Below are 121,896 nucleotides of genomic sequence, written 5' to 3'. Positions count from 1 at the left end.
AGATGAATTCAGAGAAAGACTCTTAAAACGTTCCGACTTGTTTTAGTCATTCTTGCGATCTCTGTGTGCTTTTGATTTTAATTTGGCTGACTACTGGGTCAAATATTTCCTTTGACAGTGACTTATTGTCTCAGCAGTTGGAATTCTACTTACAAACTTGTCATAATACTTTTTCGGCGAACGCCGTCTAAATTCGTTTTCGTTACCTATGCCACGTGACTTCAGTTTGCAAATCAAACTACTTGATAACGCATTATAGATAATTTATCAAAATGGAAGATTTATGCAACACTCTGCCTGATTGGACGAGAGTGTCAATTTCTTTCACTCTGTTGATTGTGCTACGCTGAGTGAAATGTAGACAAAGCGTTTATCCTAAACGACGCTGTTCACAGTTTTAAAGCTAACTTTGGCTCAGTATATTTAGCAAGAATATTGATATATCTCAAAATGATAAGTAAGTTTAATAAATATGATAAAGACCTGTTCAAATACCAACATATATCAAATTAAAGAAAGAGCTGAATACGGTCTGCGTATCACATGAATAAGGGTGTGATCAGAGTCTTTTATGTAGAGAAGTGCTTTTTAAAAGATTTTCCTTGTTACAATTGTCGTCTGTATATGAAAAGGTTTCTTGTTTTTGTGACTTATTCAGATTGCATATTAAAATGAGTACTTGTTTGCTTTGATATATTTGTTATAAATTATTTAAGTGATTTATTATATATGAATATTTTTCTTTAGTATGGTATGCAAATATTGAACTCAGTTGAAATCTGTTTTATTATATATATGCTATATAATGACTGAATCTCATTACACTGAAATGAAGGTACGCTGCATACAGTTTATCTATGTGATATGACTACGGTCAAACTTTGCTTATGAAACAGAAATATTGAAATAATTACAATTGTATGTTTTGCTTGACCTTCACTTTTTATAGGTGTGACGTCATTGTCCAAAGATACATGAATAGCGAATATGCATTTGTTAAAGCGGGATCAGTTGGCATATTTTAGAAATAAATAAAAATAATAAACAAAAAAATCCTTTAATTGATTTTTTCTCATGTATTCTAATCAAACTTGATTTGTAGCATCTTTATTAGGCCCGCAGCCAACTTTGTTCAGCTGGGACATTTGACCCCTTTTAGGGGCTGCTAGAGCTAAAAGTAGAAATGCCTTTATACCGCGTCTCATGAACAGCTTGGTGGATCTTTGTCATACTTGGTCTGGAGCATCATGATAAGGTCCTCTTCCAAATTTATTTATATAGGAACTTGGGCCCTATTAGGGACCACTATAGCTAAAAGTAGATATGCCTTTCTTCGCATTAACCACTTAAATGTAATGGATTTTTATCAAATTCGATGTGTAACAATATCGTAAGGTATCATACTATTTTGTTACAAATGGGGATAGGGACCAATTTAGCTAAAAAAAAAACATAAACATGTTTAATGACCTCTTCTCATGAATTCCTTCATGAATCTTCATCAAACTACTGCTGTAATTATTCGTCTAAGGATAAACGAAACAAAATTGCAACCCTACGAAACCTTTGCGAAAAATTAAAAGAGAACCATTTAAATTGTTAAAGTGCGGTGTTTAGTTTTGCAATTTGAAAAATGTTAGATGAAAGATGAATGTTAGATGAAAAATTCATAAACTTCTTTCCTTATTACAATTCGCCGACCATCATTTTTAAAGATATTTCTTGTTTAAAGTTGTTTACGTTTCTGATGTATTTAAATGTCCTTTTAGTTCTCTGTGTGTAACCCTTGTTTTCCTTTTTTAGTTTTAGTTACAGAATGCTATATGCTGATGATGCAAATATTTTTCTTTAGCTACTTTAAGTAGTTCTTATGTTCCCTTTAGCATGTATATGGTTTCTTCTTTTATGTTTTTTTTTTTAAATGCATGTTGTAAAATGTGACTCTTCTTATTTTGGTGTAGTGTCAGCTAATTTTTTTTATGTTGCTTTAAATGTGCTAAATTTGTATGTGGTAAATTACTTTTTCGTTTTATTTGCTAGTACATATGTGCTTTTTTGTTTTAATGCGCTGTAACATGTATGTGATAATTTGTGATTTGTTTCTTATCTGCTTAGAGCCAGATGCTTTATTTGCTTTAATGTGCTTTAACATATTTGCATTTTATTACAGCTGTTTTACTTATGTCGAGCTTATTTACATGTGTTTGTCGGGAAATAGCTTTAAGCTAGTGTTATATGTTTATACTTTTCAGACGTTAAATTAATCTTCTTGTATCTAAATCTTCTCTGATAGTTTGTCATAGTCACCGAATTACAGTGTGCGCGAGACCTAGTCAAAGAACCCATTATCTTTATCACCTCCATACACTTGAAGCAACACACAATCTAAATGATATTTATGTTTTCCTCATTTATACCTGAAAAAGTATGCTTGTCGGCGACACACAGAATGAAAAAATGCACTTGTCCGCCGGCAAAAATCACGAGTCGGATAAGTTGGACATAGGAATCCCACATCCCTGCAGGGGTGGGTAGATCAAAGAACTTCGAGCATCAGCAGTCCATAAAAAAGCACAGACGAAATGCAGTTTTCGTTTGGTTAGGTGTTTATCCATTCTAAGTTCGTATTTATCCAGCACTGTTTACTATACCAGTTAGGAATTATCCGCAAATCTAAACCCACCTCATAATCAATACAATTTTTAAGCTATAAAAATCGATTGTAATCTTTGATACTGTTAAACATTGTCAAAGAGATATTGATGGAACTAATACATTTAATAAGTAAGGTCTTACTGCAATTTCTGGTACTTTAAAACAGTTAGAAACATATAACATGTTCATTTTGAAGACGTTTTGAGTACATTTTAATGAATTCCAGCCACATAATGTGACATTTCGATTGAAATATTTAGTACACAAAACATGTTATCAATACAGGATATTATGACTATCAAAAGTTTTACGCTAACATTGCATACTCACATAAAAACACGAAAAAAAACCAGGAAATTAACTACATACATCGTCTTTCTGTCAGCCATGTTGGCACTGAGTTAGGGTCGCTGAACAGAGTTAGGATTATCCGGGTACATGGCGTGTTCATGCCATTTTACGCAAATGACTACCGTGTCATTCAATGAATTCAATTACTATTTACGTATTCATTTTACAAATACAGCAGCATATAAGAATTTATAGTACATTAAATCCACGTCAATAACTAGGGCGTTAGTATAAAAATCGTGATTTCAATTTTAAGACTTTACACCCGGTCTGTTGCACAATGGTCAGTTGTTATGTTTATGTTTCGGACAGCCATCTGACCGTGAAGTTACATAGTACTTTAGACTATAAATAAGGCAGCTATAGCCGTGTTCGAACCAGTTTCAGCTACTGTTGTGGAAAGGAAGGCGTGACACGTGCTTAAATTTGCGGATAAAATTTTAGCTGAACGAAAGTTCTGTCTACTACAGAGGTAAGTTTCTTTTGAGTTTTGCTTCAACTCTGAACATCAAACAATTAAATGCAGTATTAAATATATGCGTACAAAAATAAATAAAAAAAAACATTTTTTTTTTTTTTTGCAAATCTTGGATGTTCCATAACTGAGTAAAGCAGACCTGCATGACACTGTGTCATATTTCAAAGTGGCTTATTTCTGCCACGAGAGAGTTATGTATCATGATAATATTCTAATCTTGTCAGAAAGTGTGTGAATTTCTCGGAAAACATTACACCAATAAATATTTTCTAGATATCTCCTTTATTTCTTGAAACTGTTTTCTGGTCTTAGAGCAAATTTTCGCGTAGATGCTGGAAACTTTCACGTTGTCACGATTTTTAACAAGCTTTCCTCCAAAGTTGTACATATTTTTGAAAATGTTCTCTCAAGCTCCCCAACAACATTCTTTTATTGGTCTAAGAATGCATTTTTGGAAGGTAGTGGTTCACTATCAAATAAGCCATAATAAGTAAAAACACTACATGGCTTGAAACTTTGAAATACAGCCTGTGTCCTTTTGTTTTAAACTGTTAACATGTCGGTGACTTCAACAGGCTGGTAACATTGCCCGATCGGGCTTATGACACAAAAAGTAATATTTCCTGAAAAAAATGAAGATATCTCTTTCAAACTTGGTCCATTTGTTAAGCATAACAAATGATACAGATTAGAATAAAAATAACTTAGTTGCCTTCAGTTTTGGTAGAATTATTTCCCCTTTTCAGATTTTTATGACGCATAATCTTTGAAGTCCAAAAAAAAACAATGTTCTAATGCTAAGTTTAAAACAAAAAAGGGTTAAATGGCTTTCTAATGCTCTAAATTAATGCGCTAGTACATGAATGTAAACATTTTACTCTGCTTTCGCTTACAACATTATAGAGAAATGTTAGTCCTAAAAAAATTTCTCATACATCTGCACTAGAAACAAAGTATTTACCCTAAATATATAGAATAAAGGTATTGGCGCACAAGTTTGGAGCACTAGAAAGCCATTGAACCCTTTTCTGTTTTAAACATTGCATTAAAACATAATATTTTTGGACTTCAAAAATTATGCATCATGAAAATCTGAAAAAGGGAAGTAATTCTAACTAAACTGAAGGCAACAAAGTTATTTCTATCTTGATAAGCATTATATGTAATGCTTAATAAATGGACAAAGTTTGAAAGAAATATCTTCATTATTTGTCAAGAAATATTACTTTTTGTATCATAAGCCCGATCGGGCAATGTTACCAGCCTGTTCAACTGGATTGAGTGACATTCTCATGGGGCCAGGTATTTTTTTCGCTAATGTTAGAGCCTTTCTCAGCGGGGAATTTTTTTACATTGTGTTGTCTAACTTGTTGAAAATAGGGTAAGTGCGAGGTTGGCATGCCCTGAACGCGTTTAAACCCCCCAGTTTCCTTTCTATAGGTTACTGACCGTTCCAAAGCGGTGCCCCTATTTTCAACTTGTTTTCTGTCTTTGTATTTTGTGTTTCGTATGTTGTCTTGTTTGTTGTTAGCGTTTCTTTATATACCAGCAGATATCACTGTCTGCCTGTCACATCTTCAATGTATTATTTCAGATGCTGGGTTCGAGTCTTGGACTACTGCTGTTGGTAGTAGGGGCTCATTGTGTGCCGACAGCTCACCAGGTCAGGTCTGCGATAGAGAGAGCAAAGGAAATTGATGCTCTGAAAACTGAGCTCGATCGTCTAGATGAGAGGGCTGGTTAGTATTCCCTTTTTTAATTAAGATTTTGATATTTCAGCAATAACAGGAATAGATGACATAAATTCGCCGAGTTAGAGACAGCTCCTAACATTTTCAAGATAAACTGAGAAATTAGATTTCTACAGCTGCATTAAGTTAATATACCCGATCCACCCGCTTAGCTTATTCATAGTGGGAGAGCGCAGATCTACGGATCGCGGGTCGTATATAAATTCGATCTCCGGGAGAGGCCTATTGTGTCTGAAATCATTAGTCCTTTGCCTCTGATTCATGTCGGGAAATTGGCAATTACTTGTGGGGAACAGGTTTGTACTGGTACAGAATCCAGGAACACCGGTTATGTTAACTGCCCACCGTTGCATAATTCAAATATACCCAACTTCTGTTTTCTAAGAACAATAACTTCACAACGAGAAAAGGTAAATGCTTAAATTTGATAATTTGTACAAGTGATACAGCAGAAAATATTGTGATGATATACTGAAATTAAATATTGTATTGTTAAATAATTGGTTTTGATTACCTTAAGTATATATAAGATATTCATATTTACGAAAGGCGCTTCATAGTTCGTGGGTATCCTCCCCTTGATTATTTTTTTTCATGTGAGCATTTTGCGATATGCGAAGCTCGAGATAACGATTGCGAAGTCGTGGCGATTTCGCGTTGAGAGCACTTAGCGTATCACCTGAGCATATGAGCAAAGCGTGAAATGCGAAATCAAGACGGCGAAGCGCAAGATGACGATGGCAAAGCGAAATTTTTTCGAAAACGATTTCGCGCTTTGTCATCGTGATCACGCGCTTCGTCATCATGAATACGAGCTTTGCCATCATGATCCCACGCTTCGCGTATCGCCTGCCCACGATGGAGAAGGTGAACCGCAAAATCACGATGGCGAAGCGCAAGTTCACAATGGCGAATGGCGAAAGTATGAAAATTTAAGGCGTTAACATTAGCATTTCGGGGTAGACATTATACCATCAATATTGAATCACTTAAACAAATATTAAAAACGTAGCCCGATTGTTGATATATCTGAACGACATCTTAAACCAAGTATTACACTGAAATCTTGATTTGTTAATTTTTAAGAATTTTGTTAAAGTATATAATTTAGTATTAGGTCATTGAAAAATATGTAATAACCAATTATAAAGAAATAGCCTATTACTGTATTACGAGTATCGTATGACTTGAACCGGTGTCATACCTGGACAATACGCATAGGATTTTAAAACTAAGTGTAATTATTTGATTTCTATTAAATCTTATTTTCTACAACATTGTGACCATGGAATAATTGATAATTTCCTAAAAAAGTTCAACTATAAGATATATCTATGATATCTGAAAATAACGTAATAATCATTATACGTGACAAATTACGTCTGCAGTGTTACGCAACTAGTCCTATTCAAAAGGTTTTAGACTTGAAAATGTAACTTTGCCTATTTCTCGACCAACATTTTTTTTTTGACAACGTATTTTAATTTTGTTACAGAAATTTCCTCCATAAACAGTTAGCATAGACGGCGTATGATAGCTATATTTCACACGGTCAGGATTATTACAAAATAAGTAATCAAGTACAGTCGAGTCCACTTGATACGAACTCGCTTAGGATTATGAGATAAATTGCAAAATTTTACCTAAATTGTTACAAAGATGTGCAGGCTGATTTTGGTCTGCACTGGTCGCAAAGGCCTGCCGCCAGCATGCTAAAGGTTAAAATAACAATACCTGACCTTTGATAGTTATAGAAGGATGGATTTTTATACAAAGGCTCCAACCTTTTGAAGATATTTTTCTTTCATAACTGCACAGATTATCGTAAAATAAGTTCGGTGGCTTAAAAAGAGAGATTAATCGGATTAATTTCCCTGTGTACACTACAGTGATATCTGTGAATGAAAACGTCAATTGATTTAAGATTAGCATTGTTCTATTACATATTGTCACCCATGTTACTGTGAGAATGTGTTGTGAGGCATCTAAATTGGAAGGTTTCATACCGTTGATACATTCTAGTATAAAATATATAAAAGCCAACATTTTGCATATATTATCTGTATCTATACATATATCTAATATCGCAGTGTCCTTCTTTTGTCTTTTCTGTATGTAACATTTACATTTTAAGCCATTTTCAAACTATGTGTAAATAAAGACACTAAAAGTTTAATCCCATCTTCATTAAATTACATAGTCCTCCACCTCTGATTCATGTGGGGAAGTTGACAGTTACTTGCGGAGAAATGGTTTGTACTGGTACAAAATCCAAGAACACTGGTTAGGTTAACTGCCCGCCGTTACATGACTGAAATACTGTTGAAAAACGGCGTTAAACCCAAAACAAACAAACAAACAAAATCATTAAATTACACTTCAGCTGGGGCCCCGAGGACATCTAGATGTCCCATGATGGCCAATTTTCACGGACGTCGTACGAGTACAGACAAGGAACAAGACAGGAATGCAAACATCATGCTAAATGCTGCACGACTTTTACTCAAGGAGTATGTTTTCCACAGAGTTTTCCCCTTTTAGACTGTATAGGATATTTCCTTTTATTATCTTTAAATTCAAATCCCTCCAAAGATTCTTATTAGAAGAATGGATTTAATACTGACTGAATTATCATTATAATAAATGTTACAATTAAGTAAACTAGATTGTAGTATTGTTTGTAGACAATATTGTAAAATCAAGAAAAACAACAACAACAACATAAAGAGTCAAATATTAGCTCTTTAGTCGATATCTTCTAATAACTTGCCTCACACTGCCATGAATAAGCCAAGTGGCACGTTACGTCAATATTCATTAGTGGCTGAGCCGTTTTTTACCAGACAGAGCTTAAAATTTGCCATATGACCTTAAAGCCCTGCTCCGCGGCTATTCAAATTCTATTGTGTGTATGCAACCCATGATTACAATAGGTAACAGTTAACGGCCACGCACCATACCTTAGCACGCAAAACCACAGGTATTTTATATAGAATTTTATATAAAATAGACTCCATTTTGACAGGATTTTCATGCTTTTTCAGTGATAATTTAAGGTTAAAAAGTAGGACTGGAGCAGGTCTTTAAGCGATAACAGTATTCTTGTAAAGTCTTTTAGTAAATGTTGGATTTTCGTGTATATTGCTCTGTGTTTAAAAGTAAAAAGTAGATACCAATTTACAAACTATATAACCTTGAGGATTAGTGATGCAACTTGAAATTGTATTTGTGTTACAGAGGCTTCACCCACGAAGATTTGCAGAGCGAGCATGTCAGGGCCGAGTTTTCCCGACAAACTGAAGGTATCTGTCCACTGCCGGCCTTTACAGCTTGCGACAGCAACGAGAAATACCGACGTGTCGACGGAAGTTGTAACAACTTGCAGCAGCCCAGTTGGGGCATGGCAGGCGTTCCACAGAGAAGAGTGCTGGAGCCTGCTTATGGTATTATGATAAGGAAAAATGACATATTTATAAAGTAGTATTTATTGCATAAATAAGTTATAACTTTTAAATAAGGCACAATATGGTGTATATAATATAACTGCGAATGGACATGCAGTGCTTTAAATGGCGACAACTCCTAATAATAGTTAGCATTTCTGACACCGTTACTTGAATTAAAGGATCTAAATCTTGTAGCAGAAATAGCATTGGCCCAAAAGATGTCATTTCATTCAATCTTACTGGCATGAAATACAGAGGTAGAAACAGAAGGGGGTCAGAAACCGAGATACGGATGCCTTATCCCTTTCGGCTCGTCATACTCGAGACCATCCACTGAATTATGGAAAGTCGGCGGTGCTACACGTGTCCGCCTGCGCCCGAAATAAGGCCGCGAGGGGAACCTGGTATATTCCTTAACCCTTAGCCTGCTGCAGGCGAATTTAACAGCCTTTGCAAACAGCTTGGAACCAGATCAGACGCCGATTAAATCGGCGACTGATCAGGTTCCAAGCTGTTTGCTACTCTGACAATATTTCTTCCAATTTTGGAGCAAATTGAATGAACTTTACAATTTTAGCAGACATTTCCAGCAGACGACAATTTAAATCATAAAAAGATGGATAATCGCTTGTCAATATATACTAACATTTATATAAAACTTGCAATAGAAGGGCTGACCCGCAAGTACTCTCAACATTAGCAATGGTTCTTCCATATAATATCGGCTTTTATTCATCACATTATATATCACTTTACAGAGGATGGTATTGGATCAGCCAGATCGACTTCCGTCTCTGCAAATGGAGGTCAGTTGCCAAATCCTCGAAGAATCAGCAACGAGGTACATCACAATAGGGGACCGGAAATCAGGAGCCCTTCTATCACACTGCATACCTTCCAGATGGGCCAGTTCTTGGACCACGACCTCATTGCTACACCGGTCCAAGGAGGTAAGGCTAATTTTGCTAAATGTCAAAATAATCTTGCTTTAAAAAGTGCATAATTTTACTAAAATATCTTTCAAAGTTATTCTTGATGATAATGATTTTGTGACATGTGCAGATCGGACCGCTTCGGATCTGTAGTGAGCAACATCAATTTTTGTTACCGGGAAATCATGTCGTCTTGTAAAAAACAATAGATGTCTTCGAACGAATATCAAATTGTTGAGAATTTTATGGTCCAAGAAAGGAGGAGGGTGACTTTCTAAAAATTGTGTTTTTTAGTTACTAGTAAAAGATATTTATGCACTTTTTTTTAATTTTCAGACGTTGTAGATTGCTGTTCGTCAAATGCAGAGTGAGTTTACTCTTTTCTGTCTTTCTAATATATTTTATAATATATTACAATGCTCTCCGACAATCAGGTTAATTACGAACACTCATCAGATTTGATTTTATTTGGGAATACCTTCCGATCTGTATCAGAAATATGATAACTTTTCATTGTTAGTGAATGGAAAAATAAAAAATGGTAACGAAGTAACAGTAGCTATTTCTATATGAAACTATTTGCGCAATCTATAAATTACATATTTTCAAATATATTGATTTCTTTATACAAGTACTATAAAATGTACCTAAGAACCTCATGCTTCCACCCTGTACCATCAACCCATTCACTACCCCTAACAGCGGCGGGGGATATAGCTGTCTTTCAGACTGCCTTGTACATCTTGTTTTAAGTACATCAACATGAATAATAATAATTGGTGAATTTTGATTTTTCCTGATATTGTGTACATCTCTTATACAATTTCCCAGTTTTGACGGATGGTGAAATAAAGATCTATTTGTCTGATTTATTAGTTCCCTACTTGTTGAAAACCAGTTTCTGAGACAATAGGATTGCGCTTTAGTCCACCCGTCCGTCCCGTAGTCATTTCGTTCGTCCATACTTTCGTGTCCTGTTTGTAACTCGTCATTTACTAGTATCAAGGGATTTTAATTATGACTCCCATTGGAGGAGACATATTGTTTTTGTCCTGTCCGTCCGCCTGTCCGTCACACTTCATTACCCATCAGTAAGTGGAGAAACACTTGACCCAGAATACTGAAACTTCATAGGAAGATTTGACATGTAGATGACCCTTATTGTTTTTGGGGTCACTCGATCAAAGGTCAAGGTCACGAGGCTCTGAACATGGAAACCCGTTTCCGATCAATAAATTGAGAAACATATGACCCAGAATGTTGAATCTTCATAGGATGATTGGACATGCAGAGTAGATGACCCCTATTGATAAAGGTCAAGGTATCAGGGGACAGAACATGGAAAACCGTTTCCTATCCATATCTTGAGTGCCACTTGACCTACAATATTGAATCTTCATGGGATGATTGGACATGCAGAGTAGATGACCCCTATTGATAAAGGTCAAGGTATCAGGGGACAGAACATGGAAAACCGTTTCCTATCCATAACTTGAGTGCCACTTGACCTAGAACATTGGATCTTCATGGGATGATTGGACATGCCGAGTAGATGATCCCTATTGCTTTTCAGTGTCTCTTTGACTTTCGCTCCTGTCCCCTGTTGACTTCTTGCCTATTACTGCTATGCTTTTGGGGAAGACATGCGCTTTTCTAGAAAAGCATCAACTAGTATTACCTGGTACAAATATTACCGATAATGAGGCGACGTGTCACGTGCAACACCAAGACCAATGTCACACTTGGAGGTCAATTGTCAATTTTATTTTCTGTCGACCTATAATTCCCCATCCACCAAAGACTTTTAATTATTACTTGGCACAATTATTCCCCATAATGGGACGATGTGTCATGTACAGCTGCCAGACACCTAACTTAAGGGTCAAGGTCAAGGCAAAGATTAGCATGATATTAACAAAGCCTGTTTTTTTCGCCCGTTTCTCTGTCATCCATCAAGAAATAGGACAGTCTGTATATGTTCTGAACATTTCGGAACACTATTCTTTTACACTCAATTGACTTAGAGTATGTACAGAATGTTCGAAGTTGTCAAAGGAGTATGGTAAAAGATTAAAGATCATTTTCTTATTCAGTCTGTTATTTTATTGATCTGTGCATTGATATTCAAATAACTTGGCATAAATATTCAACATTTAAGGTAGTTCTGCACGTTTGATAAACTGGAAGTGATGGCATAACGTCATTTATCCGGAAAACGTAGAATAATGCCTGGATTAGGCGTACGGAAACGAAAATCAGTTTATGAGTTAAGGGCAACCTGTGAGTAAATGTATTAAAATGGCACTGTTACTATCTTTCTAAAGTTAAAATATGATATTAAAACATCTTACACGTTAAATAATTCAAAATAATGTCTTAAAATTAGCTTGAAATAGGCGGTTCACATTAATCATAGCCAGATATCTAGAAAATAAGCACACGGACCTATACATTTTATTTCATTTATATTATAGGCCATATGTTTATTTACGACTGTGAGAAGTTTCATTAAAATCTACATTGTAGAAAAATTTCTATTCGCGAAAATGTTATGAAAATTGCGTTTTCCTATAGACTCCCATTATGAAAAATTGCTTGAGGTCGAAATTTTTCAGATCAGTCTAGCAAAAAATCAAGCACACGACCCTATCTTTTTATTTGCTGAATTTTCTTAGTATATTCGGAAGTTTTGAAAAATCAGAGTTAAATCAAATCTTACATTGTAGAAAAAATTTCGATCCGGCCTAACGTGCAGAACTACCTTAAAGCTGACTGATTAAAATTCGGAATTACTTTCCTTTAATATCTTACATTTTTCCGATTTCCAAACAATTTAACAAAGAAATATCATTAAAAATGTTCCTCTTTGATATAAATAGATGTTAAAAACAATTAACAGCTGCAGATTTCAGATACATGTATGTAAATTTACATCTAGATAGTATGCGTTAAATAACATATTGTATATCAAGTAACCTATTGTCTATACATTATTGAAATAAATCAGATCATCAGGTTTTATCTGCTGTAGTTGAAGTGGCAATTAGACAATACTAGTAGGGACTCTGTTCTGCACTTGTATTTCCTCTTGATTAGACCCACTGGGTGTCGAACAATTCCTTGTTCTGTAATCTAGTCTTCAAAACTGAGGTGTCCTGTCTGGCTCTTTCGTGCGTGACTTTCGTGCTGAACAGCTGTGAAAACCACTGGCGACCACCTTTGCACTATTTTTGGATATTTTCTTTCTCAGCACTCAAAATTGTCTGAATATCATAATAGAAGGAAGAAATGATCCATTTGAACCTATTTTCACCGAAAACTACTGCATGGAGTTCCATAGATCTGCACCAGTGTTTTGCCCCGATGGTAAGACTTTACATGATCTTCACCTTATAACTGTAACCTCTATGCTTTCCGGTGTTTTTCAATTCTTTTTACATATGTGAGAGCATTATCTTCAGGATGGGTCAGTTATAACGTAATACTATACTTGACAACTTTCTGGAACTGTAGAAAGTTCTAAAATTCCCCATGGAACCAACCTTGGCACTTATTGCCTAAATATTTGAACGAGTCCCGAGCAGCTTGAATGTGGATACATCGCACAGTTATGCCCAAGAAACTGGCAATTTCAGTCTCAGTCGTGTTTAAATCACACATAGTTGTAAAAACATTGGTCCACAATATGTCTTTTTTATCCCCCGCCACAAGTGGTGGGGGTTATATGAATGGTCTCCGTCCGTCCTTCCGTCCGTCTGTCCGTACATATCTTCTAAACCCCTTGAAGGATTTTCATGAAACTTGGGTCAAATGATCACCTCATCAAGACGATGTGCAGAACCCATGAGTCAGCCTTGTCAGCTCAAGGTCAAGGTCACAACTCAAGGTCAAAGGTTTGAGCCTTCCATTTTGTGTCCGCTCTATATCTCCTAAACCCATTGAAGGAATTTTATAAAACTTGGGTCAATGATCACCTCATCAAGACAATGTGCAGAACCCATGATTCAGCCATGTCAGCTCAAGGTCAAGGACACAACTTAGGGTGAAAGGTTTGAGCCTTCCATTTTGTGTCCGCTCTATATCTCCTAAACCCCTGGAAGGAATTTTATAAAACTTGGGTCAAATGATCACCTCATCAAGACGATTTGCAGAACCCATGAGTCAGCCATGCCGGCTCAAGGTCAAGGTCACAACTTGGGGTGAAAGGTTTGAGCCTTCCATTTTGTGTCCGCTCTATATCTCCTAAACCCCTTGAAGGATTTTCATCAAACTTTGGTCAAAAGATCACCTCATCAAGGCAATGTGCAGAACTTATGAATCAGCCATGCTGGCTTAAGGTCAAGGTCACAACTGAAGGTCAAAGGTTTGAGCCTTCCATTTTGTGTCCACTCTGTATCTTCTAAACCCCTTGAAGGATTTTCATTAAACTTTGGTCAAATGATCACCGCATCAAGAACTCATGAGTCAGCCATGTCAACACAAGGTCAAGTTCACAACTCAAGGTCAAAGGTTTGAGTTCTGTGTCTCCTAAACCCCTTGAAGGATTTTCATGAAACTTGGGTCAAATGATCACCTCATCAAGACGTTGTGCAGAATTTATGAGTCAGCCATGTCCGTTCAAAGTCAAGGTCACAGCTAAAGGTCAAAGGTTTACCCTTTCACTATCCATAGCATTGGCGGGGGATTTAGCTGTCGTTCAGACTGCCTTGTTAACAATGTGAGAGAGACACAAATATTCATATATATTATTGCAAATAACGTTTCAAGTCAAAAGTTAGAGCCAACAAGAATTTGGCTGAAGAGCGCATTGATATTTTGGAAATGGTGTGATCTGTGACCGATTGTTTCATGTGATACTATTTATAATTTCAAGCGTTTTCCAATGGCCAAGGCCGTCGTCAACAGGTCAATGGAATCACTTCATTTATTGATGCATCTAATGTGTATGGTTCATCAGAAGAAGAGTTGGAGAAACTGAGAGAAGCTGGTACAGGTATGTACTCCTACCCTTTATACCCATGTTTGTACATCAGGCATGTACACATCCGCTTTATACAGCAGGAATGTACACACCGGAGTATTCACAGCCGCTATGATTCGCAGGTATGTGCACATCTACTGTATGTATTTACCCGCTATGTACAGCGGGTGTCTACACATCCGCTATATACAGCAGATATGTACACATATTCAATGTACAGCAGGTATGTGTTTACACGCTATGTACAACAGGTATGTACACAACCGCTGTGCACAGCAGATATAAACACAAAAAGTATCAACACAACCAGTCTGTACAGAAGGTACGTACACGTCCTCAATGTATAGTAAGTACACATCCGCAATCCACAACAGGTATGTAGGCCTACACGTCTACTATGTACTACAGTAGATATGTACACATCCATTACAGCATTAATGAAGAAGAAGAATATAAACGCTAATATCCCTGTTGCCTCGGTTGTTTACTGCCTACTGGGAGAAATCGAGAACGGTGTTGGTTTCCCCTTCCGGTCTCTTATCACGATTATACCAATCTAAAAACTTAGAAAAAACAAAAACTTTTTATCAATTTAAATCGAATAAGCCTTCTTTTAAAGAATATCACACTGGCACCAGATCAGAAAGAAAATGCCTCCGTACGTGTTATACCCTACCCCTAGGTATTCTATAAAAACCATGGTCATGAACGGGAAAGTGCACTAACCCGTTTCAATCGTACATTTCTTAACTTAAACGCGCAGTTCGGTGAATGGGTACCTAGTATATTGAACGAGCGATAATTTAGCTTCCATATTGTCTCAATATTCCATATTGCTGAGATTATCAACATATTTTGTGCTTTCGCCAACGTTACAGAAAAAACTTGCTTGACCTTCCATAATGAACATCCGGTCTAGAGGTCACGGCAGTGTGCATATGTTTGGCGAAATGTAAACAAACAAAAACAGAATTTAAAAAAAATACAATTTTCCACTAAAACTCGAAATGATGAATGAAATTCATCTTGTATATGATCTTTAATTTGAAATCGTACATGGGCCTGCATCTGTTCTGTTTATTTTATTCACTTTGCACATTTATGCTGCATTTTCACATTTTAGCGAACACGTGTAGTAAAATGACGATTGACATACATTTTCACAAGAGCCAATCAGAATGGTTTTGTAATCTAGAACGGAACTTCACCAGGGAAGTTCAAGCAAGCTTTTTTGTGTAACGTTGAAATAACTATAAACTACGCGTTGTTTTTCTAAGATAAGATGTATTAAAAAAATTTGACCGGTACACAATGGAAGATAAATTACCACTTGTTTGATATCCTAGTACACATTTACCGAACTGTGTGTTTTAGGTATGAAATGCGCGATTCAAACGGGTTAGTATATTTTCCCTTTCATGACCATGATTCTTAAAAAACACCTAGGGTAGGGTATAACACGTTCGGAGGCATTTTCTTTCTGATCTGGTGCCAGTGGAATATCTCATCAAAAAAGAACTACAAAATATGCGAATAACATGTCATATGGTTGGATAAAGCATGCTCATCTTTTATGCTTGATATCGGTAATGTGTACCTATTTGATAGGTTCCGTTTTATCATTCCTATTGAACCGTGGTTTTTCAAGGTCGGTGAAACTTTTTGTCGAAAACAGTCACGTAAGATAAAATCTGAAAACATATTTGAAGACGTTATTTGGTGAATGTACTATAGTCAAGGATTTTGCACGTTCATTTTTTAGGTTTTATGTTAACACAAGATGGTTTCCGACTCCCAGACAATCCAGATCAGACCGCATGTAATGCTAACACCGCAGCCGGAGAGTCCTGTAGTCTGGCTGGTCAGTATATATGCAAGATATATCTGTCTTTAATCTATCGTAATTTATCTAAGCACGAGTGTTTACATTTTAGTTAATTGTAAAGTTCAAAGACTGTACGTACTAGCAGTGTATAAAAAGCAACCAGTAGGGTTTTCTTGACAAATAATAACCAATCATTGTTTCTTGTTTCGCCAACAAACATTGCAAGGTTCCGAAATTGTGTAAATCTACAACTGTTTTTTTTAGCTTAATCACGTGCATGGTGTAACGCGTGTTTCTAAAAATAGACTTACTGATGCATGTATGATTATTCTCAGGTGATCACCGTGTGAATACTGTACCTTCTTTGGCTGCCTACCACAATGCTTTCGTTCTTGAGCACAACCGAATTGCCCGCCTTCTTCAGTCGTCCTACCCAGATCCGGACACTCTTTTCCAGGAAACCAGAAAAATCATCATCGCTATCATGCAGAAGATTGTTTACGATGAATTTCTCCCGTCCTTCCTTTCATCAACGGCGCTTGAAAAGTATAAGCTGTTGAGTAGTCAGTCGTACGAATATGACCCGTCCATCGACGCTACCATTTCAAACAGTTTTGGTATTGCATACAGGTAAGCTATCGTCAACTTCGGGCGGAAGTTCTTGATAACTCGAGTGTCGGTGCGAGATATTAGAGATCCGTGTTCTTAATTTGAGACGCACAGACACCAAGGACGTACAATCAAGAACATTCAAGATGGTTGTGCCCATCATTTCGCCAGAAGAAACAAAAATTATATATTAAATGCTAGAGGATAATTTATATGTGACACTGACACTGCGGACTGCATGGATACGTTGTTGCTAACTTGTATTTTGATTTCTGTAGGACAAAAGTGCAGAAATTTTTTTCGCCGCCATTTTGTGTGCTCTCAAACCGCGTTCCTGGTGCTCCATGTAAAAGGTGGTGTAAAATTTTGACCCGCGAACACTGTTCTCTGATCATGTTCTTGGTGTTCGAGCATGTTTTCTTTTTCTAACGGAACAGGCGCCAAAAACGCCATAAACATGTTCTCGTGTAAAGAACATTCCGCCCGAAGACGCCTACGGACAATTGTTATTGCACCGATTGTTTGTTTCAAGCGTTGCAACCTGAATCCATTTACTTGTCGGGGGCTTACATGTTGCCTTTAGTCAGTATATTGTACACTCAATACGTGCGTACATCCAATAGATTCGATTTAATGTTGGCGCACAGAAGGAGCAAAGCAACGGAGACGAATGTTATCTGCTTTTTAAAGTACGATGTCGTCTGCGGAGGTGTATCAAAATACCATTTTTTTCTGTCAAAATTCAAAGTAATATTATACTCACCTTAGGTTTAGTAGTGCACTATCTAAACTGACAACTACAAATAGTATATTGAAGAGCAATATTGCCACTTTACATCTGTGTATTTACAAATGTAAACCCTGTTCTGTTTTTATTTCACAGGATGGGCCACACGTGGATTCCACGTGATATGTCCTTATTTGGACGCAATCTTCGACCAATCAACATGCGTTTTGATACTGACGCCACCTACAATGATCCCTTCCTGACATACGTCAGCGGCGATCCAAATGGCATGGAAGGTTTAGCATATTGGTTGTCCGGTCAGAATTCCCCAGAAACTGACAGGATCGTGGAAGAACAAGCTAGAAGCCGTCTTTTCATTGACCGTGCCAACAATGTTGCCTTCGATCTTGTCTCTTTGAACATTCAACGTGGCCGTGATCACGGACTGAAATCTTACACGGAATTCCGTGCAAACTGTGGACTGTCGACTGTTTCAGCGTGGTCAGACCTTGTAGACCATGATAACGACATGATTACCAGATTCCAGTCGGCTGGATACCAGTTAGTACTTGTAAACCTTTTGTGATTTTAATAAAATTACGGGTCAAATATTATTTTCTTAATAACTTCTCTTTATTTTCGAGATTTTTTCATTTTCATAAAACCGTTTTGTTTAAAAACAGTCTTTTACTGAAAGTGGTACAAAGTAACAACAACAACAAAAAAAAAAAAAAAAAAAAAAAAACAACAAAAAAAAACAAAAACCACTTAATTAAAAATCGAAAAAATTACAAAACCAAAAAAAAAAGAAAAACCGGAAGTAATGTATACTCTCAATCAGAACCTTGTTTAATATACTTAATTTCATTAATTTCATTTTCATCAGAGCTATTCTGAATATTTAAGGTCACCTGAAGACATAGATTTATTTACTGGAGCGCTGACAGAAACACCTGTAGAATCAAGTACAGTTGGTCCAACATTGGATTGTATTCTTGGTGATCAATTTATGCGTCTGAAGTTTGGGGATAGGTTCTGGTATCAAGGAGCTGATGCAGGGCTAACTCAGGGTAAGATATTTTAGTACCTTTGCAAGCTTAAGTACTTGCAAGTATCTGTGTGAATTTGTACACAGATGTTCGCTTCAGAGTAGAACCAACTACTCAAATCTTTTTCATAAATTATTGCACCTAAACGGTATGAACTTTATATTAGAAGTTGCTAATTGCCAGTTTCATGAATCATTTGTCAAGCCATTGTTGTTGTTGTCTAAGGTAGCGTTTCTCTAAGAGTGTGTCTACGGATCGAATGTATTCTCGTGTATAAGAAACACTGTCTGAATCTTAGTCTATTTCCGAAGTAGATCAGTTTGTATGTCGATCGCATATTTGGCTTCTGCTGCTGTTCCTTAGCGAAACAAGTGGTTTAAGGACGTGTTTTCTTTTGTATATGCTCTCGATCTAACAATTTAAGCTTGATATATAAATTTAAATGGATAATATGGTAATCTGTGCACGTGACTTAAAGCCTAATAAGAAAGAAACAAGAAAGTTAGTGTTTATCTTTACATATATTCTTTTTTCAGCCCAGCAAGCAGCTATCAGAGGTTATACCTTGTCTAGGATTATGTGCGAGGTGTACAACTTTAACCAGGTTCAATATCCTAGTGCTTTCATTGCTACGTAAGTACAGTTGTTCTTGAATGTATATTCTTATTTTATATGTAGAGGCCTCCGCGGCCGAGTGACAAAGGACGTCTACATTTTGCCCCTCACCGATGTGGGTTCGAGCCTCGCTCGGGGCGTAAAATTCTTCTGGCTGGCTTACGGAAGGTCGGTGGTTTTACCCAGGTGCCCGTCTTCATCCACCATGGAAAGATGGAAAAGCACCATATGACCTATAATTGTTTCGGTGTGACGTTTAAAAAATTTATATAGATCGCACTATGCTGATAAAAAGATGTGTAACTATTTTGGATGGCTGCTGCCTATGGTATAAACAAGGCTCCAGACTATGCTAAAGAACTGATGTTAAGACTACTGTCTAATTTCAACACTGTAACGCCGAGATAAGAAGCAGTCAGTTAGAGATAGAAGTTTTAAATACTACCTTCTAAACTCGGCTTTTATCCTTTGACTGATTTGAGTGCATGTAGTCTTCGGGTTAATCAGACAGTTCCAAGCCGCACCCCAGCCCTCAAGCAACCCTTCTTTTCAGAAATAAATAATTGTTAAACCTTAATTTGATTCATGAACTTGTTAGACGCCCCGAGGAAGAGAGTTGACAAGACTTTATACAAATTGAGTTAAATACACTTAGGCGTGCGTGTAAGACCATGTTTAAACAAGGTCAAAGTTGAAGTTTTCTTGATTATTTAGATATTTGTGCCACACGTAAAGCTTTTCTCTGTTATATATATATATTCTTATTTATTCGTATTTGAATTGTACAGCGATGCAAGGACCCGATGCCGAGATATTCCAGCTTTAGACATTGACGTGTTTAGACCAGCCACAACTACCACCACAACTACAACCACCACCACTACTACCACCACTACAGCTGCCCCATCTGTGCAACCTCCACGACCCCCACCTAACAACAACCGTCTCCCTGGAAACAGACCACGCCCTGGTAGAACATTCAATAATGTTCTTGCTGAATTACTCCGTGAACTTGAGGAGAGAGACCAGCAGAAATAGGTCACGAAGAAACCATGGTTATAAAACTGAGTAACTGAGAAACTATAGAATTTGATTGGCTTTTAATGACTTAATTCTGAAACTGACAATTGGAAAGTCAACATTCTAAAACTGGTGCCCATGCTTAGTGTTATTACCTCGAATTATTGACTATATTTTTTCAGCATTTGATTGTTTATCAGGATATGATGGAAAAACTGATAATTTTAGAGATTAGCTGTAATGTGTGGATGCAAATGGTCAGACATACATTCCACTCGCACTATAAAATCAAGACAAACCAGTTCGAGGCATATGTCCAGTACGAGATAAATGATATGCTCGTTTTTTTCAAATGCCATTTGAGCCATGCCATGAGAAAACCAACATAGTGGCATTGCGACCAGCATGGATCCATGCTGGTCGCAAAGCCACTATGTTGGTTTTCTCATGGCACGGCTCATTTACTTTTGTACATATACCTATTAAGTGACCACATTACACAAGTCGGATATTTTTCAAACGGTTAAAACCAGTTTACGAAACAAAAATCATTTGCTTTATTTTTGGATATTTTCTTTTACTTGAATCATATAGATATTATTCTTATATTCACTTTTATTATCATATCGCAAGAAATTGTCGCTATAATGAATTTAACTGCAAAATTTTAAATCTTTTTGTGAACAGAGAAGTATATCAAGTTGTTTCATTGATTGTTACCTGATTATAGCTCTACTTTTTACATTTTGTTGAGTTTAAAAATTTAATATTTTACTATTTGTTACATTGATACAAAACATCTTATGATACTTGTTAAGATTACAAAAAGGTTATTGTTGATCAATTTGAAATATGTAGATGATATACTCTCATAATTACGTTAATGTTTTTTCTTTAATGAATTAAGTTGCTTCATAAAGAGATCAATAGAAAAGAGGTGTTCATTTGTACATTTCCCTTCCGTTATGATACGTAAAATGCGCCTTATGTGATATCCTGAAGATAAAAAGTCTTAAAGATACTTTATCATGAAAAGTTATATTGGCTCGGAGGTAATCAATATTTGGGAAACAAAGGTTCTTCCCTACTTCCCGAAGCGGAAAGTTGTTACTAAATATATTAATATGCTTTCCGATCGGGAAACAAAACCACCATTTTAGCTATTTCATTGAAAAGACCCTCTACATAAGAATTTATATGATATCATAAAACGAAATGCACCATTGTGGATCTGAAAGATTTGTCTTACTTTCTACTGTTTAAGATTTTTAAAAGTCTTAATAATATTTTATTCTATCCGACTTTGAAATTTAACTTCCTAATTGGGAGACTGAATTTTATATTAACAATAGATCGCTTGTAAAATTGTGGCTTGATAATTATATTATTATTATTATATTATTATAATACCAGATTTATATAGCGCCCTTTTCATGATCAATTTCACGTTCAAAGGCGCTTTACATGGTTCAAATGCAGCCACACAGGGCGCATAATTCATCCTCTACTAGTACAGACACAGAGCGATCTGACCAGAGGGACAGAGTGAGACAAAGCCCCCACGACAGAGAGATCAGAAATCAGATACAGGCTTGTCCGGCTAACTTAGCCTAGCTCGTTGCGAATAGACAGCCTGGTTTTTTAACATGCCCAGTGTATAGCACTGATACACGCAAGGATTGCCTGGGTTCCTGACCAGTACACCTCTAGTTGGGTGGGAAACACTGAAAAGCGTTTCTGAAAATTCCCGAGTAGCTGCCGGAGATCGAACCCCCGACCTCAGGATTGGAAGGCCAGTGTGCAAACCACTGAGCTATCCGTCCAAGAACGCTTTTCGTGTTCTACGAGCTCTTGTTGGATTTACATTTTGATCCGAGGTGAGTCCATTATGGCATTAGTAGTTTTTAAGCTTTTGAAATCAAAACCAGTCCGATTTCATTTACAATAAAAGTATTGCTTTAATACTTTGTGCTTTATTTAATAACACCCACTTTCGAACATTGGGATAATAACCCACCACCCACTCACATCAAAAATCGTGTCCAATTATTTTACTTCTTTGGGTTTAAAGTCACGACAAAGTATAAAGTTGTAATGGAGCATGACTGTATGAAATACAACCGCCCACAAGCGAGTTGATTATTTTTTACACGGGGAGAATTCGACTTTTGCCAGATTTTAAGCAAGAGCATGAAAACTTTAATTTACTCAAAAGAAGAGTTAGCAATACCCTTTGCTAAAGCACGTGAAATATAGGTTTTTGAAATTAATGTAGTTGTGTCGAAAAATTGCATTTCCGCATTGTTCTTGAACGACACAATTTACATACATGTATAAAGTTTAAAAGAACAGGCAGTCCACTTCTTAAACGCCCCATTCCAAAGTTAGCCACATTTTTTTCTTCCTTCAATCGGATGTCACTCGGAAGCTCTACCATCTCAGTGTAAGTGAGTTTTGGAAATGGATGCCCGTAGAATCAACGATTTTGACAAACTACGTTTGATTGCCATACAAATGAGAAAGTTTTGAACAAAAAAATACTATTTAACCCTTACCATGCCGGTCACGATTAATTCTGCCTTAGTGACCAGTGTAGATCATGATCAGCCTGCACATCCATGCAGTCTGATCATGATCTGCACTGTTTGCTATTCAACCAGTATGTTTTTGGTAAGCTGCCCCTTTTAACAGTCCATTGTACTGTCCAAACTGCAAGTTCATTATAGAAATTTAGCAAAGTAAGGGTTAACGTCTTGAAATGTGTATTGTTTGCTTTCGATGTAGATATCATTTTCTTTCTTTCTTTCTTTCTTTTTTCTTTTTTTTTTTAAAGACATCCGTGCAGTACATATATCATTTTGCGATGACTGCCATGTCATTCAATGAAACGAATGACTGTTTAAATATTAATTTAAAAAAAAAATACCATATTACAATAAATCCACGACAATAACTAGGGCGTTTGTAAAGAAATCGTGACATTGTACCCGATCTATTGCACAATAGTCAGCTGTTAGTTTAAATTTTTGGGGCAGCTAACTAACCGTGAAGTTATATGTAGCGTTTTAGACTATAAATACGGTAGCGAACGGGAAGGAAGACGTGACACGTACAAATACTTGCGGATAAAACGTGAACGAAAGTTCTTTCTTTTATAGAGGTAAGTTTCTTTTGCATATCAAACAATAAAATACAGTATTAATTAAATATATGCGTGCAAAAAAAAACAAACAAAAAACAAAAAAGAAGAAACAAAAAGAAACAAACATTTTTTTTCAGTAAATCCTGGATGTTCTGTAACTGTGTAAGGCATCTTTGCGCTATCAATCGGTTTCATAAGTAAAATATTTCTGCTACGAGAGAGAAATAAATGAGCCGCGCCATGGGAAAACCAACATAGTGGCTTTGCGACCAGCATGGATCCAGACCAGCCTGCGCATCCGCGCAATCTGGTCAGGATCCGTGCTATTCGCTAACAGTTTCTCTAATTGCAATAGGCTTTGAAAACGAACAGCATGGATCCTGACCGGATGCGCAGGCTGGTCTGGATCCATGCTGGTCGCAAAGCCACTAGGTTGGTTTTCTCATGGCGCGGCTCATATCATGATAATATTCTAAACTTTTCAGGAAATATGTTCATTTTCCGGAAAAATATTACCCCAACAAATATTTTCTAGATATCTTTAATTTCCTGAAAATTTTGTTTTGGTTTTGGAGCAAAATTTCGCGTGAATGCTCGAAACTTTCACGTTATCACGATACTTTTCCAAACTTTCTATCAAAATTGTACATATTTCCGAAAAAAATGTCGCAAACTAGCCTTTCCGAACTTTAAGCTTTATCAGTATTAATGGGTTGCGCCATGAGAAAACCAATATAGTGGCTTTGCGACTAGCATGGATCCAGACCAGCCTGCGCATCCGCGCAGTCTAGTCAGGATCCACGCTGTTCGCTTTCAAAGCCTATTGCAATTAGAGAAACCGTTAGCGAACAGCATGGATCCTGACCAGATTGCGCGGATGCGCAGGCTGGTCTGGATCCATGCTGGTCGCAAATTCACTATGTTGGTTTGCTCATGGTGCGACTCATTTTGTTTATGGTCTGCAATGCTGGAGTATTATGTTTGACAGTGTCGGAGGAGGTCTTTGTCCAGTATTTATTATGAAAAACAATATTTGACAGATCGTGATAACATGTGACAAAATAAATTGTTAACAGTCTTTCATATTTCGAGATTGATTTTCAAAAACTTACTTCGCAACATTGTAAGTTATATAACGGGTGGTAAACGCGCAATCCAATTCCCACTGGGAATACGCTAAAAATGGGTTGCGCGCCTTCCGGTGCTGGTGTTGCGCATCAATATATACAAAATCGAGGTAGGTGGATTTTTGTTTTTGTAAATAATTACACATTTACGCATTACCAACTTTTAGTAACATCTCTAAACCGATAAAGCGGGGCAGATCTACCTATCATAAAAACCAATAAAACCAATAATCCAATATCATCGCTACCGGACGGATTCGTTGATTTCCGTACTAATTGTTGTTGTTAGAGTATGAGCTTTTGTTTCTAAAATATTTTCAAAATTCTAAATCACTAATGCTTTTCGATTTTTATCGTAAAAGGTAGTAAAACAGCAAGTTCTCATGTATTTCCGTAACATAAAGTTTGTCAGTAATTAAGTTTTGAAGCCTTCATAAGAAATATAGCTTCTTTTTTTCAAGATATCTAAAAAGTATTTTTGTTGTCGGACGATTTGGAGACCAATCGCTTCAAAGAAAAAGAAGTATAGAAATAAGACGTTTACTTTTAAAAGGAAATACTTAACCCTTACCATGCTGGACACGATTTGTTCTCCCTTTGCGGTCGGTGCAGATCATGATCAGTCTGCATATAAAGACTATATAAAGACAGAAGAAAGTGAAATAAATATATTAAAACGCAAAAACCATAAAACCATAAAAATACCTATCACTTGTAGTAAGTCGGGTAACATATTTTTTATGACCCGGCTTGAAACAACGCTGAACGGATACTGTTTACCCCTAGGCAATATTGTAATACACAATAAAAGTCAAAGGGTAATTTTAAGATATTTGTTACAATTAAATTATTTTATGCTTGATGTGATTGTGTGCAATCTTGGGACTAAAACAAATAATAGATATCGCAATTTTTTAAACGAATGATTTAAGAATGTACCAAAAACATGCATTAATTTAAGAATACAGAATAATATATACAAAGTAGATTCGGAAAGAAGCAGAATTATCAGTTCATCAAGGCTATCTTTCAAATTAAAGTTTGGTCATATTATGAATAATAGAAAATGATTTTTTTTTGTTTCAAAATTATTAAAAAAATCCCATATGAAGAAAAAAAGATGACCGCGTTGGAGATCGGACCCTGACCGCCGCGGCAATAAAAAAGTCACCAGCGGCAAAAAATAATATAGGTAATATAGGTATCTGGAAATTAATTATCGCTATATTTCTTAAGAATGCTTTGAAACTCAATTACTGACAGACTATATTTTACGGAAACACATGAGAATTAGTTGCTATAAGTATCTTTTTTTTGCGATGAAAATTAAAAGCATTTGTATATTTTATAAATGTGAATTGAACACTTAATCCTACATAGCGTTATTTTAAACGACAGCAGATCTAGGTTTCGGCGTTTCTGAGTTCAGCAATTAATTTGTTTTAATTTGTCTTATTATAATCTCAGTTTTTTTTTGTTTTTTTTTTTTGTCAATGTGAAGTTGCCTACACTTCATAGGCTTTGAGCTATAACAACTTGAACCGACAAAGTCAGGCTAGCAGACGACAATATTTTCCGTAACAGCTTCCGAGTACTTACGGATAACGGCGGAAAAAGCCGGATTTTTAAAGAAATGTTCACTGTACACACTAAAATGCAAAAAGGACCAAACAAACCATTATCAAATTTAAAACAAATTACACATAACGAAAATTGAATAATTTTTCTACATTTTTAGGGGTATCGAATTTTTGATTATTTGCGGAAAATATCTCATTTTATCTGTTATATTTGAAAAATTCAATTTTTTTAACCCGTTTCCTACAGAGTCTATATGAACTGCGGTGGGTCTATTTAAAGTAAAAAAGGACCAACCAAATATTAAAATATTTTTTAAAATAAATATTCAATCATATCCGGAATAAATTAAACTTTAATTTGTGGGGTATCGAATTTTTGATTTCCAAATAGAACTTTTTAAATTTAAGATTAAGTGATTTTTCCTTCTTTGTTTATATAGGCAAATTTATCGACTTTCCGATAGATCGATGTTACTAAAAGTTGGTAATGAGTGCTTTCGAAAAAAAGCAAAATGCTATTCGACACAAAAATGAATAAGGATCATATGTGTGAAATACCAACTTATTAATTTAAGAATCGGCTCTGTTATCACGAAAACTCTCATGGCTCGAGCTGTCAAAAAGCATGGAATCATGAAAAATGCAAATTTTCTAACTCTTGTGCCTTCTTTCTGGAAATGTGACGAATCGAATGATCAAACACGTGTAAAACAGTCATGAATATTACATACACTTAAATGAAATGTTGCTTTTGGGGCAAAGGTTGGCAAAAAAATAATCGGGAATGGGGTTGCGCCCCGGGAATGGAGTTGCGCGTGTACATTATACACATTATGATGTATATGAGCAACTCCATTCCCGGTGCGCAACCCCATTCCCGATGATTATTTTATCAATTATGTCCCCGTAAGCAGGATTTGAAACAAATAATTTTGATATTCGTTACTTTATAACAGTTGAGTTATCATAAAAAGCATCAGATGTCCTCAGATTAGGCAAAATGAGGTCAGAAACTGCCATTTCTGTTGATTCATACTTTTTTCCACTTTTCGTGTCGCCAGAGTTGTTGTGATAATAAGCCGAATCATAAATTACAAACCAGATATTTTACACATATGATGTATTATCATATCTGTGTCGAATAGCATTTTGCTTTTTTTCGAGAAAATTTATTCTTGTTTCATACTAAGCAAAATCATAACTTCACATACCTCAATTTCGTCTTTTTTTTACGCGCAACACCAGCACCGGACGTTGCGCAACCCATTTTAGCGTATTCCCGGCGGGAATTGGATTGCGCGTTTACCACCCGTGTAAAACGGAAACACATATGTAATCAGCCTTCGTTTTCCTTCGTTATCCGTGAGAATTTTCATGGATTAGATATTTCATTTTACTAAACTTGAAAAAAAAAAATGTTTTTGTGTATTCTTGTTAACGTTAAATGGTTAATGCAATATTTAAATAAACAGGTACCAGAAAAGTTACAAATTAGTTACAGCTAATTCCAGCTCTATATAGAAACAGCTTTAAAACCGATAATAATTATGCAAAATATGTCAAAATCAAATGCAAAATGGTCATAATCAGGGAGGTCCCAATGGTTCATGAGATATGAAAGACGATAACACACAACCAAGGTCTTTACAGTCACTTTTTCAATAAATGCAGCAAGGTAATGATTTATCGCAGAAATTCGCAACATGTACTGAAACTAAAACTGCATAGGTATTGTCTTCATAAATCATTTCGATAGGATGGTGACTGTTTTATATTTGAAACTGACATATACTATATAGCCAGATTTAGCTATACAGCGATCTTATGATTGTTTTGGTACCTGATAAAAATAATACTGACTGTACATATGAAAAAGTAAACACATTTTTAACTATTTCGACAATTGAGAAACCAGTCATCCATACATACATTTATGTCAATATTATGTTATCAGTGTAAATGTATATTTATCAAACACTGTTAATATACCACCAGAAAGATATTAGTGTATTTGCCTAGTCAAATCTTCAGTACATTATTTCAGATGCTGGGTTCGAGTCTCGGCCTACTGCTGTTGGTAGTGGGTACCCATTGTGTGCCGACAGCTCACCAGGTCAGGTCTGCGATAGAGAGAGCTAAGGAAATTGATGCCCTGAAAACGGAACTCTACCGTCTAGATGAGCGTGCCGGTAAGTATTTCTTTTTTTAATTGAGATTTTGATATTTCAGCAATAACAGAAATATATGACCTTTAAAATTCGTCACGTTAGAATATGGAAAATTATAAAAACATGTTAAAAGACTGAGAACATGATTGAACTCTACAGTTGCACTAGTTTATTAATATACCCGTGTAATATTTCGAAATAAATTGCATACCACTGCCGTTTTCTAAAAGCAATAACTTAACAACGAGAAAAGGTAAATGCTTAATATGTGTGGCCTTATTGTGATAATATACTGAAATTTGGTATTGTATTGAGGCCATTTAAATAATTGGTTTTGATTACTTAAGCAAATCGAAAATTCAACTTAACAACCTTGGAAGGAAGTGTATGACAAACAATGAATATTTACATTCTTAAGTTGAATTTTTAGTATTTCATACGTTCGGATAAACATTAATTGACATTATTAGGTCCTTGAAAATCTTCCAAATTGTCAGATTTTGGGACGTCGTAAAATTCACTTGATTGGGACTTGAAATCCATGTATCGATTTTAGTACGAAATAGACAAATAATACATCTGGCTGTCAGAGACTCTCTGTAGATGGATTCCCGGTGTCCTTTGACTCCATGATCTGAGCGCCACTATGTTTCCTGTTACTTTGTAATTATATCTGAAACATATATAGTCGGATTGTTAATATAATTCTGCAAACAAACCGCTTGCATGATAATAGTTTGATACCAACCTTGATTTTTGATCGAGACCAAAACGTCAAAATCAATATGGCGGACAAAATTCAAGATGGCAGCCTCATGGCTACAAAATTGTGAAAACTACATCGTCCCTCATCGATGTGGGTTCGAGCCTCACTCGGGGCGTTGAATTCTTCATGTGAGGAAGCCATCCAGCTGGCTTATGGAAGATCGTGATGAAATAATACACGGAGGGGCGTCTGGGGTCTTCCTCCAACATCAAAGCTGGAAAGTCGCCATAAGACCTGTAATTGTGTCGGTGCGACGTTAAACCCAACAAAATAAATATAATACATTGTTTTTGTAAAGAACGTATTGAAATGTGAAATGTGAGGCTGGTTTTTTGTTGACTACATATTTAATTAAATAGGGTTCGCGGAAGAAATAGCAGCAGTCTATGAAATAAATGCTTTTAAAGAGGTGAAATAGAGATAAAATATCATATCATATCTATTTAAAATGTTACCCCAAAGCATTATTAAACTGTTTTACAGCTTTATTTTGCTAATTTTATTGGTTTTGTGTGTAAAACATATAGTTTTTTTGGCAATGTTATGCCAGAACGGCAGATCAAGGTTGGGGTTGAAACAATTAACACTCTTTCGAATGCCAGTCGACACATAGATTACTACTCCATTTTGTGCATAATTTAAATGACGACATATTATTGGAGGAATTATCAGTAAGTAGCATACTTTAAGGTGATACGTAATCATTTCACAGTTCCAGACTTGCTAAGACGGGTAGGTTGCATAACCAAGTCCCTTTCAAAGCCAAAGCCGATCAATGCATCCGCTGCTTTTCTATCGTTAGCAAAATCATATTGAAAATGAAATGTTCTTTCTCAACCAACTCCCATCCTCTTTTTAGAATATTCTCTTGTTGAACCTTTCATCTTTTGCGGCGAGCTTCGTTGTCTCGTGACAACTCTTGATGAAAATAACAATCGACTATGACTGACTGCAGACCTAGAGGGCCCGTGATAAATTACAGACTCCGGTATATACCGGATTCAAGTGATTTAAATAATGAGTATCTTTATATATATATTTTGTAACCATGGTTATATTAACCCTAACGTTAATACACTAAATGAGTGTGGGAATGCAATAATTTGCGTATTTTTTGCTTAGTGCTCCAATTGATAGTCACTTCCGGACATGTGCAGAAGACCGCTCCAGGTCTGTAATGAGCAACATTGAATACCTGACCTTTGATAATTATATTATACAAAGTCACAAACCTTTGAAAATATTCTTCTTTCATAACTGCACAGATTTTCACGACATCTATCCAATGGCTTAAAAAGAGAAATTAATGGAACCAATTTCTCTGTGTACACGACAGTAAAATTTGTGAATGAAAACGTCAATTAATTCAAGATTAGCATTATTCTATTACATCTTGTCACCCATGTTACTGTGAAAATGTTTTGTGAGGCATCTAAATTGGAAGGTTTTATACCGTTGATAACATTCTAGTATAAAAGATATAGAAGTCAACATTTTGCATGTCTATAATTATACATATATCCAATATCGCAATTTACTTATTTTGCCAATTTTATGTAACATTTACATTTTATGTCATTTTCAAACCATGCGTATATAAAAACACTAAAAGTGTAACTTCATCTTCGTTAACTTACACTTCAGCTGGGGCCCCGAGGACATCTAGATGTCCCATGATGGCCAATTTTCACGGACGTCGTACGAGTACAGACAAGGAACAAGACAGGAATGCAAACATCATGCTAAATGCTGCACGACTTTTACTCAACGAGTATGTTCCGCTTTCCAGACTGTATAAGTTATTTCCTTATCTTTAAATTCAAATCCCTCCAAAGATTCTTATTAGAAGAATGTATTAAATACTGATTGGATTATGATTATAATAGATGTTACAATTAAGTACACTAGCGTGAGGTATCGTTTGTAGACTGAAGAAAACCAACAAGAACGACAGCATCAAAAAGGCGGTAGCTCTTTAGCCGGCTAATTAATGCCTTTATATTCTAATAACTTGCTGCATACTGTCGTGAGTTAGCCAAACGGCACGTTACGTCAATATTTGGTCATGTGTGGAAGGTCGGTTTCCAGGTGTGCCTGCAATAGCCCACTCCCAACCGGAAGAGCTCGAAAGTGTCATATAACCTTAGGCATATGTTTGCATACCTTACAGAAATGTGATTATTGTTGGAATCTTACGACTGTAAACGTGTTCGGTAGTTTTCCTTAACCCTTACCATGCTGGACACCTTCTACCTTTGCGACCAGTGTAGACCGAAATCAGCCTGCACATCCGTGCAGTCTGATCATGGTCTGCACTGTCCGATATTCAGTAAATTTTCAGTAAACACCCCTTCAAATGACAAATGGTACTGCCCAAATTGGAAGATGGACCAGTCCATTATAGAAATTTAGCATGGTGAGGGTAAATGTTGGATTTTCTTGTACATTTCTCTGTTTAAAAGTAGATACCAATTTACAAACTATATAACCTTGTAGGCTTAGTAATGTAAATTTGAATTGTATATGTGTTACAGAGGCTTCACCCACGAAGATTTGCAGAGCGAGCATGTCAGGGCCGAGTTTTCCCGACAAACGGAAGGTAATTGTGCACTGCCGGCCTTTACAGCTTGCGACAGCAACGAGAAATACCGACGTGTCGACGGAAGTTGTAACAACTTGCAAAAGCCCAGATGGGGCATGGCAGGCGTTCCACAGAGAAGAGTGTTGGAGCCTGCTTATGGTAATATAAAGAAAATGATGTTTAGATACATTGATATTTTAGTCCATCAGTAAGTTCATGTTTTGACGTCGTGGGAGTGAAATAAAACCTTTACATAAAGTTGGTATTTCTCCAGGACAGAGACCACCAATTCAAAAAAGTACAGGAACTTACTGGGAATGAGGTAAGTGAAAACCTGGGAATAAGGTAGCGTCTGTGCGTTCTGATTTGTCACCCATGTAAACAAACCCAAGAAGAGATTATTTTTTCAAAATTAGATTTTTCACTGCATTTACAGTGTTTTATTCATTTTGACAAAATTTACTACCTTTTATGTGTATTGAAAAAAAGTTCCGAATATTCTATGTATATAAAATATCTACATCTTGTACCATTTTAATCATTTTTACTTCTATGAAATATAGAGGTGGAAACTGAGGAGACTGAAAAACCAAGTTAGAGGCTTCCTTAATAGACCACAAATCACTTGTCCTCCTCTCTATAGGTTAGAACCCCGCTAACGTCAACGTGCATTGAAGTGATCCAGTTGAATTGTGGAAAGTCGGTAGTTCTTGCCTAAAATTATGTCTCGAGAGGCACATAGTTCCGTCCATTAGCATAAATGAACAAATCATCATTTGTACAAATGTAAGGCAAAAAGGGCTGACCCACATGTTCTCGGGTCTACCGACTCATTTATTCTATTGAATATCACTTTACAGAGGATGGTATCGGATTAGCCAGATCGACTTCCGTCTCTGGAGGTCAGTTGCCAAATCCTCGAAGAATCAGCAACGAGGTACACCACAGCAGGGGACCGGAAATCAGGAACCCTTCTATTACACTGCATACCTTCCAGATGGGCCAGTTCTTGGACCACGACCTCATCGCTACACCTGTCCAAGGAGGTAAGACTACTTCTGCTAAACATTAAATCAGTCCTGCCTAGCGCATAATTTCGCTTAAAAATCTCTCAACGTTATTCTTGTTGCCGGAAGATCATATCCACTTTCAAACATAATAAACGTCTTTGTGCGAAAATCTGACTGTTATTATTTACATGATTACATAAAAAGGAAGTCGACTTTCTGAAATTTCAAATTTTGTTAGTTAAACTCACAGCAGTTTTATGCATTTAATTTAATTTAATTTTTTAATCTGTATTTTTAGTCGTTAAAGACTGCTGTTCGTCACAAGCAGAGTGAGTATAGCATTTTCTATCTTGCTAAATATATATTTTCTTTTTTGAATATGTATTTCGAGATCTATCTTATTTTAATATTAAATTTGAATAAATACGTTCTTTGGTGGGATACCATTTATTTCAGCCCTCCAACAATCAGATTATATTGGGGATCATATTCCGACCTGTGTCAGAAATATGATAGCTTTCCGTTGTTAGTTTAATAAAAATAACAAAAAGAAAAAAAACACACTACTGACGAAACACTAATTATTATATATGAAAGTATTTGGACTGTCTATAGATTAAGTAGGAAGCCATTAAATGTTTTATATCTTGTTTAAACACATCAACATATAACAATAGTTGACGAATTTTGACTTTTCCTAGCAAAATTGGAGGTCAGAGGTCAACAGTTCTTTCTGTCCAGCTAGCCATCCATGAAGTGCAGTGCATTGAATCAACATCTTTACCTAAAAAGTATTTCTCCTACACCATTATGCCAGTGTGGACAGATGGAAACTAATTTCCATTTCTTTTTTAAATGCAGAAATTTCGATCTTTGTCGCAACGATCTTCTTAATAATCTGCGGAATTTCGAATTGACTTGGATACTATTCTGTTTGGAAACCCAGACCTATCTGATCAGGATAACAGGACTATATTTACTCATGTACAGGCATATATTTCCGAAAGTAAGAGATTTGGTTAGCAACCCTAAGACATTCCCATTTCTTCCCACTTTCTCTCTTTTATTCTACCTTTGACTTGTTCTAATCTCTACATTTATGTGAATACTTTCCTTCTACCATATACATTGTCCCCTTTCCATTTTTTACATTTACAGCGATTTATTAATTTTTTTTTCATATATTTATCTTTTCATATCTTAAGACTATATTCCTAGCCCCATTACAGATTGAAGCTCGATATGCCCATACAGTTATATTTTGTCCGCAAAAGAGAAGAATTCTATAAGACTTGTCTTCCATTCTTATCCTTGCCTGTTTTGTCTTCACTACAGTATGTCATACGTATAAATATAATGTACTCTATTTTGGGAATAAATATGTTTAAACTAAACCACAGGAGATCACTTAGCACTATTATTGGATATTTTCTTTTTTCAGCACTCAGAATTGTCTGAATATCATAATAGAAGGAGGGAATGATCCATTTGAACCTATTTTCACCAAAGATTACTGTATGGAGTTCAATAGATCAGCACCAGTGTTTTGCCCCGATGGTAAGACCTTTACCTTATAATTGACATATCTATGCTTACCGGTGTTAGAGTTGTTTTACATTAGTAAAACGCATTATCTTCCTGATAGGTCGGTTATTATACAAACACCGTCTCGAACTCTAGAGAATTTCTTAAATTTCTCATGAATCCAACCTTTACGGAAATATTTTTGGACCATGTCGTATGTCGTCCGTCGCGCTTTGGGGTCGACACACGACAATACGACATGACATCACAACAATGTGACACGGCATCGTGACAATGTGACACCACATACGACAATGCGACGCGACATCGCAACAATGCGACACGACACACGAAAATAATATTGTAGTGTCGTGTAACATTGTCGCCTTTCAAAAGCGTGACATTTCGCATTGTCGTGTCGTATTGTCGTGTTTCGTGTCGCATTGTCGTGTGTCGTGTCGCATTATTGTCTTTCAAAAGCGCGATATTTTGCATTGTCGTGTCGCATTGTCGCGTGTCGTGCCGCGATGTCGTGCCGCATTCTCGTGTGTCGTATCGCATTCTCCTGTTTGGTTGTCGTGCTTCGCAGTCTGACTTTTCTGCTACACGCGACGCGCGACAATGCAACATGACACGCGACAACGCGACGTGACCCTCGACAACGCGAAGCGATATTTCGCATTGTCGTCTTGAAATGTCATGCGTCGTGACTGTGCCGGAATTGCGGCACACGACAATTCCAAACGACACACGACAACGAGACGCGACACGCAACAACGTGAAGTGACGCTCAACTATGCAAAGCGACATTTTAATAATATCGTGTCGCATTGTCGCGATGTCATGGCGCATTGTCGTGCGTCAACCTCAAAGTGCGACGGACAACATACGACATTTTAGTGATAAATACTGGAGGAACAACTTTTCTAAAAAGAATATTTTACATCAACTTAGGCTCTAAAGCAACACGCTTTGGTGAATATCAATTACATCTATGGAAATAAATAGTTTTTGGTAAGTTTTGTCCGTCTGTACGATTTGTAGACTTGCTATAGGGACTGTATAACGCTAATTTTGGTCGCATTTTTTCGAAAAATTCATCATTTTCATTTTATTATAAAAATTGTTTAGGAGTAAGATATCAAACTGAAATTCCTTTTTATAAGTATTTGTAAATATTTTCTAAACGAATATGAATAACATTTTTCGTTCCCGACGGACACGCCGCCGAAAACATTTGCTGAACTGTGTCATTTTTGGCTTAGAATATTAGCCGTAAAATAAGGAAAAAGTGCTTATAAAATATTCATTTTGGGTAAATAATTGCAAATGAAAACTTGTTTTGATAGAAAATGACAAAATCTAAAAAAAAAAAAAAAGCAAAAAACAACAACAGAAAAAACAACAAGAACATCTGTTCCTCCGTGTGTACGTAATTTAGGATAAAAGATGTATTTCCGTACGGAAAAAAAGTCTGTGTTATTCATTAACCAGATAATTGTAGAATGTTCCAAATATTTTTATGAAATAACTTTTATAAATAAATTCTAAACATTGTCTAAACAGATATATAATTTGTATATTTTTTACCGCCAGCGGTTTCGTCGGTGGATCGTCTCAAAATGTACCATTTTTCGTGACAACATGCATTCTTCTTCATATATTAGAGGTGTGCATGGCCTTGTCAGAGGGGTCATATCTTCATAACCTGATGTCCGATTTTAATAAATGATACCTTGTTGCAAAGGACAAGCCAGTAGCAAAAGAAAACAGGCCAGGTCATAGGTCAAGGTCTGGTGTTAATCTCAAAATATGAACTTTTCAGAGCAGTCAAGGTAGTCCTGCAAACTCAAGCACAATTTTCAATGAGTCCAACGACACCATTCATGTAATTCTCACGGCTCCCCGGGTCGAGCTTAGTCTTGGCCAGCACCCTACCACATAAAACAAGTTTTGGTCATTTTCAGATACCTGTCCTGAGCTCTGATTTCATCATATGGACTTGTAAGTAGCTGAAATGTAAAGCTAAGACATCTACAATAATATTCATATATAGTGTAAGTAGGTACTTCGGGTGTAGAGACTCAAACAAGGGTCAAAATCTAACATATTGTTATTATCAACTGAAATTCAGTTTAAATTACAATAACGTACCGCCATGTATTACCGCCTCTGACACCCATGGCTCACCCAGGTGTTCGAACATGGTCTTAATCTGTAGCCAGGGTCCGTACCTAGTCGAACATGTATACAAGTGGTGCAGGTTTAGGTCAAAAAGTATCCAACTGGGTCGAAAACTGTCCAGACATGGTCAATAGAGCCGTTACCTTGTAGCCGTATATGACCTGCCTGACCTCTAGGGTTACCCCAGGTACTTTAACATGGTCACAATCAATAGCCAAGACTCCAACCTACATGAAAATGTATAATATAGGTATATTACTTCGGCATATGAGCTCGAACCCGGTAAAAACCTCTTAGATATGGTCAAAATAGGAACTTAAGGATCCATACCTACACGACCATGCATGCTATATTTTGGTCATAGGGGCTCGAACTTTATCGAAAACCTCTCAGACATAGTCAAAATACTAGTAGTCATTTTATCTAAGTTCGAACACTACCCGGTGATCTTGTACGACCTGTCCTGACCCCTCAGGCTATCCTAGGTACCCAAACTTGGTCTCAGTCTATAGCCAGGTCCTATACCTGCACAACCATATATAATATTGGTATATATAGTGGTCATATAGGGGTTCAGACCGGGTCTAAAGCCTTTCAGACATGGTCAAAATTGTCAAATGTATTTCCTAAACTTGAACACTACATGGTGACCTTCTATGACCTGCGGTGACCTTTACTGGTGTGTCAGATATATGAACTTGGTCTCAATCAATAGCCAGGACTCATACTTATATGACCATGTATTATATATTGTAGTATATTTCTTTGCCATAGAGGTTCGAACCTGGTCGAAAACCTCTTAGTCATGGTCATAATACGAAGTTGGAAGACCATATGGTGTCCTTACACGACCCGCCACGACTCCTACGGGTATCCGAGGTACTCGAACATGGCACCAATCGATAACCTGGACCCATACCTAACATTTGGTCTTCTAACTTTGTATTTTGACCATGTCTAAGATGTTTTCGACCGGATTCGAGCCCCTAATCCAAAGAAATATATATATACCTATATCATACCTGGTCATATAAGCGAGGCCGACGCACGACAATGTGACACATCATCACGACAGTGCGACACAACATTATTAAAATGTCGCTGCGCATTGTTGAGCGTGGCTTTGTGTTGTCGCGTCGCGTTGTCATGTGTCAATTGGATTTGTCGTGTGTCGCGATTCTGGCACAATCACGACACATGACAATGCGTCACAACATCGCGACAATGTGACACGACATGCGACAATGCGAAATATCGCGCTTTTGAAAGGCAACAGTGATATTATTGTTATGTGTCGTGTCGCGATGTCACGTCACATTGTTGCGATGTCATGTCGCATTGTCGTGATGCCGTGTCGCATTGTCGTGTGTCAACCTCAAAGTATGACGGACGACATACGACATTGTCCAAACAGGATTTTGTAAACCTTCGTATTTATTGTCTAAACATTTGAACGAGTCATTAGCAGTCTGAATAACGATACACCGCACAGTTATGCCAATTGAAAGAAATTTCAATCGCGCAAGGCTGTTAACATGGGTCCACAATATGTCTTTTCAACAATGTGCGAGAAACACTTGTATTGATATCGTATATATTATTGCAAAACCTTTCAAGTCACAAGGCAGAGCCAGTGAAAATTTGGTATGTATTAATTATGTAAATAACTACTGATTATTCATTTATGGTAATATTATTTATAATTTCAAGCGTTTTCCAATGACCAAAGCCGTCGTCAACAGATCAATGAAATCACGTCATTTATTGATGCATCTAATGTGTATGGTTCATCAGATGAAGAAATGGAGAAACTGAGAGAAACTGGTACAGGTATGTACTCATCCTCTTTGTACATCAGGTATATACTCATCCCCTTTGTACATCAGGTAAGAACTCATCCTCTTTGTGCATCAGGTATGTGCACTCATCCCCTTTGTACATCAGGTATGTACTCATCCTCTTTGTGCATCAGTCATGTACTCATCCTCTTTGTGCATCAGGTATGTATTCATCCTTTTTGTGCATCAGGTATGTACTCATCCTCTTTGTGCATCAGGTATGTACTCATCCCCTTGTACATCAGGTATGTACTCATCCTCTTTGTACATCAGGTATGTACTCATCCTCTTTGTACATCAGGTATGTACTCATCCCCTTTGTGCATCAGGTATGTACTCATCCCCTTTGTGCATCAGGTATGTACTCATCCCCTTTGTACATCAGGTATGTACTCATCCTCTTTGTACATCAGGTATGTACTCATCCTCTTTGTACATCAGGTATGTACACTCATCCCCTTTGTACATTAGGTATGTATTCATCCTCTTTGTACATCAGGTATGTACTCATCCTCTTTGTGCATCAGGTATGTACTCATCCTCTTTGTACATCAGGTATGTACACTCATCCTCTTTGTACATTAGGTATGTATTCATCCTCTTTGTACATCAGGTATGTACTCATCCTCTTTGTACAGCAGGGTATGTACACACCGGAGTATTCAAAGTCCCTATGCGTCGCAGGTATGTGCACATCCACTGTATGTACTTACCCGCTATGTACAGCAGGTATCTACACAATCGCTATATACAGCAGATATATACAAATATTCAATGTACAGCAGGTATGTGTTTATACGCTATGTACAACAGCTATGTACACAACTGCTGTGCACAGCAGATATAAACACAGAAAGTATCAACACAACCACTTTGTACAGAAGGTATGTAGTACACATCCGCGATGCGCAACAGTTATGTACACGTCTACTATGTACTACAAGTATGTACACGTCTACTATGTACTACAGGTATATACACGTCTACAGTAGATATGTACACATCCATTACAGCATTAATGATGAAGAATATAAACGCTAATATCCCTGTTGCCTCGGTTGTTTACTGCCTACTGGGAGAAATCTGGAACGGTGTTGGTTTCCCTTTCCGGTCTCTTATCACGGTTATACCAATTTCAAAACTTAAAACAAAATACTTTTATCAATTTAAATCGAATAAGCCTTCTTTTAAAGAATATCACATCAAAAAAGAACTACAAAATATGCGAATAACATGTTATATGGTTGGATAAAGCATGCTCATCTTTTCTGCTTGATATCAATAATGCGTACCTATTTGATAGGTTCCGTTTTATCATTCCTATTGAACCGTGGTTTTTCAAGGTCGGTGAAACTTTTTGTCGAAAACAGTCACGTAAGATAAAATCTGAAAACATATTTGAAGACCTTATTTGGTGATACACGCTCGTGCATGTACTGTAGTCAAGGATTTTGCATTTTCATTTTTTAGGTTTTATGTTAACACAAGATGGTTTCCGACTCCCAGACAATCCAGATCAGACCGCATGTCATGCTAACACCGCAGCCGGAGAGTCCTGTAGTCTGGCTGGTCAGTATATATGCAAGATATACCTGTCTTTAATCTATCGTAATTTATCCAAGTACGTGTTTACATTTTAGTTAATTGTAAAGTTCAAAGACTGTACGTACTAGCACTGTATAAAAAGCAACCAGTAGGGTTTTCTCTGGCAAATAATAACCAATCATTGTTTCATTGTTTCGCCAACAAACTTTGTAAGGTTCCGAAATTGTGTAAATCTACAACTGGCTTTTTAACTTATTCACGTGCATGGTGTAACGCGTGTTTCTAAAAATAGACTTACTGATGCATGTCTGATTATTCTCAGGTGATCACCGTGTGAATACTGTACCTTCTTTGGCTGCCTACCACAATGCTTTCGTTCTTGAGCACAACCGAATTGCCCGCCTTCTTCAGTCGTCCTACCCAGATCCGGACACTCTTTTCCAGGAAACCAGAAAAATCATCATCGCTATCATGTAGAAGATTGTTTACGATGAATTTCTCCCGTCCTTCCTTTCATCTACGGCGCTCGAAAAGTACAAGCTGTTGAGCAGTCAGCCATATGAATATGACCCGTCCATCGACGCTACCATTTCAAGCAGTTTTGGAATTGCATACAGGTAAGCTGTCGGTAACTTCGGGCGGAAGTTCTTGATAACTCGAGTGTCGGTACGAGATATTAGAGATCCGTGTTCCAACAAACGCCAAGAACGTACAATCAAGAACATTCAAGATGGTTGTGCCCATCATTTCGCCAGAAGAAACAAAAATTATATATCAAATGCCGGAGGATATATGTGACACTGAAACTGCGGACTGCATGGATTCGTTGTTGCTAACTTGTATTTTGATTTCTATATGACAAAAGTGCAGAATTTTTTTTCGCCGCCAATTGAGTGTTCTCGAACCGCGTTCCTGGTGCTCCCCGTGAAAGGTGGTGTAAAATTTTGACCCGCGAACACTGTTCTTTGATCATGTTCTTGGTGATCGAGCATGTTTTCTTTTTCTAACGGAACAGGCGCCAAAAACGCCACAAACATGTTCTCGTTTAATGAACATTCCGCCCGAAGACGCCTACGGACAATTGCTAGGAACTTGTATTGCACCGACTTTTTGTTTCAAGCGTTGCAACCTGAATCCATTTACTTGTCGGGGGCTTCCATGTTGCCTTTAGTCAGTAAATTGTACACTTAATACGTGCGTACATCCAATAGATTCGATTTAATGTTGGCGCACAGAAAGAGCAAAGCAACGGAGACGAATGTTACCTGCTTTTTAAAGTGCGATGTCGTCTGCGGAGGTGTATCAAAATACCATTTTTTTCTGTCAAAATTCAAAGTAATATTATACTCACCTTAGGTTTAGTAGTGCACTATCTAAACTGACAACTACAAGTAGTATACAAGAGCAATATTGTCACTTTACATCTGTGTATTTACAAATGTAAACCTTGTTCTGTTTTTATTTCACAGGATGGGCCACACGTGGATTCCACGTGATATGTCCTTATTTGGACGCAATCTTCGACCAATCAACATGCGTTTTGATACTGACGCCACCTACAATGATCCCTTCCTGACATACGTCAGCGGCGATCCAAATGGCATGGAAGGTTTAGCATATTGGTTGTCCGGTCAGAATTCCCCAGAAACTGACAGGATCGTGGAAGAACAAGCTAGAAGCCGTCTTTTCATTGACCGTGCCAACAATGTTGCCTTCGATCTTGTCTCTTTGAACATTCAACGTGGCCGTGATCACGGACTGAAATCTTACACGGAATTCCGTGCAAACTGTGGACTGTCGCCTGTTTCAGCGTGGTCAGACCTTGTAGACCACGATGACGACATGATTACCAGATTCAAGTCGGCTGGATACCAGTTAGTACTTGTAAACCTGTTGTGATTTTAATAAAATTACGGGTCAAATATTATTTTCTTAAAAACTTCTCTTTATTTTCGAGATTTTTTCATTTTCATAAAACCGTTTTGTTTAAAAACAATCTTTTACTGAAAGTGGTACAAAGTAACAACAAAAAACAAAACAAAACAAACAAACAAAAAAAAAACAATACACTAAATTAAAAATCGAAAAAATAAAACAAAAACTGGAAGTAATGTATAGATCTACTCTCAATCAGAAGCTTGTTTAATATACTTAATTTCATTAATTTCATTTTCATCAGAGCTGTTCTGAATATTTAAGGTCACCTGAAGACATAGATTTATTTACTGGAGCGCTGACAGAAACACCTGTAGAATCAAGTACAGTTGGTCCAACATTGGAATGTATTCTTGGTGACCAGTTTATGCGTCTGAAGTTTGGGGATAGGTTCTGGTATCAAGGAGTTGATGCAGGGCTAACTCAGGGTAAGATATTTCAGTACGTTTACATGATAAAGTACTTATAAGTACTTATGTGAATCTGTACATAGATGCTTGCTTCAGAGTACAATTGACTTCTCAAATCTCTGGAATGAAATATTAGTTGCACGTTAACAGAATGAACTCTATACACAAGGTTGAAAATCGCCAGTTTCATGAATTATCTATCCGGAATCATTTGTTATGCCATTGTTGTAGTTTCGAGTCTCCGTGGGTTGTCTGAGGAATCTTTTTTCAAGGGGAAAACAGATATCTGGCTTCTGAAAGATCATTTGCTCATCCGCTGTGCTCTCTCTTGCCTTGAACAATGTTTGGATTGGCTTCTGGAGTCTTGGTACAACATTTAAGCCGGGCATATGAAATATCGGGTAATCTGTGCACGAGTTTGACTTTAAGCCTAATAAGAAAGACACACGCACCTATTGTTTATCTTCACTTTTTTTTCAGCCCAGCAAGCAGCTATCAGAAATTATACCTTGTCTAGGATTATGTGCGAGGTCTACAAATTTGACCAAGTCCACTACCCTAGTGCTTTCATTGCTACGTAAGTTCAGTTGTTCCTGAATGTGCTAATTCTTATTTTATATGTATGGGCCTCCGCGGCCGAGTGATTGAGGTCGTTGATACTTTGCCCCTCATCGATGTGAGTTTGAGCCTCGCTCGGGGCGTAAAATTCTTCATGCGACGAAGCCATCCAGCTGGAAGGTCGGTGGTTCTACCCAGGTGCCCGTCTGTGATGAAATAATGCTCGGAGAGGCATATGGGGTCTTCATCCACCATGAAAACCTGGAGCGACATATGACCTATAATTGTGTCGGTGTGACAAAGAAAACAACAAAAGCAAACAAAATCTTATTTTATATAGACTGCACTATGACGATAACAGGATAAGAACAAGTATTTTAGATGACTGCTGCCTATGGTATAAACGAGGTTCCAACAACAAAGAACCGATGTTTTAGACTAGTGTCTAAATGCAACCCTGTCACTGGCTTATCAAAAATCAGCCAGTCAGGGAAAGAAATTTTAATACTAGGCATATTTTCTAATATTTGAATGATTTGAGTGCGTGTAGTCTTCACGTTAATCAAAGAAAATTCCGAGCCCCATCCCAACCCCTTAAGCAACCTTTGTTTTCAGATGTAAATAATTGATGCTTAACTTTGATTCAAGAACTTGTTAGACGTTCCGAATTAAAGAGTTGACAGAACTTTTTTTATACCAATTGCGTGGAATAAATTTAAGACGTGCGTCTAAGACCATGTTAAATCCAGGTCAAGGTTAATCTTGATTTTTTTTAGATATTCGTGCCACACGTAAAGCTTTTCTCTGTTATATGTATCGCTTATTTGTATTGTATAGCAATACAAGGACCCGATGCCGAGATGTTCCAGCTTTAGACATTGAAGTGTTTAGACCAGCCACGACTACCACCACAACTACAACCACCACCACTACTACCACTACAGCTGCCCCTAATGTACGACCTCCGCGACCCCCATCTAACAACAACGGTCGCCCTGGAGGAAACAGACCAAACGGACAACGCCCTGGTAGAACATTAAATAATGTTCTTGCTGAATTACTTCGTGAACTTGAGGAGAGAAACCAGCAGAAATAGGTCACGGAGGGAGCATGGTCACGAAATTACAGAATTTGATTGGCTGTTTGTTGACGTAAATTTGAAATTGACCAATGGAAAGCCGACATTTTTTAACTGATGTCCATAGATTTTTACTCAGTTTTAATACCTCGAACTACTGACAAAACATCTACCTACCTGGAAATTCTATTTAAGTGACTACTTTACGAAACAAACACATTTTGCTTTATTTTTGGATTTTCTTTTGACCCGAATCAAACAGATAATTCTTAATTTCTTATATTCACTTTTATTATCATATCGCAAGAAATTGTTGCTTTAATGAAATGAACTTTGAAATTTTCAAACTTTTATAAACAGAAAAAGTGTATTATGTAAATAAGTTGTTTTCATGGTTGTTACCTGATTGATAATAGCTGTACTTTTCTCATAAACTATCAAAGTTTTTGCTTTAAAACTTGAAACACTTGTTCATCACCAATAGTTGACTCTGTACAGCAAGAAGCACAACCCCATCCTGCTTTTTGCAAGAATCATGGCTCTATTTGGAATTAAAAAATCAGATTTTTAGATAAAGTTTTATATTTAGGTCAGCTTTTTCTCCTAAACTGTCAAAGGTATTGCTTTGAAACTTGCAACACTTGATCTGCATAAAAAGCTGACTCTGTACAGCAAGAAACATAACTTCATCTTATGTTTTGCAAGAATTATGGCCCATTTTGGTCTTAGAAAATATTAGATTTCTTGGTTAACTTTTGCGTTTAGGTCAGCTTTTCTCCTCAACAGTCAAAGCTATTGCTTTAAAATTTGGAGCAGTTATTCGCCATTAAAACTCTACATTGCTTTTTGCAAGAATTATGGCCCATTTTGGTCTTAGGACAATATTTCTGTTATAAAGAGACAAAAAAAAAACAGATGAGCATCTGCACCCGCAAGACAGTGCTCTTGTTATATTTTGTTGAGTTTTAAATTTAATATTTTACTATTTGTTACATGGATACAAAACATCTTACGATACTTGTTAAGATTACAAAAAGGTTATTGTCAATCCATTTGAAATATGTTGATGATATACTCTCATAATTATATTAATGTTTTTTCTATAATTAATTAAGTTACTTAATAAAGACATCAATAGAATAGAGGTGTTCATTTGTACATTTCGTTATGTTATGCAAAATGCGCCTTATTTGATATCCTAAAGATAAACGGTGCTGAAGACACTTTAACATGAAAAGTTATATTGGTTCCCATTCGGAAAATAATTAATGGTTTTTCCTACTTCCCGAAGGGGGAAGTTGTTACTAAATATAGTAATTTGCTTTCCAATCGGGACACAAAACCACCATTTTTAGTTTAGCTATTTCATTGAAAAGGCCCTCTGCATGAGAATATACGTGATGTAATTAAATGACATGCGCCATTGTGAATTTTAAAATGTTGTCTTTTATTTCTGTTGTTCAAGATCTTTTATGTCCTATAATATTGCATTCATTCTGAGCCGTGTCATGAGAAAACCAACATAGTGGGTTTGCGACCAGCATGGATCCAGACCAGCCTGCGCATCCGCGCAGTCTGGTCAGGCTCCATGCTGTTCGCTTTCAAAGCCTATTGCAGTTAGAGAAACTGTTAGCGAACAGCATGGATCCTGACCAGACTGCGCGGATGCGCAGGCTGGTCTGGATCCATGCTGGTCGCAAACCCACTATGTTGGTTTTCTCATGGCACGGCTCAATTCTGTTAATTTTCTAATTTCAAGCTTTTCCGGATTTGAAATTTAACCATACGACCGGGAAACTGAGATGTATATCAACATTAGATCGTATGTAAAATTGTGGGGTTGTTAGTCAACTTATGCATCCTCATATTATGCAAAACTAAAATGAACCAAATTTCTGTAAACGGACCTCCAGGGCCGAGTGGTTAATGTCGCTGACTTCAAATCACATGCCCCTAAACGATGTTGGTTCGAGCCTCGCTCTTCAAGCAAGGAAGCCATCCAGCTGGATTACTGAAGGTCGGTGGTTCTACCTAGGTGCCGCCCAGCCAGGTGTTTTCAAGGGGGGATAATTTTACCGATAAGACAGTAAATTTTACCTAATTGTTGAAAATGACCTGTGATGAAATAATGCCCGGATCGGTACCTAGGATCCTTCTTTACCATCAATAGCTGGAATGTCGCCATATGACCTAAATTGTGTCGGCGAGACGTTAAATCCAACAAAAACAAAAGTAAACAAAATCCCATGAAAGATTTAGGAGAGCTATCCAGATAATCAGTAGAGAAAGAACTGCTGAAAATTCTAACTGTCGTAACCAGTTAAATAATCGTTTGAAGAATCTTTAAAATTAACAAATTTGTCTTGATACTGATATGCCTTACAAAATTATGACAAGTGTTGTATTGGAACGTCATGAGCATTAGTCAGATTTATTGCCCCTTTTCCACTAAGAAATTACATTTTGTGTTTCTGTGTTTCTTTTTGTCAAGTCTAACAGTAAAAACAAAGTGAATACGATGATTTTGGCATGCTGAATTTTAAGCAACGCAGCTTTTAAACAAAATTGAACGTGTATGAATAAGACTTCATTAACAATTGTATGATCTTAGTCTGGAACCATTGTAGAAGAATCAACAAATATTCTGTTGTTTTAGGTGGACTACTGTGATCAGTCCTCGTCAATTGTCCGTCCGTCTGTCCGTCCACACTTTTCCTCAATTGACATCTCCTCTGAACTCGTTTGATGGCAGCTGATGAAACTTGGCGGAGATGTTCCTTGTGTGGGTTTCTACCAATGTTGCTAAAGAATTACATTCCATGCAGATTTCTGGTTGCCATCGCAACCAAAAGGAAAGACTTTAGCAATCTTTTTCTCCAAAGGCCTACTGGTCCTCTACCAATATTATTCAAAACATGCCAATTGGGTCAAAATTGACCCCACCTATGGTTCACTAATTGCTCAAAGACTGAATAATTTAGAAATAAGAAAATAAGTCTCTAAAGCCGTATGACACAGAGCTTAAATTGGCTTGCAGCATTGTCTAGTGGTCATCTACCAAATTTGTTCAAATAATTTCTCTGGGGATAAAATCAGTCCCGCCCCAAGGCCACTTGTTTTACATAGACTTTTGGCCTCTGAGTCTTTGACCGTTAATAGAGTGATCCTAAAATCATTAGCGGTCATCTACTCTGCATGTCCAATCATCCTATGAATTTCAACATTCTGGGTCAAGTGCTTTTTAAGTTATTGATCGGAATCGGTTTTCAATGTTCAGGCTCCTGTGAACTTGACCTTTAACAGAGTGACACAAAAATCGATAGGTGTCATCTACTCTGCATGCCCAATCATCCTATGAAGTTTCAACATTCTGGGTCGAGTGGTCCTCCAGTTATTGATCGGAAACCGGTTTCCGTGTCCACTAGAAACAGACCTGGAGCGTCTGTGATATATTACAGACTCCGCTATATAACGGAGTCAAGCAACCGGTTTTAATTGCGGCACTCGAGAAACATACATCTTTTCATTACCTAAATAAACTTTTAGGTTTAATACCACTGAAACAGTTCTCGCCAAAATGTTTTTATCCTCGAACCGGATCTACAACCGATGACAGATTTAAATGTCAAACTTCGGTTCCACTAACGTGGATTTTGTGAAAGCTGAAAAAAAAAACTAGTGACATATATCTTGGGTCACAGTAGCATGAGTGAGTGAGTGAGTTGGGTTTTACGGCGAATCGACACAAAATGGTCATATATCGCCGAGCACAGTAGCATGAATTTCTTAGGCTTTTAATATCGTGTGAGGGCGTCATTTACGTTGAGCCCTATACGGATAAGTTTTGTGAAAGCTCAAAGCAAACATCCAGTACCATATATTTATTCATATGCAACGTATAGAAAACATTTGCTCTGTGAATATATAATTTTACTCCGAATTGATACCGTCAACCTACCCTAACCAATGCACCGAATCGGCAATGTAACAACTCAAATTGTAGATCACAATCTTACCTTCAAAGATATACCTTCAATGAAAGGGAGGGACAAACACATAAGTCACTGTAGCCCGGGATTTAAACAGGCTTGTAATGCAATTTTCGTTCCTGCATTGAGTCGCATACGAATGCGTTCTGTGAAAGCTGGAAAAAAACTAGTGACATATATCTCAGGTCACAGTAGTATGAATTACTAAGGCTTTTGATATCATGTGAGGTCTTTATTTACGTTGAGCCCTATACGGATAAGTTTTGTGAAAGCTCAAAGTAATCACCCGGTACCATATATTTTTTTCATATTCAACGTATAGAAAACATTTGCTCTGTGAATATATAATTTTACTCCGAATTGAAAATGTCATCCTGCCTTAACCAATGCACCAAATCGGCAATGTAACCCCTCAAATTGTAGATCACAATCGTACAGGTCTTCAAAGATATACCTTCAATGAAAGGGAGGGACAAACACATAAGTCACTGTAGCCCGGTATGAAAACAGGCTCGTTCCTGCATCGAGTCGTAAACGGATGCGTTCTGTGAAAGCTGAAAAAAATAACCACTGACATATATCTCAGGTCACAGTAGCATGAAAGGCTTTTAATATCGTGTGAGGGCGTCATTTACGTTGAGCCCTATACGGATAAGTTTTGTGAAAGCTCAAAGTAATCACCCGGTACCATATATTTTTTCATATGCAACGTATACACCCTTGTTATCCGGATAATACGAAATGATGTGATAATTCCAAAATGCTACAAACTGGAGGAAATGTCAAACTTGGTATGCACATTGTTTTTGTCAATATTTTCTTATTACTCATTCTGATCGTTTAAAGTATTATAACTCATTTAACATGGTTTAGAAGCTGTACCATTTGCCCTAAACAATTTGAATATAGGACATATTGTTCAGTATGGAGAGCCCCAAACAATGTGTACATTTTGCTTTTGAGAATGAGTTTGGCGATTCAAATCGTCATTTAATGGGCTTTAGGTAATGAATATTATTTTGTATTATTCAGTTATTATATAAACAATGATATGAACATGTTCAAAAGTTTTTATTTTAGATCAAATAACCCACATTGACAAATATATAAGCTTATGTAGTAGTTGATGGATACTGACCCAAGTGTTCATAGAAATTTCGGAGATAAAGCCCGAAATGCTATGAGGGTAATAGCCAATATTGTAGTTTGAAATTTTGCATATTACAGTTCTGTATTATTTTGTTATAAAACACTTGATTAAGTCATAAGCTATCATTATAACAAAGGGTCAAATTACAGAGTTGTAAAGATTATAACAATATATACCAGATTTGGGTGAGGAAAGTTGGCCTCGCAGATGCTTTTATTAGACTTGAATATTATATATGTCAAATATAATGCAACAATCCTTTCCTTTGACTTTTCTTTTGCATATTGTTGTTTGATTATACCTTTGTGAATTTTGGGGAGTTCTGTTAATTTCATTGTTACAGACCAAATACATGAAGAAATAAGATTTTACACTGCTCACTAACGTTCCACAAATTCACAAGATGAAACCGATGAATTCCGAAAAAAAAAAACGGGAGCTATTTCTACCAGACTTAATGGGGAAAAAATATTGTTCAAAATATACTGGCAATGCTTATTTTCAAATATATCAAAATTTTGAACTTACTTTGTTTGTCAGTCTTATTCTGTTTTCGAACTAGTCTTTGATTCCATAAATGTCAACAAATGAACTGGAAATAGACATCAGCAAGGGAGGTCAACAGTGTTATTTTATGGGATCAGTTTTTAAATTTATTACATATTTGATTAGCTTCCCTTTGTAGATAATATTTAGTTAAATTACACCTAAGTTGAGCATACTTAATTGTTGTTGTTTTTTTTTTTTTGTTTTTTTTTATTTTGTTAATTATTAATAAAGAAAGTGCTTCCAAATGAATTTCTTCCAAGAAAGATACTGATTGTTTTTATAAAAACTTTGGCTTTATTAAACATTATCTGTCGTTGAGACAGTTATTTCATGCAAAGAAGGTATAAACATTTTGTGATGATTTAAGTATGAAAAAAGTCATTCAGTAAGTGATTCAAATTATCATAAGAGGTCTGTCTGTTCCTGAAAAATAAAATGATGTGATGATTAGAAACATGAAATTTAATCAGTATTTTCATGACATGTATACTGTCATTTTGAACATATTTTAGTGTGGGGTTTTCATGTTTTTATTTTTTCCATTAATATGTGTCATGTTCCATATCCATTTGATATTATTTACTTTATACCTAAATTACAATAGTGAGATCTCCATTTCCAAAGTCCCATGAGTTTGTATGTGTAAATAACTTGTTTATTTGTTTGTTTTGGGTTTAACGCCGTTTTTTTTCAACAGTATTTCAACATCTGGTTCCTTTTCACATAAAATATTGAACCATGCTATGAAGCCAGATACTTGTGAAATAACTTCCTCTGTAGGTGACATATTTGTTGTCTTCTTCAAATGTATGACTTACATTTTTTCCTATTATTATTTGTGGAATGCATCTTTCTTGCGGTTTCTGAGGTTGTTGTTTTTTTTATTTCTGCAGCAGTCTGCCATAAACCATAATGGATGATGTATTTTGTTGTTATTTCTTTTTGTTCTAATTCTTACATTTTATTCTGCTCAATATCTTTCCTTTTTTCAAGAATTATTGTTTTCTTTTTAAGACTGATTTCTTGCTTTCTTTTTCTGAATATTAGTTGGATGTTTTTTCTTCTTTTCCTGCATTTTCAGTCAAACTAGATATTTCTTCATTGTCCTTTCCACCCGCCGTTACATGACTGAAATACTGTTGAAAAACGGCGTTAAACCCAAAAACAAATTGTCCTTTCAAGTCAGCCAATTAACACTTTTGTTAAATTTCCACATAATATGTGATTTATGACGTATTAATGTTGCACTTGGCTAGATCAAGTTGCCCAACCACTCTTTCGGGTAACTTGTTATGTTTAAGCGCAGAGACTGGACCATTTGTTTTGCTCAAAGAGAAATTTTACCACATTCAAATTCGTCAGCAAGAAGTCTAGAATTTTTTTTTCAAGATCTTTGAAATGCTTTCTAACATTAAGATTCAAATTGCATCTTGTTGATATCAAACTTTCAGTTATTGTAATAATGTTATCACATGCGAAAGGTGTTGATTCACCCGTAATAAATTTACTGATGTTCCCATATTTGAAAAAATCTAACAGTTTTTTTTTGTAAGTTAACTGCATTTCAATTATATGACCAGGTGTCTCAATTAAATTTCATAATGGTTTGGTTATGAATTTGTCAATAAGTCCCAGAGATCCTGCTCCACATAAAAACGGGTTCTTTCATTTCTTTTAACAAAGATTTGAGTAACAGGTTTTCTGTACCGTATACATTTTCCAAAAAATACATTAAATGATAGTGCAGAAAATATACAGACGCTCCTTTATGAAACACTATTGAACCGGCTACCTCGGAAATTAAGTCATCATGATCATAAAGGTAAAGAGAGAAAGCGGCGCATATGCACCACAAGCTTCATCGCCACCTCTGCTGAATGCTTTGCAAGTTTTCTTATCAAACTGACTGTTCCACTTTATTTTGATTTTGGAATTCTTTCTTCTATGATATTCACCCTCTCAAACTTGTAAAGGGTCTTGTTAACTTGGTCATCTGCAAATACCAACAGATGCAAGCCACAGAAGAAGTTATGCATGTTTGCAAGGTGCATTCTCTCTCACGTTCTTCCAGATCAACCCAATGTCAGGCAATATTTTCTGCCTGTAATCAGACAAAAGTTTATTTTTCGGTGGCTACTCTGTTTGACATGGTACTTCGAATAAAAAGCATAAATATAAAGCAGTTTTTAGAAGGCGTTTATGTCTGTTCAGATGTTTGGAAAATTTTATCAATTTCACTCAGAATAGATTGAAATACTGTCAGTGTAGTTGATTCAGATCCCGAAGACTTAAAAGTGTACTTCTTTTTGTCTCACCGGTTATAATAATCAATGTCCAAATTTTTTCTCCAAATTTACAAGTTTCATCTGTAAAGTGTTTTCGATGGATTTTCTTTTTCATTAAATATTTCTGATATTTGCCTGTGGCACAGAGATAATCTTTCATTGTTTATATTTGAAATTATATTTACAGAAGGTAACCGGTCAACTTTCTTTCCTGTCAGTGTACCAGTAACAGTTTCTATCACTGGGTCTGCATGAAGCCCGCCCGCTTAGCTCAGTAGGTAAGAGCGTTGGTCTACGGATCTCGGGATCGCGAGTTCGATCCTCGGGCGGGGCGTATGTTCTCCATGACTATTTGATAAACGACATTGTGTCTGAAATCATTAGTCCTCCACCTCTGATTCATGTGGGGAAGTTGGCAGTTACTTGCGGAGAACAGGTTTGTACTGGTACAGAATCCAGGAATACTGGTTAGGTTAACTGACTGAAATACTGTTGAAAAACGGCGTTAAACCCAAAACAAACAAACAAACAAAGCATGTGCCATCCATTAAACTTAAAAAACAGTCTTGCTTTATCTGTAATTTGACCTTTGTCTTTGTCAGATAGTTCTACTTTGCCATTTCTCTCTCTTTCAAAATCATCATTAAGAGATACATTTACATCCTTTAGTTGAATAATTTCTTCTTGTATTTTGTAACATTTGTCACATTTTTAACTTTCTGGATTGGTTTTAATTTCATTTAGGTTGACATTTGTTTGTTTTTCATAACTTTATTTCGTTTCCTCAAACATTCTACGTTTCCATCTCGATGAAAATACTTTTTCAAATTTTTATTTGGTTTATTAATCTTTCTTTGACTTTTAACTCTTTTCTGAACTTTTCTATGGCATTACACTTTTGCGTGTACTCAGCTTTTATGACTTTGACTTTTCTTTTTTTCACAGGGCACTGTTTCAAACGGAATCTCCAATGATTCACTAAGTTTCTTTTCATTATGTCTCCCACCACACAGTGGTGTGGGAGACATATTGATTTGCTCCAGCCTGTCTGTGTGTCTGTCTGTCTGTCATAAAGCTTGTCCGCACTCTAAGTCGAACATTTCTCATCTGATCTTCACCAAACTTGAACAAAATGTGTTTGATCATAAGACCTCGGCCAAGTTCGATAACTAGCCAAATCTGCACAGGCACTTTTGAATTATGGCCCTTGAATTACTGATTGGGTCCATTCATCAAAGCCATCGAGAGAAACTAGGCATTTTTCAATGGGATCCATTCATCAAAGCCAGCGAGAGAAACTAGACATTTTTCAATGTTGCAGTTGTGGGAGACATGCGCTTTTCTCAAAAGCATCTCTAGTTTATAGCAGTTTTTTTTTTCAACGTGGTCTTTTTACTTTCAATACCACAACTTCTGAATAGATAAAGATTCTACACCTTTTAATATTTTTTGATATATTCAAGTATTTGTACATATGAGACTTTCTTGTTTTTCAGATGTAGGATGTCTTTATTTTTCTCTTCACTGTGTATTATTCAGACATGCACACTAGGGGGGTAAGAACGAACTAGTCAGTTTCTTCCCACATCACTGTCCATTATGATTCAGGTTTGCAGATATACATACTGGGGGATGGGGGGGGGGGGGGGGGTGGAAGGAGAGAGAGAAACAACTAGTCAGTTTCTTCTCTCTTATTGTGTACAACAACTAAGGTAAAAACAACTAACCGTGGTTTGGGGCGGGGGGATGGGGGGAGCAACATTTTCTTACCTTTGTGTACAAAAACTATGGCGAAAAACACTAACCAAGGGATATGGGGGAACTAACTTGTTGGGTTTTTTTCCCTTCTTTGTGCACTAAAACTAGGGGGGAGGAACTAAAATGGCCACGCCCCTGTGTGTCTGACATGTACTTACTATAAGCCTTTATATATCTTCTCTGAATCAATAATAGCTAGAGCCTTGATAATTGACGTGTGATATCAGATTTGTAATGTCTTCCATAATTGTTCAAATTATTGCTTTAAGTTCAAAAATTAGTATGATATGTATATAATATAGGCTAACATAGACGAAACCTAACTCTGTACCCATACAAACACACTTGAAGCCTTGTACACAGGTCAGCGCTTTAGGGTTCAATGACTGTCTTGTTTAAGATTTTCATGTCATCAGATCCTTTCGATGAATCCTGAAAATTGTAGTAACTTTCTGTTCACATTTATCCAATAGTACTTTATTATAAAGAATTTTACGTAAGTTTTTGACAAACTGAATCTACAAAATATGCAATGATTTTCAACATTGAATATTTTGGTATGGGTATGCAAAACATGTATGAAAATCTTATTATTGCAGTTGAAAAGAAGCTGATGCATAAATGTTCAAATATGAGCTGCCATGAAAACCAACATATGGTGTCGCAAGATAGCACAGCTGCGCATGCGCATTGGACAGGCTCATGCTGTCGCTACAGTTTTCCAATTCCAATGTTTAAAGCGACAGCATGAGCTGACCGATGCCGGATGCGCAGCTGTTGGATCCTGCTGGTCGCACACCCCTTTTGGTTTTCCCATGCACGTATATATTTAAAGCAATCTTCATTGATCACTACATTAATTTTTGAAGTATTATTTTGTTGATTGAAATATTCAAGCAATGCAATATGACATAAGTGATTCTGTCTACATCAGTGAAAGGTAATTCTTAATAAATTTTTGACTATGTCCTTGGGTCCGCATTGTTAGGTCATTATTTACTGCGTTCTTCAGTTATAAATGGAAAACAATTTCAATCTCAAGGTCAAGATGACCATGATATTGCCCATGATCTTTGAACAATCGGCCTCAAAATCAGTCGGACATCTGCCAATCAAACTGGATGTTTGTATGCTGCAGTGTTCTTCAGCTGTATCAATTACCAAGGTCACATGACCTTTCACATTAGGGGTCATTTACGGACCACAGGTAATCTTCATATGAAGTTTGACACCTGTATGCAAACGTTCTTGTATTTACTGTTGGAAACGGACATAGATGGACAACACAAATGATGAAATGGGTTACAGAAAACACGTAAATGGCAGATCATAATTATGGGTATACTACCTTAAAATGAAATATCTATGGAAGGCCGTCGTGCCATGCTAATTGCCAAATGCTAAATGAAACACTATTTAAAACTAATCGCTAATTACTTAATGCTAAATGCCACTTAAACTAATGAATGTTAATTAATTCTTTGCAAGCATGGAATGTTCTTATAATTAGACCGAAAATGTTTTATCTAAAATGTTAATAAAAATAGCATGATGCACCGGCCTTCCATATATATTTTAGGTATAGACTATATTATTGAATGACCAGTTTTCAAATTTGATAATCAAGAAGTATTACATTTCAACACTATTAAATTAGAATATAAATGTTGTTTTTTTTTCTTGTTGTTTTTAGTCTGTACATATAATATTACATATATATGGTACAAACAACTGCATAAATTCCAAAATTAACATGAACTAACTCGTCCAAATTGACAGTCTTATTATTTCTAACAAACCAGATTTATTTCCCTATTAAAAGTGTGAATTAAACCTGTTTGTTACTATGCAACAAATGCACTGTTAGCATATCACAATTATTACGAAATTATTATATAGACAGAGCTGTACATATATTTAAGATACATATAGTTCTTTCCATCATTACTTCTCCTGTCAGTATGCCCCTTGCCGGCGGGGGGGGGGGGGGGGGGGTAGAAAATGCCGGCTGTATCTCCATGCAGAGGGGTACGACTCTCCCGAAAATGGAGCCGCCCGTTTGCCGTGGAGAGGAGGGTCCTGGATGTTGAGGTGCCCCATAGCACCCCGGGGAGGTGATGCATGCTTGTTTACATGTGTGCATCCCCTTTTCGGGGTGTGAGTGCCAACACACATTTTTGGCCTCTAATTCGGTCTAGACGTTTTTGGCGGTCGTATTGGCCCGATACGATCAATCGGCTGGTCATGCCAAGCCCTAGGAAATTGCACTTTACTTACTCTTACATCTTCTAATTCGTCATATCAAATCGCATCTGTGTTTTTTTTTCTTTTGACAACGCACATTTATCTTCTTTTGGCAAATTAACGTCACACAAAATCAAATGTACTTTCCTTCTCTTGTCACATTTTACTGCTTTCAGCAACTTTCATAGTACGTTCACACAAAAGTATTGAACACGTCATGGCAATATGTAGATTTCTATTACAATTTCTATTTCCTAGAAGGCGGTGGCTTAGGGTCAATTGGTTGGGTAAAGTAGCAATCCCTTGAATCCCCTTATTGCATTTTTGCAATACAGCTGGTGATATAAACAAGATTGCAAAATACCTGGCCGAGTATATCACTACAGTATCCCTAACATGTTTGAGCTGGATATCCGCTCTGCTTACATGTTCCCTTGTTGGACTCCGCGGCGGGTGGGGGCTGCGAGTGACGAATGTTAACAAATTCATCATGGAAAATCAAAATAAAAACAAACGGCCGCATACCGAAACAGACTCAGATGGCACGGAAGGTGAGAATCCCTCTCACCGACCATACACATCCAACATGGCATTTCCAAGATTTCTGTTAATTCAGTCAACTGATGAAACTTTTAAAATGACAAGTCTTTCTCCATTCGTAATTGAAAAAAACACTTCAAAGTGTAGCTGGTGTTCCGAAGTCCGTGAAGAAATTACGCAGAGGGGATCTGCTCGTTGAAGTAGAAAAAGCAGCACATGCTCAAAATTTACTTAAACTAACATCCTTCTTCAACCGGCCATGTAAGTGCATTGCACACCGCACTCTGAATTCCTCAAGGGGGGTCATCCGCTGTCCTGATCTTGCTGGAGTTTTGGAGTCGGAAATTGTGCACGGCCTTGCTGATCAACATGTCACGGCTGCTAGACGAATCAAAATTAAACGATTAGGAAAAGAAATAAACACAAACACTATTATTCTTACTTTCGGCATACCTTTCCTTCCATCAGTCATAAAAGTTGGATACCTCATGACAAAAGTTACAACCGATATCCCTAATCCACTTCAATGCTACTGCTGCTTTAAGTTCGGACACAACGAGAGAAACTGCAAAAGTGATCACATTTGCCCAAGTGCTTTCGAGATGGCCATTCCCATGACGAGGACAAGTGCAATTATACAGTGCGTTGAGTGAATTGCGGCGAGCCACATTCAGCCAGGTCTTGCGACTGCAAGACGTGGAAACTCGAGAAAGAAGTTCTTCATGACAAGTTCACACAAGGCATTGGATTTCCAGAAGCCAGGCAAATTGCCAATGCTAGATTTACAGCTCCATCACTCGCACAAACTTATTCATCAATCACTAAATCTGTCGCTAACAAAACAACACAGTGTATTGATGCTTTTACTCAAACAGATTCAGTGACCGTTTCTCAAAATCCAGCCCCAACTTCGGAACCTAGCAAACAACAATCAAATGTACAGAAAAATCCTCAAGGTAAAGCTCCAGCTGCAATACAAAACATCCCTAATTACAAGCCACAACAACAACGAACAAGCAATGTATCTAACAATTCAACAAGTACTTCATCATCGGTAAAGGTGAATAAAACACCTAGACAAAGAATTGAACTAAATACCGGTGGAGTGGGGAAGGGATCTTATGATCCCATTAACCACTACAACCGGTTTGAACATCTAGCAGTAGATGTAGATATGGAGGACGAGGAGGATGGACGTTCGTCTAAGCCTCCTGCCATACCTCCTAAACCTTTAACGGAGAAAAAGATTAGTAGGATGTCTTCTCCTGAGAAGACTGAATAGTGTGAATACCATGTTTCCAGATAGAACTTATTTATGTCGAATAAAATAATCCAGTGGAACTGCCGTTGACTTAAAGCTAATTTTAATGAAATTCTCCTTCTTCTATCAAAATATAATCCCTCTTTGATGTGTTTAAATGAAACCTTTTTGAAAGAAAGTGACAACATATCCTTTAAAAATTATTCAACGTATAACTTTATCAATAAAAGTTCAGAAAAGGCTTCTGGTGGCGCATCAATTTTAATAAATAATGCACATCCGCATAGAGAAATTGTTTTAATACTACCATTCAGTCAGTTGCATTGCATGTAACTATGGATCGACCTATAACATTTTGTTCAATATATATACCTCCAAAATTTAAACTTAATCTTGAAGATCTTGACAACCTGATCAATCAACTACCGCAACCGTTTATTCTGATGGGAGATTTCAATGGTCACCACGAGTTTTAGGGTTGTTCTGATAGCAATGCTAGAGGTCAAATTATTGAAACCTTTATTGAAAGAAATTCTCTCTGCTTACTGAATGATAAATCCAAAACATACCTACATCCTGCTACAGGACACTACTCTTCTCTTGATTTGTCAATTTGTCAACCAAGCCTTTTTCTTGACTTCGAATGGAGTGTGCTAGATGACTTACATGGGAGTGATCATTTCCCGATTATCTTATCAAGTATTGTTCAGCAAACATCAGCTGATTCCTCTTATTTTAAATTTAATAAAGCTGACTGGCAGCAATATCAGTATTTATGCAAAAATGATTTGTCTTCGCCAATTTTTTTGATCCTATTGATCGGTTTTCTGTTATTTTATCAGATATTGCAGACAAGTCCATCCCAAAAACTTCAAGAAATGGTAAATCAAAAAATAAACCATGGTATAAAGATGATTGTAAGACCGCTGTTCGAAAACGTAGAGCGGCCGTTAAAAAATTTAATATTCGACCGACAAAAGACAATCTGCAATCAGTTAAGATTCTCAGAGCAAAAACTCGCAGAACTATAAAACAAACAAAAAAAAACTCCTGGCATTCATACGTTTCTAAACTTAATTCTAGATCATCGGTTTAAAAAGTGTGGGAAATGATTCGTAAAATAAGTGGGAAAGGAAAAACTTCAAATGTTTCTCATCTTAAACAATCTGACCAGACTACTGCATCTACCAAAGAAGACATTGCTAATACTCTTGGTGAAGCTTTTTCAAAAAACTCTTCTTCACATAATTATGACCAAAGATTTCAAAACATTAAATTAACTAAAGAAAGCAAACCTCTGAATTTTGATTCAAATAATGAGGAAGATTATAATAAACCTTTTTCGATCAAAGAGTTAATTGACTCTTTAGACAAATATCATGATACTGCAGCTGGTCCAGACCAAATACATTATCAACTTTTAAAACACTTACCACAAGAATCATTAGACCTTCTCCTTGAAATCTACAATATTACATGGAAAACTGGTGTTTCTCCAGACTCCTGGAGAGAAGCTGTTGTTATTCCCATACAAAAACCCGGAAAAGATAGCACGAACCCAAGTAATTATAGACCGATAGCTCTTACTAGTTGTTTATGTAAAACTCTGGAACGTATGATTAATTCTAGACTAGTTTGGTACCTCGAATCGCAAGGTTTAATTACAAACTTTCAAAGCGGCTTTCGCAAACAACGCAGTACAACCGATCATATTGTTCGACTGGAAAATTTTATTCGTGATGCATTTATTAAAAAAGAGCATCTAGTGTCTGTCTTTTTCGATTTAGAAAAAGCTTATGACACTACATGGAAATATGGTATTATGAATGATCTTAACGACATAGGTTAAAAAGGTCGTCTGCCAACATTTATATCACAATTTTTATCTGATCGAAGTTTTAAAGTGCGTGTTGGTGATACCCTTTCTGACTCTTTTGAGCAAGAACAGGGAGTTCCACAAGGTTCAATTTTATCTGTCACACTTTTTAGCATCAAAATTAATAATATTGTGAAATGTTTGTTACCAGGGACAGACTGTTCATTATATGTTGACGATTTTTTGATATGTTATCGTTCAAAAAATATGCGTACGATTGAACGCCAATTACAACAGTGTTTGAATAAAGTCCAAACTTGGGCCATGGAAAATGGGTTTAAATTTTCCCAATCGAAAACTCAATGTGTCCACTTTTGCCAATTACGGAAACATCATTGTGACCCTGAGCTTTTTCTAAATGGTACAAAAATACCCGTTGTTGATGAAACAAAATTTCTTGGTGTTATCTTTGATAAAAAGCTTTCGTTTGTATCTCATATAAATACTTGAAAGCCAAATGTCTGAAGTCATTAAATCTTTTAAAGGTAATTTCAAATACTGATTGGGGAGCCGATCGCACGGTTTTATTAAGACTTTATAGGACTTTGATTAGATCTAAGCTAGATTACGGCTGTATTGTTTATGGTTCCGCTAGAAAATCTTATTTACAAATGTTAGATACCATACATAATCAAGGTCTTCGTATTGCTCTTGGTGCATTCCGAACATCGCCAGTTGAAAGTTTTTATGCTGAAGCAAACGAACCATCTCTTTACATTTACACACGCCGAGAAAAACTTTCACTGCAATATGCTTTAAGAGTGACTGTCAACAAATCAAATCCTGCTCATGAAATTATTTTTAAACCAAAGTACTCCGATTCATATAAGGAAAAACCAAAACAAATCAAACCGTTTGGATTTCGCATACAATCTTCTATGAATGAAACTGACTTTGAATTCGATGGTATTAAAGAAAATTCAATTCCAGATACACCACCATGGACCCTTCATATCCCTACAGTTCTTTTCGATTTGAAAACTGCCTTTAGAAAATCTGAAACAAACCCTGAAATATTCAAGTCCAAAGGACTATTTTGCAATTTACACAGACGGTTCAAAAGATGAATCAAAGGTTGGCTGTGCTGCTGTCAGCCTCCTTCATCAATCAAAATTACGTTTGCCAAATAATGCAACAATATGTTCAGCCGAGGCTAAAGCTATTGATTTAGCCCTAAATTTTATATCAAGAAATAGTGCAAACAAATTTATTATCTTTTCCGACTCGCTTTCTGTTTTACAGTCAATTCATAACCGAAATATGGAAAATCCATTCATTCAAAATATTCTTCTCAGGCTTCATGAACTATCTTTAAAAAAGTTTATCATATTTTGTTGGATTCCTAGTCATGTTGGTATTCTTGGAAAAGAGGATGCTGATATTGCAGCAAAGAAATCCCTTTTATTATCACAATCTAATTTGAAATACATTTTATCTAAATGGCAATCGTCATGGAACCGTGCTTCATTCAATAAACTTCATGATATCAAACCTACTCTAGGGGAATGGCACCAAGGGAACAGATCTGTTCGCAGGGAGGAAGTTGTTCTTTCTCGCTGTCGAATAGGTCATACCCGTTTGACTCACTCTTACCTTTTGAATAAAGAAGATCAACCCGAATGTGTACCATGTCAAACACCGCTAACTATTAAACACATTTTAATTGACTGTGTGGACTTTGCTACACAACGCAGTACATATTATGACGTTCAATCTTTGAGCGAATTATTTGACAATGTTTCAGTCGGAAATTTTTTATCGTTTTTAAAGCAGATTGGAATATATCAAAAGATCTAACACTCCTTATTTTTATTTACATCTTGCAATATTATTATGTTTGCAGCTGATATTTTAACACACACGTATATACATTTTTACATTACTGTTTTTAGATATGCTTTACATTTTTACATGGATGTTTTTAGGTATGCTTTACATTTTTACATCAATGTTTAGGCTTTACAGTTAGCGTTTGCAATATGACTTCTTCTCGGCGATATATGACCTTTTTGTGTCGATTCGCCGTAAAACCCAACTCACTCACTCACTCACTCACTCTCCTGTCATTAATGTCTGTGACACTTTATTGCATTCTTTGTTTAATTTGTCTGAATTTAATTCGCTTGTAAATACTGTTGAAGTAGAGCATGTTCCAGTAGAAAATATTTGTGTAGTTTCACTTTTTAAACGCTTCTTCAACAATTTTCATAGGCTTTAATATACTGGGGTGGTGAAAGAGTGGCATCAATATCTGATGAAATTGCTATAGTGCTCTGTAAATCCTAAAGCGACAAGGAAATGTTTTATGTTTTAATGTTTAATTGTTAAGATAAAATATATATAATATATATATGATCAGACTTACTTTCATAAAATTTATATCTTGGACGTTTCGAAAATAAATAAGTATAATAAATTACACACTGTGTAATTATATAATTGTACAAGAAATATTTAAACAATCTTAAGTAACATTATTTATAGACCTGCTTATTTACAAAACTTTTGTTAAGTGGATATCAAAGCAGATTGGCGACGGTAGTCTATACTTTTTTAGAAAAGAAAACTGTGAATATTAAAAAAATTCAGTTTCTTTTTTTCTCCCAATTGACATCGTCATCCTGCCCTTATCTCTGCAATTCGGCAATGACGCACCTCTTTAAAAATTCAATACACAAATGAATATATTCTTTGCAATACAACGACAAACACATAAGTCACAGTGTCCTGGTATTTGTATGGCTTGTAATATCGAGTGCGGTTCTCACTTGCATTGAGCTGTATAATGAGTTCTTTGACAAATTCAAACAACACAACCAGCGCCAATAATACTTCAAAGGCCATGTAAAACGAATATCGCTATGTAAAATTTCATTTTTTTGTCCAAATTGTGACCGTCATCCTGCCCTATATACTGAACTGATCCAGCAACGAAGCACCACTTACTGTACTTTACAAGCTTAATACATATAAATGTTTGTTTGTTTGTTTGTTGTTGTTTTTTGCAATTCTGCGACGTACACTTAAGACACAGTGGCCCGATATTACTAAGGCTAGTAATATCGTGTGCGGTTCTCACTAGCATTCGGCTGTGTCATGATGTGTTTAATGTTATGTCGCAGTGCCCGGATATTATTAAGGCTAGAAATATTTTTCATGTGCGGTTCTCATTCGCATTGAGCCGTACAAGGATGAGTTCCATGACAGACTGAAGCAATTCAACAAGCTCCACATATTTTTCATAGATCATGTATATTTACTTTTGCTATTACAAATTTCTTTTTTTCTCTCTCCAAATTGACACAGTCATCTTGCCCTAACCACTGCGATTGTAGGGTTAACGCACGTTTTTTTGTGTAACAACATCTGCAGAATCCCAAGGGATTGGTTGGTGCACGAGCCCGTAGGGCGAGTGCACCAACATAGCCCGAGGGATTCTGCAGATGTTGTTTCACGAAACAAACGTGTGTTATCGCTATTCTTGCATAAAACACAACTTAAGTGCTGGAAATATCGAAAAAACAAGACTATCCAGCTGACATTAGCCGATCGAAGTCGGCCGTTTCAGGTTGTTATGGTCACATGTTTTATTTATGCATTTCCAGGGCATACAGAAACAGTGCGTATTTTATACATGTCGAACGGACATTCTTGTTGTGGTAATTTCTTTAATATTAAATATATGTAAAATAAGCATGACTTCCCCTTTTTCCGATATATCGGTAGGAACTTTAGCTTTAGAGGCTCGGAATTATGAGAAAAGGGCATAACCCTACACGGCATCCTGTCTTTACACAATTTGCAGGTGAGGTGCCGACAGAACACAATTCTGCTTGGTTTAAATTAATAGTCTGCCCCTTACGCCTTTTAAATGTAAATATTATCGTTTAATAGAAACTGGTATCAATACCTATATTCTTCATGTCGTTAAGAATGAAATATCTAGGCCTAACTAGAAAATTTTGCTTTACACCCCACCCCATCGCGATCAAAGTTTGATAAACACAAAAATTTGAATTTTTCCAACATCGATATAATCAACTTAGATTGGATTTATAAACTCAAACATGGTTGGTGAGATCTACAAATAAATTGAAAAATATATAATAAATACCTTCTGTTCATCAAATGTTCATTAACTGTGGAAAATTCCTTCAAACTTTACGCTTCGTCATGTTTATGCTTTACATTACACACCATCACTGCATCAGTAGACTGCATAGATGTGTAAAGTAGACACAAACATTTTTTAAAGGTTTTAGTGTAAGCTTTAAAGTTAGCATGTCAACTTTCTCGACTCAAATTAATTTGGAAAACGAAATTGTATTTTTGTAAATTGTTGTTTGCCTATCATTTTCAGGGATTAAATCGCGGTGTGTAAACTTACTTTGAGTCTAATACGCGTAATAATACAATAATAAGGAACGTCAAGTCAGTCGCGTATCAAGAGAGGTAGCGCTTATTACAAGTTAAAGTAAAGTTAGGTTGAAAAATGATATTTTTAATAAATATGCAGATGAAAAGATTTCATAAATCTCGGACCTTTCGACTTCGGCCAAAATTGATTCGGGATCCATAATTTGCTTACGTTGGACCCACAACAGCATATTCAAAACGTTCACCAACAGCGCGTGCTCACGAGAATCTCCTTGTTTGTACACGTTTTTTCCCTGTTTGTGCATGCCCAAAATCGGCAAAAAACAAAGGTTTTATGCAAGAATCAGCAACGATGCACCTCTACCCAAAGTCAATACACAAATATATTCTTTGCAATACAGTGACAAACACATATGTCACAGTGTCCTGATATTTGTTTGGCTTGTAATATCGAGTGCCGTTCTTACTTGCATTAAGCTATATAATGATGAGTTCTTTGACAAATTCAGACAATTCAACCAGCGACAAGAATACCCCATAGGCCATGTAAAACGAATTTCGCAATGAAAAAAAAATCCTTTTTTTTGTCCAAATTGTGACTGTCATCCTGTCCTACCCGCAACGAAGCACCTCTTGCTGTACTTCACAAGCTTAATACACATACATGTTATTTGCAATTCTGCGACACAATGGCCCAATATTACTAAGGCTTGTAATATCGTGTGCGGTTCTCACTAGTATTTAGCTGTATAATGATGTGTTTAAAGTTCGGTCCAGATTGGAGAATCTATAATTGTAAATCACTAATTAAATACATGGATACATTTTTTATTCATTTTTGCGTTCGAATGACAAACACTTATGTCACAGTGGCCGGATATTACTAAGGCTAGTTATTACGTTACAGGTGCGGAAAGGGTATGCATGTGCGTTTTACATTGATACCAGCAGTTTCCAATGTTTATTGTATTTTTTGTAAAATGTGCCGATGCAAATAATTTTCCCAACAACTAGCTGTAGCGACATTAGATTCAACCAGTTTTCATTATAACTGGAGAATATTTCAACTTTCACCAGCAAACAAGATTCACACCCTGAGTTCTTGTACACTTCAAGATACTGAACGGAAAACGTAAAGCAAACACGATCGGTGAAATATTTTATGTCAATTCACGAAGAAACAAGAGATTTCTCCAGATGACTCGCAAAAAATCCGTTCACGGACGACCTTGACGCCTGCTCAAGAGAAATCAAGAGCTTTTCCGGGGCGGCCAGTATGCAAGGCCACCTGCAGGGACCTCAACTACAATGGCTACCCGGTGGGATCTCACTTTTATGTAAAGTTACGGCCACGGAATCTGCACTAGAAGCCAAAAACCGTTTTAAAGCGATCCTGGTCAAGCATATTAACATACCCTTGCCCGGAACCTAGATTTTGTTCCATGATGACCACCACAATGGGTGACGGGCTTCCGCTCTCTCTATAACACCCACCTGGTGGCTCACCAGTTTCTTCAACAGTAACAAGACTTGACATCGCCACGAAAACTCGCAAATATCCGTTCAAGACCGACTTTCACGCCCATTTCCAATGGAAAACAAGAGCTTTCCCGGGATGGCCAATATGCTGGGTCCGCATGCACGGCCCCTACTCTTTGGTCTACTGCTGGAGGCCAAAACGCGTTATGCTCCATCTTTCAATGGTTGAGTGATATGTGATCAAATATGAAGTCATATTTATTTTACTCTAAAATATGACAGGCTATAGAAGTTATTTTACTTCTGTCATGATTTTCTGCATTATAACGGAATTCGCTCGTTTATAACTTACATCAAATGTATGTGTACACTTCGTAACTTTTTAAAACTGGGTCAAGATTTCGATATTATAACATTTGTCTAAATTCGTTCAATTACATGCTCTAAGCATGTTAGAATTTTCATGAATACGCTTTTAGTAATATGGAGGGGCGTTGGAGGTTTCGTTAAGTGTATGACAAGTAAAAGACATTTTTTCTGTCTACTTTTCGATCCTTCAAATTAATTGAACGCAGTACTCAGCTTCCTCTTTACGAAATTAACTGCCGTATTCTATGCCTTGTATTGCATAGGACTACTTCTCAATACGAGTGTGATGTAACTTTACACACCTTATTGTTCCCTTCAGGAACACTTTTTTTCTCATTTTTTTTTCCTTTTTACATAACTGTTTTTAGATATGCTTACATTTTACATGGATGTTTTTAGATATGTTTTACATTACTCATAGTGTTCTTTTACATGTTTACATCAATGTTTTTGGGTATGCTTTACATTTTTACATCGATGTTTCTGCTTTACAGTTGGCGTTTGCAATATGACTTCTTCTCGGCGATATATGACCATTTTTGTCGATTCGCCGTAAAACCCAACTCACTCACTTACTCATTTTTTTTCCTTTTTATGCCCCCGGCATCTACTGATGCGGGAGGCATATAGTGATTGTCCTGTCCGTCCGTCCGTTCGTTCGTCCGTCCGTACGAGGCTAACCAAATGGGACCGTTTCGTCTAGCATCAATACCCCTTACTAGAATGACTTGATACTAATGCAGATGTAACCTGTGACCATTCCTCATCTTCAGACATTACCTGACCTCAGTTTGACCTTGAACTTGACCTCGTTTTAGACTTAGATTGCTTTGTATCGACAAGGGTGCCACCGGGGGCATCAAGCATTTATTGAACGCAGCTCCTTGTTCTTAATATCATACTTACCTCATACATCATTTATTGTGCCGCCGACCAGTTAGGTTTAAATACAAATCTAAACACTGATGTTTTTCATTGTTTTTTAAAGAAATGTATCAAAGAAGCTGAAACGATAGACAAAAAAGCTTTACACATACATTTTGTTAAGTAGTTTTTTTTAAAAAAAAATGCATAATTTATCATCTGAAACAATATTGCAGTCCTCTTATCTTAACAGAAAACCTGGGTATATTTGACAGTCGCCAGCAACTGCTATATACAGTGTCAACAAGCCATTCTGAGTCAAATTTAGCTATAGTCTCATAGGTAGACACAAATTCATCTGAAACCACACAGTTGCATTAATAGTTTAGAAATAATCAGGACAAGAAGCAAATACATAAGAGCACTTGTATCTCTATGTTAATTGTCGATACGAAGTTCAGTGGACGGGGGTGCAGCGGACACCAAGCCGAACGAATACGGGGGCGGCGGGCCTTGACTTGGATAAGGCGGAAGTTCGGGATCCATGTCAGCCTTTACTGTGTATCTAGGAGGAGAAGTCCTGTCACTGGTGGGTGCAGTCCGCTCTGGTTTGTTGTGGGGCTTAGGTCGGTCCTTTGAGTCATCCCCGGGTCTCATACCACTTATTGGTGTGTAGAAGACTGCGTACGGGGCAGTTCTCTCGATAGGCGCTGAAACATAGGTTATTGTAATTGAAGTCATTAAAGCATGAGAGTAAAAACATCTTGTATGCGATTCCCGGTAATAAATAAGATAGTGTAATTCGACATGTCTTTCAACGTCCCATACCGAGAAATTTACTAAATTTTAAGTATCTTATTACATTTACAAACTACCTCTTATATGGGATGTGGTTTTTACATCATTTGCTAACGATCAAAAAAACCTTATTTGAGCCGCGCCATGAGAAAACCAACATAGTGGGTATGCGACCAGCAAGGATCCAGACCAGCCTGCGCATCCGCGCAGTCTGGTCAGGATCCATGCTGTTCGCTTTCAAAGCCTATTACAATTATAGAAACTGTTAGCGAACAGCATGGATCCTGACCAGACTGCGCGGATGCGCAGGCTGGTCTGGATCCATGCTGGTCGCACACCCACTATGTTGATTTCCTCATGGCACGGCTCATTTATAGCCATTGATACATACTTCTTCTTCTAGTTTCAGTGCTGCCTCCTGGTGCAGTCTTCCTCAGCTTAGCTTTCTTGTGTTTGTAGATGCCAAACACACAACAGGACAGGGCGACAACAAGCATTACTCCGGCGAAGATCAACAATCCGCGGACTAGGTGCACATTTCCACTGAAAGTTAAATAAAAAATCCAGAAAAATATATAGACGACAGTACCCCTCATATTGCATTTATCTACACCATATCTGGAATTCCTGATGGGTGCAATGCGGAAATCGGGAAAAGTCTTGTCCTTGCCTCATGTAAGTTAAAATACTTATAACATCTATAACGTCTATTATGCCATTCTGAACGAAGAAGACAAACCTCAGTGTAAACCATGTCAAACACCGGTTACTATTAAACATGTTATAATCGACTGTGTGGACTTCGGTCCACAGCGCACTACATAATATGACGTTCAATCTTTGAAAAGTTTCAATCGGCAATATTTTAACCTTTTTACAGCAGATAGGCATTTATCACAAAATCTGAACATCTTATATTTTTATTCACAAATTTTGCAATTTTATTGCTTAACCCTTTATATGTACAACATTTAACATAAATGTTTTAAGAGATGCTTTACAATTTACGTTTTTAACCCTTTATATGTATATACATTTTTACATAAATGTTTTAGAGATGCTTTACAAGTTACGTTTTCAAAACAAATTCTTTTCGGCGACATATGACCATTTTATGTCGATTCGCCGTAAAATCCAACACACTCACTCACATTATGTTATTCTTATTTCATTTTATAAAAATGCAGTAATTCACCGTTTACAGGAGAAAAGTAATTTATCGTTATATAGAAAACCTCGAATGAAGATTATTCCTTTACACCCAAAATTGAAATGAAGCGCAGTAATTTTCCATTTTTATCAAGATGTTAAAGTATCAAAAAACATACTGTCCCTCCTGCTGCTTTGCCTTCTCTGGATCCTCGCAACATTTCTGGTCGTCGAGAGTTCCACAGCAGCCGAACGGACAGATCAAATAGTCCGTGTATCTGGTGTCATGGTCGATCCGAATATGTATACAGTGATCACTCAGGTCATTCTGATCATCTTTGCTGTCGTCATAACCATCATCATCGTCTCGTCTGTGATGCTCTGCTAACACACCCTGGACTAAAGTATGTATAGAATATCAGTGTGCACATAGACAAGAGCGGAGATACTAAAAGACTCACCACAACCAAATGACTTACTTTTTTCTCCCACGTGAACTTCGTGCAAATCATTCTGATAATATTGGTATAATACAGCTATTCTACAAGATGACAGGCGGACAATTTAGACCCTCCCTGAATAAATGTGTTTTCACAATTTCTTCTGCAAACATATTCAGTCATTTCCTTTTCAGTTAAACTTTAAAAACATTGAATAATAACTATCTTACACTGTAGAACAAAATATGGTCTAAACTCCTTAAAAACGCACCACAAAATAATTGTATTCTTTTGTATTTCCATGATGGTAATTATACATGATTTGCATGAAAAAAAATGAGATATTCCATTATTTAGTTACAAATTGACAGTGACATGTATTAAGCCAAGCCAAGACGATGTGTGTAATGTCTTAACATTGTATTGAATTACTGTAGCATTATGTACAGAAATCAGTGTATTTAGTTTAAATTTCAATTATATTTTGTTTCTACTGTGTAAGATAGTTATTCATCTATATTTTTGAAACTATGGCCTTGTATATGTCACTGTCCATTTGTAACGAGATACTTTTTCATGCAAACTATGTATAATTACCATCATGGAAATATAAAAGAATACAGATTTTTGTGGCGCATCTAAAAGACCCATCACAACCTAGTGACCTACTTTTTTTCTCCCACATGAACTTTGTGAATATCATTCCGATAATACTATTATAATACAGCTATGATGAACAATTTAGGCCCTCCCTGAAATAATGTGTTTTACAACTTCGTCTGATCACGAAGGCCGTAGGCCTGAGTGATATATTGTTTCGCATAAGAACGAAAAACTCGGGTTATTCCTTGATAAATCACACTTTGGAACTTGTTATTTCGATTCTAACACGACATATCAGTATCAACAGTGTTAGAAAAAATGGTAACTGCTTTTTACGACATGAACTACACTTCGTGCTACGCACCTGGATCATTCTATACATAGAGGATGACGTCACTACTTTGCACGCGCATGGGTTAAATTGAAAATACCGCAATAAAAAAGTGAACATTTTAACACGACGACACACATGAAAATGACGTGAAATGTGGCGTCACGCACCCGACATGAATTTGAACGTCAATACGAAAAAATAGTGCTAATTGGAAATTATTAATCCGTGATTTAAATGTTTCTGACATTGTTTTATCTTATTTAAAGTGAGAAACTTCTCAGAAAACAACAATTTCGTCAACTTAGGCGGCAGTTTCATTGGCAAACGTTCTAACGTCACGTCACAGTATGTGCTATCTATGGGTAAGGTCCGATTAATTGCACGTATCTCATACAAAGACGTGCGTATGTAAATAATCGTAACCAATCGAGCACCGAGAAATCCTGAATGTTCCGCCTCTGCATGAACGGTTATGATTTCTTGAGCGTGAGATTTTTTTTTTCAAAATAGACAAGTCATCCGCTGGTAGAAAGTGACTGTCTTTAACCATCTTTTCTGTAACGAGGAATTTTCTTAACTTCTTTTCAGGCAATATCACTTACATTATACATCACTAAAAAAACTCTTAAAATTTCAAAATATCTTGATTAGTTTTGAATTTATCGTTAAAAATCAACTTTGACAGGGTGTTTTTTCTACTGTATTTTCCGGCCATTTTGGACACTACATTTTATAACAATTTCAATTTGACTCTATCTGCTGATGGATTGTTATCAAACTTTCATGACATCTGTTGTTGTTGTTGTTGTCTAAGTTTGCATGAAAGCGCAAGTTCTACGTAATGTTTCAATTTTTTCGTGGGTCAGTATTAATTCTTTTAGAAAAGAACAGGCCATTTTCTATAGAAGAACTCTTAACTTGTAAAAAATATCAATTTCTTTCTACTATACGTAATTCAGTACTAAAAAAACAATTTCAATGTAACGGTTGAACCAGTCGCAGTGATCCTGCCAAAACAAATGTGACAAAAGTCTTGGTTCAACGCGCAACTTAAAAAATCTTTTTTTCAGAACCTGAACACCAACGTTTAACTTACATTTGTTGAAAGCCATGAAAAGAAAAATACAAAATAAATATTAAAGAAGCAATTATTCAGATAAAACCACTTCATATTTTTTCATATTAAAATGATTTTAGATATAAAAATAGAGAAAACGTGTCCCGTCTCTTTATATCAATAAGTTTTTCTAAATATCAAATTACTTAGATTTTACATATTTGAAAAACATTATGTTAATATTTTATTCTATTTGATCTGAGCGTTAGAATGGGTTTTAAATCGATCGAACATGTTCTATATTTATTTTATACAGAGCCGGAAAAGAAATCATCGATCTGCTTTTCCCGTTACCATAAACGTTTATTTGAAGAACACTGATAGTAATTGATACTGAAAACAAACGAATTTTAAAGAAATGTGAAATCAAGATCATTTTTACATTGTTTTTTTTTTCTTTCACCTGAAAAAACAGCTTCAATGATTATAATAATAAATATGACAGAACTGTGACATAATACACTCTGCACATTTGAATAAGTAGCGGGTTGTATAATATTCAGACATAATAATAACTATGATAGTAAAGTGACCATAATATAATTTTCCAGTACCCATATTGGTCACATTTCAATTTATTGTGGAAGAAGAGGATTTCATACAATACATGTCGCTTAACACAATATCGACCACTATCGATAATTTGTTTTGTCATATATCACAGAGGTTATCATAAAAAAATCTATACTCTTTAGTTTTACAATGTTCATAATCAAAATACTTACATTGATATGTAAACAGCAGCAGAAGTAAATTAAAAATAAAGAAATCCATATTTGTTCTTTACACACAACTATCCAAGACGTTTAATGAGAACAAACCGACAGTCGCATTAAACATTGGCATCACTCCAACTGCTGTCTTTCATCTACCTACCCTGAAATACGAGATTTGTCTCATTAATTAATAAAAGCGCTATTAGCTTTATCGATTGATCCACCGTTGTACATTTTTAAGCACACCGTATAACCGTATCCGTAGATATCATTCAAGATCAACTGTCGAGATTATTAGAATATAACTTGCGAAATACACTAGAGACAAAGTCCAGATTAGTCCTCACGTCTACTTTACACCTTTGACAGAGAAAAATTATTGATCCAATGGTGACAGCCTGGACTTCTCTTCACTGAGAGAGTCTAATGATTGAGATCGCGGCACTGGGTTTTGAATCCGCGACATCCGAGTTAGTAGTCAGACTGCTCATCATTACATCACTGGAGCATTCTTAAAAACATTTCTCACATGACATCATTAGTTTCGTCAAAACAGTTCAGAGATAAGTGATCGCAAAATTTAAATACGTCGAAGACGTTATATACTTGAATTTAAGACTATCCAAACTTTCACGATGTAGAGTTTCGCCAAAGAAAATTACTTAACAAGAGCTGTCATTATTACTGACAAATGCCCCCGAACATTTGTGCCAAGTAATTGTAAAAACCCTTCATGGATGGCAGTTATGGACCGGACAAGAAACAGACCATGTTAACCATTAACCTCTAAATGTGACCTTGACCGTAGAGCTAGGGGTCTGGATCTTGCGCACGACACGTCGTCTCATTGTGGGGAACATTTATGCCAAGTTATTTCAAAACCCCTTTATGGATGGCAGAGTTCTGAACCGGACACTAAACAGACACTGTTAACTTTAGACCTCTAAGTGTGACCCAGACCTTGGAGCTAGGGGTCTGGGCCTTGCGCAAGACACATTGTCTTATTATGGTGAACATTTATGCCAAGTTATTTCCAAATCCCGTCATGGATGGCAGAGTTATGGACCGGACACTAAACAGATCCTGTTAACCTTTGAGCTCTAAGTGTGACGTTGACCTTGGAGCTAGGGGTCTAGGTCTCATGCATCACATGTCATCTTATTATGGTGAACATTTATGCCAAGTTACTTTAAAATCTCTTCATGGATGGGAGGGTTATGGAACGGACACGAAACAGACACTGCTTGACATTTGACCTCTTAGTGTGACACAGACCTTGGAGCTAGGGGTCTGGGCCTTGCGCAAGACACATTGTCTCATTATGGTGAACATTTATGCTAAGTTATTTCAAAATCCCTTCATGGATGGCAGAGTTACAACCCGGACAAGAATTTACAGGGACGCACGGACAGTGCGATTTTAATATGCCCACCGTCGGGGCATAAAAATATTAAGAATGATTTTCTTATATTGTAGTGGTCACCTCTCTTCAGTTTTCATACGTATGCCGTTATTTTGTAACAGTCAAAAACATAAATTATATTTCAGTGGCCGTTGTGGATATTCAACAAATCTTCCTGTTCGTAAGTAGGTTGGGTATTCTTTTATTACCATACTTTAAAATGTTAAAATAAAACATTAACGTCATTCTGTCATGCGTATTGTATTTAAACTAACTATATTATCACGAATAGGACCGGTATTACGTATTTTATTGAGATAAGATTACTTTATTTTCCTTTAAATATAATTTGAATACAATAAATCTGTTTTAACAAAGAGATATGAAGATAAAATATTATTTGGCAGTGATATACATAAAAAAATACATAGGAAACATTGGGTATTTACTTATAAATACATTTACAATAAATACAAAACCGTTCGCTTATAAAATTGTAAATGTATTACGTGTATATGAACATACACGAAACTACTTTATTATGATTACTTAAACTAAAAACCTAGATATAGGGACATTCCCCTTTAATCAGTATGCTCCAGCTTTCCGTGGAAATATTTATAATAAATGCAACTTGCAGATAATTTTACATTCTATGAGAACTATGATTAAATATCATAAGTTAATTTAATATATCTAGTATGTTACAAGTGAATATGTGTTGCGTAATGTTGGCAAAGAGTGTTAACATGTAGATATCGGTTACACAGACTTGGGTTCTAGATCTGTAATTTTACTAAACCTTTAGAAGGTTGTAAATGTTTGACATCTCTAGATGGTCTCTCAACATTTTAACTCACATTCAACTGACATTTGAACAGAAACATTTTATAATACAAGGAAATAATACTGTAAGTGACTTATAAAGTATATTGCAGGATAGTAGAAAACTTGCTAATGAATCGTCGTTAATCAATAGCTTGTCGTACGTCATAAACACCAAACCTGCAAACATTGATTAATTAGAACAGTTCATATACTAAATAACAAAATCGTGTGAACGATCCTTTGGAAGCATTTGAACGCAACGAAGCAAAATAATAGCAGACTCGGCTTGATTGAGTCTGTTCGTGAGGGGTAATAAATTGTGCAACACCATGCATCCGCTCCCACCAGCTGGCACCAGCTTATTATAGTAAATCGAATGTTCTCCATGATCCCAAACAACCAGAAAATATTACAATTCTGAGTCCAAATACGGGGAGACTTTTTACAGCCGTCACACGGCACTTTGAGACTGCTGTCGTGATAATTGATTAAATCTGCGAAGAGATAATTTAGAAGCAAAGAACACAACCAAGGAACAGAACAGCAGACTCAATGTGGATGAGTCAAATCATTGGAGGTAATGAAATGCGAAGCACCCCTCACGCCCCCTAGCACTGGTTTAAGAAGACATGGCTAGTTTGTTTGCTCTTTCCGTGCTGTAGAATAACTCAAAATCAGTTAAACTAGAGAAAAACTATGTAAATATGCTTACATTAGAGTTAAAGTGTCAACTTATCGTATCATTTACTTCAGTTTAAAATTGTAACGTGCTACGACCAAAGTTTTATAGATCGCCAAAATGGCAGAGTGTGAATGAACGCTGATATGACAATGTATTGTTCATCGACGGAAAATAAATAAAACAAAAGAATAGATATCAATTATTAATTTATTATACTGTACAATGTTTTTAATAACTAAACAAGGGGATATTTTAAGGTCACCGAAACATGTGAAACTGGGCATAAGTTCCCTTCCCAAACTTTGCCTTATCTTTACAAAAAGAAACTAAATGTACACGTAAGAAACTTTGCCGAAGACTGCACATGCTTATGTGAAACGTCCCAAAATGATACAAAATAGAGACCTTTTGGCAATGGCGACAAGAAATAAACAAGTGAGAAAATACAATAAAATTCAGCTGCACGAGAGGGTAACTTTTCAGTTCACAAAATAACATATTTATTTTCTTTAGTTCAGGCCGAAGTTAGGGTTCCAAAGTGAGATTAGAATACTTTAATATATCTTCTAACTAACAGAGTTTTCAATTGATAAAGAGTTAACCAATATTTCCTTATTAGTGAGTATACAAAAGGAAACAAAACTGCATATTTGCCCTCTCATTTTGAAAATAAGATAATTATGTACATTATTATCTAGTCCAGGCACGTCTCTTTATATAGCTTTTTGCCATTTTGTGAGGTCACTTTCATTTTATATCAGTTTGACATTACATCTCTGCATTCCTCCTGGCACCGGCTTAAGCAGAACTGTTTTATACTGTAACACTGATTGCACTCCATGGTTCAAAAGAACCGGCTGCCACATGCTGTTCTGAAGGGATATCTAATGAATAATAAAATCAGTTGAAAGTATAGAACTCAACGAAGCAAAATGAAAGCACACTCAGTTTGACTGAGTCTGTCCATAATTCAATTCCCCTTTACCAGCTTACAGTGGAAGCAGAACTCCATTTTACAATAAAATTGAATGAATAGGATTCAGTGAGCATTCACAAATTATTTTCTCATCAAGAAAAATATTAAATGAGCCGTGCCATGAGAAAACCAACATAGTGGCTTTGCGACCAGCATGGATCCAGACCAGCCTGCGCATCCGCGCAGTCTGGTCAGGCTCCATGCTGTTCGCTTTCAGTGTCTATTGCAATTAGAGAAACTGTTAGCGAACAGCATGGATCATGACCAGACTGCGCAGATGCGCAGGCTGGTCTGGATCCATGCTGGTCGCAAAGCCACTATGTTGGTTTTCTCATGGCATGGCTCATATATAGTACACGTTTACGTATGAACACGCTAATCCGAATACTAGATTTTTAATCACTATGATGAACAAAACAACAGCAAATACACAAACATTTTAATAAATGTATTAAAAGTTTTAAAAAATTTGATTTCGAAACCAGGAAAACGCCCACAAAAAGTCCACGGTTTGTTCCATGTAACAAATGACTGCATCTAATTTCATTACGTAAACAAACCAGAGTATCGATTTAAAAAACAGACAGGGAATACTGCATATTTGTAGTATATAGGGCCACAATTAGTGATGTTCCGATTGTCGCCGATGTTCGATTAATCATCGCCAAAGTTTCAAAGTCGGCGACATCGATTCTGACCACAAAGAATCGATTCGCGTCGCTGATTTTGTTGTAAAATTAAAATCCAACTTTTATGACTTTTTCAGATATCTCTCGCTATTTAGCGTACATACTTTTGCTCTTTTATATACTTTGAGTTAGTATTTCAGAATATCTGCTCTTTAAAATGGAGAACGCTGTCAGGCCAGTTCATTATCGTGGTTAAAGGTCAGTAATTCAAATCCTTCTTTGTTTCATATAAAAAACGACAACTTCATATCGTCTTTACGTATCTTTAGAGAACATCACTTTTTCCTACACCTATTTTTCATGAAAGTTCTATCACAAATTAACGAAAAAATGAAATGAAAATAGGGGGTTATGTAGTTCCAAGTGAAATGCCAGTCAGTTGTGGTCTGCTACCCTAAAAATGGCGCATATTTACTCTCGTCCGCGCAATAAACACCTACTTCCGGTTTCGATCTGCAAAACTTGCCATGTGGGGTGTATGAACATGAAAACCGTCTCATTTCATGCAGAATGTCTTCTAGTAGTGAGAAACGGTGATTAAAGCACTCGTTCTACACGAATTTGCGCAAAAAATGGGAAAATTAGGATCTATTTATTATGGACTTCTTTCGAATACACCACGGAAGCTCATTTTCGACCGAATTACTGACCTTATTCCTATAGGTTGAAGGTCAGTAATTCAAATCCTTCTTTGTTTCATATAAAAAACGACAACTTCATATCGTCTTTACGTATCTTTAGAGAACATCACTTTTTCCTACACCTATTTTTCATGAAAGTTCTATCACAAATTAACGAAAAAATGAAAAGAAAATAGGGGGTTATGTAGTTCCAAGTGAAATGCCAGTCAGTTGTGGTCTGCTACCCTAAAAATGGCGCATATTTACTCTCGTCCGCGCAATAAACACCTACTTCCGGTTTCGATCTGCAAAACTTGCCATGTGGGGTGTATGAACATGAAAACCGTCTCATTTCATGCAGAATGTCTTCTAGTAGTGAGAAACGGTGATTAAAGCACTCTTTCTACACGAATTTGCGCAAAAAATGGGAAAATTAGGATCTATTTATTTTGGACTTCTTTCGAATACACCACGGAAGCACATTTTCGACCGAATTACTGACCTTATTCCTCGTAACAATAATAAAAAAATGCGTTGTCCTGGCAGTAAAAGGTCAGATACCTGGAAATATTTCGAATGCCTGGGGTTGGCTTCTTTTAAGAAATACCTTGATACTATTAGAGCTATTTGCATAATATTTTTTAAAGCGTACATTAACGAAGGTACCCCACTCACTTCTTTTTTAATTGGAAACAATTTCCAGATTTTATTCAACAAGCTTTTATTATTCCTTCAATACAAAATAGTGGATATACAGCCAGGAATATTCCCAGCATATTTTCCATGTTTGGTAATGCATCTAGCATGACCAAAATCCCAGGTCTTGAGTCATGGAGAAAGTATGAATTCCAGTAAGTTTTGCATTTGGTCCAATAGTTCCTCCCAGACCAGAGTTTGTTGTTCGAAACACTGAACAGCCGGTAAAGCTACCGGTTGGTTAACTTTTAAGGCTATATGTCGACATTTTAGAAGACTTTGAAAAACAAATGTATGAGTTACGGACTACCTTCACAGTAAAATAAAAAAATCATACTAGTATTTCCCATCAAGACAATTTTTTTAATCAAAATCTAAGCAGCAGCTAGTTTAGGTTAAAGATGCGAACATCTGGGCCCTGATTGCCCGACAGTTGCTAAAGACTGCACACTACAGCAGCTGTGTCAAAAAATTCTTCATCAAAAGTAATAAAAGTAGTCATGAAATAAAGTGAAAGTCCTGAGAAAGGTTTGCTGTTAATACCATATTGCTACATTACATTAGTCTATATTGGTTTTTCGGTTCCGATTCTTTCGATTAATCGAATCGGAGAGAGATCAGAATTGGACCAATTAATCGATTCTGCTTCAGCTGTCCGATTCTCATCACTAGCCACAATGCAATGGAGCAGATGCAGTACTTGTGGACATAGTATAAAACATACAAAATAGTTACCTTTCACATTATGTGAAAGACTTGCCAAGCTACACTGGACTAAACTAAGCACAAATCAGATGTTACATGAAGCTGACGGAGTAAAAGTAAATACAATCCGTTGAAAATTTACAAAACTTAAAGCTGAAAATAAGAAAAGTTTAGGATACACAGCCTTGGCAATTCATTGTTCGTTTGGTAGGACATTCTCTTGGCTTGCTTTGAATTACCTTAAAGTCGTTAGGTACTTGTTTTCATTTAGATTTAATTTCACACAGTTGCTCTATAAACTTACTTTTATACTAGTCTTCAAAGAAAGAATACGGGTTTACCTTCATTTGTTTTACATCAGAATTGTTCAAAATGATATGCTTTTTCAGTAGACAAGATTTTTCTTCATATACACCTTCGATGTCGAACCTTGAAATTAAAACATCTTTTAAAAACTAAATGGCTTTTTTACATAAACTATGAACATCTTTGTAAAAATTAATTCACTCCCGATTTTGCCGAGGAAATTGTCATAAAAGCATTTCCATATTCCTTGGTTATTTCTATCAAGTATTATTTTCGACATCTGTTAAATATAGTCCTGCTTTTTCAAGATTCCTTTTTAGTATATGTCTTTTAATTCGGTCCTTTTTGTCATCCCGTGAGAAGTCAAATATTGGTATAACAATTTTCTTGATGATATGGCGGACCACTAAATGGATATACTAATTTTAGTGGTGCGTAAGTTTTTATAACATTGACATTACCTAATAAAGTAAGTTGACGGTGCTGCCACTTTTTGACACAGTTTTTTAATTCTTGAAATTTCGATTCCAAATTCATTATAATGTTTGATTTTTTATGCGTGATAAAGACAATTCCTAGAGTTTTTGCACTTTCATTTGTCCATTTGAAATTTAGATATAATCACAACAATTTATTTTTTCTTCTGATATGACTTTTTTCAAGCGGTCTTTGACATGCACGATTCTTTTATTTAAAGTGTTCTTTGCCCTCTTTTGTGAAGTTGCTTAAGGAAATTGTATTGAAACTCTGTAATCTGCTTTGGCTGTTTCAACACGATCATAACCTACTGTCTAGTTCAAATTAGATAAATACATCTTCTAAGTCGTCAGATGTTGTGCTTACCCGATATCTGCCTTCACGTATGAAAGGGAACAAGTCAGCACTCTGTTGTGTCTGTGTGTCTTCTTGAGATAGTAAATCAGTTAAGGACAATGACCTGTGATATTTTGCGTCTGTAACGTTTCGGGTAGTTTCGTCTGATGTATGATCTGAAGACAACTTGTTTCCGACAGATTTACTTTTGTTTTCTTGTAGTGATTTGGACACTGGAAGCTTTTTCCTGTCATTTGTTGTAAAGTGGACTATCTTGTTCTTATATTTTGGAGTAGGGGTTCGACCGAGAACGGATTTCATTTTCTCGACATTTCCTGGTTCATTTCCTGTATTCTTTTCTGATGTCATCACTAAACAAGCTTCCTCATACTCTGACACATTTATTTGGAAAGTTGGTACTTCTATCCTTTTCCATTTTTCTTTACCGTGGCTAAGACTGACTATGATGTTCTTCCGCTCCTTTTGGTCAGAAGTTTGTCCGATATCATATGTTCCGTCGATCTTGTATTTATGATCCACTTGACTTGCATGTGCGTCAAAACTCGACTTGATCCTCCGAACGTCATGTGCTTTACAAGTGAAAAGATTTTTCACTGAGCGTATCCGTCCTGCATTGTCTTCTACTGATATGTTATCTAAATGCTTATTAGATAAACTAGAATCGTTTGCTTTATTAGCCACATTTATTCTTTTTAACAGAAACATATTGTGAACAGAAGGTTATCAGATATAAAATTAAGCTGATACTTGCAACGTAAGCATTTATATATCAAATGAATGAATGCGTATGCTAAAGGATTGGTGTGTGAAAAGCGTTGCTTCGTTCATTTTAACTATTGTAACTAACATAAAATATTGGAATATTGTATTCCTTTCAGCTATGAACGCAGTTCTAAATATTTTGTGCAAAGTCAGACTGAGTGTTGTTAAACTAACAGCAACATATAATTGTAAGTCATAAAACACCACAACGGATCACCTTTGTTCAAAGTTTTACTTGAATTCGGTACTAGGGGACTGGATAGGTGTTACACATTCGTAAATGATGCCCTGTTACATCTTTAATACCACAAAGGTAACTTTAATGTAAAAGCTAGTCAGCGGCCCGTTTCTTATGTTTCTGATGTTCAACATAACTGAGACTGAAAGATTTGTAAGGTACATATGCTGGTACACCACCACCACCACCACTTTCTTTGCCTGTCTCATGTCTTTTGTTACCCCTTCAAATTGTGTGGAATCAGTTTGTCCAATGGCATTTCGTAGAAAATATCAAACGTCATTTTCAGAAATATTTTTCATGAGATAAAGCTTGGCATTGTTCATTTTCATACAAACTAGATAGTTATGCTTGAAACACATGTGTTCGAAACACAGTAACAACAAACTACGTCAAAGAAATTGAAAAAGAACTTTGATGTAACACCTATACCATCAATATATTTGTAAGAAATACTTAAAACACAGCAATGTCTTCAGAAATAAAGTCTTATTTTCTTGAATAATTTGGTTTGTGTATTATAATAACTACAAAAATCTATGAAAATGTACTAATACTTGATCGGAGTCAGTAAAACACATTACTCATACAACAAGCTTTAAAGTTTTTATTTTAATGTAGTGTTCAGATATTCTTACGTTTCTTGAATACAGCTGTATGCACAAAATTCATATTGTCAGCAGTTATCAAAGATTTTGTGCATTTTGGGATTGTAACGCGTTAATCAAAGATTTTATATTTAGTATACGATTAAAAGGATTGCCATGTCCTATCGACGTTGGCCGCCTTCAGTTACTAGTATTATGAAAGATATTGATAAATATATCGAGGGGGAGTAAGAAGTTTCGTTAAGTGTATAACAGTGGCATATCAATAAGTTGATGTGGTTGTAATTATACCGTGGCAAACCATAGATAGCTTGGGCTTATTGCGATAGGTTAGCTGGTTCTCATCTTGCCATTTGCTTATTGCATAGAGAGCAAGGTATTGATATGTTCAACAAATGTTCGTTTCTAACGTAACACTGAATAACTATTCTGCCAATATCTTTAAAATTACTGGAATACATTTGCTTTTAAAACAATGCATAAGAATTTACATTTCAAAATTCAACGTTATCGAACTATAAAATCAGATGATTTTATTCATTTTACGATATCAACCCGATTTTAAAAGTAACAAAATAGACATTTGAGTGCTGTACTTATCAATCAAACAAAATTCATTTCAAGTAAATAAAAGATATATATCACATTATACAAAATACATGCTCACATGTCAAAAAAAAAACTAAACTTTTCTTTCTAAACGACTTGGTTTTATTTTTGCAATGATTTCCTTACCCACAATCGCTGAATTATAAAAGCATCAGGGCATTTTTGTGACCTTTAAAATATGATTAAGGTCTTCTAATGAATAAACTTTTATGACATTTTGCCCGCCCGCTTAGCTCAGTAGGTAGAGCGTCGGTCTACGGATCGCGGGGTCGTGAGTTCGATCCTCGGGCGGGGCGTATGTTCTCCGTGACTATTTGATAAACGACATTGTGTCTGAAATCATTAGTCCTCCACCTCTGATTCATGTGGGGAAGTTGGCAGTTACTTGCGGAGAACAGGTTTGTACTGGTACAGAATCCAGGAACACTGGTTAGGTTAACTGCCCGCCGTTACATGACTGAAATACTATTGAAAAACGGCGTTAAACCCAAAACAAAAAAAAAAAAAAAAAAAAAAAAAAAAAACAAACAAACAAATTTTTACATTTTGTTTCGATTTCTCTTTGCATACTTTCAACACTATTATGTATTTCACACCTAAATGGAAATTACGAAAATAGAATAATGGAATTAAGAAAGGGGATCCGACGTTATGGAGCCTGCATATCACAGACAGTGTCAAAACACAAAATTAAAGGGCACCATATCCAAAAGGATGATTAAACGATGCCTGAAATGAAAGTATTTGAACCACCCAAGCCGAAATGTCCGAGCTGAAAAAACTAAATAGTGCAGTTAACACAACATAAATGTTGTGCTGAACAATCTGAAAACATTGAAATACATATATAACAGTTGTGATTGCATTTACAGGGAGACATTTTACGCCCGACACACGACACAAGCAACGCTGCTGTAATAATTAAATAGAAAAAGTGGAGACTCCATAGGTCGCCCAACATTAAAAAAAGAAAATGTTGCATGGTCGGTTTCTTTGAGCCTGAGTATGGATGGTAGTGGAAATACATGCTACCGTACACGCCCTCTACCCACAACCACGATTTATATCTTTTCTTTACAGTTAGTTTTTTCTTCTCTTTTTTCACATTATTTAGATCGATCCAATGTAGTTCCCACCTCTGATTCATGTGGGGAAGTTGAGAACATTGAAGTGCAGGAACAGAATCCAAGGACACTTGTTACGTTAATTGGCCGCCGTTACTTAACTGATATACTGTTGACAAACGGCATTAAGGTGATGTCACTTTTTGAATTTCCGGTGAATAATAAAAAACCAAAGAATATTCAGTTCTTTCCAAAAACCGTTATATTATGATTCAACCAAATAGTTTCCTTTGTCTACCAGAAAGGAACAATTCTTATATCTTAATATTGAGATTTGGTACCTTTATAACAGACAATAAACTAAAACAATAGACATTCATATGTGACTTTAGTGAGCTCAACAAAGCAATTTCAAGCACAAATATTAATGTGGAATGTAAAGTAAGTTACACACTACAATATCCAACCAAGATACTTTAAAAAACAATGCGTTTGCAGAATAGAGAGATAAAAATAATTTTGACAGCTCGTAAAAACTTATGACAAATTTTGACAGGTACATGATGACTCATGACCTAATTAAATTTTTTTCTGTTATTTCTAACTTCCAGTTTGATTTTCATAAAATGGGTATTCTATATTGCAGCTTACAACTCAAACATTAAAACAATAAAAGAATAAATTGTTACCTCACTGTCGTTTTGTCTATCCATGTCTCGTACGAATTCCTATTGTTTCAGTCATTTGTCAGTAATTAGAGCAACTCACAGTGTTTCAATCATACAAAACACATCCCTTATTTTCACATACTTTAGATATTGAGGATTTATCTAATGAGCACATGTATTGGAAACACAATTTCAATACCGACTGTGTATTGTAATAATGCTAAACTATCTCAGCCGTGACGTGTCCTTTAACACAGAATAAGCAAAAACAACAAAATTACTAACTAACGAAGGCTGTTAAAATAGCAAAGGTTCTAACGTCACAACGTAACAACGCACGCTTTCCATGGGTTACTTCCGGTAAAATGCAAGAAACTCGTATGACGACGTGGCGTATGTTACCAATCGTAGCCGATCGAGCGTTGCGGCCTCGGGAATGCTCAACATTTACGTGATGGGCAGTGCGAAATCATAGCTCTTGCATATAGCTTTATTATTGCGAATGCAGCAGCTGTAAATGTTTCTTAAACAACTTACTATGGTTAGACGACATTTACAATTTGGTTCAAGGGATAATTTTTTGTTGTAACTTTTCAACAGCTATGAATGTTACGCTTAATCGACCATTGTTCTTTTAATTATGTTTCAGAATACTAAATGTGGCAGAACAACTGAAGAGGCTTTCCACTGACATTGCTGTGTTTGGAAATATAAAATTTGTCCCATACAGAATTTTTTTTTACTTCCAACAACATATTCCGTAGAAAACATCAAATGCCTTTTTTTCAGAAATATTCTTCTTGAGATAAAGCTTTCATTTTTCATATGTGGTACAAACTGAATATGTTGGAAACATGTATTTGGAACATTATTATAACAAAATATTTGAAAGAAACTTTAAAAAAAGGAAGTTCGATTAACTCCTATACCATGAACGCATTTTTGTTAGCAATTTTCAAATTAGAAATAATGTCTCTGAAGAATTTCGTTTGTGTATTATAACTTACTGCAAAATTCCATAAAAATGTGCTTGATCAGAGAAAGCAAACAAATTCCACGTTACAATGTGCTTTATTATAATATGGTGTTCGGATATCATTATGTTTCAGACAATTATTGTGTGCACCGAAAGTCATATGGGCAGTAATCTTACCATTTCATTCAGTTTTTGGGATTGTAACACGTTAATCAAAGATACGTACTTTGTGTATTTGCTATATGATTGAAGGGATGATTGAAAGGATTGCCATGTGCGATAGACGTCAGCCGCCTACATTTGCATACGTGCAACATAACATTCCTTTGTCCAGATTTGGCATGCTCTGAATGTCCAAGAGCTGTCCAACGCTGACGCTGACAAATTTGTTGATGAGGTTGAATAGGAAATTTCTTCATAAAAAGAAAGAGGGTACGTTTAGCAAATAAGTACCATTGAGGTTATTTCACCGTTATCAAATCTCTGTAACTGATTATCTTTTTAGCTCAGAGCACAAAGTGCTCATGGTTTGTATTTTGCTATCGTTGGATGTCCGTTGTCTGTATGTCATACAAATTCCTTTAAAAGCTAAAAAAAAAAAACATGGCCATCATGAGGCGCTGCAAGTTTCCCTATATAGCTACACTAAAATCTTTGAAAAATTTCAGTGAAATATCTGGCCTTATATCAAAACAAATGACAGCAATGTTACTTGAGTAAATTTGATGTTTATTTATAAAACATGTCTGCCTAGTAAAGCAAAGTATATTGACACTATTACCAAAGACTGAAAAAGACCAATCATTACTTTCAAACTGGCGACCTATCAGTCTTTTAAATATAGATTACAAAATTGCAACCAAAACTACTGCCAATAGAATTAAAAAAGTTTTAGATAAAATTATTACTCATGAACAAACTGGTTTTATGAAAGGCCGCTATATTGGTGAAAATGTTCGCTTAATTTATGAAATCATTGAATACCTTGAAGCTAATAATCAACCTGGTCTACTCTTTTTTTCTGATTACCAAAAAGCATTTGACAGCTTAAATCACAGCTTTATGATGCAATGTCTCCATCATTTCAACTTCGGACCATCTTTAATTACATGGCTAAAACTATTTTACACCAAAATAAACAGTGTAATAATAAATAATGTTTATATGTCAGAAAGTTTTCCAATAAAGAAGGGTGTTAGACAAGGATGTCCTCTCTCCTCTTCTTTGTTCATAATATGCATTCAGTTACTGACAAATTTTATAGCAAAAGATAATACAATAAAAGGTATAACAATAGACAACACAGAAATTAAACAAACTTTGTTCGCAGATGATGCCACTTATGTAAATAATGGACAGAAAGAATCTTTTGAACGACTTATAAAATTTATAAATGAATTTGGCAAAATATCTGGACTCACACTTAATACAACAAAATCTATAGTTCTAAGGCTGGTTCACTTAAACAGAGGAACTTAAAATATGCTGCAAACATGAATTTCGTTTGGACTTCTAAACAAGCTAGAACACTTGGAATGACATTTTATACAGATGTAGAATCAAATAATAAGCTCAACCTCGAACCTAAATTGCAAGAATTCAAAAATTGTCTGAAACAGTGGCAACATCGAAAACTAACCCTATTGGGTAAAGTAACTGTGATTAAAACATATGCTCTACCGAAACTTATTTATCCATTTACGGTGCTTGAAAACGCACCAGAAGATACTATCAAAGATATCACGTCAACTATTTTTAAATTTTTATGGGACGGAAAAAATGAAAAAATAAAGCGCAAAACATTAGTAAATAACTATGATCTGGGAGGACTTAAACTCACAGACATTAAAGCTTTTCTGTACTCGGTCAAAGCATGTTTGGTTAAAAGAATAATTTCAAATGAAAATAACGGTTTTTGGAAAATACTGTATAAGAAATACCTTAAAAACTTTGGGGGCAGTTTAATTTTCGAATGTAATTTACACACACAAGATATTGCTAGAATTTGCAAAAATCACAAATTTTTGAAAGATATTTTAACTTCGTGGTTTAAAATCATGAATTCTTCAAACACAAATAATGAAGTGAAAAAAACATATAATATGGAACAACTCCGACATTAAATTACAACAAAATACAATATATTGGGACAATTGGAACAGAAAGGGAATAAAATATATTGATCAATTATTTGATTTCCGAACAAACAGGTTTTATAAGTTTGAAGAAGCAGAACGAATACTTAACTTGGAAAAAAGTGATTATCTCATATACTACCAGTTGGTTACAAAGATACCGAAAATATTAATAGAAAGCATCTCTGAAAATTTTCTGTACGGAAATAAAACAAACATTCATATAGAAAAACTAAAAGTTTGTAAAACACGCAATCAGTATCTTTATAATTTACAAGCAACCAATGTACCATATGAAAAACCAACTGCTGCTGTGAAATGGGAATCTTTTTTTGAAAATGAAAACCTAAATTGGAAGAATATTTTTAGCGTACCATTCCTTTCTACCATTGATACAAATCTACGCAGTTTTCAATACAAATTTTTAATGCGTCTGTTGCCCACAAATAAATATCTATTTATCTGTAAGCTGGCCCCCAGTAACCTATGTGATTTCTGCTGCATGAATACAGAAACAATTGAACACATAATATGGGAATGCCCCAAAGTACAAGCCTTTTGGAACAATATTCAAAATCTATTGACTACTAAAGGAATTGACGTGAAACTGAATATCAAAAACGTATGTTTCGGTGTAACACAAAACAATAAGAAAAATGATGTTCTAAACTTTATAATAATATTATGCAAATATTTTATATTTAAATCTAAGTACAGCAAAAACATTCCAATGTTTGAGTGCTTTGTACAATACTTGAAAACTAGGATAAAAATTGAAAAAGAAATCGCATTAATGCAAAACAAGTTAGATAGACATGAAGAAAAATGGTCAAAGTTTGATGAAATATAATAGCTGACTACACTAAACTTTACAACCCCTAAAACTCTTGTACATATACTAGTATTGAGTACTTACTACTGAAACCAGGAAACGATCACCCCTTATTCCTCATTTTTAATCTACTTTTTCATTAATCAAAGTTAGAACTCTCAAGCGACATAGCTCTTTTCTTTCTTCTCTACTTTCTTCTCTTTCCTTCCTGTTTTCTTACCTTCCAAAACTCTGCATAATATTCGTATTGAATCTGACGTGATTTTGATTCGAAACATGTTAAGTTCATGTTTGTTTTTGACTATATGTGTCATTGACATTGTAAATAAAGTTGTATGTCATATACATGTATGTTATGCAAAGAAAAATAAACGGGGTTACCCCAGCTGGCCTAAAAAAAACACACAAAAAAACAAAACATGTCTGCCTCTGCCTAGTGGTGGCTAGTGTTGGGGCTGTTTTTCTGTATATTGCTGTTTGAAAATCTTTAAAAATCTTCTCCTTTGCAACTGCTGGCGGCCCGAGTTAAAAATAATTTCACAAACATATTCCGTTGGTTACCCTCTTCCGAATTCCTTCAAAATCCCGTAGCCCATATAACTGTCTCTCTCTCTCTCTCTCTCTCTCTCTCTCTCTCTCAACCAGAATGATAACGGTAATGAGTTATTTTTTGAGAAATTAAGTATTATACGCTTTACTGCATAATTAGTTTATGTCATGATAATTTATTTTAGCACGACTATGATGAAAGCTTGTAGCTTATTCAAATCACTCTCGAGTCCTCTCCATAGAAAACCAGCCCTGATGCCATGTGAATAGGCAAGGTTTTAACACCACTGGAGCTTGAACCCACAACCTTTGGGTTGAGCGACGGATAATCGTGTTAACCTGTCACTTAAAGATATATCATAACAAGTAGGGTACAGTCCAACAGGACAGGTTTGTAACCTACACGTAGTGTTTAGTCAATAAACTTTATTGTTGCTTTGTCAGTGAATATGATCATTTATCATTGTACAAAATAAGAACATTACATTATAAAACAGTATGACCGATAAAAACTAATAATCAATGAGCTTAATTAAGGATTACATATCTTTGTTTCGTTTAGACGGGTATAACCCACATTGGGACTTCTTGTAAATCCTTGAACCGGGCAGTTGATTCTTAGATGACTTTTTGAGTTCTGCTGAACCTGTGGCTAGAGGGCATGGACGGAAGCATCCATTCCCACTACCATCCATGGCTCAATCAAACCGAGCCTGTAACATTTTCGTTTTTTTGTCGTGTTGAGTGACTTGTGGAGTTTCCACTTTTTCTATTGCATGTAGTATCAGTGTGGTTTATACCCGGCTAAATGCACAAAAACAACAACTAGTTCTCATATTTATATTGTTCAAAGTATATATATATAGCTTGCTTTAAAAAAAGAATCAGTTTTTTCATATCAGAAAATCAAAATAAACACCAGGCTATCGGTCTTTACAACAACTAGAACAGCCAAAAAAAAACGCGCTTGTAAAACTATAAGTCTGCATTTTAATTTAAAATATCCTTAAATTCAACGATAAATCACTTAGTCGTGTCAACTCCGGTTTGGTCCTTACCGTAAGAAAAATGAGTTTAAGCTATTATAATAATTTAATGTTTTCTTTGTTATTTTGGTCGCCGATACTGAAATATTTTTTGAACGACGCCATTTCTTTTATGTTTTGGTGAATGACGCGCAATCTCGCATAAAGGAACATTCTTAATATTATTGCACTAATGTTGTTTATACAAAAATAAATGTTGTCTCTTTCTACAGGAAACAAGAAGTAAATGTAAATATTTTACTTTTCTGTGTCAGCTTTATCAGAACTGTAGCAAGAGAAGTTTAACAGTGTTAACGTCGTATGTAATCCAAAACGGCGACCCCGCCGAGCGAAAACACGAGAATTAACAAATTAAAATGGCGGGGGCGCGAGGCGAAAACTCGCTATTTAGCGTGAGCGCGGAGCGAAAACTCGCTGTTTAGCGGGGTCGCGGGGCAAGATTTAGTAACTGGTATGTCGGGGCGCGAGACGAAAACACGATAAATAGCGCTGCTTAAACGTCGAGTTTTCGCACCGTGCCCCGACATCCAGTTATTAAATCTCGCCCCGCGCCCCCACTAATTATCGTGTTTTCGCTTCGCGGCCCCGCTAAATAGCGAGTTTTCGCCTGGCGCCCCCACCATTTTATCTTGTTAATTTTGTGTTTTCGCTCGGCGGGGTCGTGGGGCGAAAACTCGCTATTTAGTAGGGGCGCGAACCGAAAACACGATAATTAGCGGGGTCGAGGGTCGAGATTTAGGAACTGGAATGTCGGGGATGCGGTGCGAAAAGTAGGCGTTTAAGCAGCGCTAATTATCGTGTTTTCGCCACGCGCCCCTGACATACCATTTATTAACTCTCGCCCCGCGACCCCGCTAATTATCGTGTTTTCTCTCCGCGCCCCCGCTAAATAACGAGTTTTCGCCCCGCGCCCCCGCCATTTTAACTTGTAAATTCTCGTGTTTTTGCTCGGCGGGGTCGCGGGGCGAAAACGCGAAATGGCAGAAATCAGCCACCATTAATTTTTATAAAAGAAACATCAAACTACTGTTAAACAATTATAAAACACAAAATAAAACTGTAAATATCATTTTTTCTAGGGCGCCTCAAGTAAACAGATTTAATGAGACAGAATTCTAACTCCAACATAGAAAAAATAAGGTCGAATCCTGTGGGTCTGCTTTGATTTTTGCTCACTTCTTTCAAAAATAACCTTGGGGCATAAGTAAAACCTACCTGCATTTCTTCCACAATATGTAATCTAAAGAATGAAGGCAAAATAGAGAGCTTTTACCGCATGTAACTCAGTATTTTTAAAGATGTCTAACTCTTCCCCTTCTGTTTTAAAGGTAAATTCACTTTTAACAGCAAGAAATCGCATATCAAAGCTTACTAATAGCTCTAAATTGCAGCGATATTTCCACAACCTTAAGAGTTTATGTGATGATAACGTATTCAAGTGTAGAAAAAGAGCCTTAGACGAAAAGTTAGATAAATACATTTCTTCCATACGAAATTCTGACAGCGAAGATACAAGTTGTATCCAAACAGCAGTTAACAGACTTGCTATAGTCACATGGCTTCGTGTACAGCAATGTGAACGGAGTAATGATATAAGAGAGCTGATTGTTAATATGGAAAAGCATACGCCATGTGGGGTTGACAAGACCATAATTCAGATTGTTAAAGAAAGTAAAACAGCCGTTGCTTTTGAGCTTGAAGGAAATAGTGATATCGCAGATGAGCATTTACATAACGCAAGCTGTCTAGCTGATATCTATTGCGATCCACTTGCAAAGTCTATTCTATTTCATGACAAAAGATACGTACACCAGTTACGATTTATGCGACGTAAAACCGTAGATGATCGCCGTCAAGTGCAATCGGAATGTTACCATGGACTTTGTTTCTTTTCGTCTTTTCAAACAGAATTTTGCACGTTCATGAGAAAGATAATGAGCCTTTACACGGTCCATGGTCTGTTGAATATTGGACACAATTTTGAGGTGGACATATCAGAAGAAGTATCTCAAGAGGACATTGACCACTCGATAGGTATTCTGACATGTCTCGAACGTTGTTTCCAGTCAGGGCTACTTCTTGAGCAGCGGAGGAAAATGATTTTCTTTGTGCTGAAAGCTAGAGTGCATGAATTTCAATGTGATATTCATGTTGCTAAATCATTTTTGTCCTCTGCCTATAGCCTGATGAATGACGGGACGTTTTTCGAAATTGAAGAAAGAAACTTATCTCATTTCAGGAGCCGAATATTATGTTTATGAACTAATTTTTCTAAATATCTGTACTGTCAATGGCTTTAGTAGACTAAATGATAATTATTTTTCAGTTAAATTGTACATTTTATTTTACCCAAAAAGTATCGAAAAGAATTTAATGTAAAATATATTACTGACAAGTGTCAATTCAATAATTCACACCACTTGTGTAATCGTGATTTCCCCATTCTATTAACACTTTGTTAATGCAATTGAATTGCATCTCATTTTTGTATTCTTACATCTTTTTGCACACTGACTAGTCACAAATATGTTTGTCTATATAAGTCACATGTACTCGTTTCTCTTTTTGAATTTTTTTCCCCAAATGTAGTACATGTTAATGCAAATTAATTGCATCATTTTTACTCTTACATCTATCTATACATTGCCACTAGTCACAAATGTGATTGCTTTGATAAGTACACATGTTCTTGTACCATATACTTGTTTCAACTCTTTTTTTTTCTTTCCTTTTTTTGTAGCTATAATATTGTAAATTTAATATTTACCACACATGTACCTGATTAATTGTCATTGTTGTAAATTAAATATGTAAATATTTGCATTAGGGAAGACCCGTTACTAATGTTGCGAGAACTTGTGGGTCGACCCTTTTGCCTATTATATGTACAATTGACGTAGATATCTGTTTATATATGTATATATTGGCAATAAAATATGTTTAAACAAAAACACTTTGTTGAGTTTCAATTCGAGCAAGATTATACACCAGTCGTTTTGTCAGTCATTGAAAATAAAAAACTATAATATTATTATCTGGGTCAACACCATTTTTGACTGTTTTGTAAAGGTGTATCTACCTAAATTTGGCAATCATGTGAGCTTCAAAACGAGACTAGAATGAGAGTAGAATGTTAGTTTAAATCTTTAACTGTCGAAAAGTAGCAAAACGCATCCTTGTCGATGGGTAGGCATATCGTCGTCTGTTGCTGACTTTGGAAGCAGTCTGTTGAAAAGTAGCAAAACGCTAGTCATAATATTCTCCTCTGGTATTGACTTTTTGTCCAAAGTACGTGAAAAGAAAACATATTTTACACAAAACTGAAGTACCTAAAAATATACAATAGAAAAGGTGGGAAAAATAAATTGCAAAACGTTTCGATTCTTCTGTCTCCAACACGACCTATAAATGAAAGTCATGTTTTTATTTATTTTTGAAACAGTGGTTAACATATTCGACCTGAAATATTTAAACTCTTATTGTACTCTTTTCTGCTTTCTTTCGCAAAGAGTATTTTGGGGATATTTTCGGCTATATAAAACGATGTGTGGTTATTTTTTTGACATTCACAGCCTATTTGGTTACAATTTATAGCCTGTATAACTATTTGTCCTTTAGGGTTTTTTTTAGGTTTTCTTGTTGATGGGGGCAGTTTTGATAAACGTCTCACGTATAAATTCACATATTTTGGGTTTTGAAGCCTGAAAATTAGTTTCATGAACAGAACATGATTTTTTTTCAGTATCATGGACATATGGTATCTCATTACATTTATACACACAATTTTCAATGTAAAAATTCTATTGTCACGTGGTAAACATACGGTTTCGAAGTAGAAAGACTGCATATATCGTACTGTAGACATTTTTATTGACGATCACACTTTAACATGTTTAAACAGATATTACTATCTTATTTGTAAGGTCTTACAGTATTATGTACACACCGATAAACTAATACATGCATTTAGATAAGCAATAAAGTTGCTCTACGCATATATCAAATATTGTAACTACAGTACCAATGTTAGGAAACAATCACGTTTCCTGTTAATTGTGTAATATCTCTATAACAAACATAAGATATTGCCTTTAAATAATTTTTTGTCTACGTATTTCCCTTTTATGTTTGTTTTATTCTAAATTGACTCTATTGACTTATTTTAGGTAGCTTTACAAAAGAGATAAGTGCAAACAAATAGCTTTACAACAGAGGTAAATGCAATCAAAATACCGCTCATCGTAAGAAGATTTTTCGACGGATTGATATACCTTGATGTAATCGTATGAAAAAAAAACTGGCATGTTGTTATTTACTTCGATTCAATGGCAGTTCGTCCTAATTATTCGTTGTTTCTTCTCTTATTTTGTACATTTCAATACGTTTCAAACCTAAAAGAAAAGGTAAATAGAACCCGTCTAATCAAGAAGTAACGTTGAATAATTTAGGAACAAAAAGTCAGGTTTAATAGTTTAGAAACGAAAAGTAATGTTAAAGATATTGAGAAACAAATCAAAGATAAAGTTTATGCGTAAAAATAAAGATCCTTTGTGACATTTAAGTATCAAAAGTACTATTAACTTTGTTAGTTTATGCTGGGCATAATGTCCTGGGTATTGCGTAGAGGAATACCCAGGATGCTACTCCGTGCATTGTTTCATCACGGGCGTCTCAAATTTTATACATATTATATTATATAATAAGTGGTTCTTGTTATATTACGCTATTATTTGATGAGTTTTAATAAGTTTTAATAAAGATTTTCTATCATTATTTGGAGTTGGCATAATATTCATTTTTTCCTCTTTCATTTAGTTTCTGTATGGAAAACTTTTTTGTTGTTGATATTGTATACCTGTTTCGAAGTATTATGTGAAAAAACTAGCATGTATAAATTTATTGAATTACTGGATTGTAAAAAAAAAGGTAAAATAGTACGCAATTTGTGTAATTATTTATGTAAAGCTTTTGAAGTTCGTAAAATGTATTTAATGTTAAAGTATAATAATGTGTTAGATAATTATGCGTCTTAGTATATTTGTTCATAGTATAATTGTATGTGTTTACGTGATCATATGTTATGTAAAATTGTATATGGATAATGAACCTTGTTGGTTTAAGTCTGATCAATAAACTATATGTTCTGTTCTCTTCTGTTCTATTCTGATAGTAATAATAAACCGATCTAAATCGTTAATAAATTCTGTGTAGACTTACCTTTCTCGAATATCTTTGTATCCAAAAGACCCAATGGACCAGAAGACAAATTTTCTCAATTCTGTTTTACATGCATATGTCACAATAATAAATGATCTATTATCTTAATTTTTCTTATGAACATGACAAATCATTTAGCATTGATTGACAAATCAAGTATCCTGAATGATAATATCTGCAGTTTATTTATAACAACACACCCAAATGAAATGAATGGGTTGATAACGATAAGTTCGTTTGACATATTATTCTTGGTTAATCGTGCAAGTCATATCAAATCCGTCTATAATTGGAAGGCTTACTAGCAAGTCCGTCCTATCACTTTCATACAGATTAGAGTCATAAGGAGCGTGCAAATATGTCAATATTTTCAATTTAAACTTGGAATGAAAATCGATAATAAATATGTTTATCCATTGCAGAAAAAGGAAGTATTATGCATTATTGTTTGATAAACTAACATGTATTGAGTTTCGCTGTAACTGAATATTTATTACAGGTTTACTTCAGTAATATTTGTGTAAAATTCGACAAGTTCGTCTGCATAAGGTTATAATAGAAGTGTTTTTTTTTAACTATTCATGTTCACGTACTCGCTACGGTGACGTTATTTAACAGAAATTAAAATTATTATGATACTATATTTATTGTCACTTTAAAGATTGTAAACCTTATCTTCAAACGTCCGAAACAAGTACATAGTTCGAACAGAACGGACATTTTTTCCCCGCTGATCCGCTGGTGTCAAAAAGCACGCCCGCTTAGCTCAATAGCGACAGCGCAGATCTACGGATAGCAGGGACGCGAATTCGATCACCGGACGAGGCGCATGTTCTCCGTGGCGATTTGATAAAAAACATTGTGTCTGAAATCATTCATTCTCCACCTCTGACTCATGTGGCGAAATTTACAATTACTTGCGGAGAACAGGTGTGTACTGGTACAGAATCCATAAACACTTGTTAGGTAAACTGCCCACCTTTACATAACTGAAATACTGTTGAATAAAACGGCGTTAAACCCAAATTATCAAACAACTGCGGTCTTAAATGACTACAAGTGTTCCAATGCGGCTGTCCTATTTTCAACATACTTTTAGCATGTTACGTATATCGTCTTGTTTGTTGTTGGTGTTTCTCCCATTTTCATCTCCATCGCCCCTTTGCATTTAAGCTCCCTCTCCTTTTACTGTAAGTGAGATAATGTGACACCATATCTGTAGCCATTGGATAATGTCTCAATGTGCTGTGTTTTCTTGCTTGCCTGTTGTTTTTTTTACTAATGTAACCGTTTCTTTTTGTTGTTTTCCTATTTTGCAATGCATGGCTCTCTGGCTGTGTATGGGGGCTCTGTGTTACGGGAAATCTAAACTCATCTTTTTTGTAATAGAAGTATAAAAGACGCTCTCAGGAGTCGGCTATTATGTCCTCTAATCTCAATTTGTATACTAATAAAGATTATGATTTGAATTCAGTTAAAATTCAGAGGGGTATAATTTATTAAAAATTTACGGAAGGTTTCTGGCTTAGAGTTGAACTTATTGTAAATAACGGTAGGCTCAACGAGCTTTATTTTAGTGTTACATATGGTCAAATTTAGACCCGTGGTAGTAATTAGTATTTTACAATATATAGACCACGACAAAAAAAATGATTTTAAAATTAATTTGTCAATTCTTCCAAACGCTTTTCGATTTTCATCGTAAACAGTAGTAAAAACAACCAGTTCTTACGTGTTTCCATAACATTCAGTCTGTCAGTAATTTAGTTTCAAAGCATTCATAAGAAATTTAGCATAAATTTCCAGAAATCTAAAAAAAATCTCCTTTTTTTGTTGCCGAACGATCTGGAGGCCAGTACCTTTAATTGTAGAAAATATGGTTCACGGAATAGAATTTTTATTCAGTTTTATATCATGAGCAGTTAGGAAATATGTGCGAAGCTATCCCTTTCTGTTTATTTTGAGTTTTGGAGCACCGACTTACACAACAGCTCTTAACTATTATATTTTATACAAGTTATTATAAACATGCAAAGTAACCACTTGATTAATGAATTTACCAAGGTATTTATCAGTAACGGATGCTTTCTGTATCCACTGAATTATTAATTAATTGCTCAGTTAGGCGTTGATCTCATGAAATTGGTCTATATGAAAGAAAAAAAAATTAAGTGTAGATGTGTATGTAATAAAAAGATTATTAGATTCAGTTTATACAGGATTTATTTTAGGTCGGTTGTGAAGGAAGTTCTACAACTTATACTAATCACACTCGACACCTCATTCCTGATGAAATCCATCGCCACGAGGGTATTAGAGAAGAGGCCAGTTTCCCTTTTAATGTTGAGCGCCAAGCAAGGGAGCTACTGGTACCATTTAACGCGCTATTGGTAAAGAATATTTTTATTGCCGCGGCGGTCCGTGTACAATTCTCGCTTTGATCAAACAATTACAATGTGAAATAGTAACACGTAACCAGTTGTTAATTCTTCAAACGATTTAACTGATTACATCTTCATTTTATGATAACACGTAAATAAATAAAAAAGAAAGGGCAAATTCATATTTCTTCCTTCGGACATCAGTTTTATGAAAATGTCCTCAGGACATCAGCATTATATTTGTCGAATAGGTAATGAACGCACCTATATTATCGGCCTCTCCGGCGAGTACTGTAACCATGACAACCTAATTTTTTATCGCAAAAAATGTATGGTTAGTGTATAAACCTCTAAAAAGGACCAAAATGTTCTCGTATGATTTTGATATAAAATACATTCTTATAAAGCTGAATAAATTACCAATATAAAGTCGTTGGAAGTAATTTTATATCTTGTTTAGCGAATAAATTATTATAAATTGAAATTAAGCTTAGGTAGAAAAAGCGCACGATTTCCTATAAATTTATTATGACAGAGGATGATCCTGTTTAACCAAAAAAGGGCCAAATTATAATTATTTTATTTCTGAAAGAATAGTTTCAAAAGATAGATAAAGGTTTAAAGTTTATTATTGGAAGTTGGAAGTAAAACGATATCTTTTTTAGTTTTTAATATATTACAATTTATGTATTTTTTCCTTTTTTATTTCTTATGGCAAAATTTATCTCTTATCGAATTATCGATGATGCGGAAAGTTGGATATGATGATATAAAATGCAGGTCATATTATTATTATTCAATACTGTGCCCCAAAAGATGTATGTACGATGTAGCTTTAAATGCAGATTGAATACTGTGTCCCATAATATGTATCTACGATGTAACTTTAAATGCAAAATGTCCAAAAAGATCTAGATCTATCTATTGTGTAGCTTTAAATGAAGATTGAATACTGTGTCTTAAAAGATGTATCTACGATGTAACTTTATGAAAGCTGTCAAATCATCAGAAACTACTGATTAAAAACATTGGACATTTGCAAAGATACAGACTGGTCTATTATCCGGGATTAACTGTACGTTCAAAGAATACTCTATTAATTCATTTTAATTTTTAAGAACATTTTTTATCTGTCCTCCTTTGTTAGCTTCAATATTTACATTTGTCCTTCAACTTTTTATATCACCTGACGACACTAGCAACATCCACCGCCCGCCCTGTAGAAAACACGTCCTGATAAAAACAAGGACCAAGAACAAATAGCAAGTGCCGCGTTCTGAGGACACAGTCCCCGCAAGACAACACCATACAACATTGTATATATGAATGGGTACATTTTATCATACACACAAATAAATATTTGTATACAAAGTCAAATATGCATACAAACGAGGACTAAACACACAAACAACATTAAATAAAAATTGATGTTTTCGTGATCTGTGCTCGAAATAAGTTTCTGCTCATTGAATTGTATTTTTTTAACGCCGTGAGTGTTCTTGTTCCTGTTTTTCATCTTCTTTTAACAGAAATGCAGATATGAGTCGATAAATAAAATCACCTGGAGACGTGTAGTCGCTACAAATATTTCAAAAGTATGGACGTTGATAAAACGACCAATAGCATATGATTTTATTAGCATTCAATCTTTTCTTCTGATATGGCTTTCATATGAGTAGTCTCAGTCACACACAATTCGTTTTGAAAATCATTTGTGAAACTGCTTTCAAGCTATTAGTTTGACATCCTGTAACCTACGTTGACTGTTTCAACATGATCATGTTCTACTGTCTAGTTCAAATTAGATAAATACATTGTCTGAGTCGTCAGATGCTAGCCTTACCCGATATCTGCCTGCACTAATCACAGGGAACAATTCAGCACTCTGTTGTGTTTGTCTCTCTGCTTGCGATAGTAGATCAGTTAATGATAATTGCCTTTGAAAGTGCGGAACGCCTGTCGTGGCGGGAAGTCTCAATGGGTGTACGGTCTGAAGACAATTCATTTGCCACATATTTACTTTTGCATTCTTGTAGAGATGTAGACCTTTGAAGCCTTTTCATGCCATAGTCTTCACAATGAGTTATCTTGTCCCTACATTTTGGAGTAGGAATTCGACCGATAACTGCTTTCATTTTCCCGACATGTCCTTGTTCATCTCCAATATCCCTTTCTGTTTGCATCATTGGAACTAAGCACGTATCTTCATTGTTTGAATCTCTGACATTTATTTGTACAACCGATACTTCGTCCAATGGCTTTATGCTTTTCTCTTTTTCTTTATCATTTTCAAAATGAGTTATCTTGTCCCTACATTTTGGAGTAGGAATTCGACCGACAACTGATTTCATTTTCCCGACATATCCTTGATCATCTCCAATATCCCTTTCTGTTTGCATCATTGGAACTAAGCACGTATCTTCATTGTTTGAATCTCTGACATTTATTTGTACAAACGATACTTCGTCCAATGGCTTTATGCTTTTCTCTTTTTCTTTATCATTTTCAAAATGAGTTATCTTGTCCCTACATTTTGGTGTAGGAATTCGACCGATAACTGATTTCATTTTCCCGACATATCCTTGATCATCTCCAATATCCCTTTCTGTTTGCATCATTGGAACTAAGCACGTATCTTCATTGTTTGAATCTCTGACATTTATTTGCACAACCGGTACTTCGTCCAATGGCTTTATGCTTTTCTCTTTTTCTTTATAAGAGAAAAAAACTGAATAGCACGTCCATCTCCTTCTTTGTAATTGAAGCTTGTCAACTTTTCTGTTTTCGTCAATTGTTCAGTTAGTAATTTTTACTGGCATGTATATCTTTGCCCAACTTTGTCTTTCGAAACCTTATATGACTTGCAAATACGAAACTGTGTTTAAAGAGCTTCTCTTTCCTATATTGTCTTTCCAATATTGTTTTTAACATGCTTATTAAATGAACCAGAAGCCTCTGTATAATTACTCGTACATTTTATATTCTTATTATCAAACATGCTTATGTAAATACATAGGTAAGCTTAGTGGGTGAACTGCTAATGAAAGGTAGGTTTGGGCTTTCCGTGAATACTGCACATATTGAAGGATTGCCTTTGTTGTAGCTTGGTTACAAATATGTTTATCAAACGGGCTTGTCGCACATTATCTACATCAGATATGCATAAAATGCTAGACATTTTATAATCAATTAAGATGTTGTAGTTCATTTCCTACATTTAAGCTGACCAAAAATCAAAATGATTGTTTTAAAATGAATAGCATCTTTATCTGTCAAAAAGCTGTAACGGGTAAGTAATTCAGTCTTTCCGGCTTTTTATTTTCCGAGCAAATACCGTAAAAGACAAATGGCAACAACAAATAATTAAAACATATGAAGAGAAACATCTTTACCGATTTTTACAAGCTCAGTGTAAACTAAAACAAAGGCAAAGCTTTTCCCATCATTATAGCACAGCCAGTATCATAAAATTTTAACTATTTGTTACTGCAAGATGCGAAATCTGCTCTATATTTCTTTTCTTCAAATTTTCCGTCATTCCTTTCCAATAATGATTTCAAAATCTGATCATGCTAATGGGTCAATGTAAATTCAAGCCGAGACTGCATGTTGCTAGTGCAAAGGTTTCGAACAGAGCATTACAGTCTATCTACGAACACCCCCGGTAACCAGAATAAAATAAGTATGCTGACTAAATTTATATAAAATGCAAATTAATGCCTCAAATAATATATAATAAAGGACCCAAAAATCAATATTTTCGAAGAAGAAAGATGTATTAATAGAAATTTGAATACAGAAATATAACTCCTTAGAATTAAAATATACAAGTAGTTCATAGAAATCAACGATAACAATAACTGCCGATTCTTACTACTGACAGCCAGCTTGTATCTTAGAGGAGTAATCAAGACGCTCATTGATTATTGAGACTTTGGATCTAATGTTTGCTATTATGGACAAAAAGAAAATAAACAGGGTTTGAGTTTGAAAAAAAGACATTTATTTATGCCATATATCAATAACTAATTATCGAAGACCGTGTAATAAATCTCAAAAATCGTATCACAACCTTTTTTACAAACTGCGCATTTATCCGCCACACACTATAATAAGCATTTTTAATTTCAAGAAAACAATTAATCCGCTTTAAAATTACATAATCGGTAGGCATTTATGACAGCAACTAAATAACAATACAGTAACAGTTGCACATTTACATGCAAAATAGTTATTACCAACAGAACAATTCATCGATTTCACATATCTATGAACGATATCACTATTTCTACAAAAGATTTACACGTTTTACAATAAATATAAAGCACGCATGAGAAAGTCAAGCACTCTTCCACCTGGCTGTCCCAAATAAAACCAATCAATACCTACCCTAAAATACTCTTTTTTCAAGGTATTGGTTTAGTAAGTGAAGTCCAATGATGCAAACAGTACTAGGTGTCTATGACAGCATTTTCTGACTCACAAAGTTCTCTCATTTCATCTTACAAACACATACAACCAAAGTGAAATACTTTAAATTATAAACATGTACTTGGAAACAAAAAAGTATAATTTCATTAGAAGTGAAAATAACAAATAACGTGTTCATATCACTCAAATTTCTTTAACAGTTTTTATGCCACTCTAAAATGTGTGTCATATGAGGTTAAGCAGCACGCATGCAACAATAATATTGTAAAAGATTAAAATGAGTATATAAAAAACGAGCTTAAAAGTAAAATATATTCTAAAAAGATTTCATATGTGTTTTAAAGAGAAATTCTATTCATGGGAAAAATTATCATTTGAATTTGCATTTTGCATTATTTGTTCAACTACCACTTTAATTTTACTTTTTATCTTCAAAGTATTATAACAAATGACGTAGAAGAAATGAAATGACTACACCTTTTCAAATAACAAAAATCATTTACTAATCTATATGTATTTTAAAGAGAATATTAACCAAGCTTCAATTTGATAAAATAAATATACGTAAAGAAATAACATGAAGCATTCAAACAGAGAACAACATCAGTACATAGTCTATTACAAGTAATAGGTAAATTTTGAAATAAAAATACCAAACTGGAATCTAGGCATAGGGCTTGTGCAAATCTGGGCATTTATCCGCAACTGTGCCCAGACAAAGGGAACTGCCTGTCTAGACACTTTTAACGACTCATTAAAATTTTGGCTATATCTTTTAAAATACTAATTTTATATTAATGTATATATGAATTTTCTTACACATTTCGACATATATTTTGATAAGAACATATTTGATATATCTACAAAATCAAACAGTTCAAAGATATTATTTCATTCATTTAACGACCTCTATCCATTTTTATAAAGTCGCAAAAATGCAGATAAATGTTTGTTTTTATTTCAAATACAATTATAAGGATATAGAGATGTGGATAAAGATTTCCGCTGATTCATGATCAGTATCGAGCCGAATTCAAGTTAATTTCTAAAATTTAATAGAATAAAAATTTATTTTGCTTTTGTCGTGATTTTCCTGTTTTACAATGAAATAAGCTTGTTTGTAAATTCCTAATATTTATGTGTTTGCTTATGACATTTTAAAAACTTGTTAGAGGTAGTAAAATAAATGAAATACTACATAAACATCATTCGATTTCTTGAAATTTTATTTTGCTATTTTTGACATATTTTAAAAAAAGTGTGGGAAATTAGAGAAATGTACAATAAAATTTTTAAACGACATTATCAAAGATGAGAAGGTTCTATTAGTGTTTACCGGCAACTACATATTTTTACATACCTATACTCTATTTTATACGACTTTCCAATTGCGGTCGGTGCCTCCGTGAATTCTTTATGAGAGGAAGCTATCCAGCTAGCTTACGGAAGGTCGGTGGTTATACCAAGGTGCCCGCCCGTGATGAAATAAAGCCCGGAGGGGCAACTGGGTTCTCCCTCCATCATCAAAGTCGCCATTTGACCTATAATTTTGTCAATGTGACTTTAAAACCCCCCAAAAATAAATTAAAAACATAAATAAATAAAACAATTGCGGTACAATTCTGTATAAAGATAGTCTAAATGACCGGTTACAAATGTATGCCTTTATTCATAAAGCTCATTAAGAATATCGTTCATCATTGTTGTACATCGTTTATGCTCCAATGCTGTCCAGAGACGGATTCATTGCTCTGTACCAAGCTTCAACCTCATTTTCGAACATAATTTGTTTCACGATGCTGTCTAGAGACGATTTTGATGCCTTAGACCAAGCTTTATCCTCATTTTTGAACATCATTTCTTTCACAGTGCTGTCTAAAGACGATCTAAGAGCTATGTATGAAGCTGCATAATCGTTCATGCACTCTGTTGTCAATAGACAGTCTTGGTGGCTGACAATATGTTTTATCAGCTTTCACGAACGTCATGTATAGCTCAATCCTATCTAAATATTTTCTTAATGTTCTGTTCCCACCTTCATGGATATTTTGAACATTAATTTTTGGCACTTTTTCTGTGTAACGTAACTTTCTTTGAACGTTTAAATCATATTTACTTCTCTGGATGCGTTTCTATAATTACGGTTGTCAACGAAATCTGTGTCTTTTCAATTTTTTTTACCAATCAAGGGGAACAATTCATTACTAAGTTTTGTCTGTCTGTCTGCTATCAACAGTAGATCAGCAACGGATAGCAACCTCCGGTAATATCTGTCTCTCATCTGGAAAGCAGACTCCTTTTGATTGTCCTTTGGTCTTGAAGTTAACGTTTCTGTGGTAAATTGTCCTGTGCTGTCTTGCAGCGGCGTATAATGCTGACCTGCATTTCTGTCATTTGTTGGGAAGCTGATTTTCCCATGATATTGTAGTGTAATGGTTCGAAAAGGAACCGATTTCGTTTTTCCGTCTGCTTCCATTAAGCTCTGATTAAGTTGGGTTACCTGTACGTATTTCTCTTTATCTACCATCCGGTTTTTATCCCGTCTTGCAACCGAATTTCCTAGACTAAAATTTAAATCGGTCTGATTTTTTACTAAAATCGTGATGTTTACTTTCAAAGGCTTTCGTCTTCGGTGTATAGTAGCTTGGTCTTATTCTGAGAAGTCTTTCTAAATATTGATTCTTATATACGTGGTCGTTTAATCGAATCGCATGCTTTATTTTAAGGTTTAACTTTATTGAAACGCTAATGAGCTGGTGAAACACGTGTGCTTATTTTCTTCAGTTTTGAAGTTGTAAATGAATGAATACGCGTATTCAAATATGTTTACGTATGTTAGGAGTGTACATTATACGGGGGGAATGGCAATATATATCAAACCTACTAATTCTCCGCGCCCACAGGCGCGGAGTATTTGTGGTAAATAACGATTTTGTCCTTTCGATTTGCAAAATTTCAAATTTTCAATTTTAATGTTTGTTTGTTTGTTTGTTTTGGGTTTAACGCCGCTTTTCAACAGTATTTCAGTCATGTAACGGCGGGCAGTTAACCTAACCAGTGTTCCTGGGTTCTGTACCAGTACAAACCTGTTCTCCGCAAGCAACTGCCAACTTCCCCACATGAATTATCAGAGGTGGAGGACTAATGATTTCAGACACAATGTCGTTTATCAAATAGTCACGAAGAACATACGCCCCGCCCGAGGATCGAACTCGCGACCCCGCGATCCGTAGACCAACACTCTTACCTACTGAGCTAAGCGGGTTTAATATTTGACCTGGCCCAAAGTAATGGCATCAACTTTAAAAACACAAACGAGAAAAATAAGTTTCATAAGACAAGAAAGAAATCAAAGACCGGAAAAGAAAGCAAATTTTGTCGGACATCACTTGGAAATGTCCTTTCCTTTTCAGTTTGATGAATGCGCCAGAAAGAAATAGTTTTGATCTATACACTCTAAAACATGTGAATGTGTATTTTCTAAAGCACATATTGATGGCTCACCAATATTGTTCTAAACGTAATTTGCGTAATGACATTGGCAGTAGCTGCGCAAATAACCAATTTGTGATTTAAGACATACTGATTTTATCTTCCAACAAAATTTCGTAAGAGGTCCTTTCATATAAAATTGTTAAATGATATAAATGACAAAAACCAGACATGCTTGAAGGAGTGAATTGTCCGAGCCGTTCTAAATGTACATTTCTTCAAGCAATAAAATAGGTGATCCATATATTTATACAGTTATTTGAAGAAGCTATTTACGTCCTTGGTATTTTACGTACTATTTCTTTAAAGTCGTTTTTAAAGTTATTTATCGTCATTCCATGTGTATTTTATAAACACTTATTATTCTTAACTTTTTAATGCCTTTATACTTTAAAACCTGAAATTGTAACTTTCACACACGCACTAATGAAATATCAAATCTAGTCAGCACGCCTTCGAAATTGTTTTTTCTTTCTTCATCTGTAGCAGATAACTGTCTAATATGTGTATCAAAATTATTTCATTCAAACGTCAAGCATGTGATAAAAATTCATAAACGGTCAAAAGTTCATGTTCATTTCCGAATAGTTAAGGTCGCTGACTGCGAATCAATTGTCCCTCACCAATATGGATTGGAGACCTTGCTTATGGTATAAAATTCTTCATGTGAGGAAGCACTCTAACTTGCTAAAAGAGGGTCGATGGTTCTATCCAGATGCCAGCCCATGTATGAAAAAATGCTCGAAGCGGCACATGGAATCTTCCTCAACCATCAAAAGCTGGAAAAAATCACCATATGACATAAGCTGTGATGTTACTCTATACCCTACAAGATCAATATCGTAGACATAGTTGGCAATTTGAACTAACGGTTCAGCAGTGAATTTGTGAAGGTCGTTTATTTTACCCGCTAACATATACTAACTTATGCTCTAATTCGATTCTCTCACACGAGCATTAATCATGTACACACCGGGAGAAGTACGCTCCAACGTAAGTTATGTCTCAGCGATATCATGTGACAACATCTCAACGATGGCTGGTATCGCTCAGTATACACGGTTGATATAATTTTCATATATGATGATAACTTTGATTACATTTACTTGTGTCTTTGCATTGACATGTATTCAGATTTTAAATGTAATCGCAAATATTGATTAAAACATTAACATTTTAAAAAGATTCGTCTGTTTTTGAGTATGTATAAATATTTTGCTATTTTCCAGAGCAAAAATAACTATATTACACGTTTTCAAAAACAATAGTTATAGACAATCAATGATAACTTAAATGCAATGTCTCCGAAATATATTACTGCAACTACTTTATCAAAACACTCAATATTTATCTAATATCATGTTCCTCACTCTAACAGATGATGTTGCAAACTCTAAACGAAGACACAGGCAATCGGTACTGACACTCATCGAAGTATTGCGGCTAAACACATTGTTCAAATTTGAGTTAAACAAACCAGTAGGTCTAAATATGATTGAACATTTAGATTTTGTTCTGTGTCAGTCGTTTATTTTGATCTCGTTTTTCCATTAAATGGTTTTCCCAAAATATCTTGGTCAAAATGAAAGCAAATCTTAATTATAATACGGCCTGTAAAAGATCCATTTGAAGCACAGGAAGCAAATAAGCAACATAAAGTGAGCAAGTAATTATAGGTTATTAGATTTGTATCGAGAAATATGCAACAGTTATGCAGCAGAAATATTGCGCGACTTTAGGAGAGATTTCAAATAAAATATTCCTAGTAAGTTGTTCAAAGATGCCTTACAATGGTACAATTGCAAAACAATTTCTGAAAAGAGGTATTTAAACTAAGAGGTGGTCTTGTGGATAGTGTAGGCCGCTCAGTCCGGGAATCGTGATTTCGAGCGGACTCGAGAATGGTAACAATAAGCTTAAAACTGTCATCACAATCGAACTTAAACAAATAAGTTTTAACTAAACTTGCCAAACTAAACTCAAGATTTCTTTTGGACATGCCATAGATTATTTGGAGGACAATTTGTCAGATTCAAGCCTGGCTTTGCCCACGAATGAATGCACTTGATAGTGCTGACATTGAATCAAGGATTCTAACAGAAAATATGAAATATATGGGAAAGCAATGAAAGATACGTCGTTCACAATATTGTTTGATGTGAAAAAATAACACCTAACTCAGGCAACAATTCTATGTTTTCTTTAAGAATCCCTAGCTAGTTCCAGTTAATCAATACCAACTGTAACTGACTTTGGGCTGAAATCGTTTAATATTCTGTATGACGGAACAGGAAGATTGATGTCCGATGATGGTAAATTGTTGTAACTTACAGTCGCTGATCCTTGAACAAGCCCCTTACTGGTAAATTCCATGCATGAATCTGACAAATTGTCCTTCCAGTAATCCCTTGCCTGTGCAAAATTGTATATTATTATGTATAAGAAATGTCAGTTTTGGCACTATATTTAGCGTACTGCTGCTCCACAATTCAACGTGTCATTTTAAAAGTCTCGGTATCCGTGCAAAGTGTATGTGGCCAGCTACATTATGGTACCTTTCCATCATATTTCTTCCCATCATAAGGCCCAGGAGAACCCCGTGCGGGTATAGGTATAATACAAGCACGGATTAAATTTAACAAGAAAAAAAATATGAGCTCCCGAGACAGTGGTTTCATATTGTCATGTCGTATATTATTATGTATAAGAAATGTCAGTTTTGGCACTATATTTAGCGTACTTCTGCTCCACAATTCAACGTGTCATTTTAATAGTCTTGGTATCGGTGCAAAGTGTATGTGCCCAGCTACAGTATGATACCTTTCCCAGTGTTGATTGCAAAGAAACATTTCGTTTACCGAATTCGGGTAAAAACTATTATTTTCTATGCAAACATGTACATGATTATGTATAAAAAATGCCCATTTTGGCTGTATATTTAGCGTACTGCTGCTCTCAAATTCAGTGTGTCATTTCAAAAGTATTTCGGTGCAAAGTGTATGTGCCCAGCTACAGTATGATACCTTTCTATCATATTTCAGCCGATCACAAGGCCCACGGATTGAATTTAACAAGAAAAAAATAGAAGCACCCGAGAAAGTGGCTTCATATTTTCATGTCGTATTTTAATACCCAGAAATTAAGTTAGGGAAAATTAATGTGGCCCTCTTGTTTGTGAAACGGTGTTATTCAAAGGACGTATGGCTATTGGAATAAGGAGTTTGCATACTGGGTTTGACATTGCGGAATCAAATATAATATTATAAGATTCCTTAAGGCAAATATAATAGATTCCGTATGGGTATGATATTATTATGATAAGTTTCAACAAGATAATATTTTATTTTATAGAATATTATGAGAGAGAGGTTTAGAAACGGTGATTTTCAAGGGATTGCCAGTTTAGTTCTTTAAGGTGATGCTGCTTATTTGATTATAGTTGTTGCATACGTATCGGTCTGTTGATAGTTATACTCGTTTAATTTTATGTGATTAATGTCAGATGGTTACTAAGTGCTGCATTCAAGTTTTGGTTGGACATAAAAATGTTATACATGTATGCTGTTTCTTTGACTTCTCTGTTTGTTGTTTTGACATTTTTCTTGCTGATTCTGGGTGAGTTCTTTACTTTTGCAGTTCTGATATTTGTGTGCTTTGACCAACTGAGATCTTTACTTAAAGTGAAACCCTGTTTTTTTTTTTTCATTCTATTAATTTGATAATTATGTTATGAAATAACTGTGTAATTGTAAATATTTTTTTATTTCGTTCAAGTAGTCTCTAGTACCCCATATTTTTCCTCTAATATAAGCTTGAACATTCCAAATATACCCAGAAACAGCATATGCTGACACGAATATTTTTAAGCCTCTCTTTAATGAATACCTTAAACTGTATGTTTACTCTGCAAATAAGTACCATAGTAGACGTTTGCAGAAACACATTTGAGTATACAATGTATGTTCAACGTTGTGCATAACAAGTGACATTCTAAACCAGCTTTGATCGATCCATTTTGTCAACAAGCAATTAATATTCTTTAGTTACAGAACAGAACAGAACACAGACTTTATTTTGATTTAAGTATTACAGCGTATCGTCTATAGGAATCATATAAGGTAAATAGCATGCAAATAAATGGCAGGAAACGAATCTTACCAAAATCGTGTCTAGAATCGTTTGAACACGTTTTACATTATCACGACCATTCTGTTAATATGCTATTACGGTTTGTGTCTTAGTACCAAACCTGCTAGTGAATGAATACGTATGTCCAAATTGTGGTGGGTGTACTGTTAATGAAGGTGCCGTTGAATGATAATTGCTCTCGCTTTACCGAGGGTTATGATCGGCTCCGAGCAGGCCATTATCACTCAAAGGCATCGGTCTTCCAGGTATTTACCTGTTTGTCACATGTTTTCTATTGTATATAAGACCGTCGTTTCGACTCCCGGATAAAAAACATGATATATTTCTAAAAATAGAACTTTAAATCTTCGGGTGCAGTTGTTGTGTAACTGTCTGAATGACAAATGTCAAGGCGTTTGGCAAACTTAAAGTCACTGTAGATGCCAGTGGAATTGGTGGAGATGCTTTACAAACTGGACACCAATCGAGTTGATAATCAAATATGTTTCTATCTTAAAAAAACAAACACTGGAAAAAATGTTCTACAAACGGCAAAGAGCGCTCTTATTTTTACTATTTGAACAGCGTTTTGAAGATAATTTCACTTCTTCACATTCACTCATTGTTACCTTTGGTTCCCTTCACTGCCACTTCAATTAAATACAGACATGTTGACTTAAGGTAATAAGCCATTAGAAGAATGTATTGAGTATGAGAAATAAGTATTATTGTTTATATCTACAGCATACACGACAAGATTTGGGGGTCTGTTACATCTCAATGTAATACATTATATTACAACTATTTTGCCAATAATGTTAATTACCCTTATCATTACAATTATTTCATTAAATACATTCATAGTTTGACTCTGATACACCTTTTCTTCGTGTGTTTAGCGTTTGAACTGATATTGCTGTATAATGTATACTAGTATGCCACTTTCATAACACAATTCCCTTGGTATTCATGCACCCAATAAAGTAAATAAATTTTCATTGCATAAATCTTTCTCTTTCTTGAAAAAGAGAAGTATTTTGTGATATCAAATATGCAAATTTATTGTAACAATAGTATGTCAGATTTCATGTACCTTCGGTTAAGTTTTTAAAATGTAAATTATAATTGTGTAATGACTTTTATGCCATCAGTATCCCAAGCGGATTCTACACGTGCTTTATGTGTATTTGAATTTTAATTGCTCTATTCTTAGAACTTAAATTTGCAGTAATATTCGGGGGATGATCGAGAATTATACATCTGGTCCTGCAGATATATATTGTCTTCGTTTTGGAATTTATAATCTATGTTCTTGAGAGATAGAGATCTCTTGAACAAGACATTTCACACACACACACACACACACACTGATATAAATTGTTATTACTTATATATACATGTATAACATGAAATAGGGGATATCTCTAGAATAATGAGACATATTTAAATGCATATAAAATGTTACTGGAATTTAGAATTCAAACAAGGGATAGAGCATGTCAGATTTGTTATATAAGAATGAACTTCATATATATCGGACAGTATAGCAACTCGTAACAAAAAATGTGGAATTGTGTTTCAAAAAAGTATGGTAAGTCTATCAATGAAGAATTAATTAAAAATCTGGCTACTCGAAATATTTTTGTGTTGCTAAAGCATTTCGAAAGTGAGTTTATGCGATGCGATCATAAAATGTCTCTTCATACTTACATTAAGTTTTGTTACCTTTCGTATCCTTCTTGATCATGGAGTCTAATAAATGAATATGTTTAACAGAATTCTGCTGAACTCAGGGCGTGGGATGTGTAGCACATTTCATAATCGCACATGGTCAGCCTGCTATAAATTGCTTGTTTCCTTGTTTACAAAAGGAGTCTTTAACGGTGCCTTATGGTGGTCGTAGAAAGTTTTCCCATGCTTGAATTCAGTGTTGTTATCATCTCTGCTCCTTTGGGTAGCCGAGGCAGGTCATGGACTCCAGGAGTCCAGGTCATGTATTTGAATAATGATAATAATACTGAGATGAAGACGTTGGACATACCATCACGACTCAAGGACAGAGACAGTAGCTATCTTCTCTTCGAATTTACAATTCAGTGCATCGTCAAAGAACAAATAAGCTTCTTTTGTGAAGGAGGACCAAGCTTCAGTATAATGTAACAGCATTTTAATAACAAATTTGGTAGAAAAACCGCACCTGAAGAATATGCTTAACCCCTTTATTTTCTAATTTAAGACTATTCATCGACATGAGATCTGAAAATATGCTAAAAATGATTAGATACCAAATGTATGTGTGTGAATTACAGTTTACAGTTTATTAATCAAGTCAAGGCCCATAAGGGCATCTGACAACAATTATAACAATAACAAGTCATAGTAACAAAATCAGAATGGCATGTAAAACATGACAAATCGTTGCAGAAGTAACTGATAATGTGGAGGGTGAGAGCTAACTATTTATCTAAAAGCAGACATAATTTTCTTACAGAAAACAGCCAGTTTTAACAAAGTATTCTTATTGTCATTGTTCATAAGGTCAGAAAATTTGAGAGTATTTGGATATTTAAAATAATATTCATCTATATATTTTTTTCTATCAACATTGAAATATTTGCTATCAAAAAGATAGAATGCACCCACTAAAGTGGGGAATAGGATTTAGCGTATTCGGACCTTTATTGTGGGCATCTTTTGAAATAATACAATTTACGAAATTTCATGGACACCGTCTCAAATGAAAACAAATCTGATGCGAAGGACAATAAGAATGTGTTTTTAAAGATGATTAATGAAGTTCCCGATGGGTTAGTGTTAATAATAAGTAGTTGCTATTGATAATTAACGTTTCATATGAAAATATTTTCCGTGACATGCAGCTGTTGGCTGTAAACTACGAAAATCTTATAAACATGTAGTGAATTAGGTTAGAATAATTTCGGATAGAAGGTATTCTTATGCATTAAACGCCAGAATAACTGATCTTTTTCGTTCTACAGAACAAAAACAAACTTAACACTGTCTTTTAAACTTGTATGTCTTCAAAGACATTTTAACTTTCTTCTGAAAAATTATAGTTATACTGATCAATCTCATAGTCCAAATAATAGGATGTTTCAGGACAGCACGATAACTTTTGACTGCCGCTGTCCCGTCACGTCCAAAGTTATTCTGCATATTTCTGTAAGGAAATCCCCAATAGAAATCTGGGAACATTTTCTGGTACATGTACAAAGTATTTGTAATGGTATTACATCTCTGATAATGAATTTATGTTTAAACATAAACTTACCTTGCTGACATTTTATTAATGTATATTTTGTGTTTTGTTTCTGCAATTTAATGTTATCGGCAGTCTGATGTGTACTGAAACTGGTGTCTGAGTAAATATCTCCTCACACCTGTCACTTCTAGTCAAAATAATTCGATGTTCAGATTGTTTTATATTTGTGACTGGCAATCTAAATGTCAAAACTTTGAAGGACCAAAATACAGAAGGATGAATCACAGTAAAGTTATTGGTTTTATGGCTTGAGCATATTTGTGTGTATACATGGTAAACAATAATTGTGTACAGTACATATATAGGTTTAAATCACCAGAAAATTTGTCATTTTGGGTATTATTTGATAATTTTTACATAAATCAATGAGAAATTGAATCCCCTTTTGATACATGTAAGTTTTATTTGAATTTATGGCCAATTCTTGAAATAATCGGCATTTAAACCTGTAGCATGTAAAGCGTAGGCAGCGATGAAAATCTCATCCGAAATTGCTTCAACTATTTCGAGTGTTTGACGCAAGTGGGGATATTGACCATATGAAAAAATTATCTAAATGAATCCTAGGCCGATCATGTCAAATTAGTGGGACTACTACTTCATATTTCGAAGATTTCAGTCTCTTTTTTCAAATTATGAGTTATATCCAACTCATTTGAAGTTTCGATATGAATATTAATGTCTAATTTAAGAGAGCAAGTAAGTCTCACCAGTATATTATGACTTTTTTGGATTTTTTAATTTCTTCATTTTCCTAACAGTAAAGTGCATATACGGGTAAGGCTTAAAGGGATGACAACTAAAAAATATCAGATCATAAAATAAGTCATCTCGATAAGTCAAATGAGTAAGGCTACTGATCTCATTGCCAAAAACTCAGTCAAGCTTTAACTGTCCTATTGTCCATAATTTTACGAAAAGAATAGAGAAATTTTGGCTTGAGCATACAGAACAACTCAGTTATGATTCTTGAAATTTCTGATCAAATAATTTGACAAAACAGAATGATGTATTATGTGATGGCATATGCATCTGTCTGTCTGTGTGTCTGTCTGTTCATCATAATTCATGTCTGAAGGATAACCTTATAACTATTATAGGTATTCACTATTGACTTTAAACTTGGCTTATAGTTTGATGGTGTTGAGACAATGTGCATAGCATTTGAACTGGCTCTGTAGGTGAAGGGTCAAGGTCACATATTGAGGTCAAAGGTCAAATCTATCTATCATATTTTGCAGGTCTTTCATTAAGTGGCGTCCCGGCGTAAAATATACCAAAAATTATGATCTGTACGTCAATACACAAAGTCAGAGGCATACCAAGGACTTCCGATATTTTCAAAGGACGACAAAATCAATACACCGTGACGTAACCTCACTTGAATGACATGATTAGCTGCGCCCAAAAATTAATCAAAGCGGTTTAACTCTTGATTGACAGCCTCGTAAAAACTGCCCACACTGTTTTAAGTGTGAGACTAGTGTGAAAGCATCGTGTTTGATAGAGACTGTCTGTAAATTAATGTAAACCGTTATCCAGATCAGTTGACATGTTTAGAAGGCGCTAATTGCCCACAATAAAACATTACATGCATTTGGCTCGGATTAAGTTGGTGAAACAAGCCCTGAAGTCGGAAGTCAAAGTAAACTAACTGTGGAAAATATATCGATAATTTCAGCACAAAAAACCTCAGCAAGTAACTATTTTCTTCTAGCAAATGACATTTCACATCCAGTTTAAATTAAAACATTTTTTTCGATCGGTAACAAATTTGCTACTTGCTTTGGATTTTCGTGAATGATAAATCCTATTTTTACAGTATTTTAGAGAGAAAAAAAATCAACAAAACAAAACATTCAATTTTTCTCCTATTAAGAACTGATATCTTTGACACATTATGATGACATTAGCATGTGGCTTCAAAGGGAGGTGTCGGCAAAATTTTCCTTTATTGATTTTCTTTGATGTGGGATGAAAGTTAACTGGTTGAGTATTGCCAGGTGAATGACGTAATTTGACATAATTCTACTCCAAGTAAAATGTACTTTAGATTTTCGTTATGTACAGGGCTTAAGCTAGGCTAAGATTTTTGGGAGAAGTCACTTCTCCCTCAGCTAAGATTAGGGAGAAGTGGAGAGATTTTAGGGAGAAGTGGCGAGATTTTAGCACCATGACATGCAAGTTGAAAAAGGAACTAAATATGCTTAATATTTATAACGTAACTATTTTTATTATTTCCTGTCTTTGTTTACAAAGTATATTAATTTAAAGTAAATAACAAATTCACTGAAAATGTCAGTGATTCTGTTTTCTTATCATTTTAAACCTTCTGAATTTTAAGAACTGCAAATTTAAGTTTTTTTCACTCTTGCAATGATTGCACAAACCAAGAAAACCCTTTAAATATGAATACAATTAAAAAAAAATTAATTCCATATCAGCAAAAAATAAATCAAGCTCCCAGTGCTTTGCATTTAAAGTCAGTCACTTTATATAACATGTGTGTGAATTAAATACATGTCACTGAATAGGAAGCAGTGACATCACTATGACATCACACGGAATACATTCTTTGATCTGCTGGTGACTCTTTGATATGCTGGTGTCGGCACACATTAAAAGAAACAGTTGTCAAACAGGTTTAACCCAGTTTCTGATGGCAGATGTCAAAAATTTGCGTAAATTTCAGTTACGTTATTTTAGTCACAGAAAGTGTCAGTGATAATATTATGTTTCTAAAGTTGGGGTTTTGAAAAATACGAGTAAAATTAAGTGGATTTAAGGAAATTACTGGAGCTAGTCACGGTAAGATACTTTCTAAAGGTCAAAACTTATGTAATATAAATCCCTACTGCTTTGTTTATCAACAGTCAGTTTACAAAACAAGTGTCACTTTCGCACTTTCCGTAATCTGATGTAGGCGGAGCTTAAATTATGCCATCGTGTATTCCAGTCAAGTGTCAACAGGCCGATAAGTCTGTTGATTTTAATAAAATCTGACTGTTGCTATACGTATAATAAAACAATAAAATATTTTTTTTTGTTAAATAAAATGTTTTCTAATCATTCTAGTGGTCCTTTTATTCTATTACTTTACACATTGTTCTGAACCAATTAGATATGATGATGATTATGATGATGATGATCATTGAACAGAGTGATACTACGTAGGACTCCAAGAAAATATAAGAGGGACTCCAAAATCTGCATGTTAGGCAGTCCTGACTCCATGAAATTGAATCCTAATGGAAGCCCTGTATTTTGTGTCCGGAGCATAGTGAGATAACCAAGCAAGGTATTGACTTCAAACATGACATGCAGGTAGATGGCAATAAGACAATGTGTAGAGCACATGAACTGGGCCTGTAAGTCAAAGGTCAAGGTCACAAACTGAGCTAAAAGTTCTAATCTGACCATCACATTTCTTGTCCAGAGCATAACTTATTAACCATTTAAGGTATTGACTTGAAAATTGGCATGTAGGTAGGTAGTGATGAGACGATATTCTGAGAACATAAACCTGGTCTGTAGGTTTTAGGTCAAGGTCACAATTTCAGTGCAAAAGTCAAATCTGTCAGTCATATTTCTTATCCGGAGCATAACTTATTAACCATTCAAGGTATTGACATCAAACTTTGGATGTAGGAAGGTGGTGATAAGATAATATGCAGAGTGCATGAACCAGGATAGTAGAACGAAGGTCAGAGTCAAATCTGCCCATCATACTTAGTGTCCAGAGCATAACTTAAAAAATATTAAATTTATTGACTTGGAATATAGGCAGGTGGTGATGAGACGATGTGCAACAATCTACATTACATCCCCAACCCACTCACAAAAAATGCATTTAGTTTCTTGATCTTTAGTATCGTGTCACAACCCCTCCTTCCTACCCCTCCCCACCACCACCACCACATACACCTCCAACAATAAATCAAAGGCCTGAAGGGCCTGAGTCGGCTAATGATTGATGTACTGACAGTATAGTCTACCAGTTTCAGTTTGTTTTTAGTTTTTTTCCCCAACTAAAGAGAGATTTTGTTACAATAAATGAAATGAACATTCGGTCGATGCCTAGTAAAACTTTGATTGACATTATACAAGTATTTAAACCCAATATATTTCTCTAAAATTGAAGAGTGGTTCGCAGAAATAAAAATGTTGAAAGTACAAACTACAATTTGACAGCTGACACTAAGATACTGCCCATGACTTTATATATTTTTCCAGTAAACATTTGCCTACGGCATATCCAAAAGAGGCAATTATCGGCCGATATATATTCGCACATGATAAAATTTGAATAAGACAATTTATAATATTAAAATTTTACAGCGCACAAAATATTATATCCGGATACGACTACACTTTTCTCCAGTTTCAACAATATATTTTACAAATTGTGATGATAGGAAGACATTTAGCAGCAATTGGCAGTATCTGACATTGAAGTTTACGGTTAAATTACCTCTTATTTAAATCTTTTCATAAAAAAGCTGTTTCGTTTCGTCAAAGCAGCCAAACATAGACGATCTACTTTCGATTTCAAAAACTACAAGAAAATACAACTTAATGTTCGCCGATTTGTTTATTTCTCGAAAAATAATCTTTAAAATCATTTTTAATATCAGTAGTAACTAAACAAACCAGTAAGAGCTTCTTCTTCCGATAATTTATCCGTTTACTGACTGCAAAATTCAACCCAGGCAAAGTCGTAGAAGCGTTGTTATAAACAGGTCACGCGTGTTCGCCGACAAGTGTCCAGAATGTAGTTAGGATTCATCCGCGAAGTCTCGCGGAAGAATTAACTTACTGCACATATCTTATCTGGGTTATTTAAAATGAAGCTGTCATAATTTAATTTCATCGATGTGGTAAACTCTTTGATAAGTAATAGTTATAGTATGTGTGAGAGTGTGTTACCAGGATATATCAGAGCTAGGGGTACATCGAGGGTATTTTTCTCTGCACATGTCGTCGAGGCCGGTAGGCCGAGACAGATATGTGAAGAGAAAAATAACGAGATGTACCCCTAGCTCTGATATATCCTGGTAACACACGAGCACTACATATTATAACTGTTTTATCGCATAGTTTATCATTAAAATTTATATATTATTTTCATTTAAATTTGTTTATTATTATTTTTACTATTTTGATTCCCTTTCTGCGCCTCGCTGACTGAAACACTAAAACTTCTGTTTTAGAAAATGTGTTCCCCAGATAAAAGTACCCAACAAATTTCTGCATTGGTTTTAAATCTTTGCATTTCATTGGCCAGACATATTGTAAAACTTGTTGTTTTGTTTGTAAAAAAAAATCAAAGAAAAAGAAACATTTGAGAAATCTCAGAATTTCATATATTTCATGTACTTCTGAATTTGGCAATAACTATCAAGTTTTTGAAATATTCTAGTTTATTTATTCTTTTACTTTATAAATGTAGGTGTTTGTGACAATTTTTTCTCTGTGAACTGTAAATTGGAGCTAAAATCATCTTTTCTTTGAAAGGAAAAAACTCCCTTGATAGGACCTCAATAGAAAAAAAGTTTCCGATATATATCGGAACGTTTACTGTGCTGATATATATGGGAACACTTTTTTTCTTATGAAACTCCATAGAGATTTCCGAGTTATATATATCGCAACATTTTTCGTAAGATATCAGCACAGTTTTGTAGTAATAATGTGTGTTACTATGTATAACATGCTGCAAAGATCAAAGGAAAATTGCCGCACTATGCGATAAGAGACATTCCAATGCTTTCAGAGGTACCCACTCAATAAAATACTAGCAGTATGTTCTGGAACTATATTTTGTCTTTCGCAGGGTGTTAAAGCAAGCTTTGTAAGCCTGGGGCAATTCATAAAATGCACAGCGCAATAAATTTGTTTTTTGCGCAATGATTTTAAAGATTTATTTTTTTAAACGGACAGGGTAACAAATGGATAATTGGCTAATAAGTTAATATGCAGTTTTTATTTGAATTTGTGAACATCATAATTTTCTATTTTTGACAAAAGGGCATAAATTCGTCACCATAAACTATGCGCAAATGTATTACCAAATCCCGCAGAATCGTTATGCGTGTTTATGCTTAATGTGTTACCGCGGAAGAAATACGTGGGTTTATTCGAGTATTGGGACAATTACAAATCATAAATATGACAGATTACATCGTATATTGGTCATAGCAAATAGGATTGACATAAGTGAACTTCATTCGATCAAAGAACTATTGAAATTAGAGACAATCTAATGGAAATACTCACTTCGCTGTTTGTGAGGCCATTTAAGAATGAGAAATCGGGGGATAGCAAGGACTCGTCAAACGCTTGACAGCGTTTAGCCGACTCAAAAAATCTTTAAATTTTGCTTTTCCTTTCAATTTTGCTTCCCTCATCCTCTGATATAACCTTTTACACATATATTGCCCTGCTTGACGGACCTCTTGTTCTTATTTTTAAAAAGAATTCTTGAAAGTGTTTAGGAATGAAGATATTTTTTTTTAAGATTCTGCTCTGATCTACTTAATACTATTTACATGTATGTGTGTCACCATTTTTTGATATTTAGTCAAGCTTTATTTTTATGACTCCAGAATACAATGTCATTATCAGCATCTCTGCAGTGTCAGCATCATGATATGTAGTGTGCAAATGCTTTTCTTGCCATAACACCATACCAGCAAGTATAATCAGAACTTGGATTATTTTATTTTGAAGTAAAAAAAATAAGACCTGCTATTGAGCATGCAATTTTATTAGAAACATCTTTAGCAAAAATCCATTTTTGAAGTCTGTAATTATGTTACAAAGACATAGGATGCCAGCATTTTATTTTGATGTTGATTTTAGATATGTAGTAACACTAAAAAGCATTGAATCTGCAAAAGTATTTCTTGACATTTGACATGATACACTTTATCATTTAGGCCAAAACAAATTGATGGCCCTAAATTATTTTATACCATTTACTACAAGTCATGTACTCTGCAGTACGTAAAGTACGGCATTGAGTGAGGCCATTAAAGTTTTCATGGATATGAAATTCTTGTGAAGCGATGTAGGCTGATCACTACAGGGTTTTTTTTCGGCCGTTTTTATAGCCGTTATTGGGCTATATTCCCAATGCCAAAAAGAATAATATTTTTCCCAAAATTAGTCCAAAAATTCCCAATCTACATTTTGAAAAAATTTCATCAAAATTGCACAAACATTGACCAAATTATGGACAATTTTGTAATGGCAGTATGTTAAAGAGGTTGTACAATGTGAAACAAGTATATGAGAAAGTACTTAAACACATCCTTACTATATCCTATGAGACTAAATATTTCCCAATTTGAAACATTTACGCATTAAAATTCCCAATATTGGGGGTAAAGGCTATGTTCCCAAATCAGAAAGAAAAAGCCCTGCGCTACCAAATCAAATGTAAGCCTACACAAGTCTGGTCACATATAGTCCAAAGTCTTTAAATCCTGCATTGTTTTCTCTCTCAATAACATCCTGTTATGTTTTACTTTACTGCATTTCAGTATATAGTAGTATATATTAAAATCGTGTATTCCTTCGGAAGTTCCACGGTGCTATTTTATAACAAAAATTGAATAATTAAATTTACAAAAATTAAATATTTGCCTACCTACCCTGATTTGTTTTCAACATGTTACCAGACCTGCAATAACTTGTTTCGGCTTTACACAAGTGGGTACTAAGATATTTTTTGGCTGTTGCAATAAAAATGATAAAAAACAAAAGAATGCCAATGCTAGCTAATAAATGTCATATTTTTTGTTTTTTTCTTCAATATTGGGTATTAAATTGTTAAGGGCAGTTATAATGGCACACTTAGCTGGTAGTAAAGTTAATGGAGTAGTTTCCCTTCTGCAGCAAGCAAACTGACTTTTAAGGTATGATAGAAAACACTGGAATGTTTTTATACCCCCCACCCCACCCCCGCACCCTTCGAGGAAAAAGGAGTTGTTTTGCTTATAAAGTCCGTCTGTCTGTTGTTCAATGAACTATTTAGTTTCAACATGGTCAAAATGGCAATCACATTGAAAATGGTTTAACTTTTTATGATGAATAAGGCAATGAAGTTATTCCAGTCATTCTCCCTGTTGACTAGAACTTTTTCAATCACAAGGTAACAGTGACCCAGACATTTGGCCCTTGAATTACCCGAAAATCTTCAAATTTAGCCTTGTCCGCTCTCTTAGTCGAAGTTTTCATCCGATCTTCACCAAACTTGCTGATAATATTTGTGGGCAAAATATCTCAGCCAGTTTCAATAACCAGCCAAATCACCCCAGGCACTCTTGGATTATGGCCCTTGAATTACACCAAATTCGATGACGGGCGTATTTTGAGACTGTCTGCCACTCTTGTTTATGGTTATAGATGTATTTAGCAATCAACAACAGTTACTGTAGATTTTAGTATGTGCAAATTTTAATCTAAATGTTGTATTATAACTTCATTTATATCAGATTATTATGTTATACTTCTTTTGTTACTCTACATGGTCCAGATTTGTAACTTTGATGTGTAGCAATTAATTATTCCCTCAGTCAATAATCATAATCTTGTTAAAACTGCAAGAGATACTGAAAAATGCTAGAGACAGTTATATATAGCTTAATGCAAAAAAAATGTGTAAATTGTAAATACTGTGGCGAGATACCTATGTTGATTTGATTTAGTAGTCACATACCTTAAGATTCGTACCTAAAATATTCGTACCACGTTTTCGACCCACCGATGAGCCGTCATAATTCAGTAGACTTAATTAAGTAAACATTAATCTTTCATGAATACATAGAAGAGAGAAAGTTCTATCTACTACTACGATAAAACCAATATATTAAGGCGTTAATAATGGAAAATATACAAAGATTAGTCAAATTACGCACTTAGATGATCATTGTACTAAGGAGCTTGATTTTGTCATTATCATTGAGCGCTCATTAATTACAGTTGGGAAAAAGGTTATAAATACCAGGGCAGCATCACGAAGTGATCAGAATCTGCCAAGCTACCGACCGAATAATATCGCAGAAAAATAAATAATATAATAAATTGCCAAATACTATCGGGTTCTTGACCTCCTATCATAGTCTGGGTTCTTACTCAGAACATTGCGTTCCGTTTAAGTTCCACGACGATAGGAACTCGACATCTGGTGGTATTTAGGTAAAATCTTAATGTATGGTATTCACCTCAGGCATAGTTTGTTGTGAATCGCCATACTACAAGAGATCCCATCCACTAATTTTGAGTGCTCGTCATCAGTTAAATTGAGATAGATTGATTAGCATTAATTATTTTGTATTTCACCAATCATTTTAAGAATCATTTGTTTTCTAATCATTCGGCAAGGAAGCCCATAGGAAAATTATATTATATTGAATATACTGAGCTAGACCGTGCACGCTACAATACAAACAACTTTGGTCCTTGTGTATTAAGCAAATGATGATGGTGACAGCTGTATATAGTGTAAGGTAAGTGTAAGAATTAATTTCCCTGTCAAAACTGGACAGGTCATTAAAGAGGGTGGAAGACAATTTTTGAATAATTGGGTTGCTGATGCAGATTATAGTCAGGTTCATTAAACCTGATCTAGGATGTGTTACATTAAATCCAACAACAACAACAGCAAATAATCTAAGAAGATTCAGAATATATAATATTTCATTTATAGATTTTTTTTATAACAAAAGATGATCCTTAATTTGTGATGTTCTGATCATTGACAAATTGATAAATCTTGCAGTCATAGAACAGATAGTCTGAGTTTTTGTAGAATTTCACACATATTTCATTTAGACAACATAATATTTGCCCAAAGTAAATGTTTGTGACTCAAACCTTAAAAGTGATTTTCTGTTGTGTGACTGTTTTAGAATGCACTTTATTTTGGAAATGTTGAAAATAACTCATTTTCA

General features: G+C 35.4%; 2 protein-coding genes and 1 pseudogene across 2 annotated transcripts; 2 read left to right on the top strand and 1 right to left on the bottom strand.

Moving 5' to 3' along the window:
• The first annotated feature begins 3,262 nt into the window (after positions 1-3,262).
• LOC123566459 (heme peroxidase 2-like) lies at positions 3,263-21,383 on the top strand. The gene is made up of 14 exons (XM_045360590.2): positions 3,263-3,478; positions 5,079-5,223; positions 7,619-7,745; positions 8,473-8,678; positions 9,440-9,631; positions 9,950-9,980; positions 12,864-12,979; positions 14,487-14,606; positions 16,357-16,455; positions 16,755-17,049; positions 17,912-18,316; positions 18,662-18,825; positions 19,341-19,437; positions 20,208-21,383. Exons 2-14 carry the CDS (start codon positions 5,079-5,081, stop codon positions 20,455-20,457), a joined length of 2,247 nt encoding a protein of 748 aa, XP_045216525.2. The 5' UTR covers positions 3,263-3,478; the 3' UTR covers positions 20,458-21,383.
• Positions 21,384-23,474: 2,091 nt separating this feature from the next.
• On the top strand, positions 23,475-45,025 carry LOC123566458 (heme peroxidase 2-like; annotated as a pseudogene).
• Positions 45,026-66,728: 21,703 nt separating this feature from the next.
• On the bottom strand, positions 66,729-71,944 carry LOC123566461 (uncharacterized). The gene is made up of 4 exons (XM_045360592.2): positions 71,793-71,944; positions 68,753-68,972; positions 67,816-67,967; positions 66,729-67,336 (listed from the first exon to the last, which is right to left on the bottom strand). Exons 1-4 carry the CDS (start codon positions 71,839-71,841, stop codon positions 67,065-67,067), a joined length of 693 nt encoding a protein of 230 aa, XP_045216527.2. The 5' UTR covers positions 71,842-71,944; the 3' UTR covers positions 66,729-67,064.
• Between the last annotated feature and the right edge of the window lie 49,952 nt (positions 71,945-121,896).

The sequence above is a fragment of the Mercenaria mercenaria genome, chromosome 8 (assembly GCF_021730395.1).
Source record: "Mercenaria mercenaria strain notata chromosome 8, MADL_Memer_1, whole genome shotgun sequence".
NCBI lineage: Eukaryota > Metazoa > Mollusca > Bivalvia > Venerida > Veneridae > Mercenaria > Mercenaria mercenaria.
Note: the sequence above shows the minus strand (reverse complement) of the source record. Positions and strands in the feature narration are given on the sequence as shown.

What these genes read in the sequence shown, in the direction of transcription:
- LOC123566459 (XM_045360590.2), top strand. Translation starts at nt 5,079, where the DNA reads ATGCTGGGTTCGAGTCTTGGACTACTGCTGTTGGTAGTAGGGGCTCAT. An exon ending in GCACGACTTTTACTCAAGGA is followed by an intron (nt 7,746 to 8,472) that starts GTATGTTTTCCA and finishes TTTGTGTTACAG; the next exon opens with AGGCTTCACCCACGAAGATT. An exon ending in TTCCAGTCGGCTGGATACCA is followed by an intron (nt 18,317 to 18,661) that starts GTTAGTACTTGT and finishes TGAATATTTAAG; the next exon opens with GTCACCTGAAGACATAGATT.
- LOC123566461 (XM_045360592.2), bottom strand. Translation starts at nt 71,841, where the DNA reads ATGGATTTCTTTATTTTTAATTTACTTCTGCTGCTGTTTACATATCAA. An exon ending in GCTGCTGTTTACATATCAAT is followed by an intron (nt 68,973 to 71,792) that starts GTAAGTATTTTG and finishes TACATACTTTAG; the next exon opens with TCCAGGGTGTGTTAGCAGAG. An exon ending in GCAAAGCAGCAGGAGGGACA is followed by an intron (nt 67,968 to 68,752) that starts GTATGTTTTTTG and finishes TTTAACTTTCAG; the next exon opens with TGGAAATGTGCACCTAGTCC.